At 36.0% G+C, this 108,443-nt stretch overlaps 4 protein-coding genes and 2 long non-coding RNA genes across 9 annotated transcripts; 3 read left to right on the top strand and 3 right to left on the bottom strand.

The window, feature by feature from the left end:
* Positions 1-8,141: 8,141 nt before the first annotated feature.
* LOC106066745 (glutamate dehydrogenase, mitochondrial-like) lies at positions 8,142-33,436 on the top strand. Its single transcript, XM_013225855.2, has 12 exons — positions 8,142-8,653; positions 10,878-11,078; positions 26,987-27,073; positions 28,179-28,267; positions 28,724-28,822; positions 29,320-29,457; positions 29,773-29,910; positions 30,363-30,443; positions 30,599-30,722; positions 31,516-31,607; positions 31,737-31,799; positions 32,665-33,436. The coding sequence occupies exons 1-12, from the start codon at positions 8,293-8,295 to the stop codon at positions 32,782-32,784; spliced, it is 1,593 nt and encodes a 530-aa protein (XP_013081309.2). The 5' UTR covers positions 8,142-8,292; the 3' UTR covers positions 32,785-33,436.
* LOC129924590 (uncharacterized) lies at positions 13,051-22,792 on the bottom strand. The gene is made up of 2 exons (XR_008776574.1): positions 22,344-22,792; positions 13,051-13,443 (listed from the first exon to the last, which is right to left on the bottom strand). It is a non-coding gene; the product is annotated as an uncharacterized LOC129924590 (long non-coding RNA).
* Positions 25,470-25,928, bottom strand: LOC129924588 (uncharacterized). Its single transcript, XR_008776572.1, has 2 exons — positions 25,788-25,928; positions 25,470-25,690 (listed from the first exon to the last, which is right to left on the bottom strand). It is a non-coding gene; the product is annotated as an uncharacterized LOC129924588 (long non-coding RNA).
* Positions 33,437-35,417: 1,981 nt separating the features above from the next.
* On the bottom strand, positions 35,418-49,791 carry LOC106066840 (39S ribosomal protein L1, mitochondrial-like). The gene is made up of 9 exons (XM_013225964.2): positions 49,638-49,791; positions 42,867-43,053; positions 39,775-39,985; positions 39,558-39,647; positions 38,448-38,522; positions 37,899-38,019; positions 37,474-37,586; positions 37,061-37,142; positions 35,418-35,623 (listed from the first exon to the last, which is right to left on the bottom strand). The coding sequence occupies exons 1-9, from the start codon at positions 49,675-49,677 to the stop codon at positions 35,478-35,480; spliced, it is 1,065 nt and encodes a 354-aa protein (XP_013081418.2). The 5' UTR covers positions 49,678-49,791; the 3' UTR covers positions 35,418-35,477.
* Positions 49,792-53,283: 3,492 nt separating this feature from the next.
* On the top strand, positions 53,284-55,365 carry LOC129924693 (CCR4-NOT transcription complex subunit 6-like). The gene is made up of 2 exons (XM_056021182.1): positions 53,284-53,395; positions 55,079-55,365. The coding sequence occupies exons 1-2, from the start codon at positions 53,284-53,286 to the stop codon at positions 55,363-55,365; spliced, it is 399 nt and encodes a 132-aa protein (XP_055877157.1).
* Positions 55,366-60,165: 4,800 nt separating this feature from the next.
* Positions 60,166-106,887, top strand: LOC106066934 (uncharacterized). Of its 4 annotated transcripts, none has more exons than XM_013226286.2 (9): positions 60,166-60,526; positions 94,184-95,974; positions 96,630-96,698; positions 101,054-101,211; positions 101,473-101,630; positions 101,745-101,902; positions 102,688-102,936; positions 103,238-103,403; positions 103,932-106,887. In XM_013226286.2, exons 2-9 carry the CDS (start codon positions 94,255-94,257, stop codon positions 104,128-104,130), a joined length of 2,877 nt encoding a protein of 958 aa, XP_013081740.2. In that variant the 5' UTR covers positions 60,166-60,526; positions 94,184-94,254; the 3' UTR covers positions 104,131-106,887. The 4 variants fall into 4 exon arrangements, with proteins under 4 accessions (XP_013081740.2, XP_013081523.2, XP_013081660.2 ...); XM_013226069.2 differs by lacking the exon at positions 60,166-60,526 and adding an exon at positions 88,953-89,099; XM_013226206.2 differs by lacking the exon at positions 60,166-60,526 and adding an exon at positions 92,068-92,436.
* Positions 106,888-108,443: the final 1,556 nt, after the last annotated feature.

Here is a 108,443-nt window from a genome sequence, read left to right as displayed (position 1 = left end):
CTCTTTAAACTGTGGGATGCATAACAGCTTCTTAAACTGTAGGATGCATAACAGCTTCTTTAACTGTTGAATGCATAACAGCCTCTTAAACTGTGGGATGCATAGCCTCTTAAACTATTGGGTAGACCAATAGATAAAATAGCTTTAATTCATGAATAGATTAACATTGCTTCTCTGTGTCAGACACAAACTACATTCATGTTTTAAGCATATTTTATTTTCAAATAATTTCTCATTAAAAATAGATTGAACAAAAAAAAAAAGACCTCTATAATATTCTGTCCAGTAATTCCAGTTCCTATCTGTTTGTAAATGTGCATATTGCGTGCCATATGCTGTGCATTCATTCGTACCTGTCTTCATAAAGCAGCAGTTCTCAAAATGTGGGGTGTGACGTCCTTACAAGGGGAGTGAAGCCGCTCAATTTATCGTTCAATTGACAAAACAAAGTACATTTTTATTGCAGCTCTAAATCCTAGTTTGTATATTGACCAAATAAAATGAAATATTACCAATGTTTAAAATAATATTTTAAGTAAAAGACATCGTTTCATCTTTCAAGTAAAAAAAAAAAAAGCAAAGTTCCTCTTTCAGACTATGCGGTCTATATGGCAGGTGATGTAAATCTGTTTCTGTGGCCCACGGTTAACGAGGGTTTCATGTAGCCAGCACAACGACCAACCGCCTTTACTTTTCCCCAAATAATGTCATGTACCCATTAGAGCTGGGAAGACTCGGGGGCGCCATAAAGATCCGGAAGTTAAAAATCACAGTCTTCAACAGGATTCGAACCCGCACCTCCCATCTTTAAAAATGTATACTATTTTCGTGAGAGGGGCCTGCAACAATCTTGACTCAAAACTTTAAGAAGACATCCTAAAATTTCTCTCATATGTTCATTCTTAATTTTGATTTACAAGTCGTAACTGAATTAACTCCCGTACATTGTTCCGTTTTATCTGACACAAAGATGATGTTACTGTGATCACGCCCATTACAGACTTACATGCGCTAAATGTACCTCGAATCTTTTTTTTTTTACATGCGCTAAATGTACCTCGAATCTCCCTTCCATAGTCGTAGGCCTATCGGTAAATGCTGCCTCTTATTGTACTTTATTAGGCTAATTTTGAGGGGCGTATTTTATTCTTTTACAAGGATGAATAGTGCCCCATAGACGCCAGACGAATGCATTTCTCAGCACTGTTTGTAAGAAAAAAAAATTAATATCGGCTCGTCTAATGACCCCTACTTTTACTAGGATGAATAGTGCACTCTAGATAACAGAAAATGCATTTCTCAGCACTGGTTACAAGAAACACTTCAATATCGGCTCTTCCAAAGACCCGTTTTAAACGTTTTAACTAGGATGAACGGTTTGCTCTAGACGCCGAGACTGGCCCAAAAGAATGCGTTTCTCACACTTGATTGCAAGAAAACACTGTAAGAAAAATTGCGTTGTAGGCGCAGGAGAATGAACTTCTGAACCTCAGATTTGGGCCCCGCAGAAGAAGCTTTCAGCTCTCCCCCTTGCTTGTAGGCCTATATGGGGATGGGGAATCTGCTGCCTTGACAATAGGTCTCCTAACTCCAGAAAGGACTTTTTCTAGAAAACAAAACACATAAACATCTATGAAACACTAATTCCGTAAAAAAAAAAATAGCTTAAATGATCCTTCATTGCGTAGACCTAAATTTTGAATTCCAAATATGTTGTAAACCTATTTGCAAAGAAATACCGGAAAGTCGGGTTACAGCCTAATAAGGCCTATAAGCCTTTAAGTTTCTTTTCTTTTTCAGTATATCTTGAAAAGTTGAAACCCTCCTTAAAACCGCTGTGGTATTTTCTTACCATGAAGGAGGCGGCACATTTTTTCGTCCACTTGGGAACGTTTGAGAGACACTGAAGTTTGATGACGCATCGAAAGCCTAACGCATATAGGCTATGCGTGGGATTTACGATGATTAGAATTATAGTTAGGCCTAACATCGTTCGAAAAGTATTAAGTCTTTTAGAAATCTTTAGAAAAGGAAAGTCGATCTCCAATCACGACTCACCGTAATCCCCTTTTATAAATAAGAGTACAACATTATACATCTTGAACAGAGTAAAATGGGTTTTAATGCCATTCCAAGTGGCCCGTTCAATTGCTGCCCCATCGGGTAGGCCTATTTGTCCGAATGCCCACGTGGCCAGTCCGCACCTGATAGGTCTATCCTTTCAAATGGAAATCCGGGACACGGTGTCATGATGACAAAATGTATGTAGCTCACCCACTTGAATTAAACACACAGCAGTGGCTTAATAAAAAAAAAGCAATTTCGTTAATAATAGTAGGCCTAATAGTAATTCTAATAATTATTACTTAATTCTTGTGTATGTTAAAATAAAAGAAGCCAGGTAAAGATGTACATTTAAACCACCTTAACCATCAGCCTATTTGTTTCACGTCTGAAGGCTACGACTAAAAGTAACAAAAGGGGTAGGCTTACGCTGGTGGTGGCGAAGGGTTCAAATTTAAACGACACTTTGCCGCATGTGTCAAGCTAGAAAGAGATCAAACGATCTATTTGTTGTTGTGCCCCACCTCTTTGTTATATATTTCCAACCCAAACTTATAAGTGTCATCCATGGGCGGACTGGCTATATGGGCGTTCGGGCAAATGCCCGGTGGGCCGGTCCCCAAATGGGCCGGTATTACCACAACAATAATCTTTTTGTTTTAAATTACGTCTGTATTTTATAAGACAGGGGCCTCGTTGATGTCTCTAAGGCACGTATTAAATAACTGTATGCATGCAACTGTATCGATACATTTTCTAAATAAATAGAATCATTTTGAGGACAGGTAGACTTAGAATTGTGTGCCCATCGTATAATATTCAATTTATGGGCTGGATGGTATAGAAATGCCTGGGCCGATCTTGACACCCAGTCCGCCCCTGGTGTCATCTTTCTTAGCATTAACATCCACCCATCTTATGTTGGTATATGCCTACACGGATTCACTTGACACAGCGCGTCTATATTATAGTCTCAAAGAGAAGAAAACAAAATCCTCGCGCCTCCAAAAATAACCTCTAAACTGAAAAGGATTTAGATTCACGTCTGCCTATCAAAAACAAATAACCGCGAGCTACTTGAAAAGCTGTGCGTAGAATAAGCTTAAGCAGATAATAAAGGGAGCTCTGCGTGCTTTAAATGGATTGTTAAATAAACAGTACATAGTTACACTGTAGGCAGTGGCGTCGATAGGGTTGGTGTCACACGGCGCGGTAAGCCGTAATGGTGACATTTCTTATTATCTTAAGGCATCCCCTCTATCTCTATTTTAGACTCATTAAATTATGTTGGTCTACTTAAAAACTAATTAAAACAACACCAGTAAAAGTAGACCCTAATTAATATAAATTATATATTTTTTAAAATTCTTCAAGATTTTCTTTTTCATTTCCCTTTCCAACATTTTAAAGTTATTAGCCTAACTTTTGTTGTCTACATTTATCCAGTAAAATATAAATATTAGGGGGGAGGGGCAAATTCACTGGCGGATCCAGGGGGGGGGGGCGGTAGGGGCGATCGCACCCCCCCCCGAAAGGGGGGCGGACGAATTATAGTATAGAATTCACACAATTTGTATGCGAATTTATTACTTATGTTAATAATATATACTAATTATTTATATTTCAATATATTTTTAGATTATTTCGCCCCCCCCTTCTAGTATTTTGGCCGATTTGGTAGGGTCGGGAGGGGGCGATGGCATCAATCCGCCCCCCTACCATAAACTTTCGAGTGGGGGGGCGGTCCTATTTATTTGTAGAAATCACAGCTTGCTAACAGAATCAATTATTATTATTATTATCTATATGATTAAAACTTGTTATTGGTATTTTAACCGGTCTTTATATAATTTCGTTCACCTGTTGGCCGATTGGAAGTGGAAGAGCGAATACCTCCACCGCCCTTCCCTATCTAAACCCTTTGAGTGGGGGGGGGGGCGGTCCCACTTTCATGGAGAAATCATAGTATGTGAACAAAATTAGTCGAATATCTATATAATATAAACAGGTGGAAGTGCGATACATGCAATCCACTTCCCCCCATCGGACAAATCAATACTTTTTCTTTTTGTATTATAGTAAGAAATTACAAAATTTAAAAAATCTGTCACTAATATAATTTATATATGCTATAAAGTAAATTCTTATATCGAGTCGCCCAACCCCTATTCTTTAATGCAAAATGGAATCAATAGCAGAAATTATAAAAAGAGCGAGAATTAATAGTTTTCATTTTATCGCCCTTGCCCTTTCCAGACAGAGTTTGTGTAATTTGACATGAATTTATCATAACTATTTTAAGAAAGACTTTGCTTTGGCAAAGTTATAATTCAAACGAAATTTTTCAATATAGCAGTCACGGTTGAGATGAGTTCCAAAGCCAGATAATCTTTTCCTAGTCGACTTTTTCCAACCTTTACTCTATCTCATATTTTTCTAGTTAAATAAATTTAAGACTATAACTCACAATGTATGCTAGAATTTTATTGAATATTATTAATCGAATACTTTTTTTTCGGCGGCGATCCTCAAAACCTTAATCTAAATATGTGGGGTATCTAATCTTTTCAAAGAACAAATCGGTTTTATTTGCAATGTATTAAGGGATTATAAATTCATATTAGAATATTTTTCTCATTATTCAAAAGGCACTTTATAATAGAATGAATAATGAGCTGTAGGGCACGAGAATGCGTTACTGCAGTGAAGAATGCCAGAAAACGCTTTTAGCGTCAAGGCTTCGCCCCGAACCACACTGATGAATAATAAGCTGTAGATGTCAGGAGAATGCGTTTCTACAGTGAGAAATGCAAGAAAACGCTTTTGGCGTCGGGGCTTCGCCCCGAACCCCACTGATAAATGATGAGCTCTAGATGTCAGAAGAATGCGTTTCTGCAGTGAAAAATGCAAGAAAACGCTTTTGGGCGTCGGGGCTTCGCCCAGAACCCCACTGATGAAGCTTACAGCGCTCTCCCAGACCCCCAAGCTTGCAAGAGAAAGACTGTTTTTTTTTTCAGTTTTTTTAGCCGAAGATTGAGAAACAGTCTTATTTTATTCTCATATAGCCTATCGAATATATATATATATATATATATATATATATATATATATATATATATATATATATATATATATATATATATATATATATATGTGGTGGGTTTGGCACAGAAGAAAATTACTAAATGATGAAAGGAACTCGTAGGACGATTCCAACTGTTTATTATGCATTAAAGACCTGCAGCCATACATAAACACATGGTGTAGAACCAGGCACAAAAGGGAGTGGAGACGACGTAGGTCCAGTAACATACGGACACTACAGCGACAAGAGATGCCGGTCGAATGGACAGTGCCCAGGTTGGTCTGCCTTGTCATGCGCGGACACAAGGTGCCATCTAGGGTGAAGGGTCACGTGGATATCGGGGGGGCCGGTGTTTTCTGAAAAGATATCCACTCCACTACATATATATATATATGTATATATATGTGTGTATATATATATATATATATATATATATATATATATATATATATATATATATATATATATATGTATATATATATATATATATATGTATATGCTGTACGCACGTTTATGCATAGGGTTAGGGTTTACTGGGCGTTAGGGTTAGGGTTTGGAAAAAAATCGCCCCCCCCCCCTTCCAAAGTTCTGGATCCGCCAGTGGGGCAAATGAGTGTCCGAAATTTATTTTCAAATAAATTAAATATTACGTCACTGTCATGTAATCTTGCTTTTCACGTTGTTATATAAGTTTGGGACCCTGTTGTATGTCTTCCACACAGAGTATTAACTCTTTCCATGCGGGATTACTCTCAATCTCAAGGAGTAGCGCTATCTAGTGCCGTGTTACTCTCAGGAAGTAACTTGGTATATAGGGTAGTTTATTTCATCATCCTTATCATTTAAGAAGAAACCTGATAAGAGCACTGAAAACAAAGAAGACCATGAACGTGTCGAAGAAAAGTATCACTTTTCAGATGATTCATACAAAGATACAGCAGTTGAAGAAGTAAAAATGTCTCTTAATGAGAGAAATAGTGCTGAAGAAACTACAGGGGAATACCCTTTTACCACAGTCAGAGAAAACATCTGAAGTAAGTGATGGTAAATTAAGCGATTATCTTCCAAAATCCCTTTCTCCAGAAGTGGAAGAAGATGTAATTAAGTACAAAGACTTCGGATAGACCCAGCCTGGAATTATATCCGAGGAACTGCGAGCAAAGATTGTGTTAAAGGGTAGCTTATTAGTCCAAAACAGTATGTCTGGCCAGCGGATCATTAAGATCTTCCTCAGGCAGGTATTGATGATTACTTGGATTTTTTCATGGTGGTGATGATGCAAGTCTTTTCTCCATATAGTAGTACTGGTTTCACAAAGAGCCTGATCTTGGTGGTGGTGCTTATTTCTTTGGATCCCAAGGTGTTCTTCAGCTGATGGAAGGCTGCTCGAGCTTTATCAATGCAGTTTCTGACATCTGCTCCTCCATGGTTGTCAAGGATACTGCCGAGATAGGTGAAGCTTTCCACCTCTTCCAGCGCCTCGCCTTGGACTGTAATGGGTGTGTTGCTGAATGCCTTAATCTTGAACATATTGCACATGCTCTTCCCTCTGTTAATGGTAAGACCCATTCTAGCTGAATTGTCAGCAACGACGCTTATCTTTTCCTGCATCTTCTGTTGTGTGGGAGAAAGAAGATCCAAGTCATCTGCAAAGTCAAGGTCGTCTAGATGTTTCCTCAGTGTCCACTCAACCACTGTATATCGTTCTGCTTCTGGGCTGTTGCTGTCTTCATAACCCAATCTATGGCTAGTACAAACAAGAAGGGAGAGAGTAAACAGCCTAGACTTACTCCTGTCTGGACTTCAAATGCGTCTGTCAGTTGTCATCCGCCCCTTATATGACTTCCTGATGATTTCAATATATATTTTCATGTGAAAATGCCTGAAGACTTACGTCCGTTCAAGATAAGTATTTTCTAGTTCTCAAGAAATTCTTTTTTCTTTTTATATTTTCAAAAATTACAACGGTCATACTAGAGTTTTGCGAGTGTTCGAGACGAGCTACTAATCTTTTCCTAACGATATACACCAACTGTCAAATTTCTAGGAAACTCGTTAGAGACGTTTTCGAGATCAGCGTCCACCCAGGTTTTTGAATTTTGAGCCTATATTATATGGTTTAGGTTTTAGTTTCCACGGAGGTACGAGTTATGTAGAGGTATTGTACAAAAAAAAGTTTTGACCTATTCAGCTCAATATCTCTAGATTCAGAATGTTCAATACATTAAACATTTCTTTCTCAATGCTTTTTTTTTCTCACTCTACTGCTATTTAACAAGAACCTATATCGTTTAAATTAAGGCCTACTCAAACGCACGTCATCATTCAGTATGACCTTGTTTGGTGTCTCAATATATGTGTAAGCCTTCTACTATGGTTTGTTTATTAAGCGTACTAATACTAACCTAAATGATAGGCTACTCGAGCCAATATATATATTTTCATTAATAAGTGAATCAACATTTAATCTACATTATACATTAATTAGTTTTGTATTTTAAGAAAGCTATTTCTTATGAAGATAATATGACTTCGGCCTAAATTTCATAAATATAAACTTTAAATTTAGATGTAACCTACATCTAGATTCTATATTCTTTATATTTTGCTAAGTATTGCAGTTTTGTTCTCGTTGATACCAGCTTGGGTAATTAGGCAAGATCTAGATCTAGGATATCTTCAAAGGGGTAAACATAAAATCCGATTCCATATAAACAAATAATCACAAAAGTAGCGATTCTGTGCAAGGACCGCTAAGAAGAGTCAGCAGTGTAGATCTAAAATACATCAGATGTTATCATTTTCATCATAATTAGATCATTTTAAATAGAGCACTAATAGCACTTTAAAAAGAAAAAAAAATAGGCCTACGCAAATTGCGATACTGTGCAAGGAACGCTAAGTTGCCAACAATATCCTATACAACTGCATTTCCATTGGTTGGAAGCTGCCACACCTCCTCTATTAAATGGGTCAGGTCAAGGTCACTTAGGCCAATCGCCAAACCACCTCAGGACTGGGAAATGCGGTAACTGTCTTTTCTAAACATCGCTTATTTCAGTAAACCCAAGAGGATATATAAAGCGTGGGTACCTTGTGACGGTCCGTTCTTTTTGTTTTTTTGGAAGTAAAGGAAAGCAACCATGTTGCGAGCTGTGACGATTTCAAAAAGCTCTGCTTTGGCACATTCTAGACCAGGTGTTTTAGGATGTATTCGATCTTACAGCAGTGCTAGTGATGAGGAGCCTAGCTTTTTTGAGCAAGTTGAATTGTTTTTCGACAAATCATCTCATTTACTTAAAGAACGTTTACTTAAAAAAGTGCGTGGCAAAAACCTGACTTTGGAAGAGAAAAATAAAGTAGTCAATGGTTTATTAAGTGTTATTAAGCCGTGCAATCATGTGTTGGCAGTAAATTTCCCGATCAAAAGAGATAATGGGACATACGAGATGATTGAAGCTTACAGAGCTCAGCACAGCCAACACAGAACACCGTGTAAAGGAGGTGAGTTACAAAGCAAAGATAGACCGTCTAGGTCTAGAGCTGTAGACTGTAGTCAGTGTAGTGTATAAACTTTATTTATTAATGTTCAGATCATCATATTCATGGTCATACTATACTAGATCTGCATTACAGTAGTAGTAGCATAGAATGTTGTAATCCTGTCTAGATCTATATATATAATGTAATTATTATATTATAAATATATATAGTTACAGTTTGTTACATAATGATCATAATCATAACAGTATTAACAAACAGTGAGTAACTAGTGTTTACAACTAGTCTATTTATGCATGAAAATTGACATAATGTATAAATGTACTCAAATAATACTGTTACTGGATAGAAAATCTAGACTATCTAGAATCTAAATCTAGATCTAGAACCTATGAGTATGTAAAAGAAAGTATTATTTTAGAAATTATTAATATTATTAATTATGAACTGACATCTAAGACTATGTATGTTCTAAAATATAAACAATCAGCCATATGATAAGTACAAGATATCTAAATCTTGATTCAAAACTAGTAATGTTAAATGCTGTAGTTTATTAAATAGTTAAAATAGTTAGTTTAGTTAGAGTTTAGGATCTATATAATCATGAAAACATAGTTATAAATGTACTAAACACTGCAGGCATGGTACAGGTTTCTATCCCTGTAATATAAAATATATATAAATGATTCGATACAATCGTGGCATTCATGGGCAAATTAAAAAAAAAATGACAGAAAAAAAAAAAAAGCATAAAATGGAGATGTTCAATTATGGTAGATCTATAGCCTATAATACTTATACATGTAATGACATCTATTATAATAATATAAATAGTATATATATATATATATATATATATATATATATATATATTTTTTTTTTTTTTTTTTTTTTTTTTTGAACAGATTATTGTGACTTTTAATAGTTTAAAGTTTGCTTTTATAACTTGTATCCCAATACAGTCAAGAAGGAATATAAAATGTTTATATATTTGTTATAACTTTCTTAGAGTAATTTTCAATAGTAATGCATTATTGTTTTAAGTAGGCCAAGGATCATCACATATCACACATCTATAGAGAATACAAAACAGTTGTACATTTTTAAAATTTTTTAAACATGATCATCAGGTATTTCAAAACTTATCTTAAGTTAACACAGATAATATTTAATGACACTTTAAGTGCATGACACTTGTCCTGATTACATACATATACTGAATTGTAAACATTTAACTAGATTGTCATATGTTTAATTAGATTATTCAGTAGACATTTAATTTTAAACAAATATTAAAAATATGAATATTTAGTAACAAATCAGTAATGAAGTTTATTCTTATTTACACCAATTTAATAATTTTTTAAATATTTGCCAATTAAATGTGGGTCATGTGGCTGAAGGGGATATGAACCAATTCACACTGATTGAGAGGATGGCTTAAGTTTGAATCCCTGTGCTGCCATGGAGACTTTTAAAAAGATTTCACTGTTGACTGAGTACTTTGAAACAGCATGGAAATCTTTTCTCACTTAGTCCCTTCTCCTACATGTTCACAAATGAAATAGACCAGTGCACTCTGAGTATACTAAAGTAGCATGAAAAAGTGCAATACAAAAATAATAACTACAAATGTGTACATAGTATGTTATATAGTTTTTCCTCACAACTTTAATTACTTTCAATGAATTCAAAAGTATATATGTTTTGTTATTATAAATGTGTGTGTGTGTGTGAAAAAAAAAGTAAACAATCTATTTCAGACCTTGCAATCTATAGGGTGGATGATGTAAAGGTCATGATCATCTGTTTCTATGGCCTACAGTTAGTGAGGGTGTTATGTGGCCAGCAAAACAACTAACTGCTTTTTTTGTTCCCAACTAATGTCAAGTACCCATTAGATTTCGGTGGACTCAGGGGTGCCCTAAAATCCAGAAATTCAAAATCTGTCTTCACTGAGATTTAAACTTGAGACTCCTGGGTTATGAAACCATATTATACATCTGTAAATATGTATACTAAACCTTTTGTTAAAAGTATTGTAGATTATAGTGTTTTGTTAAATACTTTAAAAAATCTAAAATATTGACAAATAGTAAGTCCATTCTTGTAGATGAAAAAAATTAAAGAAAGCAAATTATATATATTATATATATAATGAAAACATCAATTGCAAACATTGTTATAACTCTTGCTTCAACACATTTAATTTACACTACTACAGGTATTCGTTACAGCTTGGATGTCAATCTGGACGAAGTAAAGGCTCTTGCTGCTCTTATGACCTACAAGTGTGCCGTAGTAGACGTCCCATTCGGTGGAGCCAAGGCTGGTGTTAAAATCAATCCAGCAGATTACTCTGTGAATGAGCTTGAGAAAATTACAAGACGTTTCACAGTTGAACTAGCCAAGAAAGGCTTTATAGGTGAGTTAGAAACAACTAGACATTGATCAGGGAAAACTAATTTTGGAGTTCTTTTCTAGTCATGTGCTGCCAACTTTCAAAATGCTGCATTAAAACATTGTAAAGTGCTTTGAGCTTATCAGACTTATCTACCAGGAATTTTTGTGGGCAATCTATATTTAATGTTGACAGAAGTGTTAAATTTAAAATCTATAAATATCTTTCAGTAAACACTTCCATATGCTTACTTTGTATGAATCATTTAAATTTGATTAAAATATATACATTTATAAATTATACCAAAAAAATCTTTTTTTTTCATCACAACTATCAAGCTATATTATTAAATTAATTAAGAAAAATACTTGATTAAACTTAACTGATTAAACTTAAGCTTGTTAAACTTTCCCATGTACCTTACCCTGGGTTTCTTAAAAGAAACACAGTATTATCCCACTGAAACCTAGCAGTCTTTGAGGCAGATAGAATTTAAACTTTCACCCATTAGTCTTTTCAACACAATGCATGCTTACTCTTTAGAGCTTGACAGACACCCTGACAATAATGTTACAAATCCTGGTGTTTGTTTCAATTTAGCTTTAGACACTTCCCTCACCACACACACCCCCTCTCCAATTTTTAGCTTGAAAGTCAATTTCTGAAAATGAGTTTGTGTATCAATAAGCAATGTCTTCATGTAGCTCAGCATGCACAATACAATAGCATCATTATACAATTCTTTCTTTTAGTAGATTTCAATAGCAAATTATTGTTTTAGATCTGCTAGTTTTTCTTTTGTGTTGGACTCCATATTTTATTGGCAAAATTTTTTTTTTTTTTTCAATTTGACATAAAATAAATTATTAACATGGAAAATGGCTAGAGTGCAATAGCATCTGTCTGTTTTTACCGAGTTTGAGGAAAGTTTAGATGGTTAGTTTGGTCAGAAATATAATCTATAAAACTGTTTGGTACGCAACTTGTCCCATTTTTGCTTCTGCTTACTTTCTGTCTTTGGAAATCAAGTAGATTTACCAAGAATAAATTCTCTTTAACAGCACTTATCTGTTATCCATAGTGTATTTCGATTGGGCCCACAGTGGAGTATAAACTAAGTTGTACATTATAAGCTACTTTCCAAGTAGATTACACAATTGCAACTAAGTACTTTGATTGTCCTTGACAGCATTAAAGGGCGTTGAATTAGTATTTAGCATGATGATGATGCACTTTGGCTGTGCCATTTCGCGTGTGTAGTAGGTGAAGGAATCTGAAACAATATTTGTTCAGTGCTGATAAAGTAGGTCATAGAACAAAGTACACGGACACCTTCCCTAGAGCCAGTCTCTTCAGTAGTGTACGTAGCACATCTGGAGGGCGCAACTGCTTATTGTTATGGGCCTTTTCAAGAAATATAGTTTTACACCATTCAGAATGATTCTCATATCAACACAGATGTCTGTGTTTATTATTGTAGTCTTCCTAAATCAGTGCACCACCTAATACAATAGTTGTAATTCGAACATAATTTGAGAATCAATGCCCTACATCGAAATCGGTGACCTCGTTTCACAGCCATGTAATGGTTCTTAAGCCGTCCATTTTGAGGTGCCGTGACAAAAGTGGTCATACACATGATATGCTGACCTGATTCTTTATGTATAACAATCTGTTGCCCCACCCCTCCCCAACCGGATATATCTGGTAATAAAAGCTGTTTTTTTTTTCTAGAGCAATTTTTTTTATAATGTGATCAAAATCAATGAACTATTTTATGACGTTTGGCATGTTCATGTCAAGAAGGCTTGTGCACCAGTCGACACTAACACGCTTGCTTGCTTGCTTTATAACTGTTATTTCATTGGAGTTGAAAGTAGATTGATTAGAATTAATTAAACCCGCTGAGATTTCTGTCGATCCATTATTAAACATTTTGAACTAGATAAATTAGACAAATGACTGTTCCAAATTTAGGCTACAACTTAAAGGTTTAGTCTGAATGGGATAAGGCCTGCCATCTAATACTGGTGGTGACGTATGATCAGCTGACATTGTCGGTGTAGGGAAAATCAAAACCTGTGCCACTTAGAAGCAACGGTTCCCACATTTTTGTATCTTATAATAGCACCGAGATACTCTTTGATTGTTTTCTTTCTGTGTTCTCAGTAGTGGTCACGTGTACTCTTGAGTGGCCGTGTTGTTTCTGGCTCTTGTATTTGAAATACTATTAATTAATGCCGATTAATCAATGTTGTTCATTCAGTGTTCAACGAAAACACGCCATGGCTGTCATCACTGTTCTTAATTAGACTAATTGATACGACAAATGTCCCGGGTCATTCTCTTTACCACAACAAGGTTGGTCATGTAGAACATCTTTTGAAGTCTATTAAAAAAAAATGTATATATAAACAAACAGTTTGTTAATAAACAGTGAATTTTTTCATACAGTCCCCCCCCTCCCCACATAGCCAAAATGTTACTTGTAGATGTACACGTGTGTCTACTGTTCGTATCGATACATTCAACATATTGATATCTACGTCAAACAAACCTGGTCCACTAGAGGTGTCGTTTATCCAGTGGTTTCGTGGGTGTCCATCATTGGTTACATTTTGATTTAGCACTCAACTGTCTTCTTAATATCTTAGCACCTGGTAGCTTAGTATGTACTCGTATTAGTACAAAAAAAAACCCCAACAACAAACAAGTTTATATTCCTTTGCTCACTTAAATATTTGGCTGAGCGCCATGTTCGTAAGTGTGATGTAATCATTTTTAGCGGCCCCCGAAAGGGGAAAAGACGCTATTAGTTTTGTGCGAAATGTCTGTCCGTCCGTCCCGTTTAGATCTCGTAAACTAGAAAAGATATTGAAAATCCGACATCACAATATTTTAGACCATTCAAAGTTCTGATGCGACGGCTACTTTTTTTTTCTGAAAGCGAAAAATCTAATTTTTAAAATCAGTTATGCAAACAGTTTTTTAAAGAGAAAAAGCTAATTAGTATGCATTATAAGTTAGACCTAATTTAAAACGAATAGTAATCTTATGAACTTCATTTTCTTGAACATTTTTTTTGTAATGCGTTTTAAAGTTCAAATTAATTAAAAATTAAGCCTGTTCAAAACAATTATATTGTGTAAAGACCAGGAGAGGCTCGGTAAAGCGCTTAGCTTCCGAACCGAGGGTCCCGGGTTCGAATCCTGGTGAAGACTGGGATTTTCAACTTCGGAATCCTTGGGCGCCTCTGAGTCTACCCAACTGTAATGGGTACCTGACATTAGTTGGGGAAAAGTAAAGGCGGTTGGTCGTTGTGCTGGCTACATGACACCCTCGTTAACCGTAGGCCACAAAAACAAATGAACTTTACATCATCTGCCCTATAGACCACAAGGTCTGAAAGGGGAACTAATTAGGCCAGGTTCACATCTAACTTTGCATTCACTTGCACCTATCCTTTGATCTGCAGCACCATTGGGGCACTACACAAGATCTGTCAACCTTCTTTCTCCATTCTTATCTCTCATTTGTTATTGATATAATTTCATTTGGATGTTCTTTCTGAAAATATTGAAGCCTGCCTGGGTGGACCACTTCGGGGCCGATTTTAAGTTTGTTTTTCCACACAAACTGTCTTTGTAACCTTGTTTATCCTTTTTTTTTTTTCATTTTTACTGTGAATTTTAGAACAGCGGAGAAGCTGTTAGACTTATTCAAGTGTTTTATCTAGCACCATCTAGCATTTTCTTAGTAGATTATGTTACCTTATTTGAACAACTATTGTGGAGATTGTGAAGATTACACTATAGGCAAGTGAAGATTACACTAAGGAAAAGTGAAGATTACACTATGGGCGAATGTATTAAATAATCTCTTGGGCAAGGGGTGAGCAACCTTTTGTTCCTATGCGCCATTTTATTTTTTACTTATTAAATACGTCACAAAAACTTGAAAGGCTTTTCAGTCCTTTGAAATATTGTTATTTGGACATGCCCTGTATAATCCAGAAAATCAAGTAAGTTTTAGTTTTCACAATCTTCCGAGAACTTGTCCTCTACAAAGCCAGCACACCTCTCAATGGAGTATGAGATTATCATATTTATTATCTAACAATTCATAATATTCTCTGAATTCTCTTCTGTTTAACTTTTTTTTCTAAGTAGAGCCTCTTTTAATGTTTAATGCGATGAGGATGATCTAAAAACCTCGAACAAGGTTACATTCCCAACGCTACTCGTTGACTAGGGAACATTGGAAAAGATCAAGACGTCTGTGTGTAGTCACTCAATGGACTGTGCTACATTTGTTCCATTTTATGGAATGTTGTTGTTTTTAATTGAAAAAAAAAGGTCCTTGTCATCACAACAAATTTTCAATAAGGATTAATCAAGCAGTCTAGGAAGGGCCTTGGGCTCTTGAAAACCAATGTTCACTTTATTCTGTTTAAAACTTGCTTTGAAACTATCCCTTAGTAGTAGACATATTTGTTGGAGATTGAAAAGGCATTTTTTCTCATCACTCATGACTTTTTCTTCTACGGCCCTATATCACTCGAACAAAGCTACCATCCCTTGACAAAAGATGCCTTTCCAAAATACACACGATCCTTAAAGACATACTGCACCCATTAAACCACAGCTACAACTGGATGGAAGCAGTCGCGGCTCCTCTCCATGAACGGCTAGAACGGAACGATGTAAAAACTCCCATGGGCGTAGCCAGGGGGGGGGGGGTACCCCGAAATGACCCCCCCCCCCACCTATCGGAATTTAGTGCCTGATTTTTTTGCTTTGATTGTGTCTATTTTATGTGAGATTTTAATACTAAACTATCACTAGCCCTAGCACAGCAAAGGAGGCTTTGAGTTTAAAACCCCCTACCAGGGGTTTTTGAGTTTAAAACCCCTACCAGGGTTTTTTTTTAGTTTAAAACCCCCTACAGGGGGGTTCGAGTTTACAACCCCCACACCAGGGGTTTTCGCAGTTAAATTCCCCTCTTCTATAACACAAAACAAAAAAAAAATGCAAACGACAATCCCCCAAATTTCACGAGCACAGGTAAGGAAGATTTTGATTTTTAACCCCCTCCAGAATTTACGATAACCCCCCTCTTCAATATAAAAAAAGAAAATTACACACTCAAAATTCTACGAGCGTAGCCAAAGGGGTTTTGAGTTAACCCCCGCCCCCTCTTCAGTATAATAAGGTTTGAAGCTAAAAAATAAACTCTTCTATACCCGGTATAAAAAAACGCAAATTACGCATTCAAAATTTTATGAGCGTAGCTAAGTGGGTTTTGACTCAGTTTTGAGTTTAAACCCCCCGTCAGCGGGGTTTGAAGGTAAAAATACCTCCTCAATATAAAAAAAAAGAAAATTACAAACTCAGAAATCTACGAGCTTAGCCAAAGGGGTTTTGGGTTTAAACTCCCCTCCAGTGGAGTTTGAAGCTAAAAAAATACCTTTTCAATATAAAAACAAAGAAAATTACAAACTCAGAAAGGGGTTTTGGGTTTAAACCCTCCGAAAGCAGGGTTTGAAGCTAAAAAATACATCTTCAGTGTAAGAAAAAAAGCAAATTACGCACTCAAAATGCTATGAGCGTTGCCAAAAGAAGTTTTGAGTTTAAACCCCCCTCAGAGTGGTTTGATGCTAAAAAATACTTCAATATAAAAAAAGCAAATTACACACTAAAATTATTTGAGCGTAGCCAAGACAATTGAGGGTTTTGAGTTTAAATCCCTCTCCTACAGATGGCTTTTTTTAAAGTTTAAAACCCCTCCAGATTGTTTTGAGTTTAAAATCCCCCTACAGAGCGTTTTGAGGTGGAAAACCTTTATCTTCAATATTATTCTAAAGCAAACTACAGTTACTAAATGCTATGACCGTTGCTAAATGGGGTTTTGAATTTAAAAAAAAAACATAGCTCAAGAGATTTTTTTACTATAAAATCCCAAACAGATGATTTTGACGATAAAACTTCACTTTTTTATATAACATCTAAAGCCAACTACAGTCACTTTATTTCAAGAGAGGTTACACATTTCTACCAGTGGTGAGGCTCATTTAAAAAAATGCAGTGAATAGTCATCTGCCAAAATTGAAAAAGACTAAATGAGGCTCAACAAAGATGGCTAAGACAGATTTTAGGAGTCAGTTATAGAGATCGGGTGTAAATCAAGGAAATTCTATGCCGAACTGGGAGTCGACCCTTTAATAAGATTGTGACAGAGCGTCGCATTAGGTTTGCGGGACATGTTCTCCGACAAAATGAATTAGGCATAAGAAGAGTTGCGATGACATCCTAGTACAAATAGGCGCCACACATTCATGGAGGTCCTCAGAGCAGGTGGGAAGAGGCCTTAGACATTACCAGTGACAGATTTTTGTGGAAACAGCTTGACGGCGAATGCGCCGAACGGGTGTTTCGAGGTCACTTGCCGTCTCCGAGAAGTAGGCCTACATGGAAGCCAAATTAATAAAGCTTGCATTTTTTTCGTGTTTGCGAATATATTGTTATAGTTGAAGAGTAATGCTGAGGTGAGCAGTTGTAGTCAAACGGAATTTCTATTTTTTTTGCACCAATAAAATGATCTTATGACTGTGAAAGTCACCTGGAACTGATCGCAAGTGGTTATACTTCTTTAGGAAAACTTACACCAGGCTTTTCTTTTCGGTGTATAGGATTCCAGTCTCATAAACCTGTCGTGGCTTCACTAAAACCAGCCTATTCCAGGTATCTTTGCATGGAGTGTTTTATTAGTAACTAGCCTGGCATTACCCGCGGCCTGCGGGTCTAAGTTTGTGTTTACTAATGTAGTGGATTGGATTTAGATGTATGTTAAACTTTCACGTTATTTCTCTTTCGCTACGAAAATAAAATTAGTTTTGCGAAAAAGGGTTTACCCGAAGCCGATACATTCATATCTATTAAAAACGAAAAGAGCGATAGCTTTGTTAAATGAATGGGATTATAAAGTGAACAATTAAACGAAATAATTTTTAGTACGCGATTCATGAATGAATATAGATCTAGGCATAGACATATATAGGAAAGGCCCATCAGCGAAATGGCATATAAAGCGAACACCTCCCCGTAATTTTTATCCATTCATATTTATTTCAAAAGTAACTGCAGAACTAATAAAATGGTATTACAAAGACTCCATTTTTCTACATTTCCCACATATTCACTTTCGTTTTCCCTCATACAATAAAGCATAGCTGAAGGTCAAAGTTGACATGTATGGAAATTTCATTCTCAAAACGTTTCCGGATAAACGAGAATAGGTCCGAACTTAAGGCGATTTTAAAGCACCAATGGACATTGGCCGAAAAAAAATTGCATATTGTACTTCTAAATAGGTGAGGAAATAGTTAGCTATAATAGCTAAGGCTATTTATTCTGTTGAAAAAAATATATTATGGGGTGTTCGCTCAAAATGACCCTTTTAACTGAAAACCTATTCAGTGAAAGCCCCTATAATAAGCTTAAAAAGCCATTTAATTATAATTTTATGACTGATTTAATCTGTTTTTCTTTTTGTCTTATCTATTGTTATTGTTTGTAAACTGAAATATTAAAATAATAGGCCTATTTTTAACCTTAACCCAATGTCTTGGATTTCGAAGATTAAGGATGAGTGCATCACTACGTGTTTCACATGACTACGCCCAGTTACGACCAGCACATTTTCACGCATTTTCTTTCCGTCTAAAATGTTTGACTCGCAGCTCTCCAACAGTCTCTCAGAGGTCATATGCTGGCAGTTACTTTCCTCTGTGCCAGTGAGGGTGAAATGACGCTTCAGTTAATCTTAACAGCGCTGTAACAACATTTAGATGGTACGATGTGTTGTTATGCCGGGGATTTTACTTGAATTCAATAGTTAACAAAAATGACGATCTAGAACCACAATTGACGATTCTTTGATAAAACAAAACTCTGGAACTTTATTCAAATACAACGTAAGTACAGTTTATGTACAAATTACAAATCAATGAGCATGAAACATATTACAAAGGCTTTTCAAACAGAGCTCTTAGAAACGTGACTGTCTACAAGGACATTATTTTATCGACTGGCGTTACTCTCTTACTCCCCGCCAATTCTCTGGCGCTAACTCTTTTCAAAAAATGTCTTTGTTTAATTTCAAATCAACCAATAGATTTCAAACATACTAATCACGTCCCTTGGGTAAATCCTGACGTGCTGTTAAGTGTCTAAATTTGAGGGGTAAATCCCGAGGCTCATGTCGAGGGCTTATATTTTCTTTTAAAAGTGAAATGTACAAACAATTCTATAATGTAATCTGTGACAAGCGCTTAGGCCTATACGGCTTATACGGGGTGGGGGGTGGATGAGGGTGACCTCTGTTTTGCCGTCCTCCTTTCTTTAACTGGCTGGTTAACTTCTTGTTACTAATTAATGATATTAATATGAGTATAAATGTTTAAAAGACCAGAATTCATTTTCACAGGGTTCCCCCACCATTCTGAGATTAGGATTTCAGGAGATTTCCAAGAGTTTTCCAGGAGAAAATATTCGATCTCAGGAGCGGAAAAAATGCGAACTATATATTTATTAATAAATATAAGAATTATCATATAATATACATGTACAAAATTACAAGATCTCTCCTGAGCCTTTCGTCTCCATGCCCGAAACCCAAGCTATTGTAGATTTGCCTCACATACATCATCAATCCATCGCATTCGGGATCTGCCTTTGGGTCAATCAGCGCGCGTGTGTGTATGTGTGTGTGTGTGGGGGGGAGGTCGAGTTGATGGTGATTAAGTGCACTGAACATGTGTTCCTAAAAAAAAAATTGGCGCAGTAACGAGAGTTTATGAAATGGAGAGTAAAACGACGTGGACTAGCCTATAGGGAGGAGGCGAGATCGAATTTTGTAGTTTCTTTCTTTAAAAAAATATTTGATCGCAAGTTTCGTAGGCTATATAGACATCAGTTCCAAGCAGAGAAAGGAGATGTGGAGCACAAGAAAAGTGAAAAATTTTTTAGGCCTAATGCCACAAGGAGGACAATAGTTATAATGCTTCATGAAGAAGTTAAATGATAGAACTAATTAAAGCATAATTTTCTATATTTTAACATGCTATTTCGCTATTTTTTACGGCCTTTCGCTCATTATGACTCCCGCGAAAATTGCGTTCGCTGATTAGGTCCGACCCCTACCGTAAGTTGACTTGAATTATAAATTTAATAGCTGATTTGGAAAAAAGAGTCAAATTTAGTTTTATCGCCCAATAGCTGAGGAGTCCGCAGATATTTTCATTTTTTTAATAAGTTTAACCATTGCGGAGTTATAAATTCTAAACTAAAAACTGGCACAAAAGCGTTCGCCATTGGTCCTTGGGATTCCCATAGATCTATATATAGACTGGACGATAAAGTAAAAATTATTATGGGAAACATTTGGGAAAAGATAAGTTGTATGAGTTATACAGCAGTTATGAGCAGTGTAAAATTAAAAGTATTTATAGTTTGTTTTTTTTCAGCCATAACCTATATAATTGATAGAACCCCTTCTGTATTATTATATCTCTAATCGTGCCTACCAAATTTATTAAATTTACATAATTAAAATAATTATAAATAGTTTTAAATACTAGATTTAGATCTAGTCTATATAAATACTATAGTAAAAAAAATACTACTTACTACTAGTACTATACTACTATACTATAAACTATAATTGTAATCTGTATAGTCTAGTCTATAGTTGGTATATAAATAGTCTAGGACTAGATTGTCACTAGATCTATAATCTATACTTATACTAGATCTAGTCTATAGTCTGCATGCATATATGATAGACTGACTAGTTTAAAGGGAAACTCCGATAGTTTTTCAAATTTTAGTTATTGACATATTTAAATTCTGCGTAAAAAGTTGTAATAGTAAACATTATATCATTTTTTATTTAAATGCTCGGAAAATTTTATATTTAATAAATTAGACAGAAAATTCTCCACGCCCCCCAAAAAACGGGATTCTGCGAGATGTTTTTAGTTTTTAAAAACGTGACGTCACGAAGGTGCTGGCTAAATATAGATCTAGACCTATATAACAGATAAACTCTCTAGTCTAGATCTAGACCTATCGGATCGCATTTATTGTTACGCTTCACAGCTAGATCTAGTCTCCACGTTGATTTATAATCGGTCATTGTTTATAAACCTCTATTTCTACTTGAAGAAAATTAAATATTGTTCTTCAGCTTGTTGCAGTAGTTCCAATCACAAAGATAAAATCAGCAAGTATGCTGATACAGAAATTAGTGTCTCTTTTCATTTGTTTCCAAGAGATGAAGTTTTAAAGGGAAAATGGGGAAAATTTATTCGCCTGAAGAGCAAATATTTTACAAAGGCATTAGCTAATTCCTGTTTATGCTCAAACCATTTTGAGAGAAGCTGTTTCAGCAACTTCACTGCTGTGGAAATGGGATTTAAAAAAAAATTGAAGTTAATACCAGGTCACAGTGCAGTACCAACAATACATTGGATTTCCAGGCCAAAGAATTCAATTAATGATACTACTGAGACATTTTAAACAACTGAAGTTCATAAATATAAATGAAATCAGATTTGTGAGCTAGAAATTTACTACGAATACTAGATCTACTATTAAATTTCTTATTTAATAAGTAGATCTATCGTCTACGAAACTCAATTCCAACTTTTTAACTTTTGACCTTGGGGGTGTGTCTCGCCGGCTGAGCCAGCGTCAAGCTCTCTCATCACTTTTTCCATGTCAACCAATGTTAGGTCGAAACAGCACAAAAAAATCATAATTTTCTTACGGTCAAACATACAGTCATAATTAATACACCATTAGAAATTTCTTTTAAAGTATTTTAATGATGTAATAACGAAAATTTTTTTTTATCAAAGATAATTTCTTTTTCGCCTCCCTATCAATGAGTATCAATAGGATTTGAGTGCACCGTCGTGACGTCACACAGAAATTCAGTGAAAATCTGACTGTTTTGGATGCGCAGAAAAATTATGTCACAAAAACATCAATTACTAAGTTATTCTTGCAAATAAAAAAAAAAGAATAATATATTCATTATCTATAAATCAAAACACATATTATATCAAAAATTGTCAAAACCATCGGAGTTACCCTTTAATAGTTAGTAGTAAAAAGTATGAAACTTATTAGACCTAGTTATTACAAATATTAGTCTAATTTATTAGATTTAGATCTATCAATATTAAATTAGTCACAGTCACAGTGATACTGAATTATTCTGACTTACCGAAACTGAAAGTTAATGTGTATAATATTCAATTTTTTTTAACCTTTAGAATTTATCCTTGGCCTATCGTACTACGAACATTAGAGCACGATCTGCTCATTTTCTTTGACTTTTTTTTAACTAAAAACTAATTCTAACAATTTGAATCGATAAGACGACCGCCATACATAAATAAAGAAGCCATGTCAACAAACATAGATCCACATCACAAACCTATATATATTTGCTTATGTCTATGATTATGAAACAAAGGCAAAATATTGGGAATATGGCAGTTTTGTACTTTTCAAAACTAAAGATCATAATTATATATTGGCTGAAATGTTAGTCCTAGAATTTATAGCTCAATTGCCGCCATTTTTTTTCACATAGATATAGTACATAAAACATATTTGACTTCCCCCAAATAAAAATAACTTCCTACTTCCAGTCTATATTTATTTATGTCTATGGATCTAGGCCTATCTCAACCCGGCTTCGCAGCTTTCGTAAACGAATGTAGTCTCTTAAAAATGCTTTAGAAAACCAAATTTGAATGTTTATTTGATCAAAATATGAAATCAATGGACTATAATTAGTATGTTCATGTGTTAAAGTATAAAACTATCTGTGCGAAGAGAAGTTTTATCATCTTAGTGTTGAATTAGAGTTTTAGATCTATGGATGGGATTATAACGTAAACAATTAAACGAATTAATTTTTAGTACGCGATTCATTACGGTATTGTCTAATGAAAGAATGTTCGCCAGGAAATCTGTCACAGATATAACGAACTAATTAATGCAAAAAATGCTTTTGAAACACAAAATTGAAGGTTAATTTTATTATATAATGAAATCAATGGATCTTCTTTTGTATTTTCATGTGTCAAAGTAAAAAACTATCTGCGCAAATTGTATTTCTTAAAATTAGATCTAGGTCTAAATCCTTTCGATCTTTTCTCATGTCAACATTGTAGACATGGCCTAGATCCATAAAATACTATAGCTGTAATAGAGTCGGACAACTTTATTTTTTTTAGGGTCTTAAGTTTGTTTTAGGGCTACGATACATACACTAAGGTCTAAGTTGGTACCCAAGAAACATTCCTGCCTAGTTTTATCAAGATTGGTCAAGCGGTTTTGATGTCTATAAGTAACATACATACACCTCACATTCTACTTTATAGTATAGAAGATTATTCATAACGATGAATGCTCCAGTAATACTAGTAGGCCTACAAACACCGCCCTCCCATGAGCGAGATGTGAACACTCCACTATTTAGGTTAGAGCATGAGAACAGGGCCATGTTTCATGACCAAATAGTCTTGGTGCAACTCGACTACGGAATAATAAGCACTTTCTACTCAAGTGTCAGTTTAATATATTCATCCTTTAGAGATGCGACTGGGAGAATGTTATGCAAATTGGATTAGAATAATGGACTGAGGAACAAAAATATCGGAACAAACTCAGAAAATAATGTTCAAGTGGAAGATGATCTTTCAAATGATAGGATGAGACACGGGAAAAAGTTGTGTGTGTGTGTGACGTTGTATGATTTGCCAGCTACTAGCAGTTGCGTGTGTGCAGGGCCGGTCTTAGATAATTGGAGGCCCTAGGCGAAGTGAATTAGATGGCCCCAAATGCAATAGATTATATAAAAATAAAAAATAACAGCGAAAAAAATAAAATACGCCATATTGTACTCCCAACAAAATCATTTGGTACAAGTTTCCATATTTCTTCTCTAAAACATTTTGGATTCCTGTGCCATCAATCGGAGGCCCTATGCCTAAAGTCGGGCCTGGTGTGTGTGTGTGCATGTCTGCAGTATCCTGCACGTGTTCATTTTGGAGGGATATGGGGGAAGGGGGCGGGTGTTCAAGGACTTCAACAGTGAAGATATCTTTCAAAGGTTATATCTCTCCCCCCCCCCCTCACATTTTTTCCCCGTATAGATCTAGGTCTGCTGTACTTCGCAGTTTGCCTTGCGGTCCTGTATGCGTTTCCAAATTCAGTTGTCTTGATACGCCTCGCTAAATATTCGTTTGCTTTCTATGTCATGCTATATAGCGAGTAGAGACCTAGAACTAGGTCAAACACCACGTTGTTATAGATTAAAAAACCAACCTGTATTGGCCTTCAAGTTTTTTGTCTACCCTTTTGAAAAGGTCCATGCATAGACCAGCTGATTCTTCTATTTTTGTCACTATATAAAAGACTGTACGAGAAGGAAAAGGGGAAGACAATCTGTTTCTGCCAGTCACCCAACCTTGAAGGCCATTTGATTTTTAACGCTGGCCATTAAAATATATCACATGCATCAGCTGACGCAGCTCGGAATAGAAAGGTGACCGATTTATAATAGCCACGGTCGCCTGGCCTAGATCTTTAGGGAATGGGGCTACCTCTCCAAACGATTTGTTCTTTGAAAGAAACACGACCTTGGCACGTAACTGTCTCTACGTAATGAGATCTTGTTACGCTGAGAAGCCTTTTATAAAGACAGAACAGTCGGAACTCGGAAGAACAATATATTTAACGCCTAGATTTGATCTATCCAACATGAAACAACGATTTTAAGGAGTATTATTGTATCAACGCTGGGCTTTATGGTCTTTTGTAACCAGTTAAAGTAGTAAAGTTCTCCTTTCAGACCTTGTGGCCTTGTAACCACTTGCCTTGTGTAATTTGGAGATCGTTTTCGGGGAAGGGGTGCGTCTGGGAACGGACGCACCATGCTTAGGTATGAACAAGATAATAGTAGGGCTATCTACTTTCTACACACCATGCTTTGGTTTTTAGCCAGATAATAGTAGGGCTATCTACTTTGTACACACCATGCTTTGGTTTTTAACCAGATAATAGTAGGGCTATCTACTTTCTACACACCATGCTTTGGTTTTTAACCAGATAATAGTATGGCTTATCTACTTTCTACACATCATGCTTTAGTATGAACAAGATAATAGTAGGCTTATCAACATTGTACACACCATGCTTTGGTTTTTAACCAGATAATAGTAGGGCTATCTACTTCGTAGGCACTGTCAGGGTTATGTTAAGGCCTTAGCTCGTTTGCCCGGGCCCCTGACATTTAACCAGGCACCTTCGTGCTTACAATAAATAAATGACTCACTGGTAACAATGTAAATATTTAATGATATAAATATAAGTATGATGACAAACTAATGGAGTAATGACATTGAATTTGGAACATTTTAATACTGTGAATTTACTAATTAAATAATAATTCTATCCCTTGCTGTCCCACAACGTACACATTAATGTTCGAAAACACAACACACTCTGACACTGCTGTCTTTAGTCACCAGCGTAGACTTCCAATCCCAAGCTAACTCCCTGTAAAGACAAAGTAAAGACAAACTAGAAAGGTCTAGTAGACTATCACTATGGCATCGAAACAACTGCGAAACGCAGTTATGCCTTAGATACTCACCCTAAACAGGGGAACACAGAAGAATCTCAACAAACGTTACACCAGCAGAACAAAAACACTCCATTAACTTACAAGCAAGGCAACAAAAAGAAAGTGCGTTCAAAAATAGTGCACTTAATACACATTGGTGCTAGAATGCCATAATCTACGCACCAACAGGCACCATGCTTTGTCATGTCTAATCTTATATATTACAGACGTTACTTCAAAAAAGAAGACGATCACGTCCTAGGCATTTAATGTGTCAATCTATTCACTTAAACTCCTAAGTCGTTGGTTTTCCTGGCTGATTCAGGCAACCCATTCCATTCTCTAATAGCACTAGGGAAGAAGGAGCACTTGTAGGAATTTGTTCTAGTGTATGTAATAAGAAATGTGCCTCTGTCTTTGTGTCTTTCTGAGTATTTCATTAGGTTAAGTTTTTCTATTTGTAAATTATGGTTCAATGTTTTATGTATTATAGCTACTTTACTTTTTATTCTTCTGTCCTGAAGTGTCTCTAAGTTAAGTGATTTTACTCATGCTGTTACTCTAATCAAATAATCAAATTTGAATATTCATTTGTTATGAATCTCACTGATCTATTTTGTATTTGTTCTACATAAATTTTGAATCAGGTAATAGTAGGCCTATCAACTATGTACACACCATGCTTTGTTATAAACCAGATAATAGTTCGTATATCAGGTTTTTATATACCATGCTTTGGTATGCCATTACTTTGGAAATGTAAAATAAAGGAACATTTAGAGTTTAGAGTAATGTCCCAGTCCAGAGTATCAATTTTAAACCTAGTACCAGTATATTAAGTAGTAAAGTACCTCTTTTAGATGTTGCAATTTATGGGGCAGATGATATAAAGGTCATCTATTTCTAGGGCCCACAGTTAACGAGTGTGTCATGTGGCCAGCACAATGATTTGGGTAGACTCAGGGGTGCCTTAAAAATCCAGAAATTCAAAATCCCAGTCTTCACCTGGATTTGAAATTGAGACCTTTTCTGTTTGGATGTCAAGCACTTTACCACATGGCCACCATCCCCCCTGGTATATAATGTTACACCACTATGTCAGTAAATCTCGATTTTTTGTTAGTATTTGATGTGACAGCATTTTTTAAAATGTCAGCATAGGATCTGAGACCATATATTGTATCATTATATGATATTAACACAAGAGTGTGTTCATGTATTATGAACAGGTCCAGGTATTGATGTCCCAGCACCTGACATGGGCACAGGTGAGAGAGAGATGAGCTGGATATCTGATACTTACTCCAACTCATTAGGTAAGTATTCACTAATACCTCACTAAATAGCTTAAAAAAAAACTTTAAAGCTGATACCAGAATCCTTAAAAGTAATATAAATTTAATTAGTTATGGATAAAAAAAAAAAACCTCTTTTATAAATAACCATATCAGACATATTGATAGGAATCTGGTCTTGCTTTTTTTGTTTTAGATTATTAAACATATTCTTTAATCAATAATTGATCAGGAAATACAGTTGTTAAAAATAACTAACAAAATCAAAAGTGATTGCACAAAATTGAGTTCAATGGACTGCTTTGGTTATGAAGATTAAGTTTATGATGAGTCTCTGTGTTTTTTGTTTTTTTTAAAGAACATTCTATTTTTCACATAGCTATCTCAAAGTAGTAAAGTAGCTAATGAATGCAAATGTAATCATGGTTTATCTTCTTTTAGTGAAAATAGGTCAAACTTAATATAGATTTGACAGGATGTTGACCTATCAGCTGAGCCTGACTAGGCATATTTCATTTTAACCAAAAGTTAAGAAAGACAATAACACTAAACACCCAGACAATCTAGGTTTATTTAATGGAGAGACAATAACACTAAACACCCAGACAATCTAGGTTTTTTTACTGGAGACTGTTAAGAATGTATCTATATAAATAACTCTGTATCAAAAGAAACCCAAGTTCAGTTGGCTTTGTCCACTTGTTGACTTCTTGTCCTTTCCCAGTGATATATGATTCATATATCACTTGACTTTAGAGAGCTCTTCTATCTTTAAGATTATATATTGAGTTCTTTTTCTAAAGTTAACAATCTATCTGATACCACAGCAATGTTTTAGAAAATGTCTCTTAAAATATAAAAAATTAAGAGTGGACTTTACCCTCCATATACTCAGGCTTGTAAAACTTTCTGTGGACTTTCCTTAGTTGGTTGGTTACAACAGAATTACTTAATAATAGCACAGCTTTGTCTTCACATCTAATACATTCCATAAAACATTTTTCAATCATCTTTATTCATTTTTCTTAACTCCAAGTTGATTTTTGTAAAATCTAGTCTAATTTGTGTTTAAAATCAATAACAACAGTATTGTAGTCATAATAATTTCAGTAACTTTTTTATGTAGGTCATGGTGACATCAATGCTAGAGCTTGTGTAACAGGAAAACCTATCCCTCAAGGTGGTATTCATGGCAGAATTTCAGCTACTGGCAGGGTGAGTTTAACATTGTTCACAGAAAAAATGTACAAACCATACTGTAACCTTCACCTTCTCTTATCCTTTAGTCTGTTGACACATGATCTGTTGACTGTCTTTCTTTATTTCTCTGTCTTTGCCTTGGATAGAATCTCTTTCAATGACATTCTTCTAATTTGTCATCCCATCGCTTTTTCTGTCTGCCTTTTCTTCCTTTTCCTGGTATTGTTCTCTGAAGGAAGGTCTTTGTGAGCCCCTACGACCTTGTGATATTAAAAAAAAAACAACAACAACTAAATACTGTAACACATGATTACAAATGTAAACATAAGGTACCTTTTGAGACTTGCAGCCCTTGAGACAAGTGATTCACCTGTTGTATCCATCAATTAATGAGGATGGTCTTCAAAAGAATCTTTTGCATGCAAAACATTTTGAAATTCCCTTGTATCCTTGATTGATTTTATGTTTCAGGGTTTATATCATGGCCTATACAACTTCATAATGGATGCTAGCTACATGAGCATGGTTGGACTTACACCTGGCTTTGGTGATAAGACATTCATTCTTCAGGTAGACCCTACATATTGTTAATTTGTGTTATATTTGGAATTGAATAAGTGGGATTCCTAAAATTAACTAAGTGTCTGTTCAACGAATGTTGGCTTTAGTGGAGATATTGAATTTTCTAGATTAAATTCTATTTTATTCCTTAAATATCTTGTACCATATAAGAAAAAATTAATACCCTTTCTGCTTTTAAAATTATGGTATCAAAAGAAGCTTTTTTTTTTAAAGCTACTACAAAAAGAATTAAATACTTTTAATTTGTAAAGACTAGCTCACCAATAGAGGAAACATCTATTAAAAAGTGTATTTTCTAGACAGCTATTACCAACACTAGCACATTTGAAAATGAAATGCAATAAAAGTTCATTCTTTTTTTTTTAAGTCATTTTGGACGGAAACAATTTGTTTAGGAAACCATTGAATTGTAATAAATATAAATAATTCACAAAGTGGTACCACCTTTTTTTTCTTATAAACGATTCTTGATGTTTCCATGCCAGGGCTTTGGTAATGTAGGTCTTCATTCAATGAGATACCTGACCAGAGCAGGTGCCAAGTGTATAGGTGTGAAAGAGATTAATGGAAGTATATACAACCCTGATGGCATCAGTGCCAGGGAACTGGAAGATTACAAAATAGTAAGAATTAATTATTAATTTATGTACCTTATATCACATTAAACAAGTTAGACTAAACCTTAGAAAACAACTTTGATATGTTTCCAACTGATAATAACTACATCTAGTAGAACCAAAACTGGTTTAAAGTCAAAGCTCTATTAATTATTAAAAAAATATATTGTTTAGTTCAGATTAATTGTTTCATTGTCTTTGAAAAAATAGAAATATTTGAGTTAGTCATGATTTTAACTAGCATTTCAATAGATTATTATACTGAATTATACTATACTATTATACCAGTATTGTAAAAATAGCCTATACATTGTATATTAGGAACATGGCACAATTGTTGGTTTCCCCAATGCCCAGCCTTATGAAGGAAACCTTCTGTTTGAAAAATGTGATATCTTGGTGCCTGCAGCCAGTGAAAAACAAATCACTAAAGATAATGCTGACAAAATTCAAGCTAAGGTAACTATGTGCTTTAAATAAAGAAAAAATAAATGTAAATATAAATTACATGGTGACAGATTCTATGTCTGGGTGATGAGCATTAGATAAAAAAGATCCATCATTGTCCAACTCCATGACAGGGATCTCCTTTTCTCTCACCCCCCCCCCCCACCTCTCTTTCCCAAATTAAAAAAAAAACAAAACAGCTATGATATCTCTGTTCTGTGTTCATATTTGCTATAATAATGAAGATGTAGATATCTGCCTGGCTTACACCATAGACCATTTCATCTTACTAATAATGGTGATGTAGATCTGGAGCATAGCACAATCGTTGGGTTTCCCCAATGCCCAGCCTTATGAAGGAAACCTTGTGTTTGAAAAATTGATTTTGTGTGTGAATGATCTTATTAATGACAGTGTGATGCAATACTTTCAATTGATAAGAATTAAATTGTCAACTTTTTTAGATTATTGCTGAAGGTGCCAATGGACCCACCACAATGGCAGCAGACAACATATTATTAAAGAAGAATGTTCTTGTTATTCCAGTGAGTTTCATTTTTTTATATATTTACATTTGTGTATGTAACATTGATTCATTAAGAAATCTTGAGATTGTGTACAAATTATGAGATGTTAGTAACAAGTGTAATCTTATTTAGAGATCTATCTTAACTTAAAATATTTTCTTTCTCTCCTGAAGGATCTGTACATCAATGCTGGTGGTGTGACTGTCTCTTACTTTGAATGGCTAAAGAATCTCAACCATGTCAGCTATGGTCGACTCACCTTTAAATATGAGAGGGATTCTAATTATCACCTGCTTGGTAAGCCATTGAGCATTTCTTGTCCTTGAAATGTTTTTCAAGAGAGGTTATTTTGTCAGATATTAACTTAAATTACTGATTGAGTATTTTAGGGATATTTGAAGACTATATATTTTTTTCTCATTTTTAGTTAATACTTTACAATATTTCATGTCATACATCAATCTAACATCAATACAAAAAATAATTTAAAAAGCAACTCATTTATTCCTTTGTCTGTTGTTTTTTTCTGACAACACGCTCTTTCCATTCCTGTTTTTTAGCCAGGGCTAGAGTCTCTTCCAGCCAAGCCCATTCCTCTGGTTTTTTTTTTGCTAGGGCTAGAGTCTCTTCCAGACAAGCCCATTCCTCTGTTTTTTATCCTCCTCTCCTTCACTGTTCATTGCAGAAAAGTCTTTGCAGGCCCTGATGATCTTGTACAGTCTTATAATCACCATTCTCATGCAGTTTCAGATTTCCAAGTTTGTAATGTGTTTTTTGTATGTGATAACTAGAAACAATCTGTAACATATCAGTTCCATGGGTAGGATGTTCCTCTCTTATTCTGCATTTAGATTCTTAGATTTGCACACATACAGGAATGTTGAATCAAGGATTGCATCAATCTGATGTTTGTGTTAAGGGCTCTGCCTTTGTCTTTTCAAATTGTGTTGAGCTTGGCTGCTGTAGAACTGTACAATTCTGCCCAGTAACAGAAAGTAACATGTGCATCAATTTTAAAATTTGAGTACAGCTTAAAAAGTGTGTTCAAAAGCGACGTTAAACATTTTAACCAAATATTGTACTTCAACAGAGAGCGTACAAAAATCTCTTGAGCGGAAATTTGGCAAAAATGGTGGAAAGATCCCAGTAGTCCCAAGTGAGGAGTTTGAAAAGAGAATCGCTGTAAGTAGACAGTTTCTTTTAATACGACTTTAATTTTTAATGGAGTCATACAAATAAAATACAGGAATCTTTTCAAATAATTGTCTTTATCCATAAAAAGTTGTTTCACTATTATAATGAAAATTTCAGGGAGCTTCAGAAAAAGATATTGTACACTCAGGTTTAGAACAAACCATGGAGAAGTCAGGGAGGGTAAGTACACTTTACTTGGAAGAAAATAGTTGCCTGATTTGGTGGTGGTTGGTTGGGGGGTACTATGGTGGTTTTACAAGGGTCTATGTAACCTTAACCATGTATTTGTCTTCTCCCCAATATATATTGGGTATCCAAAACACAGGATTGCAGCAGGAACCTTGGGTTCACAAGCTAAACCCTTGTGTCCTACAAAATGTGAAGTTATTTATTTTCTTGGTTTAAAAGCTTATACTGGTAAATTTATCTTAGTGAAATGGATCAATAAATACACAGGAACTCACACAATAAGGCAAAGAGAGGCAAGCATGAAATAATAATAGTTCAATCTTATCTACCAGTTCCTTGATTAACATCCTCGCTATATGGCACAAACAAGTTCCCAGGCATAGAAGCTTCTTCCTTCTCACTGAACCTCTTTGTTTTCCTTCTTGTCACCTGGGCAAAAAGAAGTTTTCCTCTTTTCAAATTATTTCTGTCTAGGCCCACTTCTAATTGTGTGCTGGTGCACAGAACCAGATTGACAACTATATAGCTTTTTCTGTCTTGGCCCTCTTCTAATTGTGTGCTGGTGCACAGAACCAGATTGACAACTATATAGCTGGACATTGATGTTACATTATCCTACTCACTGGCAAGTGGAGAAAGTGTCACTCCTCTAATATTTTGAAGGTTTTTAAGTAATGGTTGCTAATTTGTTCTTCTCTTGTTTAATTTAAAAATGAAATAAAAAAATTTTCAGAATGTCTAATTAATTAGTTTTAAAATTATAATTATTTTTTGTTTTAAATTTATGAGTGTTATAATATGTCTACAAAATTCTGTTGTCTCCTAATTAATCCATCATTTTTTTTTATGTCCTCAGCAAATCATGAAGACTGCAATGGAGTACAACTTGGGATTGGACATCCGTACAGCCGCCTACATGTGCAGCATTGAGAAAATATTTGATGTTTACCAAGAAGCTGGATTGACATTTACATAAATTCTGCTGTTTTTTTTTCTTCCCTCGTGTTTGTCTATATAGCGGGTTATTAGCTTCAAAAGGTCCATCATTATTGCCTCCACAATTGTTTTAGTTTACAGATTGAATATGTTTTTTTTTTTTGTAATTTAATGTTACCAAATGCAAACATTTTCTATGATTGTACTCACATTTATTGCTATAATCAACTTACATGCACTTTTATGACTATTCTCTTGTGATGTCTTACAATGTTGCTAAGATAAAACTTGGTTACTTCTGCTGAATCACAGTTTTGAATGCAGATTTTTTTTTTATTAATACACAAGTATTACCATGCATTTTTTTAAAACTTGAAAATGGGATTTCCAATGAAATGAACATGTTGACCACACTTAACCAAAGAATCTCATGGTTGGTAGATCTAAATAGAGAATTAATAGTAAAGCCAGTTTTATCATGGATGAATGATGTAAAAGACTTTCACTATGGTTAGGTGAAGGGTTCTATTGTGTGTGTAATTGTTTTGATTGTCCAATAGCAATAGTATTATGCAACGATGTGGACATTTTTTTTTTAAAAACTATTTAAAAGTGATGCAAGTTGAAAGTATGTTTTTAAGCTTTTGATTTATTACAAACACTGAAATAAATACAAATATTTAATCCATAAACATTTTGTTATTGTTGAATGAAAGTATAGTTGTGTACTGTTGATAGATATTAATAATTAAATCATTTGATTAATACTCATCTATAAAAATCATTTTTTTTATTTGATAAAAAGTGTAAGCTATATAGCTTCAATTTTTCCATTGGTCTTGCTTAAGTTTTATGGGTAAAGTGTTTTCTTTTAATAGTATATTCAAATAAATGTTTTACATTTATGTTATACATAAAGGCAATTCAAACTTCCAACAATTTGATTTAACATTTAGGTATTTAGCATCATGACAAGATTACATGATGCCTGCTAATTTCTCAAGAAATTAATATTGCAGCAATATGCATTAGCACTCAACAAATAGCATACCACAGTCATTCTCAGCGTTTTGTGTCATGTGACCTCCTAATACAATTCCCCAATAGGGGGTGACCCCCAACTTGAAACTATATTATTTATCTAGCTATTCTATATATATATATATATATATATAATTCACTTCATGGCTCAACAGTTTGGACAAGAAGTAAAGAAAAGATCACTCTTTTATTTCTGCAAGTCGGACAGACTAGAGTTACCCCAAGGAAAATAAAGAGGGGGGGAAGAAAAAAGTAGTATTCACCCGTCACTAAATGGCAGGGCCGGACTTAACCATTGTGACCAAGACTTCATGGAAAGATCACTCTTTATTTATTTCTACCCCACGTAACTTAAGGGGTAAAAAAAAAAGAAGGGGGGGGGGGAGAACAAGTAATCTACTCTGTATTCACCCGTCACTAAATAGTAGGGCGGGACTTAACCACTGCCATATGCGAAACGGATTTCGTGGGGCCATGTTGGGGGAGGGATACGGATAGTACGTGAAAATTAAGAGTTTGTATTAGAAAATAAATTTGTCTTTGCATTTTATTCATTCTTTACTATGTACAGAATTACTTTACAAGCCTTGCATGTAGCGAAGTCATACAGTATATCATAAGAATTCTGTTTCCAATATAGATCACGGGTATTGCATAATGCATTTTTTTTTTAGCGAGCGTTTAATTGGAGTTTTCCATATTAAATGACACCCCACAATGACAATTTTTTGTCGATATATTTCAAGAGATTTGTATGAGATTTCAAAAGATTTTAATAATTTCCGGAGAGTTCCAGGAATTTTTGGTATATATTTTGCAATTTCAAGAGATTTCCAAAAGATCCTGGTAAATCAGGAGGCCGCAGGAAATCTGTACTAAGTTATAAAATGGTATAATGCATAGGTTGCATTGGCCTAAGGCTGGCCCGGCAAAATAGAGGCGCATGATATGCCGCCGGTCAACTAGTATAATATAAAATAGTAAATCAAAATGTACATGTCTGAAATACCTGATGTATTTTCATTGTTAGAAACTGAACAAGCTAAAGTTTTGTATTGTATTAGGCCTAAAATAAGACCCCCCTAGCTGGGTGGAGGGGGAATCTCCAAATTTCCAGTATATAAAACACTTCACAATTATCTAAGGGGGTCTACAGAGCTTTCTCAGCTGGATTAAGGGGGATGGGGGTGGTGAATTTCACTAGTAAAAGTTCTAGAAACAGTAGCTAAACTACATTGCTATATGTTGCTCAATGTCTCATAATTCATTTGATAATAGTTTAAGTAATGTCCCTTACCTACATAAATTGCTAATACCAATTAAGTTAAAAATATACTTGTTACAAAAAGCTAGAAACAACCCCCCCCTACACAAAAAATAAATATGAAAAACCCAAATTTCCAATGGTATTAATTATGCTACCATCTGCAAATGGTGATTCCCCCACAGGTTTGGAACCCCTAGCATACCAGATAGTTTAAAAAAGAATTGTATGATAAGCTCTTAAAAATTATTTTCAATGACTCACATTGTGAAAGATAACCACAAAGTTAATTAATTGTCAGAAAATTAAGAATCATATTGCAAATTGAAGCAAGAAAATTACTGTATTAAAAAAAAATTAACTTTGGAAAACAAAAAAAAAAACAAGTTTATTTTTATTATATCAAAATCAAAGTGTATACAAGTCAATTAAGTCTGGACTGCCTCCACTTCATCTTCTTCTTCATCAGAATCCACTTGTTCATTTTTATAACCTGGCACATAGTCTTCAACTTTCACTAGAAATTGTTCCAAAGATGGTGGAGCCACAACAGTAATGGAGGAAATAAATGGACCTATTGACAAATTGTGTAAAGATAAATTAAAGTTATCTGAAAATGCAAAATGCGGTGGCTGAATGATTAAGCACTTGGCTTCCTAGTCAGGGATCCTGGGTTCAGATGAAGACTGGGATTTTTAGGGCGCCCTTGAGTCCACCCAACTCTAATGGGTGCCCTGACTTTAGTTAGGGAAAGTAAATGCAGTTGGTCACTGTACTGACCACATGACACCCTGCTTGTTAACCATTGGTCAAGAATCATAGAGATGGCAAGGTCTTTTAAGGGAACTTTACTTTACTAAACAACACCACTAAAGTGTTTTAGAAGCCTACGATGTACATCTTCAGAGTAATACAGGTTCCCCAGGTTATTCTCAGATTATGGTATAAAAGGTTTAGTATCCAAAGTAAATAATATTTTTTGAAATGCCATAGGCAGACTTTGATTTTTCAAAATGGCTTTCAAAATGTATATACCGGTACTCAAAATAGTAGACAGTAAATTTCGGTATGATTTTGACCTAATATTGTGTATGTATGTGTTTTGTCAAAAAAAGTAAACTTTATGGCCACATCACAAGGTCTGCAGGGGTTGCAAAGACCTTCCTTCAGAGAACAGTACCAAGAAGAAAATTATTTGTACTCGAGTAAACATTTTTTTACAGAACATATGGCTGAAGGGTAGAGAACACTTCTTATCAATCTTAAAGTGTTAACAGGATTTCACTCATAAAGTGAGAACACCCCAGAACTCAATGAGATACTCAATGCTGGAAACTTTGTGAACCTCACCAATGTTATTGTTTTTCTCTCATGCTATGTTTCTCTCTCGATAGGGAAATACTTTTTAGTTCATCATTGCTACAAAAGTTTAGACGGCATCTCATTCTGTTAAATTTCTTTCAATGCTAATAAAATCTGGAAGTTAAAATTCTGTTAAAGGTACATAAACTTTAAGCTCACCAAAATGAGGGTTACAAGGTCAAATCTAGGCATATAACTCAAGCTTTATGTTTGTCATGCCCTAAAGTCGAAAATTCTCCCCCATGTTAGGGGATTGTATCAAAGCCAAGTGTGCATGCTATAGTAGCATGAAGATGAACAATTAAAAAAAAAAAAGGATAAGATAAATATGTGAACGATTGAACACATTACAATCTTATCCTTCACTGCCATACCACATGGTCAGAAAGACTCAACTTTGAAAAATAAAAAACATTAACTCCAGAGCTCATAATAATGGTAAAAAAAAAAAAGGAAAGGTGGGTTTAAATCTAATAAGAGTTGCAAGGTCTTCAAATTTCTTACAATAATTATAACTAAAACAACTCAATTGAGATTAACATTTGGAATGTGGCTGGGAAGACAAATTATTATTTCATTAATCAAACAACTTAATGAATGACATACAAACTATACATTTAAACAGATGGAAAAATTGTCTGATATTTACCCAGAGCAACACTTTTATGTTTACATATATGGTCAATGTAAGCTTTAAAATTGGCTGCTAATTCTTCTGTGGGCTGTTCCAGCTGTTGATCAGACATTATATTTCATTAGACATCATGGTCATATAGAGTCTATCAGAGTATAAACCTGTTCCATTAACATATAAAATGCTTGAACAAATATACTTAATGCAACATTTAGTGATGACATTTCTGTTTGATTTAAGACATACTTTTATTGAGCCAGAAGGAAAAGAGAATATTTTAAGTTAACCTGGTGCAAAAACATCTTTAAAATATTATGCTGACTACCAGTGTGATTAGTTTCAGACTTAAGCATTTACAAAAGAGTGTAGGCTATTGAAATGCTTTAACTAATGCTATAATAATAATTTTAAAAAATGTCCCTATTTACCATTCCAAGTGGAACTTGCAAGCGTCCTAAAGCATCAGTAATTTTTTGTGATTCATAAGTGTAGCCATAATAATACAAATCCCACATAGCTTGCAAGTCACTACTTAGAGTACCTAGTGGAATACAAAAACATTGATCATTACATATATATTATATACACATAGTATACACGATTGAGTTCTGTCCACATGTAATATAATAGAACAATAGTTTTATTAATAAGATGAAACTGAGAAAAAGTTTTAAAATTGGCAGATACAAATAGTATAACTGTCATAAAAAAAAAATGAAATTTGAATCTAACAATTTTTTTAAAGAATGTTTAGGCTTCACTGCACAATAGACTTTCAATTATTTGTGATTATTTTAAAATACTAAAGCATGTATTAAGTTTTAATAACTACAACTGAAACATGTAGGCCTACCTTTAGCTCTCTGTGGAAAACGTTCTCTGAAGTAAGAACGAATAGGTAACAACTCTGTTGCACAATCAGGTGTAGCCAACACATGTTCAAAATCTGAAGGATTGATCACCCCATTGTTGATCTATAGGTGAACAAAAAAAAAGTTTAAATATATGGGCTAAAACATACAGAACACTTTGTTGAAAGAAAAAAAGGGGGAACAATTCAGTTTTGCCTTCAAACTCAAGCTTGAAAATGCTTTAATGAGCTCTTATGTGTTTTAAAGGCATTTAAAGAAATGACCGTGAACATAAAGATTTACTTTTCTTTCTTTATGTTGGAAACCAATCTCTGTTAGTATTGGCATTCGAAAACTACATCTCATCAGTTTAGTCACCCTATCCTCAGTTTGCAGCTTTTAATACAGTTTGTAATGATTTAAATTTTTTTTTTAAATACGGGGTAAGACATTGAAATACAATGAAAATAAAAAGCAAATGTGTAACTGCTGTTTAGAAACCATATAAGTCATTGAATGCAACATGCTATGGAAGTTAAAAAATATTTTACCATTTTAATAATATCTGCTGGAGTTCCAAAGTGCTTTGGTCCTAATGATTCTGCCAAGTTTAAGTTTTCCTCTGTCTAGAAAAAAGACCACACTTAGCTAATCTAAAAACAAATACACATTAATAGGACTTAACATGGAACATATAATAGCAACTCTAATTTACCAAGGTTTAATTATCTTACATGCCATGTTTATTCATAATTTGTTTCAACAAACTCCATTTATGTTTCATCAGTTTTATTACTACCACTGCTACATTTAATGCATTAATGTTGTGCTAGAGAGAGATAGATGCTTTTTTTTTTTTTTTTAGAGACGGAGGTAGATGCTACACTGCTACCTGGTTGTTGCCAGGCGATGATGCCCAGTAGGTGTCTATGGTTTGAATTCTCCTTGGGGCTTACCTTTGTTTCCCCATATTTTCTTCACCTTCTTCTCTCAATAACCTTGACATCTTAGTGCTGCTATTAGATGTTACATGTCATGGTTATTCATAATATCTTTCAGCACTAAAAGCTTCGAACTTCATTTATGTTTCATTAATAGGACAACTCATGCCATAATAAACTACATAATCATGTGTAACAAAATGAATGAAAAATAAGCAAGAAACAGATATATTTACATCATCAATAGCAAGATGTAATAATAGCCTATTGGTTGTGTGATGTATATAAGAGCTACAGAAGCTGTAGATTTAGTAAGTCTGAAACTAGTATCAATTGTTGTTTGACATACTAGTACAAAAGAATGAATGGCTGCCTGGTCATATTGCTATGCCCTTTAGACTATCATCACAATGACCCTGAGTTCAAACCTTGCCCACTTCCATCCCTGCTGCCTTGCATAAGGTTAGGGATCAAATGCAATAATCTTCATTTCTGAAGAAATGTCTAAAACTTACTAAGAATGCACAGTAAGTTAATTTAATTTCTACTTTCAATTTTGATATTAAAATTCAATTGGGCCATTTGACTAGATGTTTGGAGATAAATTGTCTTTTTTTCACTATTCATGGATATACTGAAGAGAGTTTTTTTTAAACTGACTTCTGTGACATTCAACTTCACAGCATATGAAATATAAAAAAAAATGAATGAAAAAATTACCTTGCAAAAAATTAAAATATCAGGTGGAGATCCAAATGGAAATTCATATGGTAATCTTACTGTTGAACGAATAGGGCTAATGAATTTTGTCTGCAGAGAAAAAAATAACAATATATAACCCTATTTATTTATCAATCATTCATATTTTTAAACCTATAAGTTTTCTGTAACAATTGTAATTATGAAATATTTCAGAATTCAAAGTCTAAAGTCATACCGATTTTTTTGTGGTACAATTTAATTTCATGTCAAGATATACAATTCCTTTTAAGTTGTTTAACATTGATGGCTGTGCAAAGGCTTTGTGTCTTTTGATTGTTTCTTCAATAGAAAAATGTTGCTTTGGAAACAATTTTGTGATCCATACATTATCAATGGGCTTTTCTGCAATGATTGAACTAGTTTCTTCAACCCCTTCACTCAACACTCTGTATCAAATAACATTTCAAAATAAAATATAAAATCAAATAGTTCAATCAACAAACAAACAAACAGTATAAAATCAAATAGCCCAATCAACAAACAAACAAACAATATAAAATCAAATAGCCCAATCAACAAACAAACAGATCCAATGTTTACGAGCATCATTTATTTAATAACATCTGCCATGATTAACATTCAATTAGAATAGCTTCTGTTTTTACGAAAGACATATAACATGTGCATGTTAATTAGAGACTAACTCTGCAAAATTATTGTTTTTCTTGATTCAGTATTCCATTTTTGTTCTAATGGCGAATTTGTATGAATTTGACCTAGCTTAAGTAATACAAAAATGTGCCTTAATGTTTGTATCTTTCTGAGTATTTTATTATGCTGTTTTTATACTTGTAAGTTATGGTTTAGCATTTTATGTGTATTGCTTTTTAATTTTTAATATTTGCTCTGGATCATCTCTAATTTGAGTGATTTTACTAACCAAATATGAATATTAAATTCCTATAAATGAATAAAGTAACTCCTTACTAAAAGACTGATAACATGCATGAATAAAGTAAATCCTTACTAAAAGACTGATAACATGCATGAATAAAGTAACTCCTTACTAAAAGACTGATAACACGTATGAATAAAGTAACTCCTTACTAAAAGACTGATAACATGCATGAATAAAGTAAATCCTTACTAAAAGACTGATAACATGCATGAATAAAGTAACTCCTTACTAAAAGACTGATAACATGTATGAATAAAGTAAATCCTTACTAAAAGACTGATAACATGCATGAATAAAGTAACTCCTTACTAAAAGACTGATAACATGTATGAATAAAGTAACTCCTTACTAAAAGACTGATAACATGCATGAATAAAGTAAATCCTTACTAAAAGACTGATAACATGTATGAATAAAGTAACTCCTTACTAAAAGACTGATAACATGCATGAATAAAGTAAATCCTTACTAAAAGACTGATAACATGCATGAATAAAGTAACTCCTTACTAAAAGACTGATAACATGTATGAATAAAGTAAATCCTTACTAAAAGACTGATAACATGTATGAATAAAGTAACTCCTTACTAAAAGACTGATAACATGTATGAATAAAGTAAATCCTTACTAAAAGACTGATAACATGCATGAATAAAGTAACTCCTTACTAAAAGACTGATAACATGCATGAATAAAGTAATTCCTTACTAAAAGACTGATAACATGTATGAATAAAGTAACTCCTTACTAAAAGACTGATAACATGCATGAATAAAGTAACTCCTTACTAAAAGACTGATAACATGCATGAATAAAGTAAATCCTTACTAAAAGACTGATAACATGCATGAATAAAATAACTCCTTACTAAAAGACTGATAACATGCATGAATAAAGTAAATCCTTACTAAAAGACTGATAACATGTATGAATAAAGTAAATCCTTACTAAAAGACTGATAACATGTATGAATAAAGTAAATCCTTACTAAAAGACTGATAACATGTATGAATAAAGTAAATCCTTACTAAAAGACTGATAACATGTATGAATAAAGTAACTCCTTACTAAAAGACTGATAACATGTATGAATAAAGTAACTCCTTACTAAAAGACTGATAACATGTATGAATAAAGTAAATCCTTACTAAAAGACTGATAACATGTATGAATAAAGTAAATCCTTACTAAAAGACTGATAACATGTATGAATAAAGTAACTCCTTACTAAAAGACTGATAACATGTATGAATAAAGTAACTCCTTACTAAAAGACTGATAACATGTATGAATAAAGTAACTCCTTACTAAAAGACTGATAACATGTATGAATAAAGTAAATCCTTACTAAAAGACTGATAACATGTATGAATAAAGTAAATCCTTACTAAAAGACTGATAACATGTATGAATAAAGTAACTCCTTACTAAAAGACTGATAACATGTATGAATAAAGTAAATCCTTACTAAAAGACTGATAACATGTATGAATAAAGTAACTCCTTACTAAAAGACTGATAACATGTATGAATAAAGTAAATCCTTACTAAAAGACTGATAACATGTATGAATAAAGTAAATCCTTACTAAAAGACTGATAACATGTATGAATAAAGTAACTCCTTACTAAAAGACTGATAACATGTATGAATAAAGTAAATCCTTACTAAAAGACTGATAACATGTATGAATAAAGTAACTCCTTACTAAAAGACTGATAACATGTATGAATAAAGTAAATCCTTACTAAAAGACTGATAACATGTATGAATAAAGTAAATCCTTACTAAAAGACTGATAACATGTATGAATAAAGTAACTCCTTACTAAAAGACTGATAACATGTATGAATAAAGTAAATCCTTACTAAAAGACTGATAACATGTATGAATAAAGTAACTCCTTACTAAAAGACTGATAACATGTATGAATAAAGTAAATCCTTACTAAAAGACTGATAACATGTATGAATAAAGTAAATCCTTACTAAAAGACTGATAACATGTATGAATAAAGTAACTCCTTACTAAAAGACTGATAACATGTATGAATAAAGTAAATCCTTACTAAAAGACTGATAACATGTATGAATAAAGTAACTCCTTACTAAAAGACTGATAACATGTATGAATAAAGTAAATCCTTACTAAAAGACTGATAACAAATAAAAAAAAAAAAAAAGAAAGAATCAAGCAAAAAAATTATTTGAAAAATGGGAAAATAATAAATAAAAAAAATGGATAGATCTCATGAAGAACAATAATGAGGAGTACTGACCATCAGTTAATTCGACAGTAATATAGTAGATACATAACTGAATTTTTCTTTCTTAAATAAACTAATAGATATGACATCTGAAATTGTTACTTTTTTTTGGTATTTTTTGGAGTAAATTTTTCCTCTTTCTTGACATCTACATTTGGGGCTTTAACTCGTTGTTTATTATTTTTGTGTCTCACTTGGGTAACAGCTGGGTAGAGGGCTGTTAAAAATTTGGTTGAACCATCATTTGAATAGTTGGCTGGTAACAGCTTTGACAGAGTTGATTTCAAACCTAAAATAAAAATTTAATTCTGAGCAATAAGACAAATTTTTAAAAATTAAACTGTCTTGAATAGTTAGGACAATATAGAATTTAAAATACACAAAAACAAATGAATAAAATTATGAACAGGCAACATCATAAACATGTTGTTTGAGTTTCGTTTTCAGAACATTTCAGATACATTTAAGAACATCGGAGTGCAGCAGTATATAAAATTTTATAAAAATAAATAAATAAAAATTTATAAAATGTCAAAACTAGATTTAAGACTTGTTAACCTGATCTGTTTAATGTGTGTGTCCGTGGCGTCACCAGGGTCGGTGGGGTTAGCTCAGAGTGTCACCCCCCCCCACCCCCCCGAGCCATCAACTTTATCTAAACTTTTCCCAGTAGAAACTATCGTTAATCCTTTTTGTTGAACCATACATTTAATTTATTATTTACTTTTTTGCACAAATGTAAAATGAGTGGCAATTCTTTTTTAAAATCCCATTGTTTAAGACATTTAAAAATAGTTTTGCATATTTTACAATGTATATTTATTAACATTACCTAAATATGTTTCCTTTGTAAGACTTATAGACAGAAAAAAGTATAACATTATGCTGTGTTATTCAAACTTTGACTACCACCTAAAGGAGAAAATGTACTTTGCCCCTCCCTTAGTCATCTATTTGTCTTGGGGAATACTTAAAGATCCTGCAGCGATGTCCGGGCGCCAAGCATGTTTCAGCATTTCTGAGCTTCATAAACTCATTCTCATTAACTCAATGAGTGCGGAGCGTCTATCCCATAGACGTTCATACGCTACCTTTGTTTCGTTGCATTTTTAAATTAAACTTTTTAACTAACAACAGTGGAACTATTTTTACTTCATCCTTTGTTTACATAGAAATTAGAAGCTTTTGGCTTTATTTAGACATTTATTTTTACTTTTTTTATGATGTAAAAAAAAACGTCGCCATGACTTCACTAGTCCAAGACACACCCACAATGTTTACTACTGAAGAAACTTTATAATTATTCTAAAATTTATCACAAATAAATAGTAATAATGAAGAATTTGATCTAGATATAGAGATTAGATCCAGGTAAGTCTAAATTTAGCTTATTTATATCTATATTATTAGTATTTAGATCTAAATCTATTATTGTCCGTGGGCTAGGTGTAGAGTGTAGATCGAAATTGACTAGATCTAAGCTTTTATCTCTAGATTTAGACTCTAGATCTAGATATATCTCTAGATCTAAGCTTATGATAAATAAAAAGAGAGGAAATGGTAGATTTACATCAAATAATCATCCACTGTGGGCATTTTTTTGCCCATTTTCTTTTTTTTTTTAGTATTGTTTATCTGTAAAAATCTACAACATCATGGTTATGCTTGTCCAAGACACACCCACAATGTTTACTACTGAAGAAGCTTCATTATTGTTTTATTTATACTTCTATGACATCACATTTCTTTTTGAAAAAGATGTCAATAGTCTAATTTGATGTTTCAACAGTAATGCAAAGATCAAAATCTATATTTAGGTCTCAGAAGTTCTAAAGCTGGCATCCATTTTTTTTTTTGAGGGTCATATTATTTAGATTATAATTTGTATCTTATATTTAAATAGATAGATGTTTACATTTTCACATTCTCCATTCATTTACCTTTACTTTGATACCAAATATGTTACTATAGCTTCATTGGTACTTGAATAATAAATTTTTGTTTTAGGAATGTTTGGAACATTTTCTTTTTTTTCCAAAAAAGTAGCATTTTTTAAAAAAACAAAACACTGCACTCAATGAGTTAAGTCTAGCTTGTACAAGTACAATTTCTAGTAGTACCTAGCTAGGCAGTTTGAGATTGGTTAGTGGAATAGATGGAAAAGTCAGAAAGGGTATCTATTTTTTCACAAGTTTTTTCACATACAACATGTGTTGGAAGTGAAACAAAAAAGTGCATACATAGTAGCAATATTTGAATATAGCAGTCCTATTGCAAACTTTAAAATAAAAAAGTTTAAGTAATAATAAGGAAAGCTGATCAAACCTCTATACAAATCATTACTGCTCAAACTTTGTGCATTAATTATAAAAATTAAAGCATAAAAAAAGATGGCGAATAGATAACTGATAAGGCATCATATGATAAAGCTTAACTTGATCATACAAAGTATAAAATATAAGATTCTAGAATACAATAATGATAGATCTAGACCTAGACTGTCACACTCTAGTCTCTACACTGACTAGATCTACACAGTCACTCATATTTAATAAAGTTGAATGAACTGAAACTATGATAGTATAGTACTACTAGATTTAGATCTAGGTCTAGTGAAAGTGTGAAAGCCAGACATTTTCACACTATACAAGTATACAATACTAGATCTAGTAACTAGACTTTACTAGAACAACTAGACTATTATTAAGTACTAGTCAACCGGCGGCGTAGCATACGCCTCTGTTTTGCAGGGCCATCATAGGGCACCACAACCTATGCAACTGCAGTGGGCTCTGCACTGTCATTCTAGGTGAAATTAAACCATTTTATAACTTATAACAGATTTTTTATATATTTTTTAAAAAGTCTTGGAAATCTCTGGAAATTATTAAAATCTTTTGAAAACTCATACAAATGTCATGAAATATATATAGAAGACAAAAATTGTAATTTTGGGGTGTCATTCAACATGGACAACGCCAATCCTACATGGGATAAAAAAAAAACGACATTATCACATATATGTAGAATCTCATGAAAGAAGCTTCTTGCGCCTCAAACTAATGAATTATTACTTGAGGTCAACAATTCTTAAAGATTGATTGAAACATTTGGTAATTCTTGCTATTGAGCATGATCTATGTAGAAAACAGAATTTTTAGGATATATAATGTATGACTTAGCTACACGCAAGGCTCTTGTAGTAATTCTTTGCGTATTAAAATACTAGATCTACAATTAAATATCTTATTTAATAAGTAGATCTATCGTCTACGAAACTCAATTCCAACTTTTTAACTTTTTGAGCGGGGGTGTGTCTCGCCGGCTTACTGAGCGAGACGCTCTCATCTTACTTGTTCCATGTCAACCAATGTTAAGCCAAAGACACAAAAAAAATTCATAACTTTCTAACTATTAAACATAAAGTCATTTATATAATTTAAACACCATTGGCGTCATTGGAAAGTTCTTTCAAAGTATTTTAATGATGTACTAACGAAAAATTGTTTTTTCAAAGATAATTTTTTTTTTCGCCTCCCTAGCCACAGGAATTTCACCTCCCTAAACTCTAAACTGACTGTCACTATGTGACTGGAGTGTAGTGTAGCCGAATAGACTGAATAGTATTTAATAAATGTTTTTTTAAAAGTATAAATTATAATTATATTATTTTTTTATTATAACTTAAAAAAAAAGTTTATTTTAAGTAATATATAATAATAATATATTATTATAATATAATAATTAGGTTTGCCGACCACCATGTTGTTTGTTAAGCATATTTATCTCCCTTACCTATATTGAACTTTCTATAACTTTTTTTAAAGAGAGTTTTTGTTCTTATGCTGTCAACTTATGATTTTTTAAGTGTATTTACTGAAATGAAGGTCTAAATAAAATGTTATTAATAAATTGATGAACTTGTTGTTTCTTCTTTTTTTCTACTTATGAAATTATTAATTAAAAAATATATGTTAACAATTAGATCTATAATTAATATAAAACAAATATGCATGAATTAAATGAAATGAAACACGCATCTAGATATACATGTTATGTTTAATTATTATTATTTTTTGAACAAAATTATGCATTATGACTTAGTGATCTTTTGAGAGCAATGACAATAAATGATATAGATCTAGTACGGGAAACTTATTACTATAAGAAATAATACTTTTATGTTTATCTGTTGATGATTAAGACTACAGTTAGATCTATACATTTCTAACGAATTTTAAGCGCTCTCTATTTTCGTAAAATCACACCACGAAGAGAAAGAATTTTATGAAGCTGACACATATCAGTGTCCCTTTCTCTTTCGCCGTGAGGTCTTCTGAGTGGAGTCTACTGTCTACCAGAGATTGTTTGGCGTGTGTTTTATGATCAGATAGGACTAATGTCTGTGTTTATAACTCTTACCACTACCTCTGGCTCCACATCTCTTGGAGGGAGGATAGGTCGAGTGTAACTAGATCACGAACGTCTTTGTTAAACGTTACGTAGCACCTGTTAAACTATCATGTTTCACAATCTGAAATTTACTTTGCGTAGAGTGGGGAACAAAAGCCAATGTATAAAGAAACAGATAAGAAGCATATACACTACTATTTAGATAATTTATGCATCTTTACTTTCGGAGTTCATTAAAAAAAAACCTCCTCACCTATTACACTAAATTTGTTTAAGATGTGTAGTTGGGGGGGGGGGGTTTAGCGACTCCACCTACCAACCCTTCTCTTCACATGGATCCACTAGCGCCCATGTATTACATTCCGTTACGGAGTCCAAAGCAAGTTTTCTCTCCCGCCGTACCATACAGGTGGCGATTTTCTCCGTTTATTCTTACGTACCTTTAAACCCTCGCTGCGCCGGCCGTCACACGCGATCTTTGTCTTTACGGCAGAACTAGGTGTGATGTAACATCACCTTCCCCTGCTCAGAGCTTCGCCGGCGCCGTGGTCATATTAGGTCATCTACTGCTAGGATCGCTGGTATGCTCATAAAGGGAGAAGGGCAAGGTACGGTGTTTTACTTGGTCAAAATTTATCCTTCTTCGCTTTCTTTGCCGGTTCGTTTCACCGACATGCAGTTCAACTGAGGTCTAGTCGGATGAGACTAAGACTGAAACGTGACGCAACATAACGATGTCACGATCAAAACTCTCTTGGTTGTATCCTATAATTTCGGCCAGCTTCTACAGATAGTTATGTACGACAAAAACTCCCGTGGTTGGATCATATCGTGTTGGCCGACAGTCTATAAGTAGTTACATCAAGAAGTAGTTACGTATGACAAATACACTCTGATTGTCATATAGTCTAGTCCCCCTCCCCTATTTGGTCCACAGAAGTAGTGGCATAGTATTTTATCTTGAAGCTCTTTCATCTCATTAAAGAGATTTGATAAAGCCTTTGATTTTCATCGCCCCATCCCTATTTGGAGCCATCACAAGGTTACTAACTGTGATGCCATTGTAACATTTCCCGAATCTGTTATAAAAGGAGTTCCCTTCCACTCTTCAGTCCTATCATTACTTTCTCTACCTTGTTGTAGATATTGCTTGTTCTTATATTGTGCATTGTTTTTCATTCAATATGATTATAAGTTACCGTACATAATAAGAGAAGGATAAAGAACTTGTACTTATAGCTACCATATTTTTTTTTTTAACTGCAGCATATGGAGCTGATGAAAAAAGATACAACATGGGCCACAACTGCAGAAATGCTTGCAGCTGCTACACTACTGCAAAGAGACATCTATACATTCTCACCAAACCACAACAAAACAAAATACTCATGGCTATTATTAAAACCTTTATTTCATGATGCAAACACATACATACTATCTCACACAGACAACCATATATGCTGCAACATAACACTATTGCATACAAATGGTAATCACTTTGATGTGGTTGTACCACAAGAGGCCACATGTAACTGTTTTTTGCCAAATCCACTGCTTGGAGTATGATGCTTTAGCCTAAATTTTTAAGTGTTGATTATTATTTCATCTTACAATCTATTCAGATTAGATCTATTTGGCTATTTGATTTTTTTTCTTGCATGCTTTTAATATCATAAATAACATTTAATGTCTATTATTTTCATGTATTTAAAGTCAGGGTACCGGTATCTATTTATTTAATTACTTTTATTTTGCCAATAAAAGATATTTTGTTAGGCTTAGAGTTATTTTTTTATTTTTCTATTAATTTTTTTGTCTGTTGTTATTACTTTAACTACATGATTTTAATTTCGATTTTTAGTTATTTTTCAAAGTACAAAAGATTGTTTGCAGTTTAAATGAATTTTAATATTAGATCTAATAGCTGCTAGAAAGAAAGACAAAGCAGCAACAGAAAAAAGTTGGCAAGTAATTCAAGGGAGATAGTCTAGTACTAAGCCTTAAAACCAAAATGGCGTATTTCCAATGACAATATATGGTAATAAGAAATAAAACTTAAAAATATATATTTTAAAAACTATTTATCTCAGAGGAAATCAAATTACATATTTGTAATCTGCATTTTTTTCTGCATATTCTGAAAATATAACAGAAACCTGATTTAGCGTTTCTAGTGTCGTATACTAATACCCTAGATAGATTAACAGATAGAATTTTATATTATATATTAAATATAATAATAATAGATTCTAATTAATTCTAGATAGATTAACAGAGATAGAATTTATAGATTAAATAGATACTAGAATAATGTAAAAATAAAAGATAAGAGATGAAGGAAAAACCACAAAAGAGAGGACATGTCTTTCTTTTGCAGGACTTCTGGTAAGCATACTAAATCAAGAATAAGTTGTCTAGATTATCTATAGTTAGATCTAGATCTAATCTAGATCTACATACCAGGATTTGTTATGATAGACTTAGTGAAGGACGCTGCCATTTTGACTATGGACTAGTACTGCATAAACAGTAAATAAACTATTTTAGAATTAACATTTTCGCCATATTTTAAACAAATTTAAATATTTATATCGTTTTATTGTTATTGAAGACAAAGAATATATTTTAATTAATTGAATAAAAAAAAATGTATCGAGAAAAATAATCTTTTTAACCAATAGAAATATATCAGCCATATTTTTTTTTTGATGTAAAAAATGAAGAGCTGACAGCTGACCGGTGACATTAGTAACCATTGCTAACATACGATCATTTTTTGGTGTCTACAATTTATAAATGAAGGTAGAGATACTAGATCTCATTGGCATGCTGTTTAAAAAATTGTCTACTTAAGCATCTTATTAAAAAATTGAAACCCAAGATTTAGATCTATCAGGTCTAGATTACCCTATTTCAATTTGTAAAACATTACTTCCCCTTGATTTAGAAATTTAGATTTTAGATCTAGATCTAGATCTAGATTTTGTAACTCACTTTCAGTATCAATATTTTATATTCTAGATCTATATCTAGTCTAATTCTCGATAGATCTAGTCTAGATAAATTGTAACCTTACGTTTATGTTTTTATAAATAAAATTTAATAATTGTAAGAAAGATTGAATCTCTTTTTATATTTAGATCTAAGAATTAAATTTAAAAAAATATGTTTTAACCACATAAATCTATATAATATTTATTTCTAATCTATAAGTTAAGTATAACTTAGTATATTCCCTATATTTGATTATAATTAAAATCAACTATAATTTAGTATAATAATAATGGCTATAATGCTATATAGTATATAGAAATATAAATGTATTAATTTATATAGAGTCTTAGAGTTCTGTTACAAATAAAATTATTTTAATTAATATTTATTAATAACATTCGACATTTGGCTGATTTGGCATGATTTGCTTGCTTGTGAAGGCTTGATTTACAATTTAATACAATTTGAATTGATCTGCATAGAGATAGATTAGGCCTACATTTGTGATTGTTACCACAGGCACAGATCACCATAAAAACTCATTTGACACATTGTAACATTTTAATGATTGTTAGACTTTAGAATCTAGAATCACAAGAAATCTAGATTTCTAGATAGGATGACTTCCTTTTCGTGAGGAAGATCTATGATCTATGTGCTTTGGACTATCGTTCAGTGGCATTGAAGGTCTCGGGTTTGACCCTGCTCACTGTCATCCTGCAGAAGGTGTTATTAAATGCATGCCTAAACTCAATTTTTGTTCTTCAGTTATTTGCTGCTCTATGGTTGAAATAGTTGGTATATAAAATGTTTATTTTGCCTAGAAGACTTTTTCATCCATCAATAACATTACAACGCTTTCCCACCCCCACAACAAACTTTATTTGTCCTAAAATTTTATAAGACCCCTTTTTCTCTTTCATCCTTCAATCGTAAGGCGACAACCCCCCCCCCCCCCCCCCAATATGTATGCACAAACACTTCTTAGGCCCATCAGTTGTAGCTGTCTTGTCTGCTTGCAATATTACACCCCCACGTACACAGATTACACACAATATTTTTTAATGAAATGCCCCTCGCCCAAAAATACATGTTTTTGGCCCTTCTTGTATCTTCTAATGGAGCAGCTGCCCCTATACAGACACAAACAAACCACACACTTCTTAGGACTTAAAATTCCAAAAGCGCTCATGACTTCTTGTTAATTTGACCTCTTTCTTTTTTTTTATTGTTAATTATTCAGTGGAACAGCCAGCATTACAATGACATTGCATAATTTTTATGTTTAATTTCAAATATTTTTAATAACCAAAACTTGGATTGAGAGAAAGTAAAGAAAAATCAGTATCCAATTTAAAAATGTGCGCAGTTATTCTAAGTTTTGGGTGAAATTTCACATTTTTGACAGCCTCTAAGTAGGAGAATTAGTCAGTCATCAGGGTTTTAAAATTTATTTATTAGATACTTTAAATTAATTACAATATCTGAAATATAATTGTAATTATCCTATTAATACAGTTCAAATTCTAGCTGCTTTTTATATATGCCAATAATGGTTTATTTCTCCTCACAAAAGACTCTATTTAGTTCAAAGCGTCCCAAGATCATTTTGTCAATAAATTAAGCTTAAATACAGAGCCAGCTTTAAATACTTAATCATACTTTTTTTAAGTATAAAAACCTTATAATTTAATCTGACATTTTTTAAAAAAAAAAAAGAAAAAAAAGGGGGGGGGGGCAAAACCGGCGAATTTCTTTTTTTAAGATCATTTAAGTTATGAATCTTTTTTTTACCAAGTAAAATGACATTATTAACAAAGTTTTAAAATGTTGATATTTTTTTTTTAATTTTAGACGTTTAGTTTTCTAATAAGGCCCTTGTAAAATGTTTCTGTTCTCGCTAGAGGCTCACAAAATTTGATAAAGAAATTTCAAAACCTCTTTTTAACTTTTGTGCTATGGAAGGGTCAAAACTTTCCTGACTACTGTACATCATTATGTTTTGGATTTGAGTGAAAAAAATAAAAAAGGTCTGCAGCAAGACGACTTGTTTTACACAAAGATGATCTTAGGACACTCTAAATTAGGCTTAATTCGACCAGAGACTTTTTGTTTTTTTTAGTAGGATATATAGTGCACTCTGATTGCCAGAAACACTTTAATAGCGACTCGCCCTACCCTTTTTACTTTTATTGAAAGGTTTTTTTCTTACTACTAGAAAAAAATGTTAAGGACTCCAAGAGAACAAATTTCTGAAGTTCAGAACTAAAAACAAAACCTGTTAGTGCTCCCCCAGACCCCACTTGCTGGATGAGGAGCTGACCTGCTGGATCCTAAACAGATTGTAAATTTTAGTTTTATATAAGAAAATTAAAAGTGGCAAATACACAATATAATTATATTTTTTAAGGTTCTTTACTTTTTCATTGCATTCTTAAAACCCTCCTAGACCAGACCAGGGCTAGGTGGTCACAGTTAATTGCAAGGCAATTGATTATTCTTCCTTGCTTGGTAAATTTGTCCAAGTTTGCAGACCTTGTACTCTCGTATATGATATGTCAGAAATCACTCTTTGTTAGCTATTTCTTTTTGTATTCCACCAATGGAGATCATGAAGCAATATCAGAAACTAATGCTAATCTTATCAACTTGTTTTTTCTTGAAATCTGTGAATAATTATAGAGTAAAGTCTAATTGGATATTCTTTGTTTTTTGGCAACAATTCCTTTGCCCAGCAGGTCTAAGCCCTTGTTTTGGGGTGATGTAAGTAGTTTGTTATTGTTTAAGAAGTTTTTAAATTTCAACATACGCCAAAATAAAATATCTCACTGCTACAAAATTAGAAATTCTCTTAATTACTTGTTTCATACTAATAGCATACTAATAACATTTACATTCATTAGTTATTTGTATTTATTTTTAAATTTTCAAATATTATATAAAGTCGCTGCATGGAGGCTATGTTACTGTCCTCCGTGTGCCCAGCTGTTTGGGGGGGGGGGGGGGGGAGCAAAAAAAAATTTCTACAAAATAAAATATGAATTCTATTATATTTCTTTTTTATATAAATAACTTAATTCAAAAATTCTTGCATTCAGATCTGTGATACACAATGCCTAAGGACAAATATGAGCCACCCAATGAAAGAAGGCAGCACAGGATTATGCAGAGAAATGAGGTAGCAGAAGGCAAGCCTTCGAAATGGTCAGAGCTTGAAATTTTTGGTAAGATTTTTTTTATTTTATGTTTTTTACTTTGTCTTCTGAATTATTTTCCACTTTCTGGAATACAAATTTAAAAAGAAAAATTGTCCCCAAAATTGAAATCATCTTTGTATCATCATAAATATTTTCTTTCATGTTTTGGTAAATTTAAATCAGTTAAAAGTATTTGTATAGTTTATATTATTTACTTAATCCTGTGAACTTCTAGGGCTGCAACCACTCTCTCCATTGAACTCGGTTCTAACTAAGCAGCTTTCTTCATCTGCTCCCATGTCATTCCAGTATCCTCAGCTTCACTGCTGAATGACCTCTTCCAGGTTTTCTTGGGCCTGCCCTCTTTCCGTTTTCCTTGCAGGTTCCCATCAGTGCCAGCCTTGCATCATTGGTAGCGGGTGTTTGCAGGATGTGTCCTATCCAGCTCCAGTTTTGCTTTTTGATGTCATGGGCTATGGGTTTTAGCCTAGTTCTCTTCCACAAGTTGACAGTAGTTTTCTGGCCACCTAACTCCCAATATCTGGCATAGGCATCTGTTAACAAAGGGCTGGAATTTTTCTATATTTGTTTTAGTAACTCTGCATGTCTCTGAACCATACAGAAGGACCCACTTGATGTGTGTGTTATAGTTATCTTGTTTTGAAGAGACAGTACCTTAGAGCGCCGGATTGCTTGAATGGTAGAAAAGGCAAAGCTTTATTAATCTGATTTTGTATATTGTCATCAGTTCCACCATCTTTACTATCTCTACTTCCCAGATAAGTGAAGTGGTCCATATCAAGGATGGTTTTCCCCCCAGTAGCATGATTGGGTTCTCTTGTATGTTATTGATCCTCATAAATTATGTTCTCTTTTTTTTTTCTGAGATTCTTTTTAGTTGGTCTGAGCATTTTGTATATGGGAGAGGAGGCAGATGTCCTCCAGAGGTTGCATACATCCAATTCTTACTCATAGATTAAATACATAAGCCATTTTCTACAATATAAAATTCTTGGCCCAGATCGCTGACTCACTGACTAATAATCACTAATTCTTCTATTTGCATGGATAAAATAAGAAAATGATTACTTTTTCAATACAAGAACAACTAAGCCATTTCCTTGATAGAAACCACAGAGGTTAAATTTACCAAAAACAATTCAACCTAATATGTATTAAAGCCAATATTAAAATGTTCAAAGTAAAAGAAATAAATTATTTCCTTCCACTTTAAGTACTTATTGGTGCATAACTTTCTTTCTTTCTTTCCATTTTTTTTTATATAGATTTATTTCTACACTGATCTAATTCTTATTTAGATCTACACAATTGGCAAATTGAATGCGAGTGATTAACCTTAGATCAGTGCGATTATTAAATGTATTTTTACAAAGAACATGAAATGTAGAATTTGTATGAAAGCTTGTGTTTGTTTGGAGAAAATTAGGTGTTCTACAGTTTGAAATGTAAAGAATGTTGTTAGTGATAATGTGTATAACAATTTAAAATGACTAGATCTAGATCTACAAATAGGCCCCTAGATAAACATATACATTTGAGTAAATTGAATTTTCTGTTTACCATCTTTGCTATTTTTTATTAACAGAATATTATACAATTTTCTCTTTGCAATGTCATTCACCCTAATGTTATTATTAGTTCACTGCTTGTATTTCAAGCATTGTCACTTTTGCATTCTTGTATTCACAGGGTGTGTTCAAAATTTGAGTAGAAATTTATGGAAGGTGGAATGGTTAACAGTTTTATACTTGAACAACAATCATTTATCTCATCTACCATCACAGATTGGAAACCTGGTTAACCTGGAGCATTTAGATGCCTCGCACAATTTCATTAATGTTATACCTCCAGAGATTGGTGACCTTGTCAATCTAAGGGAGTTGAAATTAGCCTCCAACAGAATTAGGGAGCTACCATGTGAACTTGGGAAGTGTTTCCAGTTACAGACTCTAGGTAATATAGCTTACACTCTTTAGAGCAGTTTAGATTTGAGTGAACCTTTGACAACTATTTTTTGTGAAAATTTGTCTTTTAAAATTAAAGTAGCATTTTTTAGAAAATAACTGTAAAATGACAAAAGGCATTTTTTTTCTAACTTTACAATTAACTTATTATTCACTTTACCATCTATAGCAGAGGTTTTGGGAAATTTGGTCAGTTCTCTAAAATGAATGTCATATACAAACTAGATATTGGTGGGTCACCATGGCACCGTTCAATTGTTTTGAAAACATTATGATCTTATTATTGATTGTTGCTTTGAAAATATTTCTGGAAAAATTATAAATAGACAAAAGGCTGCATTCATAGTTTCAGTCAATCAGGTTTCTTATAATTGGTAATATTAGAAAGCATATATTCTTAATATTTTAAAAATTTCTGATACTGAAAATCCTTTTAAGGCTGAAGGATTGCTCTAATTTCAATAGAAGCCAACAGGTTGTTTTTTGTGTGTGTTCTTTTTTCATTTTCTTTTATTTATTTATATATATATATTGTTACGAATCTCACTATCCAGGCTCTCTGCAAACTGCACCTTACACCACCAACTTAAAGAAGTTGACAACTCAGGGCTCCAAAGTAACGTAACACTTTAATAGTGGAATAAATAACAGCCAATACTGTACAATTGGCAACACGTACACTGTACAAATATCTCTCCGATAACACTGTTCCGCCGTATCAACTCTTGCACTGGCCTCTCCGTCTCGTTCCGGGCTTGCACTGGGTTCAACAGTTCGGGACTGACTTCACACACTTGGGCTCGTTGTGTCGGACTCGATCACAGACCAAGATCAAGACGCCGTTCATCTCAACTGTACTTGACAGTATTCCGCACTGAACCGTCGTAATGCTCCGTACAGAACCACACCGTTGAACTGTGCTGTAGTTGACCGTGTTCTGAACTCCTGTCGTGAACCCGCTTTCTGAACCGTCTTGACTGCGACACCTCAGCTCTTTATATAGGGTCCCTACTGGCCTTCTAGAACCGGACAGAACGCCGCTCGACGTTTCTAGATGATCAGATGACTACAACTCTCGTGACGCTACTGAGCTCTGTTCACGACAGCGATTCTTCCCGAACCCTCTTGTTGACACTCGTCTCGGCCGATCGTTGTAACTCGTCACGGTTGACCGCTCGTCTAGCGCTGGCCTGGGGGCGATTTGCGTCGGCTGACTACACTCACACCACTACCCCCATCTGTGCCACCACCAGGTTTATAACACAATATATATATATATATACTATAAAGTAGAATGTGAGGTGTATGTATGTTACTTATAGACATCAAAACCGCTTGACCAATCTTGATAAAACTTGGGTACCAACTTAGACCTTAGTGTATGTATTGTAGCCCTAAAACAAACGTAAGACCCTAAAAAAAAAATAAAGTTGTCCGACTCTATTACAGCTATAGCATTTTATGGATCTAGGCCATGTCTACAATGTTGACATGAGAAAAGATCGAAAGGATTTAGACCTAGATCTAATTTCAAGAAATACACTTTGCGCAGATAGTTTTTTACTTTGACACATGAAAATACAAAAGAAGATCCATTGATTTCATTATATAATAAAATTAACCTTCAATTTTGTGTTTCAAAGGCATTTTTTTACATAAATTAGTTCCTTATATCTGTGACTACAGATTTCCTGATGAACATTCTTTCATTAGACAATACCGTAATGAATCGCATACTAAAAATTAATTCGTTTAATTGTTTACTTTATAATCCCATCCCTAGATCTAAAACTCTAATTCAACTCTTAAGATGATAAAACTGCTCTTCGCACAGATAGTTTTATACTTTAACACATAAACATACTAATTAAAGTCCATTGATTTCATATTTTGATCAAATAAACATTCAAATTTGGTTTTCTAAAGCATTTTTAAGAGACTACATTTGTTTACGAAAGCTGCGAAGTCGAGTTGAGATAGGCCTAGATCTATATTCATTCATGAATCGCGTACTAAAAATTATTTCGTTTAATTGTTCACTTTATAATCCCATTTATTTAACAAAGCTATCGCTCTTTTCGTTTTTAATAGATAAGAATGTATCGACTTCAGGTAGACCCATTTTCGTAAAACTAATTTTATTTTCGTAGTGAAAGAGAAATAACGTGAAAGGATCATTAGCTAAGTTTAACATACATCTAAATCCAATCCACTACATTAGTAAACACAAACTTAGACCCGCAGGCCACGGGTAATGCCAGGCTAGTATATATATAATATATATATATATAAAAACTAAGATTTCTTTTTTTGATTTGAAAAATGATGAAGTAGTATGTTAGGTCATTGTCTAATGAAAATGATATGAAAATGGAATGGTACATTTTTGAAATATGCTGTAATGAACAAGATAGAAAATTATCAGTGATCAAAAGCATTAAGTGAAAAGTTAATGTTCTCTTTGGAATGTATTTTATAAGATGTATTAAATATATACTATAAAGTAATTTTTATTTGTGTGAGTCGCACTTTTGTTAATGACTTATTGTTAATTAATCCTATAAAAAAAATCTGCAGGATTTATTTGTTTTGCTTTTCTTTGCTCTTGACAGATTTATCCAACAATCCCTTAAGCTTTGATGTCAATAAATATTATTCTGAAAGTTCTTCTAAATTGTTATCGGCACTGATGGATTCACTGCGTTGTAAGTACAAGCTGTAGGCTATAAAACCTAGACACAAACCTCATTATAGCAAAGCTGCTTTGAATAGAATTTTAATCTTAACTGTGTTTGTAGTTCAATGCCCAGAACTTGGCATAGACTGAAAATGCCCTTTTTAAAACTTCTTCAATCGAGCATGTTATGATATAACGAGGTTTGATTGTTATATAATTTATTTTTTTTGTGGTTGAGGTAGACACATCCTTAGAAAGAAATTTAGAAAACAAAGCCAACAGAAATAAGAAGCCAAACTTTTAAGTCTACAGCTTGTCCATGTTCGCCACTCTGATATCTTCCATAGTGTGAAAATGAATGTCTTTAGTACAATCGAAACATTTTTCATGATTATTGACTTACTAACTACCAATACAAAAATCACTTAAAAACAATTTTAAAATATCATCATCTTATGATTTCTTAGTACAATGGTGTATTTATATATTTACTACAAACAGAAATAATTTAGTTCTTTTTTTTTATTTTAACTTCTTTAAAATTCTGTATTTATTTAATGTAATGGAGTTCCTATAAAAGGTATTATTGTATGTAAATGCCCATTTCTTTTTGGCATACTCTAGTAATCCTTTTTAGATGTGTTTTAATAAAAACAATTATGAACACACTAGATGTTGTAATATTGATTTTCTATTCTAAAAGAGAAGAAATAGAGATTAAAGATTTTTATTCTACATCTAATAAAGTTTTTTGTAAGTTAGTACAAGTTTTGGGGATATTTTAAAGTTTAGAAATTTTACAGGAAAAAAATCAGAAGGTAGACACAACTAAGATATTTGATTTGCTAATTGGTTTATAAATAATTATCTCCCTTGTACCTAGCTAAATCTAAAGCCTTTCATTATAAAGTATGTTTGTAAATTCTACCTTTTAAGGACAAACACAGTGTCTACACATGATCTTTACACTTGACCCATTCATAACACTTAGCAGTATGCAAAACCCACTTTTAATTAGATCCAAGTGCTAGCAACAGTCAAACAATAAGAAAATCTTGCTTTAAAGTGAGAAAATATAAATCTTGTTGAAATAAGTTAGAAATGATTTGCATCAGAACTATATGCATACAATGTTATTGTAGATATAAGTTTCACAGAAGGCTAATGATTTATGGTTTGATTGGTAAAACAGATGGAAAGTTGTTCCTTAGTGGCACCTAATGCCCTAGAAATCATTCCTATATTCTTTACTAAATGTAATTGTGACATAAATACGATTTTTTTTTGTCCATTGCAAAAAGACATCAGAAATTTCATGACACATTTTAGTTACCTTGCTCTATTTTAAATAAATGCAGACGAGGCCATACAGGCCATAAACATTGAGATTATGCAAGAGCTTGAGTCTACATTAAAGTTTGAAGGTTGTACAAATATTTCAAATAAGTGACTGTTTACTATTGATACAACCAAATGAAAAGAGATCTGTTTGGTAAAAAAAAAATAATTTGAACAAACTGAAAATTTCAATGTAGCAATTCACTGCAAAGAGGTATGACTGTATTTTAAGTCATTTCACCAGAACACAGCAACCCCCCCTTTTTTTTGTCCTAAAATTAATATACTGATAATTATTCATAAAAATAGTTGGAATTCGTCCCCACTTTCAGTTCTGCTCTTTGAAATGTATGATGAGAAATGATATTTTTAATTCTGATAACTTATAACCTAAAATAGTGGGGAAAAAAAAATTCAATGTTGGTAATATGTTTACATGAGTAGTAAAGCTTGAATCAATGCAACAATGGATGCTACAGAGTGCACTAAATATGTATAAAGCAAAGACGTGCAAGATTTTGTTTGATTCTTAAGTGTTCCTGACTTTCCAATGACCTCTTGATGACATTTGCAATGTTCAAATTATTTCAACACAAGCATGTCAAGGTTGAAGATTGTTTTGCCATCCTGAGACTATGGTACTGCTTTACATTTCTTTAGATCTACATCAAGTCATTTACCTCTGCTACAGACATCTCCAAACTATGTGACATATGTCACCAGGTGTGTTGCACCAGATTAAGACAACATTAGCCAGATATGGTCTCTTTCCTGCACAAAATAAAATGTGTTGAAGCAGTGGGTTAACATTTTAGAAAGCACTGCTCTTGGGGAGAAAAAGTGTTTTAATAACTTCTGTGCTTTTTCTCTTGTCTCTCACTCTTGTTTAATTCAGAACAAAAAAAAAATTCATGTGAAATGGTGTAGATCTCTGATACAAAAACATTCATGTGAAATGGTGTAGATCTCTGATACAAAAACATTCATGTGAAATGGTGTAGATCTCTGATACAAACAAATTGTCTAAGATAACGTGGATCTAGTTAAAACACTAAAATTGTGTGAGATGATATAGATCTAGTTAAAACATTTTTTTTCTTTTTGTTGCTGTCAACATTCATTCTCATTGGATCAGATTTTTGGCTGTCATGAATTAAGGTAAGTTCTCTTTTTGGAAACTTTAAGTTAATCCTTAGTTTAGATTTAGTTTTGTTTAGAGTTGTATTTTTTTCTTAAGTGTTATTGGATGTTTTTACTTGAAAGAGAGCTCTAGTATAGGAAAGATAATGTTTTCAGAAATATTTTTGATTCTTAACATTGTGCAATTAGAAATATGGATCTGTGTTCATTTTTATTTATTTTTAGGAAATATATTTTTTAAAAGAGAACTTTCAAATGGAAAACAGAACATATGTATTCAAGAAACAATGTTTTTTCTTTAGTTGATTTGTTCGCTATTACTTATGTAGTAGGATGATGCCATTTGCATAAAGACCTGATGCTTCGTTGCTAGTTGAGAGGCATCATGAAACTATATTGAGGTTTGGTTGTAATCACTTGTTTGATCCAGTTTTATCTAGGGTTCCTTTATCTTATTTTCAAAATACCCAATAGTTAAATATACATTCAATACTCTGAATTACTTTTGAACTAAAACAAATACTACATTGAGCTGATGTATGTTACTAAGTCTGGGAAACATTTCTTCACTTTTATAATCCACTTGTTTCTCTGTGAAAGTAGTTCAATTTTTTTTATATTTTACTTAGTTGTTTCTGCAATGTGCTCAGCCTTTCTTCTATCCCATTGTCAGCTTTGGTACAAGGAAGGAAGTTTTTTCTCCCTCCAACACTATTTGTGTTGGGAGTTGTGGTTTTATTTGTGGTAATTCCAGGTTGCAAAGATCTGTGTGTGTAGAACAGAAAACAATGTGCAGAAGATTTAGGTTTGAATCGAATGTATGGGTTTAAGGAATCCAAATGCTTGGGTTTTGAATCGAATGAAATAGTTGTTATTGTTATGTGCAGGGGAGGTATGGGAGGTTGTAGGGAAGACAAGTGGTAGAGTAATGGTGTGCAGCATGGGGAGAAAGTGTCTGCTTTGTTTTGTGCAGGGGAGGTATGGGAGATTGTAGGGAAGACAAGTGGTAGAGTAATGGTGTGCAGCATGGGGAGAAAGTGTCTGCTTTGTTTTGTGCAGGGGAGGTATGGGAGGTTGTAGGGAAGACAAGTGGTAGAGTAATGGTGTGCAGCATGGGGAGAAAGTGTTTGTTTTTTTTTCTATTTCAACAATCCTGTAGAGGAGCCATAAGACATTTTTCTCTCAAAGATATAATACGTGTTGAGTTGTTTTTTTAAGTATTGTCATGGTAGATCATTTAAATTTAAAACAAACTTGAATTGCCGTCTCACCCCTGAAAAAAAAGTTGAGGTGTGTTCTTCAATGGCGATGCTATATTTGTATTTCCATCCACCAGCTTTCAAATTCCTTTCATTGTTCAACATTTCTATTCTTAAATCAATCCAATTATAGCATATCTGGTTCTGGTGCATTCTCAGTAGTTTTTAAAATTAAGCAAGCTAAACTGTAACAAGAAGAGAAAAAAAACAAGACTATTGTAGATGAGCGGGTGGCCTGAATAATGTGAATAGCTTCTTCCTATTGTGTGCACGATTTTGTTGTATTTCTCATCCTCACTCTCCAGCTCAAAATGTGGCAGAACTGCATTGGAAACTCTTTGTGTGTTTTTCTCCATTACACTCTTAGTTAATAACACAAACGTAATTGATGAGCACTCTTGCTGCCTTACAACGGGGACGTAGACACCAGTACTACATAGAGAGGCTCCTGGGTAAAGTACATCCTAGTCTGTAGACCTAACAGTGTCACACTCTCACCATCGCATCTATAATATGTAGAGTGTCAGATACTAATCTTTGCTGTAACACAGCCACAGAGACCAAAGTGTCACGTGTTTCATTAGTTAGATCTCCCGCCAGTTTTTTTGTTTTTTTTTGTTTCTTTGGATTTACATTTGAACTGCGTTTGGTTAGAACCGAATGCCATAAATACTACTTAAAGTGCAGAGTTCTCTTTTCCAAACAACGTTTACATAGTCCTGTCTTATTTATAGCCTCTTTAGTTTCAGGGGTTGAGCATTTTAGGAGGCCCGTACTTTTAACAAAGTTTCTCATAGGTGTGACCTTGAAATTCTAAAGTAGATCTATTGATAATCTTTTTTTGTTCAAGGTGAATCCGACCCAAATGTAAAAGTGATTTAAATGTGTGCACAGTTAAATAACGCCATAGTGTAGGTAACATTGTTGGGCGGTAGGTTGATGTTTGTCTAAATCTAACATAATAGTGTAGGTAACATTGTTGGGCGGTAGGTTGATGTTTGTCTAAATCTAACATAATAGTGTAGGTAACATTGTTGGGCGGTAGGTTGATGTTTGTCGAAATCTAACATAATACTGTAGGTAACATTGTTGGGCGGTAGGTTGATGTTTGTCTAAATCTAACACAATACTGTAGGTAACATTGTTGGGCGGTAGGTTGATGTTTGTCTAAATCTAACACAATACTGTAGGTAACATTGTTGGGCGGTAGGTTGATGTTTGTCTAAATCTAACACAATACTGTAGGTAACATTGTTGGTTGATGTTTGTCTAAATCTAACACAATACTGTAGGTAACATTGTTGGTTGATGTTTGTCGAAATCTAACATAATAGTGTAGGTAACATTGTTGGGCGGTAGGTTGATGTTTGTCTAAATCTAACACAATACTGTAGGTAACATTGTTGGGCGGTAGGTTGATGTTTGTCTAAATCTAACACAATACTGTAGGTAACATTGTTGGTTGATGTTTGTTGAAATCTAACATAATAGTGTAGGTAACATTGTTGGGCATAAGGTTGATGTTTGTCTAAATCTAACACAATACTGTAGGTAACATTGTTGGGCGGTAGGTTGATGTTTGTCTAAATCTAACACAATACTGTAGGTAACATTGTTGGGCGGTAGGTTGATGTTTGTCTAAATCCCTTCCTATCTTCCTAGTTCCAGTCTCTTAGGTTTTTGTCCCATTAGATGCCCCCCCCCCCCCGATCCCAGTTTTTCATCGCTTTCTCACCCTGTCAACTGGATCTTACAAATCAAAATGTAAACAAATATCTCCTGTATATGGCAACCTACACGTTTTTCCCCATCCATGTAAAAATGTTCTCTCCTATGTACTCTACTCTTTATGGCTTGCAGAGGGTTGGGGCAGTAAATAGACGCCTGAAAACAGCTTTCAAAACACATTGAACTGTAGCGTGTGTTGGTGTAAGAAAACGCGTGTTCCTTGGAGGATACCTGTCCACGTGTGAAAACAAAGATGTTTCTTGGAGGATACCTGCCTATGAAAACAAAGGCGTTCTTTTTTCATTCTACCCGTCTACCTGTGAAAACAAAGATATTCTTTGTATGATACCCGAAAACAAAGATGTTCTTTGTATGATACCTGCCTATGAAAACCAATATTTCCCTTGTATGCTACTTGTCTACATGTGAAAACAAATATGTCCATGGTGAGTTCGAAGATGCATCTATCCATGTTTGGGTAGCCTCTTATCATTTTTTTGTTTTCTTGCATCTCTCTTGACTACTCTAAAGGAAAACGAGTTACTCTCGGCAAATGTCAATGTGGGCACGGTATAGTTCATGGTCATATATTTGGGGCAATGTCGCATTAGTGTAGGTTGCCCATTTAATCCAAACTTTGTGTGTATGTTGGGTAAACATGGTCGCATCGATATAAGGTGAAATGTTGCTAAGGTTATTTGTGGCTCGACTAAAACACGCTGTTCATTGGGAGCTCTTGTACATACACATTGAGCATGATATTTCTTCTATAAAGTAATGTTAGATCTACAGAAATAAGAATTTCAAAGAAATTGTCAGTGTTAAATTGTCTGATGCTGAGTCCCCCCCCCTCCTTTTTTTTCCGATGTAGGCTCTAGTTATTTAGTTAATTTTAACAATTTTGTTTGATTATTTCAAATATCTTGATTTCTAAAGTGGTTAGTTAAAAAAAAAACAACTGGGGTGGGTAGAACGCCTAAATTTAGAAGTACGTTTCGTTTATTAATGCACTGCCTCTCAAAGTAGTGAATAGTATTCTTCTGTTTGTGTGTGTGTGTGTGTGTAAAAAAAAAAAGGGGGGGGGGTGCATTTACTCTGGAAATTGGTCATCCAGACATCCGGCATTCTTCTCTAGTCTCTTTGTCAGCGTCACTACTTTTTCCAGTACGGAACTATCTAGGTCTATGAAGTGCTTCAGTGGGCCGCAAAGTTAGCCTAGATTTTCTTTGTTTTCTAGTCAGTGGTATGTGTTCTAAGTACCTGCCAGGTGGTATACGTGCTATGACATCTACGGGTGCAGTGCACAGGTGTGTGTGGGCAGGATGATTTCATTAGACCCGGCTTCACAGCACAGTGGCTTGGCTGGCCAAGGGATACATTTTGAACACAATGACCGCCTGTGGTTCACGTTGATGTATGTGTTGACAAGTGTTTGGATATAATCTACAAATGTGTTGCCCCTTACTAAGAGAAGTTTGAGATGCAGGCCTGTGTGTCGTTACAATGTTCCCAGGTCCCAGAGGTAGCGCCCCCCCCCCGTCTTTCACTCTGGAAATGTAGGTCAATTGAATGTCGCCAAGAAAGAGAGGGAAAAAAGCAACGCTTGTGCCGAAGCTGTGTTGTGATCACGTGACTATTGATTGAGTCCCCCCCCCCCCCTCACACACACATACACAAAGATGATGTCATCCCAGGTTGTCTGGAACTGCTCGGTAGTATGTGTAGACATGTGGACATTCAAATGGTGAGCTCTGGAGAGCGAAAGGGGGGGGGGGGAGTAGGAAAGTCGGTGACACAGTTAGGAATTACGTGACAGACTTTTTTTTTTCTGCAGAAGGAGAGAGTATGCGTCATTGACCTGGTCAAGCTGGGGAATTTGGAGCGAAGGTGGTGGCTACTGAACTAAATCATAGTATTCAATTACTCACATGAAGCTTATGGTATTGCAAGAAATTCGCAATGACTGGACTATTTGTATTGCCTCTATTTCTCTTACATCCTAACGAGAGTTCAGGGAGGACCCACCTTGCATTGTATATAGAAGAAAAGATGGGGACTCGTGGATTGCGCCATACCATTGGACAATAGTTCACTTTTCTTTTAGTTGAGTTTTCTTTTCATGACGGAATGTATTCATTACAATTATTTACAATGTATCAGATACACGAAAACTACGGCCAGTGGGTCCATTGAAACTCCTGCCCACTCTAAATTAAACCGCAGTGGTTCGTTTCCATTGAACTCAATGTTGTTGTTTTTTTGTTTGTTTGTTTGTTGTGGTTGCGGTTAATCGTCCCAGACGCGTGTCAGAAATTGATAAAGCTCCCGTGACACCACTGTCTCATAGTATGTCCACAACTTTGGCTACATTGTCCGTGTGACCGCGCCGTCAGCTATTTAAATATTTATAGCATATTTTTCTCAACGGCTTCTCTAGGATAGTCCAATCAAAGTATCGGTATGGGGACATACGAAAGATATTGCTTCTCTATTTCATTCTTATACCGGAAGAGAAGACAATTAGGAGACCTCCCCGTTGGATTGATGTTGTCATCCCTGATAGATAAGTCAGCCTAGCCAACTGTTTGTTAACATGTGTCAAACAAAAATATAAACATATATATATTTTTAACCCCTTCCCAAATTCACCTTTTGTGAAAGCCTCAGGCTAGTGCTGGGAAATTATTCACATTTCCGTTGTTTTGTTTTTCTGTTTTACCTTGGCGCATTGTTGACAAATTGTATCCAAAGTGCATGACAACCTCTTCATCCCCTTTGTTTTGTTTCCAACTAAAATGTTGACCTCGTTCTTCGTTATTATTGCGTCCAGTAGGGTCTCTCCTTTGTTAATGCGTTGTATTAAGTAGTATTGATTTTTTGTAACTAAGTGACGTAATCAATAGCCTATCTTTGTAATGTCTCTACACACGTATGGATATTTACTACTAAGTCTTTATTATTTCCCTTGATTGAGAGCTAATGTCAAGGTGACGTGACTCATACAATTATGACTATGATTCTAGGCTGGCTAGAAATGATGTACTTTAAAGACATTCTCCACAAAAGCTGGTGGCAGTATCGTTCTAGAAATTCTCCTTTTTCTATAGCACTTCTGTCTCCAGCTGTGTGTGTATAGAACACTGAGTGGTATAGCACTTCTGTCTCAGCTCTGTGTGTATAGAACACTGAGTGGTATAACACTTCTGTCTCAGCTCTGTGTGTATATAGAACACTGAGTGGTATAGCACTTCTGTCTCAGCTCTGTGTGTATAGAACACTGAGTGGTATAACACTTCTGTCTCAGCTCTGTGTGTATATAGAACACTGAGTGGTATAGCACTTCTGTCTCCAGCTGTGTGTGTATAGAACACTGAGTGGTATAGCACTTCTGTCTCCAGCTCTGTGTGTATAGAACACTGAGTGGTATAGCACTTCTGTCTCCAGCTGTGTGTGTATAGAACACTGAGTGGTATAGCACTTCTGTCTCCAGCTCTGTGTGTATAGAACACTGAGTGGTATAGCACTTCTGTCTCCAGCTCTGTGTGTATAGAACACTGAGTGGTATAGCACTTCTGTCTCCAGCTCTGTGTGTATAGAAGACTGAGTGGTATAGCACTTCTGTCTCCAGCTCTGTGTGTATAGAAGACTGAGTGGTATAGCACTTCTGTCTCCAGCTCTGTGTGTATAGAAGACTGAGTGGTATAGCACTTCTGTCTCCAGCTCTGTGTGTATAGAACACTGAGTGGTATAGCACTTCTGTCTCCAGCTCTGTGTGTATAGAACACTGAGTGGTATAGCACTTCTGTCTCCAGCTCTGTGTGTATAGAAAACTGAGTGGTATAACACATCTGTCTCCAGCTCTGTGTGTATAGAAAACTGAGTGGTATAACACTTCTGTCTCCAGCTCTGTGCGTATATAATACTGAGTGGTATAGCACTTCTGTCTCCAGCTGTGTGCATATAGAACACTGAGTGGTATAACACTTCTGTCTCCAGCTCTGTGTGTATAGAACACTGAGTGGTATAGCACTTCTGTCTCCAGCTCTGTGTGTATAGAACACTGAGTGGTATAGCAATTCTGTCTCCAGCTCTGTGTGTATAGAACACTGAGTGGTATAGCACTTCTGTCTCCAGCTCTGTGTGTATAGAACACTGAGTGGTATAGCAATTCTGTCTCCAGCTGTGTGGGTATAGAACACTGAGTGGTATAGCACTTCTGTCTCCAGCTCTGTGTGTATAGAACACTGAGTGGTATAGCACTTCTGTCTCAAGCTCTGTGTGTATAGAACACTGAGTGGTATAGCAATTCTGTCTCCAGCTGTGTGGGTATAGAACACTGAGTGGTATAGCAATTCTGTCTCCAGCTGTGTGGGTATAGAACACTGAGTGGTATAGCACTTCTGTCTCCAGCTCTGTGTGTATAGAACACTGAGTGGTATAGCACTTCTGTCTCCAGCTCTGTGTGTATAGAACACTGAGTGGTATAGCACTTCTGTCTCCAGCTCTGTGTGTATAGAACACTGAGTGGTATAGCAATTCTGTCTCCAGCTCTGTGTGTATAGAAGACTGAGTGGTATAGCACTTCTGTCTCCAGCTCTGTGTGTATAGAACACTGAGTGGTATAGCACTTCTGTCTCCAGCTCTGTGTGTATAGAACACTGAGTGGTATAGCACTTCTGTCTCCAGCTCTGTGTGTATAGAACACTGAGTGGTATAGCACTTCTGTCTCCAGCTGTGTGTGTATAGAACACTGAGTGGTATAGCACTTCTGTCTCCAGCTCTGTGTGTATAGAACACTGAGTGGTATAGCACTTCTGTCTCCAGCTCTGTGTGTATAGAAGACTGAGTGGTATAGCACTTCTGTCTCCAGCTCTGTGTGTATAGAAGACTGAGTGGTATAGCACTTCTGTCTCCAGCTCTGTGTGTATAGAAGATTGAGTGGTATAGCACTTCTGTCTCCAGCTCTGTGTGTATAGAAGACTGAGTGGTATAGCACTTCTGTCTCCAGCTCTGTGTGTATAGAAAACTGAGTGGTATAGCACTTCTGTCTCCAGCTCTGTGTGTATAGAACACTGAGTGGTATAGCACTTCTGTCTCCAGCTCTGTGTGTATAGAAAACTGAGTGGTATAACACATCTGTCTCCAGCTCTGTGTGTATAGAAAACTGAGTGGTATAACACTTCTGTCTCCAGCTCTGTGCGTATATAATACTGAGTGGTATAGCACTTCTGTCTCCAGCTGTGTGCATATAGAACACTGAGTGGTATAACACTTCTGTCTCCAGCTCTGTGTGTATAGAACACTGAGTGGTATAGCACTTCTGTCTCCAGCTCTGTGTGTATAGAACACTGAGTGGTATAGCAATTCTGTCTCCAGCTCTGTGTGTATAGAACACTGAGTGGTATAGCACTTCTGTCTCCAGCTCTGTGTGTATAGAACACTGAGTGGTATAGCAATTCTGTCTCCAGCTGTGTGGGTATAGAACACTGAGTGGTATAGCACTTCTGTCTCCAGCTCTGTGTGTATAGAACACTGAGTGGTATAGCACTTCTGTCTCAAGCTCTGTGTGTATAGAACACTGAGTGGTATAGCAATTCTGTCTCCAGCTCTGTGTGTATAGAACACTGAGTGGTATAGCACTTCTGTCTCCAGCTCTGTGTATAGAACACTGAGTGGTATAGCACTTCTGTCTCCAGCTCTGTGTATAGAACACTGAGTGGTATAGCACTTCTGTCTCCAGCTCTGTGTGTATAGAACACTGAGTGGTATAGCACTTCTGTCTCCAGCTCTGTGTATAGAACACTGAGTGGTATAGCACTTCTGTCTCCAGCTCTGTGTGTATAGAACACTGAGTGGTTGGTCGTTGTGCCGGCCACGTTACCCTTGGCTCTAGAAAAAGATTACCTTTACATCATCTGCCCCCCTAAGTGGCAAGGTCAGACTACTTTACGTAGTGTTTCTCTTACTCTACAATCTGGACATTTGTTTTGTTAATAGTATTGCAGTAAATAAAAAACAAATGACACAAAAAAAACAACACACCTTTACTTCAAAATATCGATGAAACCAGTCGGTTATTTGTTTACAGAGACCATAGATCTATGTCTAGACTGAACACACAATGCGCGAATGAGATTCCAGAAAATTGTGTAATTGTTTTCATTTTATTTACTTGGAATCCTGATTTAAAACAAATCAAGCATTACTTAAAACCCTGGTTTAAAGCAAATGGAACATTACTTAAAACCCTGGTTTAAAACTTATGTTCAAAGTACTTTTGTATAATAGCTTCAAATGAAATGTTACTTTAATAGTTCCAAAGTACTGTTACATAATAACTTACTTAGAAGACCAAGGTTTTCTATAAAGCAAACTCATTTCATCTTCACGTGTTGAATGTTTTCCTAAGTTTTCATTTCATTGAAACGGAAGTCGATTGACCTCCAGGTGCCCAACATCTGGCAGCACTCAAAGCCACATTTCGACGTCTTGCGAACGTGCTAATCCGGAAGAAGTTTTTCCTCCACCAAACTGAAATCCAAATGTCTAAATATTCATTTATTCTTTTGACATCAGGTTTACTGATGGAGCTGGCCATCAAAACACAATGTGCCACATGGCAAGTGTATTGAGAACTCTCTTGGCAATGTTGGTTTAGACTAGAACAAAAAAAAAAATAGACTGTAAATGACAATGAAGAATAAAGAGAGAGAAAAGGCTCCAAATAGAAAACTTCCCAAAAGAGCAGCTTTCCCCACCCTCTCCTTATCAGCGAGCCACGGATGTAGAAAACATTGCGTACCAACGGAACATAGCGTACCAACGGAACAGCAGCCAATTTATTGATAGATAATACTCGACGTGAAAGTCTACGAGGGACTAGTAAGTTTATAGAGACATTAATGACACAAGTCCATAAGTTGGCAAGCTTCATTTGATTTCAACTACACATCTGTATCTATGTGTGTGTTGTAAGTAGAACAGAGGGCGTGTTTAATCTAACACATACACACTGTCATTCCTCTGTTCTGCCCACGCAATTTGTTGGCATGTCTTCATTATGATCACGTCTGATGACAAGCAACTTGAGCTAATGATAACAAAGGTTTTAATCTTGTCTACTTACTGTTTAAAACAAGTTCTAGGGCGGAGAAAATAGGATTACATGTATTACCACATCATACCATAATTACCATATCAAATTCGCAGTTCTCTGTCTTGTACAGTCTTAGGAGACAGTATATAAAGAGCGCAGATAAATTAAATGTTTGGTAAGAGTAGAGACGACTATAATAAAATGTATTGATTCTATTTGTAGGCTTATATTGAACAGAAATATATATATATAGTATCGGTATCTTTCCTATGACTAGTCCAACATTACTATCGGGCTACTGCCAATTTGGATGCTAGTTATGGATATTAGCGGCTGCCAAATTCTTCTTAATTAAACTACATCACAACTTAGGACTAGCAATCGCATTTAACTACGACTTGAACCGAGACCAATCGTCATAGTAGTCATGAACACTGAACGTCGCAATTAGTGGGCAGTTTAGACCAATAGCTATCCACTGCCCACAGGTTGCGACGTCGCCTGTGGTGAGGCCTTCTCTAACGATTGGTCTCGCTTGAACTGCCAAGGACAATAATATAGACTCTACCTGCCATTCAGTGTCCATGTTTCTAGCAATGTCAATGCTAGCACTCCAACAATTAGCACAATAAGCGTTTATTGAACCTAGTGTTAGTATACTTGTATAGTCAACACGCTACAGTGTTCATTTCACTTGTGATACAGCCTCGTCACGTATCGATGATCATACCGGCAGAACATTTCTACAAGTTGGGACTCGTCTGTTTGTATTTCGATTAGCTGCCTACCTTGGAAGATCTAATTGATTCATCGCAATAGAAATGTTACATTGATTCCGCTTTTTAAAAAAAATTGTTACGCATAACTTAACCTATAAATCTAGGTCAGCATTATAATTTTGTTGTCAGTTAATCTCTTCACAATGTGTGTGTGTGTGTGTTTATGGATGCTTTCAGAGCAGATAGGCTTGCTTGATGTGTTGGAGGAACATCACATGATTCTAGCAGCGTGCCATTGAAAGCATGCTGAAAGAAATTGGTAGAGTTAATGTGTTCATCTTCCTTATTACACCAGCCACCCCGCCCCTCTCTTCAAATGTAACTGAATCTAAGTAAGTGAAGAAATTGGTCCAGCAGGACGCGGTGTTTCCTCCACTCAAGGACTAAAGATTGAATGTGCCAACTTGTTTCTCACTCTAGATCAGCGATTCTCAACCTTTTAAGCTAGGCGACCCCATTTTAGAATCCCTTACTCTGCCGCGACACCCCCCCCCCCACACACACACATACAGCAATAGAAGGATAGACAAAAACAATCCATAGTTTCGATGGTCTTAAACGACCCCTGGCAACTCGTCAATCGACCCCCAAGGGGGTCGCGAACCACAGGTTGAGAACCCCTGCTCTAGATCAAACTCCTGCTCTCCAGGTAGAAGTCCACTAACCATTGAGTGTATCTCTCAAGGACTAATGATTGAATGTGCCAACTTGTTTCTCACCCTAGAACAAACTCCTGCTCTCCAGGTAGAAGTCCACTAACCATTGATTGTATCTCTGTGGACCTGTGTTGGTTATTGAACAGGTCCAAGCCTACGACTTCCAACATTTTTGTGTTTGACTAAATCGATCTCCAGGACGTAGACATTTATTCTTTCTATCCATTTTGTTTGTCTGCCAACCTGACAGTGACACTGACAAAGAGACATACATGGCATGTTGAGACAGTGTTGTGCAGTATATCTTTGGTGTAAAAAAAAAAGTAGGTATAAGGACTTAGTTGCCTTGTGTGTGTCAGAGGCCTCGAAATTTCTTCACATTCTGCTTGCAGTTTCTTTGTCTACATTTTATATATGTATATTTTCGTACATTTAAATGCAAGAAAGTTAATAACAGTTAATAGATGTTCTTTTTTGTAGACAATTTATGGTTGTTGGGTCGTACTCAGTGATTGTACATATTATTTCTCTCAGATCCCGTTCTCTGATCAATGATCAATTTAAAAAACTTTGCATAATTATGTATTGTCGCAGACAGCACAGGAATCAATTTAAAAAAATATAAACCAAATAGTTAATTAAATAGTGGTTATTAACTAATTTTATTTGATATCGAAATTGGAAATAATTCTTACTGTATTGAGCTATATCGTTGTAAATGTGTAGCTTTTTTAAAGTAATATTTTTCCTTGTTTAATACACTTCTTTAAAAACAACGAATACATGTGAGATATTAAGAAAGAAAGAATATTAATATTTGTGTATCTTTTGTTGGCATGTATATATTCAATTTTGTTGATATATATATTTTTTTAATTTTGTGTTTTCTGGTATATGGTAAAACCCACACTAACAGTTAACAGAAAACTTTTTTTTTTAAAATAATTTTGTTTGCCTCTGACCAATATCTATGATGTGTCTACTTTGTCTAGGTTGTGTGTTTAGAGATGTACACATTCCGGTTATCTTATCTCTGAGTCTTCACTTGTTTGTTTGCTGTACGTACGTCTCGTTCATGTACTATCTGCTGTTAACATGTTTATCTAGTGACAAACATCTGGGACACGATGTCATATTAGGTCAAAATCTCATCTCAGGTTCCCACGTCATGAGCAACACATACAGAGCCTGGAATGTCTTACAGTAGCGACCTTGGGGGATTTCTCTTGATCTAGTTTGTTGATGGCTGGTGGGTAGACTCGAGTACTTGAAACTTATTGGGCGCTACGGTGGCTTAGGAGAAGGGATAGAGCTGCTCACCCGTGTTCAAGAACTGAACAATAGAACGTTTGAAGCCTACACTTAGCGTCTAAATAAATCCTAGATACATACACACACCCTAAAAGCCACACCATTCCTTCTGTCCTTTTTGTCTGTCTTGTGTCTGTCTGTGTGTGTTGGGGAGGGTGGAAGCATTGATCTGGTTACTGTCCCGTCATTTCACGTTATCTGTTTCGGTCCTCAGTTGTAATCCTTAATGGTGTTTATCTGGGAATGATAAGCCGATCTAATACTTAATGATGTCTATTGGATCTGGGAATGATAAGCCGATCTAATACTTAATGATGTCTATTGGATCTGGGAATGATAAGCCGATCTAATACTTAATGATGTCTATTGGATCTGGGAATGATAAGCCGATCTAATACTTAATGATGTCTATTGGATCTGGGAATGATAAGCCGATCTAATACTTAATGATGTCTATTGGATCTGGGAATGATAAGCCGATCTAATACTTAATGATGTCTATTGGATCTGGGAATGATAAGCCGATCTAATACTTAATGATGTCTATTGGATCTGGGAATGATAAGCCGATCTAATACTTAAGATTGTCTATTGGATCTGGGAATGATAAGCCGATCTAATACTTAATGATGTCTATTGGATCTGGGAATGATAAGCCGATCTAATACTTAATGATGTCTATTGGATCTGAGAATGATAAGCCGATCTAATACTTAATGATGTCTATTGGATCTGGGAATGATAAGCCGATCTAATACTTAAGATTGTCTATTGGATCTGGGAATGATAAGCCGATCTAATACTTAAGATTGTCTATTGGATCTGGGAATGATAAGCCCATCTAATACTTAATGATGTCTATTGGATCTGGGAATGATAAGCCGATCTAATAATTAATGATGTCTATTGAATATGGGAATGATAAGCCGATCTAATACTTAAGATTGTGTATTGGATCTGGGAATGATAAGCCGATCTAATACTTAATGATGTCTATTGGATCTGGGAATGATAAGCCGATCTAATACTTAATGATGTCTATTGGATCTGAGAATGATAAGCCGATCTAATACTTAATGATGTCTATTGGATCTGAGAATGATAAGCCGATCTAATACTTAATGATGTCTATTGGATCTGAGAATGATAAGCCGATCTAATACTTAAGATTGTCTATTGGATCTGGGAATGATATGCCGCTCTAATCCTGAATATTGTTCTGATATTAAATATTATCAAGTGTATTAGCAAATGATAAGCCGACCTTATACTTAATATTGTCCACTTTATCTGCGATTGATAAGCAGGTCTAATACTGAATATTGTCCCCTTTATTAACAAATGATAAGCCGGTGTTATACTTAATGTTTTCCAGTTCATCTGCGATAGATATGCCTTTCTGGTACGGATTATTTAATGGAACTCGTATCTATCATATTTGTATTGGAGTATTTCACGGTCCCATTGACATTCGATGTCTGCTCCCTGTATGTACTGTTTAGGAGAAATCAAAGATCATTTCCAAGCGCACACTTAGTGTCCCGACTTCACCTTCATGAACTAATAAAACTACATACGTCTGTATTGATAGAAGCTTGTTTGTTAGCTAGGTGTCATTCTAGTCTGACATGTTTTGTTTTTTTTTAATTTACATCTGTATGTTATTTCTTTAAATAAAAAAAAATATATTATATCCATTCGCCATTGTTTTTCTAACGATGCTAAACTATATGCTTAACATTCATTCAGTGTCACATTAAATACTTCTTTTTCTATTGCGGGTGGATTGGTTCATTCTTATTTCATTTCAAGAAATGTCAGATACACGAGAGTAATTGTCATTAAAAGCAATGACACGCCCTACCAAACAGTTACGATTTACTTGATCTATTGTGTCCGTGTCAACATTTGGCGCCCGAGGCTGTGTATATCTGAGGACTTAGATATTGCAATTAACACACGGATCATTCGGATGTTATCTTTCCCATAATTTATTCAGAGTCACTTTGAGCTCTTTGATGTAGTGTTCTCTATCGAATTGTAGGAACAAAATAAATGTATAGGTCAGGGTTAGTACGATTAGTAAATAAAATATGTCCGAAGAAAACAGCATCCAGAATAATGTGAAGGTTTAGACTTAGCAAGTGGTCTCGTCCATCTTTGTCTTTGTCTGTTTCTTATTCTACAAGATCTCTTTGAGTCGTGTTCTAGCAAGCTCGTAATAAATAGCTTTCATTGGGGCGGCAAAGGAACCATTTACATTTCCGACACCCCGTGCCCCCATCACCGCCAAACAAACGTTGACTCCAGTGGAACCGAGTCTCTGCGGTAGGCAGACATATCTAGGGGCCGGATAGCAGCACGTCACCGACTGTAGCTTGGGCATCAGTACAAGCTCTTGATCTCTGACAACATTCAACAGAGAAAAAGATGCAGTGTTAAGGCATTAGGATTGAGTCAGTCAGAAAATACTTGCTGGGGTAGGTTAGAGGTTCTCGAACTTTTTTTGACCCTGAGACCCCTTTATAAAATCAAAATTTGCCACGTAACCGTAAGTGAAAAAGCTACGTAAATGCATATAATATATGTAACGAATGTAAAAAAAAACAAACAAACAAACAAAAAACATCTTATTGATGAGAGTGTTTATATTGAGATTATAACTTTTTGTTTAAAATAAAATTTAAACAATTCATGAATTGGATGAGGTTGATTTGATTTGATGAGCTCAACGAGCGGACATTTCGAGTCGGCTTTCAAATCATGAGTTCAACAGTAGTGAGGGCCGAGCTGATTATTATTCCAATGATCCGATTGGAGAATCTGGCTTTTAGCGAAACAGTTATTTCAGTTGTATACAATTTTCGGTATGAGTTTACGAGACTAGAAACGCTAAATCAGGTTTCTCTTATATTTTAAGAATATGCAGAAAGAAAATGCAGATTACAAATATGTAATTTGATTTCCTCGGAGATAAACAGTTTTTAAAATATAAATTTTTAACTTTTATTTCTTATTACCATATATTGTCATTGGAAATACGCCATTTTGGTTTTAAGGCTTAATACTAGACTATCTCCCTTGAATTACTTGCCAACATTTTTCTGTTGCTGTTTTGTCTTTCTTTCTAGCAGCTATTAGATCTAATATTAAAATTCATTTAAAATGATAGCATAAGAACAAAAAACTCTCTTAAAAAAAGTTATTGAAAAAATGAAGAAACAACTTCATCAATTTATTATTAACATTTTTTTAGACCTTCATTTCAGTAAATACACTTAATGCATAAGTTGACAGCATAAGAACAGAAATCTCTTTAAAAAAAAGTCTAATATAGATAAGTTAGATAAATATGCTTAAAAACAACATGGTGGTCAGTAAATGTCTCTGGGCATCTAAACTATTACCTAATTTTCATCTTTCTATGTACCCCTTCGGTCGTCTCTCGGACCCCGGTTTAAGAACCACTGGGGTAGATGATGACACTGACCGGCGCCCACTAAATGGAGTAGTTTTTTTTTGTTTGGAAAATGGTGAGCTAACTGTGAGAAAAGGAAACACACAAAAAAAAGATGTTATAAATACTAGACAAGTCTCAGTCTTGCATGTCCATGACAGTTTCGGTAGTCATCCCCAGTGCCCATTGAATACCAACTATTTCTTAGCATCACCACAGTGCCGTATCGTTTGCCTTTAAATAATGACAATATTGGCTGCCCATGTCCCATGGATTGCGTATCAGGACACTAAGGATCGAATCGAGAGTCAGTAGCTTTCAGAACATCACTTCTTTCAGAACATCACTGCTTTCAGAACATCACTGCTCCACTTGGCCTCTGCATCTAATCTCTTGATGTTACTTCATGAATCCTAACGCTTTAGGTCACAACTGGGGAACTCGATGTAGATATTCTTCCGGATTCTACAAACGTGGACCCGTCAGTTTCTTTTGTAATTAGATTTTTAAAAAAAATGCGATGTGAATAAAAACAATTATGTGATGTGAATGTGAAATATGTAAAGACGTTATGCCTAGCACATTCGCACACTAGTCTTTTTTTTTTATCTTAGACTTTGTGCGAGAGCCATTTTGTTAGGAACGTTTAGTTGCGATCTGATTTCGTGTTTTGCCTCGGTGCTCTTTGTTATTCTTGTTTCGAAATTCAGTTCCTGGATGCGCTCGTTAGAATTCAGGAACTTCAAATCGGCTTCAGTTCTTGTGACAACTGTAAAAAGTCGTTCAACCAGAAACAAAACTGTTTCGTTCGGCCTGTAACTGTACAGCTGTGTGTATAATGATATGTTTTTAAAGTCTTCCTCGACGTAACGATATGTAACGCTTCGACGCCCACTAATCCAACCAGCTCTCAAGTTAAAGTAGTTGTATGCAAAAAAGAAAAACCAATCCTATAAGACTATCTTTGTGTAACAACCCAAGTATGTCTGATAGTGATTAGTAGGATATCTTAGTAGGCCTCATTGCTGGAAGGTTTTCAGAGACATGTATGTATGCTACGTGTAAGACAGTCGATCAGTTACATTTACAACCTAAGAAATGTGTATGTGAAAGTACTTTGGAGGTTCCATCTAGAGCAGAGCCTTTCTTGTCTCTCTCTGGCATGTTGGTATCTTCAAAACGAACAAAAGATGCAATGACACATTGACCCAACGGCTATTTTGGTTCACTCTCGAAAACGCACTTTTTTCAACAACTATTCCTAGTGTATGCACTTAGGTCTAAACCACTTAAAAAGGACGTGAAAAGGTGTACACACACGATCTGATCTTAAAATACAGTCGATGTCCATCAAGTCCGATTTCACTTCATCGTGCTCAGCAATCATCATCATCATCATCATCAAACTCCATTGGAGTGAGTGCTTGAGAGGCTCAAATCCTCTTGCAGAAGCCCTGGACAGAAACCCTGCTGTTCTGCGCAGCGCATACATGTCACCATACAGGTGGAGAATATTTGGTTTCCCAGACCTGTTGAGACGGAGATCAGCAAGTCTGGGGCAGTCAAACAGAATATGAGACACTGTTTCTTCTTCTTCCCCGCAGCGGGGGCACCGTGAATCAAAATTTGGCCATAGCCTTGAGAAATATGAGCCAACAGGACAGTGGCCTGTCCTGCACTGTTCTATAATAGCTTGCTCAGGCCTGGGCAGCCCCCACCACGGGAAAGTGCGGTCAGGACGCCTCATACGCTCCCAGGCTCCACGGGCTTTTTGGGACTTGTCTCAGCACTCAAACCACTTTTCCATTTCTGTTTTTTTTTTAACTATAGCATGAGCATGATGAAGACTCACAGCCTGTTCGGTGGGTGGTGTTTGCTCTCCCTGGTGGGCCAAGGAGTCTGCAATAGTGTTGCCAGTCACACCTATGTGACTCGGTACCCACTGCATTATCTCAACAATAAAAGTTATATCTTGAGTTTCATCATCGACTGTGTTAGTTATCTTGCTGTTTTTTGTTTGTTTTTTTAACAGATAAAACCGAAAAGACGATCTCTGTGCTCTGAGTCAAACGGTCAGATACAAAATAGAATCAGTTTCTACTCACAGAACCCTCTCCAGCCCTCACTCGTAAAAAAAAAGTGTAGAGAATGGGGACCAAGACTAAATATACTCTTTACTACAACTAGATCTAAACTTAACTATTTTTGTCTAGATATAGATTTGGGTCTCCTCTGACTTTCTCAAATCGATTCACCTGAGTACTTTCTGGCTAGGAATACTCCCGCCTAAAACAGCCTTGAATAAATTAAGAATTGCATTTTTTTAAACCTCAATACCTCCAGCTATGTTAAACTTCAATGTAAAAATAATTCTATTCAAAGATTGAAAAAAGATCAAAATGTAGATCTACGTGTTCAACCCGACGCGAGAGCGTGTTGTACTAGTAGTACTTATAAAAGTCTTTCCGTTTGCTAGTGCAGTGATGTCGCTTGTTTCTGGCTGTTAACAGTCCTTTATAACGATCGTCTGTAGAAAAGAAGTAACACATTGATAAGCTCCATTGTTACTGAGACATATTACCTACAGAGTATTATTAGATTCTCATGTATATTTTCTGTTTAACCTGAGCATTGGCCACCGAAATTGGATGTAATTAATTGAGGAGCTCTTAAAGTAGCATTTAGGAGGCTGGTCCTTGATACATCCTATTGCTGTGTGACGTAGGTCTTCTCCTTCTAGATCTAGCATTCTTATAATAAAAAATTAATTTAAAAAATCATCTGAGCTGTGCCCATTCTCTGTCATGTATTCTATATCTCAGTGATGCCCAACCTAATTCAATCTGCGGGTCATTTTAATTTCCAACACTAGTGTCGCGGGCCACATGATGGAAAAGATACAAAATCGTAATGAAATTGATCTGAAACTATTTTATTTTAAGCCCAATGATCTAGTCCTTACTTTGGGATGTTTCAATTTTCTCTTTACACTTCAAAACGTGGCGTAAAATCAATTTATATTTGTTGTTCTTGTTTTTTTTTTAAACCGCCTCAGACTTTCTTTATAAAAACAAACATGTTGGCTAGCAATGGTATCATGTTCTACAACAAAATAAAGATTCGTTCACTTTTCCTAGTAGACTTTCCTATTAGATTCTATAGTCCTATTTCATGAACACACAAATGTTAAATGCCATGGTAGTAATCCATTACAAAAGAGAGAGAGAGAGCCCTAACGTAGGTAAAGATACATTTTGAACTTTTTTTTTGGGGGGGGGGGGATTTTCTGTAATTTATGCCGACGTTTCGGTGGGCCGGATGGAAGCACGTCGGCCCGCGGGCCGTATTTTGGGCATCACTGCTATATCTGATTAACTTAGTGGACTGGTTGAGAGTGTATACCAAATGTTCTTGGACTCAAAAATTATTGGCTCTGATTGTTGGGAAAAGATAAAGGAAACAGTGCAAAATAATTTTAATAACTTTAAAAAAAAAATAGTACTTCTGAATCCATTTGCTAAGACAAAGTCGTATAAGAACTTTTTTTTTTAAATAGCATTTCTGAATCCATTTGTACAAGGAGGAACTTTTTTTTTCATTTACCATTCGACCAAGATGAGACGAAATGAAAATTAAGCATACTAGATTTAGTGACTTAGCAAAGTTTCATCGCTAATTAACGTAAATGAACACCTGGATATGCATAGGACGTAACACTTTCATTATGTAAAGAAGTTCTATGAGTGATACGTCTACTTTTAGTCTATGATTTCGTAGGGCACTATAAGGGAAGCTTGCCGCTCTTCGGGAACCGCTTGTCTAGTGTAGACTTGACGTTAGGGGGAATTAAAACAAGATCCATTTATTACCTCCCCTTCCTGGTCACTGCAGAGTTCATGGGTTCTGAATACATTACCGCACAATTAGTGTTAACTCATTGTATTATGTAAGAGTAATTACAGGGCTGCCGGCAGGGTGTCACTGGGCATGGAGTGCTGATGTATGCCATGCAGCCCACTAAGAACTGAACACATGTTGTTGTTTGTTACTGACGATCCAGAGCGGGTTTTAGTTGTGTGTCTTCTCCTCCAAACAAAGGCATGGGGGGGTTGTATTGATCTACAAGCTTTGAAGGCCACAAAGTGCATGTGAGTAGGTTAGATGTTCAAGGTCACGTAGTGAGCAAGTTTAATCTCATTCTGGCGTCCCGAGACATGACGTTAAACTGCGCTCCTCTTTCCTTAGCACTTTTGGAGCTCAAAAGTGCCCTACTTCTTTTCTATCATTGTGTCTGCCTCCTCTTTTCCTAAGTCTGCCTTCATTGATCATCACACTGTCTCCTTAACTTTAAATTCTCACTACGTCCTAGACCAGTCCGTTTGCCGTGGACTGCGACGGGTAAGGGGGGATAAAGAGATCCTGGTGTTTGAGTGGTGGCTATCTGAGGATAAACCACAACAACACAATACTTTGGCTCCAAGTTCCCCTAGACCTGAGACCCAGATGGCCCGCTTTGGGTCAACCGGCTGGTCATGCCGAGCTACCAGCATAGGTCGTCGACCTATGCTGGAGGGCGGTGGCTGGAGGGTCAATCAGGGAGCTGCTGTATCGGACACATGTCCGATGTAGCAGCTGACTGAGTATAGCACCTGTGTAGCCCTGACGGGCTCATTCTGGACATCCGAATGGCCCGTCCCCTTGTTGGACTCGATGGCGGGTGGGGAGCACAGGTGCCGAATTAACCAAAATATATATGGACAAAAAAACACACACAAAACTACTTGCCCCAGACCTATGTCTGGGCAAGAAACGCCGAATCGACGATAAAAAAGAGGAGGTCCCAAAAAGCTGTGCCACCTGGCCATCATTTCTGGTGGTTAGATGCACAGAGGAGGGAAAAAGCCTGACCAAGTTGAGCCCTTTTATTATCTATAAGGGACTCAAGTCAGTAGTGGGAGAGCCCAAGAGTGTGTCTAAGCTACACAAAACAATGGAACTACTTGTAGAAGTAGACAGCAAGACACACTCTGATGGGCTTTTAAGATGCAGAAGACTCTGTGATCTCCAAGTGGAAGTCATGCCACACAAGAGTCTGAACACCAGCAGAGGTGTAATCAGCTCTAGGGACCTACTGGAATGTTCCGAGAAGGAAATAGTGGAGGGCATTGAAGGAGTCACCCATGCCCGGCGCATTACCAGGCGCAGGGAGGGTGAGGAGGTCAAAACCGCCACTATTATCCTCACATTCGGAACTAGGACACCGCCAGAGTATGTGAAGGCAGGATACCTACGAGTTCCAGTGAGGCCCTACATACCTAACCCCATGAGGTGCTTCAAGTGCCAGGGTTATGGACACGGCGCGGCAGTCTGCAAGAGGAACACTGTGTGTGCCAGATGTGCTGGAGAGGGTCATGAGGACAAGGGCTGCACAGCCCAGTTCAAATGCCCAAACTGTCAAGCTGGCCACTCAGCCTACTCCAAGGACTGCCCTGTGTGGAAACAGGAGGTTGCCGTGCAGGAGTACAAGGCAAGAAACGGATGTACCTTTAGCCAGGCGAAATCGGCTGTACTGGCCCTACCCAAGGGCCAATTCGGCTTGACAAAGACCTACGCCCAGGCTGTTGCTAAGAAAGGAAGATCCATAGCCACACAGACGGACACATTGACCCCACCACCCCTCCTCCTCCCCCAACTCAGAAGAAAACACCGCCAAAGAACACACCTCTGAAGAAACAAGAAAGCCCTGTTGTCATGCTAAAGAACAGGTTCTCTGTGCTCGCTGATGAGAGCATGGAGACTGAGCAGCATGTCAAAACCAATACTCCGGGAGAACCCGGAGACATCATGTCTGACACAGGTTCTCCTCAGAGAACCCAGCCAGACACCCCAACCTCTACCGAGTTAGAGGTTGACCAACTCCCTAAGGGGAGAAATCAAAGCGGAGAGGATGCCCGAGGTGAGAGAGGAGGAAATAACTTCCGCTCTAACCAGAGGGATCTCCCCTCTCCAGAGAGAAAGACTTCCCCCAAAAGGGGGTTGTCCTCCTCTCCATCCAAACCCAAGAATAAAAATACCAAGGTCACTGGAATAAAGGGAAACCCCTCCGGGGGCCTCCCAAGGCCAAATAGCTCCAAGTAGGTCATCTAGAATAAGCCATGGATTCCAGAATTGTACAGTGGAATTGTAGAGGCCTCAAGGCCAATTACGAGGAAATGCAGCTACTGATGGACTCTGAGACTCCTGTAGCTGTCTGCTTACAGGAAACATTTCTGAAAGATTGCATCAGCTTCCGAAGCTACCGTGCTTACACCAAGAATGTTGAGGATGCAGAGAGAGCATCAGGTGGAGTCTGTATCCTTGTGAAGGATAGCATCCCCCATGAGAGGGTAGAACTACAGACCACACTACAGGCCGTAGCATCTAGGATAACCCTTCACAAGGTTATCACTTGCTGCAGCCTGTATCTACCACCAGGCGCTCCATTAAACCGAACAGACATGGAGGACCTATTGAAACAACTCCCCCGGCCTTATTTAATCCTTGGGGATTTCAATGCCCATAACACCATGTGGGGATCCAACAATACCGACACAAGAGGTCGTATGCTGGAGGATATCTTCCTCCAACATGATTTATGCATACTTAATGATGCATCACCGACCTACTTGCACCCAGGAACTGGATCATTCACATGCATTGACCTCACCGTATGCGTCCCCGGACTTCTGGACGATTTTAAATGGTCAGTTAGCAATGATCTACGGGGAAGTGATCACTTCCCAATCATCATTACTAACAATCTCCCTTCATTGGGACGACCTCAGCGGTGGAAACTGAATAAGGCAGATTGGGAACAATTCCAAAAAAGATGCTCTGAGGATATCACAGAAAATATCCTCCATGAACAGAACCCAGCTGATACCTTTGCTAGCAAGCTACTAAGTATAGCCAGGAAAGTTGTACCCCTAACCTCTGCAAATCCAAAACGGCCTAGCAAACCATGGTTTGATACAGCTTGCAAAAGTGCTATTGGTGATAGGAAAAAACGACTGGCTGCATTTATAAAGAATCCTTCCCAGGAAAACCTAAAGCTATTCAGGATAGCTAGAGCAAAGGCTAGACAAACCATACGGTCAGCCAAAAGGAATTCCTGGAGAAGTTTTGTCGGCAGTCTGGATGCCAAAACTTCTGCTAGAGCGGTTTGGAAGGCAGTAAGGCGAATCAAAGGGAAAGAATCAAATGCAATAGGGCATTTGAAAAACCAAGGACGAACTGTCACGTCCCCCAGAGAAATAGCTGACTGCCTTGCATCCTCAATAGCAGAAAAATCATCCACTGCACACTACACGCCAGAGTTCCAAAAAGTCAAAACCAGGGAGGAAAGACACCCCATTGATTTCAGGTCAGAGAACAATGAAGACTACAACAAACCGTTCTCGCTTGAGGAACTGAGGGAATCGCTGGACAAGTCACATGACACAGCGCCTGGAGAAGACGAAATCCATTACCAGTTCCTCAAGCACCTTCCCGAACCCTCATTGGCAGTCCTGCTAGGGGTCTATAACTGTGTGTGGCAAACAGGCGCTTTCCCAAACAGCTGGAGGAAAGCCACAGTTATACCGATACCTAAACCGGGAAGAGACGGCTCTGACCCAGCTAACTATCGACCAATAGCACTAACAAGCTGCATCTGCAAAACCATGGAAAGAATGATTAACAGTAGGCTGGTCTGGTACCTGGAAAGGAATAAAGTGATCTCAAACTACCAGTGCGGATTCCGGCAGGGGCGGACAACAACTGACCACCTGGTAAGGCTGGAAGCTTATATTAGAAATGCATTACTCAGAAGAGAACATCTAGTAGCTGTATTCTTCGATATAGAAAAGGCCTATGACACAACCTGGAAACATGGCATTCTACGTGACCTGGCGCTTATGGGGCTTAAGGGACACCTCCCCCGTTTTGTGGAGGAATTCCTGAAAGATCGAAAATTTCAGGTTCGAGTGGGCAACTCTGCTTCTGACACTCATGACCAGGAAATGGGTGTACCCCAGGGCAGCATTCTGTCAGTCACCCTGTTCAACATTAAAATAAATAGCATCATAAATGCGCTGTCCCCTGGCATAGAGTGCTCTTTGTATGTTGATGACTTTGTCATTCTTACTTATGGGAAAAACATGAACACCTTAGAAAGGAAATTACAGTTATGTTTAAACAAAATTCAGGGTTGGGCAAACTATAATGGTTTCAAATTCTCAGACTCCAAAACAGTTAGTATGCATTTTTGTAATCTAAGGGGACTCCACCCAGACCCTGAACTATTTATACACAAAAAGAAGATCCCTGTCGTGAAAACTACAAAATTTTTAGGCCTCACCTTAGATTCCAAATTTAATTTTCTCCCCCACATTAAGGAACTTAAGAAGAAATGCCAAAAGTCATTAAACATACTAAGAGTACTCAGCCATACGGACTGGGGAGCTGACAGAGATACCTTGCTGCTGCTCTATCGGAGTCTAATTCGATCCAAGCTAGACTACGGATCCATAATATATGGAGCAGCAAGGAAGTCGTACCTAAAAATACTGGAACCAATACAAAATGCTGCCCTGCGTCTCTGTCTCGGCGCGTTTCGTACATCACCTATCCCAAGTCTTCATGTGGAGGCTGGAGAACTCCCCATGGATATAAGAATGAAAAAGCTTGCAATGCAGTATATAGTCAAGCTAAAATCCAACCCCACGAACCCTGCTTTTGACTCCATATTTAACCCCACAGAGGTAGAATTATACAATCGAAGGCCTAACGTCATACAGCCGTTGGGCCTTCGAATGAGAGAACCCATCCAAAATTTAACCCCACCCATTGACCAAATCTCTAAAATAGAAACCCCTCAGAATCCTCCTTGGCTAATGAATAAACCCAAATTAAATTTATCCCTCCTTAATTTCAAAAAAGAAAATACAGACCCAAGCATACTACAAGTCCACTTTAGGGAACTGCAGGAGAGCTACGGAGATTGTGGCACCATCTACACAGACGGATCCAAAATGGAGGGAAAGGTCGCGTGTGCCTGCTCCTTTCGGAACAAAACAATCTCCCGTAGACTCCCCGATGGCTGCTCCATCTTTACGGCCGAATTGCACGCAATATTGCTTGCACTTATGGCCGTAAAAGCATCAGAAAGGAGTAAATTTATAATCTGCTCCGACTCCAAATCTGCATTGCAAGCTTTGGGGCGGATGAAGACTGACATCCCATTGGTACATAAGAGCCTGAAGCTGTTGGACCTAATAACAGCCGACCGTAGGGATGTCACCTTCATCTGGGTCCCCTCCCATGTTGGCATTGAGGGAAACGAAGCCGCAGACAGAGAAGCAAAGAGAGCCCTAAATCATGCGGTGTCAGGAACCCAAATTCCCTACTCGGACCTGAGACAAAGTATTGCCTCTGCCACCTATCGAGAGTGGCAGAACCGATGGGAGGCTGAGACTCACAGTAAACTCAGGCAGATTGTGGCGGATGTCAGGTGGCGGCCCACATCTAAGGGTCTGACAAGGCGTGGTAGCACAACCATGTCCAGACTTAGGATTGGCCACACCTACATCACGCACTCTTTTGTACTGAAGAGAGAGGAGCCCCCACTTTGCGAGTACTGTGACTCTCGCCTCACCGTGGAACATATCCTCGTTGATTGCCCCAGATACCAGGATGTCAGGGCGAAATATTTTAGAGCCACTAATCTAAAAACACTATTTAATAATGTCGACCCTGGGAAGGTACTGGGCTTTATTCGGGAAGTGGGGCTATCTACGAAGATCTGATTTCTGAATTTGTGAACATGCACTATTTACATTAGATTTTTACCAAATATTTAAATTTTTACTACCTTTACTATTTTAACTGTGAATAGACCTTGATTTTAATTATATGACTGTATAGAATCTGGCCCTTGTTGTTTAGAGAGAGAGTGGTCCTTGAGGGACTGCAGGCACGACATGGCCTAAATTGTGCCGATGTGCCTCAAATCAACAAATCAAATCAAATCAATTAATCTCATTCTGATCTCTCGAGATGTGACCAATCAATTCATTTGATTCTAGGCATTTCGTTTGAAGGGAGCCTAACGAACAAACTGGGCCAAGAGACCAGTTACAACTACATCTAGTCTTGTCTTAACCAACAGGATCTTTAGCTGCACTGAGGGGTTGTATTTCTAGAACATCTTGAAAGGCTGAGACACATGACGTGAAAGTCCACCCCACTTCAGCCGCTACATTGGTTGGATTATCACTATATTTTGTTTATTGGCAGAGTTGAGATTGATACTTAATGTGTCATCTTGCCCCGACTACTTGCCAAACAAGGTCGACTTTGTAGTGTCGCCGAGTCAGAATAGACAGAGTAGCAGAAGAACGAACCTACCATGTCTTGAAACGTATTTGTATTTGACCATTGTCTTACACGTGCTAGAGACTGTCATCAAATAGTGGAGTTGGGATTGTCTACCGACGTGTTTGTTTTCATTGATTGTGTTGTATCAACTCTTTAGTGGAACATGATCATTGATGGTGTTGTATCAACTCTTTAGTGGAACATGATCATTGATAGTGTTGTATCAACTCTTTAGTGGAACATGATCATTGATAGTGTTGTATGAACTCTTTAGTGGAACATGATCATTCATTCTGTTGTATCAACTCTTTAGTTGTCATTGATAGTGTTGTATCAACTCTTTAGTTGTCATTGATAGTGTTGTATCAACTCTTTAGTTGTCATTGATAGTGTTGTATCAACTCTTTAGTTGTCATTAATAGTGTTGTATCAACTCTTTAGTTGTCATTGATAGTGTTGTATCAACTCTTTAGTTGTCATTGATAGTGTTGTATCAACTCTTTAGGTGTCATTGATAGTGTTGTATCAACTCTTTAGTTGTCATTGATAGTGTTGTATCAACTCTTTAGTTGTCATTGATAGTGTTGTATCAACTCTTTAGTTGTCATTGATAGTGTTGTATCAACTTTTTAGTTGTCATTGATAGAGTTGTATCAACTCTTTAGGTGTCATTGATAGTGTTGTATCAACTCTTTAGTTGTCATTGATAGTGTTGTATCAACTTTTTAGTTGTCATTGATAGTGTTGTATCAACTCTTTAGGTGTCATTGATAGTGTTGTATCAACTCTTTAGTTGTCATTGATAGTGTTGTATCAACTCTTTAGTTGTCATTGATAGTGTTGTATCAACTCTTTAGTTGTCATTGATAGTGTTGTATCAACTCTTTAGTTGTCATTGATAGTGTTGTATCAACTCTTTAGTTGTCATTGATAGTGTTGTATCAACTCTTTAGTTGTCATTGATAGTGTTGTATCAACTCTTTAGTTGTCATTGATAGTGTTGTATCAACTCTACTTGGTTTCAGTTGTCTACATAGTTGTCTGATAAGTCGCGAGCTACTCCCGCCGTCTGTGTCGAGGAGTGGTCACGGGAAACAATGGAACCCACCAATAAATTCCTAGCTTCCTACACATTGGGCAAAGAATGCACCTTCCAATTGACGTAGTTACCCCACTTGCAAGTCCTCCGACATTGTCTATGTTTCTCAAACGTCCTTGATCTTTGTTTTGTTGAAAAGCTCGTTAAACCAGGAGTAATATCTAGTCTTGACATCTAATCCTGTTGATTCAGATTGTATTAGTGTGATAGTTAAACGTTTTTTGTCGGGCGAACTATTCCAAGAGACTTAAGAATCTAGAACTATTTCCACCATTCAAGTTGGAGGCAAGGTGGTACACCAGTCATAAAACTTGAGGCCGGACTTTATTCGGTCACGGCTGAATGGTGATGGTTTCGTTGTCCGGGTGTGTTGTGCATTAATGACCCTTGTTTTTTCTTCTTTGTCCGCTTTTATTGAAAGCGTGTTACGCCACGTGTGAATTAGTTGGCATTTACTTTATCTAGGTCATGGCCTACTTTCTCCCGGGCAAATTGGTGTTACGTCGATGTAGTACAACCTTTTGTTATTTTCAATGAACGCATCCCCGACATACCCCCCCCTCTCTCCTCTCCCTTGTTACGTCTGCCCCCTTCACAGACCTGCTTGCCACAAATCCTTCCTCAACAGCCAATCGCTTGAGACCTAAAGGTTAAAGGTAACGCGATTAAGCTATTTTGTGAAGGTAATTCTGGCTAAGGCAGACAGACGTGGTTATAGGGGTGTCTAGTCAATTTTTGGTAAAGGTTTTACTACGAAGACTTGTTGGAAGTGGAGTATAGACCCAGGTGGGAGTGTTTTCACTAAGTACCGGTATGTGCTCTTATTACAGCGGTCATCTCATGATGTGCTTGGACTTAATATAATGTTTTTTTCTTTCTTCAGCTGTGATCTAGATCTATATAGTGTACTAAAGGAAATTAGACTTGTTTATTATGCCTTTGTTTCAGAGACTAGACTAGTTGTAGATCTATATAGACAATATAGTGTACTGAAGGAAATTAGACTTGTTTATTCTGCCTTTGTTTCAGAGACTAGACTAGTTGTAGATCTATATAGTGTACTGAAGGAAATTAAACTTGTTTATTCTGCCTTTGTTTCAGAGACTAGACTAGTTGTAGATCTATATAGTGTACTGAAGGAAATTAAACTTGTTTATTCTGCCTTTGTTTCAGAGACTAGACTAGTTGTAGATCTATTAGCTTCTCATTGCGAGAACAAATATACATTCTTAGTTTTATCCTAGAACTAGAAGTTCTTGGTTGCTTTTAATTATAAAAAAATATCCATGTATTTGAATGATGTCTACAAGTTTGGCATGCTAACAGTGAAATAGATCTATTTAAAAGACTTGTACTACTTGTAGGAAGGAACTTTGAAACACTTATTAACTATTACTATTTTTAATCACTGACAATGTCTAAGACTCACCGGTAGATATTTATGATAGTTACATTAATTGAACACACTTATTATTATGCTAGTATAGGCACTATAGTCACTATACTGACTTTAGCTATAGTGCCTATAGCCGTTAGAGCTAGGCACACCTTGTCTTATTGACTCTTAGACTCTAGTCGTAGTATTCATTTGCCATTTGAGTATTACGACTTGTCTATTGCCTAGTATACTAAACTATGAACACTTTTTTTTTAGATTCATAGATACGCTTCTAGATTCTATATGGTCATTATTCCTGTCTAAACTCTAGGCCTGTAACTCACAGCCTCTGTGAACAAATCCAGTTGAGAATGTAGGATGTAGGCCAGTCCAAGTAAAATGTTTTGAAAATGCCTTGGTCTTGGTCACTTCGTTCTGTGAAAGTATTTTGTTTCCCTCCTCGATTGTAAAGCTCGTACCTTAGATTTGTAGCTAGTACACTGCAGTTTGGTACCTTAGATTTGTAGCTATCACACTGCAGTTTGGTACCTTAGATTTGTAGCTATCACACTGCAGTTTGGTACCTTAGATTTGTAGCTATCACACTGCAGTTTGGTACCTTAGATTTGTAGCTATCACACTGCAGTTTGGTACCTTAGATTTGTAGCTATCACACTGCAGTTTGGTACCTTAGATTTGTAGCTATCACACTGCAGTTTGGTACCTTAGATTTGTAGCTATCACACTGCAGTTTGGTACCTTAGATTTGTAGCTAGTACACTGCAGTTTGGTACCTTAGATTTGTAGCTATCACACTGCAGTTTGGTACCTTAGATTTGTAGCTATCACACTGCAGTTTGGTACCTTAGATTTGTAGCTAGTACACTGCAGTTTGGTACCTTAGATTTGTAGCTATTACACTGCAGTTTGGTACCTTAGATTTGTAGCTAGTACACTGCAGTTTGGTACCCTAGATTTGTAGCTAGTACACTGCAGTTTGGTACCTTAGATTTGTAGCTATCACACTGCAGTTTGGTACCTTAGATTTGTAGCTAGTACACTGCAGTTTGGTACCTTAGATTTGTAGCTAGTACACTGCAGTTTGGTACCTTAGATTTGTAGCTATTACACTGCAGTTTGGTACCTTAGATTTGTAGCTAGTACACTGCAGTTTGGTACCTTAGATTTGTAGCTATCACACTGCAGTTTGGTACCTTAGATTTGTAGCTAGTACACTGCAGTTTGGTACCTTAGATTTGTAGCTAGTACACTGCAGTTTGGTACCTTAGATTTGTAGCTATTACACTGCAGTTTGGTACCTTAGATTTGTAGCTATTACACTGCAGTTTGGTACCTTAGATTTGTAGCTATTACACTCCATTTTAGTACCTTAGATTTGTAGCTAGTACACTGCAGTTTGGTACCTTAGATTTGTAGCTAGTACACTGCAGTTTGGTACCTTAGATTTGTAGCTAGTACACTGCAGTTTGGTACCTTAGATTTGTAGCTAGTACACTGCAGTTTGGTACCTTAGATTTGTAGCTAGTACACTGCAGTTTGGTACCTTAGATTTGTAGCTAGTACACTGCAGTTTGGTACCTTAGATTTGTAGCTAGTACACTGCAGTTTGGTACCTTAGATTTGTAGCTAGTACACTGCAGTTTGGTACCTTAGATTTGTAGCTAGTACACTGCAGTTTGGTACCTTAGATTTGTAGCTAGTACACTGCAGTTTGGTACCTTAGATTTGTAGCTATTACACTGCAGTTTGGTACCTTAGATTTGTAGCTAGTACACTGCAGTTTGGTACCTTAGATTTGTAGCTATTACACTGCAGTTTGGTACCTTAGATTTGTAGCTAGTACACTGCAGTTTGGTACCTTAGATTTGTAGCTAGTACACTGCAGTTTGGTACCTTAGATTTGTAGCTAGTACACTGCAGTTTGGTACCTTAGATTTGTAGCTAGTACACTGCAGTTTGAGATCTTTCTTATTAAGTGAAAGTCAAAGAACAAGTCAGAAAACTAAGGACTCGGACAACCTGGCCGTGACTTGTGATTGAGGGGTTTTGACTTAGCCCTAGCTAGATCACCGGGACATGAGAACGTTCTCTCTCATTGAGTGGTCCCATCTCCAGCGTGGGGCTGTCTAACCCATAACATTGCAATGGGCACAATGGAGTAGACGTCGAGCTGCATATTGTGTTGTAGGGAGACCTTTTTTTTTTGTGTTAAATCTTGGTATTCCGTGAACAAATATCTTCCTTGTTGTAGTCCCACTAGCACGTAGCGAAGCATAAGTAATAGGAGGATGACGTAGACTTTATCTGTTCCTGGTAATAGTCAGTTCCGTCTTGTTTTTTTTTTATGTTTTTTTTTTAACCGCTATTTTTAGTATTTGTCTTAACAAGCAAGCGGGTGGGGCTGAGAAGTAAGCACGCGCGTAGTGTTTCATCATCATCATCTCCAAAGTGTATCATGTTTGTTTCTTTTCGACACGTGTCCCAGACACGTTCGTTTCTCATTGGCTAATTGGTTTGATCCTAGTTCTGGCTTAAGCAATCATCGCTGGACACTAAGAACAGGATTGGTGTGTGTTTGAGTGGTTGGAAACCTAAATCTATTGCCACAATAAAGCAGTCAAAAGGACTTGAGTAATGAATTAAGACAGAAATCCGTTCCTGTCATGCTTTGTTACTGTTTTCTGTGTATTGGGTTGTACTCTAGCGAGCGTAATTACTAAGTCACCAGCATTAATTAATTCATTTCCACGTACGTATATGTTTGAAGTTGTCCTAGATCTGGTAGGCTTATCATTGTGGTACCTATTTATTAGTGCTTCTACACGATGTATTGTGTAGCTTATAGTTACCTCTGGTTAATAACGAAGAGATTTCTCTAGACAAATTGTTTCTGTGCAGCGGTAGTTAGAAATTAATCGCATGTTATGTCAGCCGAAAAGTCTAGTGTCAACCAGGTTGGTAGCTTTGTTTCTGCCTTACCTTGTGGCCTAGACGGTAAATGACAGCAGAACCTGTCAGTTAGGCTCGTGTTGGTTACAGAGCTGTGCCAGAACATGTTCTGTGACCTACATTACGTTCCCTGGCTTGGTTTTTTTGTTTTTCAACTACAGCGGGTAGCCACCACCGTCAGTGGTCATTGCGGTTGGTATATAGTCCAGTGAGTCATGTCCCACCTGTAAGACTGCCACATGTTGATCGAAACATCGTTTCTAGCAGTAGACACTGTTGTTTATCTCAGCACTTCTCTCTCCAGCTGTAGAGACTTGTTTATCTCTGCACTTCTCTCTCCAGCCGTAGAGACTTGTTTATCTCTGCACTTCTCTCCAGCTGTAGACACTGTTGTTTATCTCTGCACTTCTCTCTCCAGCTGTAGAGACTTGTTTATCTCTGCACTTCTCTCTCCAGCTGTAGAGACTGTTGTTTATCTCTGCACTTCTCTCTCCAGCTGTAGAGACCTGTTTATCTCTGCACTTCTCTCTCCAGCTGTAGAGACTTGTTTATCTCTGCACTTCTCTCCAGCTGTAGAGACTTGTTTATCTCTGCACTTATCTCTCCATCTGTAGAGACTGTTGTTTATCTCTGCACTTCTCTCTCCAGCTGTAGAGACCTGTTTATCTCTGCACTTCTCTCTCCAGCTGTAGAGACTGTTGTTTATCTCTGCTTTTCTCTCTCCAGCTGTAGAGACCTGTTTATCTCTGCACTTCTCTCTCCAGCTGTAGAGACTTGTTTATCTCTGCACTTCTCTCTCCAGCTGTAGACACAGTTGTTTATCTCCGCACTTCTCTCTCCAGCTCTAGAGACGGTTGCTATTTGTTTTCTTCTCAGACGGTTCTCGCGTTGTTGTTGTTTGTAGCTAACTCCACCTCACATTTTATGTCATACAACGAAACCACTGTTGATGGGATTCGCCTCAAAGCCGGAGACACCGGCTGCTTGTACTGTGTTCATGGAGGTTGATATCGATCCGGCCGCAGCTCTCTGCGCGTGCTGTATCGATCTCTTAAGTACTCACCCAGTTTTTCTACTTCTTTGTTCCGATGCCTTCTAGTTTATTTACAACTAGGCCAGTGGCTGCTGCCGCCTTATGCTGGACGGCGAGGATGTCACACGTTTATTGTGACACATTTGTCAGTCCTTCAAGTGGTAGAGTGCAAACTGCCATCTTTGAGTGAATTGTTTATTTCGTTATGTGATTGGGTCATATGGTGCAGTCGTACCCCGTGTTTTGGCCTCGGTCTTTCTGTAGTATTTGATAACAACCACGGAATGATTCAGTTCAAGTTGAAGCCTACGTTATAAGTGACAGCATTAGTTCTAAATACCTTTTGGTAGTGAGTGAGGCTAGGTTTTTTTTTTTAGATTGCCTTTAGTGAATTTAGATTCAGTGCTAATTTGGACTTATTAAATACCTTTTCTGCAAATATGTATTAGGATTGAATGTATTGAACACATTTATATGGACATTTAAAAAAAAAAACAACACTTTTCTTTTCCAGATGATTAGGCGCCTAGATGCCATTAAACAGAGATATGACCCAAACTAATTGACATCTATTTCGAGAGAAGCATGGGTAAATTACTGGATGTTGATAGGACTGAGGTGAAGAGAGAAGTCGTTAGTGCCTCTGCCAACCTTGAGGTGATCAGCCATGAACATTTCGTCAAGCGACTGGAAGGCATGAGCTCAGCGTGTGCCAACTGTCACCGTGAACGTTCTCACCACAAACAAGGTGGACGTACAAATAAAACGGCTCGAAGGAAGCAACAATCAAAATCGAACACGCCTTTGGTTATACACCTCAAGGACACTCTTTCCAAAGGAAGAAAGCATAGAGCACTACACATGGATGCTGATTCCGATGTGTCTGCACGATCTACAGACGAAGAACAGTTTTATAGCAGCAGGTGCAATTTTTATCACCACCCTTCAGAGCCTTACCGTGGGAAAGTTGCTGGCGAGTATCAGTTGTCAGCAATGTACAGTGATGTTGCCTCAATCCCAGAATTTGTGCCTCAGTATAGCTCACACCTTTTTCACCAAGCTTGGCCACAGACTGTCCACACGGCAGTAGCACAGCCAGCAGGCAGCGCCCTGCATACAAAATCCCCGTACCACAGCTTTCACACCACTACACAGAAGGCCAAAGAGAAGTCAAGAAAGAACTTCACTGCCCTTATATCAGTAATTGAGAAAGCTCACAAAAAGGATGTTCTCGATATTGAACAGAACCTGAGCAAGAACTCTGTGGATGCCAAGTTGTGCCACGTCTTGAATAATGTCACCACACTGTCATCACAAAATGATGCCGAGCTGAAGCGAAAGAACATGGCCGAGTGTGAAAATGTTGACCTCATCTGCAATGACCTGTCTACTAATGCTGACAAGTTGCAGGACAGTACAGACGAATCTGATACCAGTGACAAAGCATCTGTGGTGTCCAGCACTGACACTTTATCTGATGACGTGGCAGAAAACTTGTTATTAGAACACGAATTCACCCCCAGTGAGCTCGAACAATTAGCGGAGTACACTACAGGTGCCCCACTTGTTCGCTACGGCTGCCCTGTGTCTCAGTGTCCAGACTGCATTAGTAATTCTTGGTACAACTACCAGTATTTGCAGTATGAAAGCAGCTCTCCTTCCTATGTGCCAAGAAACAATCATTACAATCCCTTTCAGTATTCTAGTTATCAGCAACAGCAGAGGGGCGGTCACAAGCTGCATCCTAAGGTAGCAGCTCATCCCAGGATTTCATCTTCAGATTCTGATGTGTCTTCTGACGTAGATGATGGGTCTACGACCAGCAGCAGATCCTCAGTAAGCTCATCATCCTCTTCTGGGGTAAAAGCCACTGCCTCTGCCAAAACACGCGTGGTCCCCAGCTCTTCTCACCAATCTGGGCAGCAAACCAAAAGAGCTCGAAATCCAAAAATGAACACTTTCAACCCGAAAACTCGGCCAAAGAAAGAAATCCATCAGCCAGTGAAGAGAGCCACGGCCAGTTGGAAAGGTGCTCGGCAGCTGTGGGACATTGATGTGTCCCAAGGGGCTCGGCGTTCTCAAGGTGTGAGTGACAGTGTGTACATGGATCTAACTGGTCTGGATGTCACCTATACTGTCATCTACCACGCAGATGTGACTCCCTTGTGGCCCTACCCTGTGCATTCTTTGTATCAAGCCATGTACACACCTAGTATCCCTGTTTCCCTACATCCAAAGTACAACCACTTGCCAGCCTTTTCACCTCACAAAGTGGAGATGATCCCTTCTTTCGAGTTGAAAAAATGTGAGATTGTAGAACTTTCAAAAAATTGTATACTGCTCAGTAGGAAATAAATTAGTCAGACTAATCTAGCATTTAAGTTAGTTATAGTTAATGTATCAGTAAAAAGAAAAAACAAAAAACAACTAAGCTCAAATTATTGTAGCTCTAGTAATTACTCAATTTTCCTTCATAGTGCTAAATATTAACCAAGTGTGAGATTTAACTATTAGCCAGATGCTGTTACATTGTTTCAAAAAAACGAATACCAAACACAATGACTCATTATACACTGTAACAAATGTGTACACTTGTACTGTGTAGCTATTGGTTTACATAAATACATAAAATATATACAGAAGAGACGAAAAGTTTCTATGAAATGATTGTACCCATTTTGAAATCTCTTGGCTATTTTTAATACTATTACAATGTATTCTTGTCTCTTGCAACCAATGTGTAATTAAACACATCTCTTGAGGCTCCTACCGTTACATAACCTTACATAACCGCACACAGCCTATCTGTTTATACTAGATCTAATTAGGGATGCTAAATGCACAAATGATATTATATTGGAACCAAAATACTAGGCATATTATGTGAGAACAATACAATTTCATATTTAATAAATGTTGACATCATCTGTATGCCTTACTTTTCTATTTGTGTCGTTTAGATGAGATGTCAATGCCACCCAACAGACCCTGGATACCAACTGGATCTCCTGACAAAGATGTGCCTGCTGGTAAACATTTTATTTCATATAGAATGCATAAAATGACTGGTTTGAATGAAGACATACATAGTTGTAAGACATCCGGTTGTCTCTGTTCGCTGGTCTTGAATGAAGACACAAGCTTTATGTACATTCACACTGTACTATTCTACATTTCATCATACTATTAGTCTTGCACCCATCAAGTCAACTATTTATACTGTAAAGTAGCTGAGCACTGTTGTGTCCCCCAGGTCCATATCTCTATTGTTTAAGTACTAACTGAAGTTAGATCTGAAGAGATCTTTGTTCTTACAGAAATCCTTGCAGGGCTAGATCAAAGTAGAAATGTGTATTTTGTAACATTCTCCATCTTTAACCTAGCAAGGCAATGGTTTGGGCTTCTAGTTGTCTTGTCTTTAGCATCATTATTTGAAACAAAATTATGAGTCTAGTCTCTCTATGATCCAACAATATGTCCATTTAACATTGATCTAGTCTTTTTAAGACCCAACTATGAGTCTATTTAACATTGATCTATAAGACTATTTCAATTGGGCTGGGTAATTGTAAAAAGATTGTCCATGTTGAGCAGCCTCTGTATATTGTATACTTTCCTTTATTAGGCTTGTTATCTGCAAGTGAAAATGACATGAAACTCCATGCTTGCTGTCAAATCTTACTAGCCATCAGGTCCTATCATAAGGTGGACTTTGACTCACTTCTAAATCAAGCTTGAAAGTTGACTTGAATAGTGAATGCAAGAAATTTCAGGCTACTGTACACTAGCGAGCATTTGTTGCTCTCACCATGAGTTCAAGATGAAGGGGCCATTTAGCCATTATCTTGGTGTCCTTACCAATTGAAAGAGGAAAATAACTTTAAAAAAAAAATCACATTTGAATAAGCTTTCAAAAAACAACAACAACAACACATAACGACAATATGTAGAAACATTGACTCCAGCACTAGAACTGACATTATAGCACTACATTATTTCTATGATTAATTTATGTCTAATATAACTGCCCAAGTTAAGATTACTATTGTAGATTAATCTGAGAATTCTGCTCATGTTTGTGAAACGTAAATTCCCCTTACAGATCTTGTGATCTATGGGACATATAATTTAAAGGTCATCTGTTTCTGTGGCCCACGGTTAAGAGGGTGTCATGTGGTCAGCACAACGACCAACCGCCTGTGCTTTTCTCCAAGCAATGTCAGGTACCCATTAGAGCTGGGTGGACTAAGATGTACCTTAAAGATCCCAAAAGTAAAAATCTTAGTCCTCAGGATTCAAACCTGGGACCCTCCGGTTCAGAAGCCAACCGCTTTACCACTCAGCCACTGCGCCTCCTTGTGAAACGTGGTCAAACGTATAGTTTGAAGGGACTAATTCAAACGGATACTTAGACTACTGGTCCCAATATATGACTTCATTGTATAGGTTGTGTGTTGTTTGTCTGGTCTCGTGCACAATACATTATCAGTCCACACCAGAATGTCGCAGCTGTAATTCAGGCGGCTGAAGCCTACAAGTGATGCTTTGACTCAAGTACAAGTCAATATAAAACTTGATTTCTTGACATGATTCATTCAAACAAGCTACTCATTTGATGTCTGTCTAGTAGGTGTTCGAGAGGTCCAGTGTACAATAGAAATAAATAGTTTTAGTCATTCTTTTAAAAAACAATTCTTAAACAAATTCGGACCGATAGACTAACTAATTTCAATTCAACTCATTATTAGAAAAGATATACCAGTTTGACCGCGCGCAGCTTGTCAGTTCTTCGCTGTTAGCTATTAAGCTGTTTACTTATGGTACCTGTTCAGTCAAGTTGTTTCTTTATGCAATTAATTTTCTGTGTAATGTTTGCGCTAGTCCGTCAAGTGTTTCGCTGGCAATGCGTGCAGTTTGTAGCGCAAAGAAATCCGCGTATTGACACCTCTCCGAGATGGTGGCAGTGTTCCGCTTTCCTTGTGAAAACACTGAGAAAGAGGCGGGGTGTTAAGTAAAGTCCAGGTAATCACTGTGTCAACATGCTAGAAACACTTTTGTTCTACTTTATATAGATAGATCGCCTTTTTTTGTGTGGTCGTGACCCAAGTGTAAGGAAATAGGTTTTCTTCTATTTTGGATCAGCTTCTTGTTAAATAAATACACAAGTCGTTTCATTTTGAGGCGCTAAATCTTGTCAAGGACAGGGCGCAACAGGTTTTGGTCCAAAGTAACTGCCTCCCTTGACGTGCTCACCCCTTTGACATTTGCTCCACACACTTGTGTGTTGAACTAGATGCCCGGTCGATTAATCCTTTGAAGAAAGACAATGAAGTCAGACATCATGTGACCTTGTGGGAAGGTTAACAGTCTCGTGTGTAGATAGTGTGGTGTGTCAGGAAGAGATGTGCCATTATACTACAGACCCTGTGCAGCATCAGGGTCACCCGGCAGGTCTTCGAGCTTGGGTGAAGCCCATTTTGAGGAAAACAAAATTTGTATTCGACCTTTCATCTCCTTCCTACTTCAACACCACCCACCCACCCCCCTTCTCTTCTTGTTCGTGAACGGCAATAAAACAGCCTTTAAAAATGCCATAAAATAGGCAGACAAAACTGTTAGCTAAACCCGTCTCCCCGCTTTTCTGGTACCAAGTCCTCACAGCGAGAAGAACAGGCCGTCCTAGCCCTGTTCAGAGTCTGTCTTTGCTCGATTGGCGTGCACTTCAGGCAATTCTGGGAGCACTATGGCATACGACATTGCTGAGAGGACGAAGAAACACTACACAAGGATACGGAGCAGAGTTGGTAGAACTGGTCCATGTTCAGCTACGGGTTATTCCTTGTACAGGGCTAAGGAAACCCACTGCCCGACTTTCTTTCACGTGCTCAACACGATACTTGTCACAAAGGAATTTTAGAATCTGTACCAAGTCCAATCGTTCAATACTCGTCAGTGACGATGCATCGATATTGTGGAAACAGAAGAGAGATAAAAAAAAAAAGAAGTGGGGAGGGGGGTATAAGGTGACTGGAATATTTGTATGGATTAGCTTTAGGGTTGATACGGTCCAGTGAGTCTCCTTTGAATAGGTCACTGCAAAGCATCGCTCCACACATATCACTAGCCACGTGACTGTGAAGCTGTAACAGATATCTAATAATAAAGCTTGTCTCGAGACGATTTAGGAGTGCAGTATTTCACGTGGCTAAACAGTCCTAGCTGTGATCTAAATATTTCGCCAGATCCATCGCAGACATAACCTTTGTCTGCATGTGGTCACTTTAGTTTCTCTTTCGGCCATCTACGTCTGTCCTCGGCAATAGGTTTCCTTTTGGTTTCTATGTAGTCCGCGGCCTTTGTAAGAAATCTCCTGCTCGCTCGTTCGCAAGCGCCTGCTGCCAGCTTCTTTCTTCCATGTCAGCTAGCTAGTCCCTAAGCTGGTCTTCAAGGCGTTTTCGGTGGAGGGGGGTGGGGCACCCCAGTTATGCCAACCTGCTTTCAGCTCAGCAAAAAAAAAAGATTGCTCTTGCATAAGGTCGTCCTCCACACGGGATATGTGCCCTGCCCAAAGTAGCTATGGAACAATAAGCAGTCCCTCTAGTCTTCACTGTCTAGAACATCTTTATTTGTAGTGTAGCAGATCTCTAGACATTTGTAATCTACACCCTCTCCAGTTTACCCTCCTTCAAGTTGGGTTGATATATATATTTATTTTTTTTACATTGTCTTCATCTTTTTTTTTTTAATATATTTTTTGTAGCATTATTTTTTTTAATTCAAAATTTTGGACCTCAAATTCTAACTAAATTATAAAATATATTTTTTTAAATAAGCTAATACAAAAAAAATAAAAAAAGAATCATCATTTAGAGAAACGTGTATCTCTAAGTCACCAAGTAATCTCTGCTCTGTCTCCTTATTCTTCTTTGATCTGCAGACTTAATTAAACAATGGGAAGTCTTACTTCAGACATCATTTGGTAGAGGTGAGGTCATGGTCCATGGGGCAGATAATCCATCAGCCTCTTCTAATCTGTTCTACTTTCTTCCCCTAAGGCTGCTGTCTTAAGAGAAAAAAACATTTCAATATCCTATGATTAGCAGTACTGTTGTTAAACAAAGGCAATCCTTGTCTAGTGGTTAGAAGATGTCTGTATGCACGAAGTGGGTGCTGTTTTTTTTTTTGTTTTGTTTTTTTTTATATAATTATTGATTCATAAATTGTCCATGCCAAAGAATAACTGTGCAAAGTTTCCACTTGATCCAAGAATGGGTGTGGGAGAAATAGGGTATTGAAACTTTTTACCAGACAGACAGAGTGAGTTGATATAAGCTTTGTAAAAAAAAAAAATAATGATCTATGTTGTTGTTTGCTCTCATCTCAGCTGTCTTCTCTGTGATGTGTTACAATGTACTTTGTGATAAGCTTTGCACTAAAGCCATGTATGCCTACTGCCCTACTTGGGCTCTCAGCTGGGACTACAGGAAGAAAGGCATCATGAATGACATTATCAGAGGAAATGCTGATATTCTAACATTACAGGTGAGTTTTACCTGACTGAATGCTAACATGCTGAAATTACAGATGCAAATTAGTTTGTTTAGTTTTCTTAAGTTAAATGCATTGTATATACTTACTTTTCATCAATCTTGTCTCTAAAATAAAAATTTTAATTACAGCATTAGTTTTAAATCATTTTATCACCAATTAATTATATAATTGTCAACTTATCGTCCATATTTATATTTAGAATATTTAGGCAGCCTTTAACCTATTCAATGCCTCCATATCTTTGAATTTTAGGAAGTGGAAACAGAACAGTATCACAACATGTTCTTCCCAGAGTTGGCTGATCATGGATACGATGGTATATTTCTGCCTAAATCTCGTGTGAAGACCATGAATTCAGATAAAGAGAAGAAATCTGTTGATGGCTGTGCCATTTTCTACAAGAAAAATAAGTAAGAAAAGAATCTACTTTAGAAAGCACTTTTGCTGTTGAAAACAAAATGTACAGGTAGCTTGATCGACTTTTCATTCTTATGCTGAAAGTTTTACTTTGTCTTTTTGTCAAGGTTTGAGAAAGTGAATGAGTACCAAATAGAATTTAGCCAATTGGCCACCAAAGAAGGAGCATCTAATACAGATACAGACATGATCAACAGAGTCAGCACCAAGGACAATATAGCCATTGTTGCTGTTCTTAGAACTAAACCAGATGTTTATCAAAATAGTAAGTGTTGACTATTTGAAAATAGACCAGTTCCTATTTGACACGTCATGGTCCATGGGGCAGATAATAAACTTTTCTATTTCTGTGACCAACAGTTAATGAGGGTGTTGTGTGACAGTCATAATGACTGACTGCATTTACTTCTCATTATGTTAGGGACTCATAAGTTAGATCTTTAGTTAGAATTTTGTGAACTCAAGAGACATCATAAGGATCCTGAAGCTCAAAATCCCAGTCTTTACTGTATTTGAACTTGTAACTTCATCAGCTCTGAAGCCTAGCACTTTACCACTGGACTTCCACATGATATTAAGGCATGTTCCCTTTCCCCTCAGATAACAGCTTTGTCTATAATATATAACAAAATATGAATGGCATAGCTGCGTCTGCATGCTGCACTTTGTGTGTTTGCCTTGAATATAATGCTTAATAATAGTAAGGGCAATCTTGATTTTTTTATGTGTATAATGATAATTTTAGACACAATTATGCAATAAATGTTGACTTAACTAAAAGTATTAGAAATCTTGAATATAATGTAATAAGTTGTTGTTTTTTTTTAGCTACTTTCAAATTCACAATGTTAAATGTGTGCGCAGTTTTTTATTTCCTATATTAAATCCACCCAAGAGCACTACAAGCTCTAGTGAAACCTCTAAAAAAAGATACATCAGAGTGCACTGAGTGGCCTAAAAATATGGAGCGACACACATTTGTCTTATTTATTTCTACTGTAGAAGAAAATTGTGTTCTGATCAACTCACCCAGCTTTTCTATCTGTCTAGGTCCAGTGCCAGCACCTAAAGGTTTGACTCAGATGTTGATGGTGTCCACTGCCCACATTCACTGGGATCCTCAGTCCCCCGATGTCAAGTTGGTCCAAACCATGATGTTGGTGGAAGAGCTCCAGAAGTTTGTCAAGGAAGCCTCCATGCAGTTCCGACCCAATGCCCCACCTCCATCCCTGGATGTAGATCTGTGTAACAGCATGCCCCTTATACTTTGTGGAGATTTTAATTCTTTACCTGACTCAGGTTAGTGCTTCATTGAAATAGGTTGGCATTCTTTAGGCAAGATCATGGGAGTGGGAAGTGTATTCTGGGTAGTTGGATAGGAGGACGAAGCATTCTCTGGGCAGGTTATGTCTGTGCAAATATTCTCTGGGGAGTTTGATCGGTGCAGAACTAAATTCTGGGCAAGTTATTGTTACTAATAACACTTTTTGTTTACTGTCAATATTCTAAGAAACTTTTTTTGTAATATACATGCTTCCTTTTTTAGTTTGTTTTTTTTAATTCTTTTTTTATGGTAATTTTGTTTTGGTTGCTATTCCAGGTGTCTATGAGTTTTTATCTAAAGGTCGTCTTGACATCAGTCATAAAGATTTTGAAGGCCAGAACTATCAAGTTTTTATGAAAGACAGATGTGCCAATGGCATCATTAACCATAACTTTAATTTGACCAGTGCATACAAGGATGTTATCCCATTTACAAACTACACGTAAGATTATTCATGGCATTGATCACATAACAAATCTTATACGTAATAATTAGCATTATTCCTTGAATCCTAATGAATGGTCTTTAATCTGCTTGATTATTGAAGCACTGCTATTGTTTCACTACAGGCCTGCAGTGTTGCTGTGAAAGCAGGGGAACTATATTTGACAGGTCATTGTGGGGGGATGCATATTGCTCTGATTCACTATTGGACCTTTTCCAATATTTTTATATGACCAGGACAATGACCACTTTCCACCAAGTAGATATGGTTGTAGTCAGGAATGTCTCTGAAATACAAATTCTCAATAGGTTAAACTAAGTGCTCTAGACTCAACAGCCAAGTACTCTTAAACTCTCCGCCTCTTCTAGACACTTTAGTTAACATTTAAAAAAATAAACTGGAGCTCTTCAGAATATTACTTTAGAAGTGAGATAGGTCTCTTTTGTTTTCAGTTTGATATATCTTGTAGCTTGCTCATGATTTGCTCTATTGGTTTGTTCAAGAGAATACATTCTTTATTTTCAGGTTTGACTTCAAAGGAGTTATAGATTACATTTTCTACTCTGACCAGCACCTGCGACTGCATGGAGTTATGGGATTGCAAGATGAAGAATGGTTCAGAGCAAATAAGATCATAGGCTGTCCCCATCCCTTTGTTCCCTCAGACCACTTCCCACTGTTTGCAGAGTTCTCTCTTCCAGTCCACCCCCAGCGCCCTAGATAATAGCAGGCTTTGATCTGATCATTGTCTCTCCTCATCTCTCACCACAAAGAACTAAGTCAGGAGGAATTGACATTTGGAATAGAAGTCTTCTTGCAATGGCCTCAAGTACATCACTTCAAAACATTAGGACAGTTTTTTGTTGGCAGCTGAAATAAAAATACAGAATTATTTCCTTTTTATGATACAATGAAAAATGAATCAATTTAACAAAAAAAATATTTGTGTACATAAGAAAATCTCATGATCTGCTTTCTTTCAACCATTTCCACATTAAAAAAATCCCAGCAATCAAGTCTGTTCACTTTGTTATTATGTTATGGAAAGTTAAGGGAAACAAAACTGTGTTGCTGCAGCGCCACCTGATTGTTGAAGCGGATGTGCAATATTTGAATCATTTCATATCATTGGACGGATAGATGTCATAGAATTAATTTCATGTCAAACGATTGAAATCTCTTTGTTTTTTGACACTTTTGATGATGTACTTGTGGGAATGTTGTAAAGCATTTGAATACTTTGTATAGCTCATTGATGGAGTTGATGCTATGTCCAATGTAGACTGAGTTATGTCTTAATGAAACTTTTGTAGAAATTGATTAGATTTTGTGCTTTTTATTTTCTCAGTGTGTTTCTGATTTGTCATTAATGGATTAGACTGTACATTATGAAATTAGTTTGATCAATACTTTAGCACTAGGTCTATCTTAAGAATCAAAATGATATATTTTTTTTTAATTTTTGAAGACTAGTCTTTAAGTTGGCAAGTCCAGCAAGCTACTTATTGAACTGTGATGGCTATCTGTACTGTACCTGTAAACCAGCTCTTAAGTTTTCTGTGTACTTCACATGTTTGTTTCATAGCTCAAAACAAGAAATAATAGCACATACATTTTAGTTTCATAGAGTTAGTGTATAAGTCCCATGCTGTTGTTCAACCATTTTCATTGCAATTCATGTCAACACACTATCAGTTATTATAACAGCAAAAAAAACAACTGGACTGTCATTTTGTTAGTTTGCATTTATTTTGTAGGGTATAATTATAACTGCATATTAAGAGTTGACAAGATCATTAATGCATAACCTTAATTAGTATATTTTTTCAGTATATTTTTAATTTGTTTCAAATTGTATTGTAAAAGTCAGTTACTTTAGTTTGACCTAGAAATGAATCAGTGCCTGACCTGTTTGTTGTTTCTCTAAATAAGTGTTAAACTCAACTATGTTGTCACAATGAACTATGGAGCAAAATGGCTGTACAGTTTGACCAATGTACATACTGTCACATAGCATGCTTGATAGGTGGCTGTAAGACTGAGCTTCTTTTTTAATTGGTCTGGCTTGCTAACAGAGGTATATAGACATTTTTTAACAGGGTCGTTTTAGAAACTCTTGGAATATTTTAACATTTTCTAATCTTTAAATGTACTGTATCATTGTTGTTTTTTAAAAAATAATATAATATGATAATATTACTATTTTAACACCGTTTTTTTAAATTCTTTTAAATAAAAATTGTCATTGTATTGAAATACTATATTTTTGTACTGCTATGTTTTGTAATTTTCATGACTAGAAAGCATTCTGATCTAATCCTGTGGCACCATATCTTGAACACATCATCTTTTGGAATTACAAAAACAGATTGGGCTTACATCGTAATTCTAAGAAGTAGAGATTTTTAAAAATAATAAAATACCGGTATCATGGGTTCTATTCATTTTTGAAGTTGTTTCTAAGAAATTTGTAGTTTCACAGAGTAAGTTTTGTAACTAAGCCATGTTATCTATCAATAATTCATTCCAATACTTGTTATGGTAGTGGTTATCTTTTTTGGATTGCTTCCCTGAACAGTTTAGCATTTAATTTTTTAAGTCTCAACATGGCGCTAATAGTTTCACTTCAATTGAAAACAAATCAGTTTGATAATTAATTATATTGAACATTCCATAGGAGTTTACATCATCTGCATATTTTAGTTTTATAATACACTTACAAAAATTCTTGTTTACAAGGTAAAGCTGTTAACAACCTTCCAAGAAAGCACACTTAGAAGTAAATTTAATTTTGAGCACTAAGATATTAGTAACAAATGGTTCACCTTGCCTCTAACATAACTATCAAGCAAATACTTTTTTCTTTAGCTCTGCCTAGACCTTGAGTTTATGTTTTCTATTGTTGACATTTTTTACCAACTAATGAACTTCAAGCTAAGGCTTTGCTCATTTGTCATGCTGAAAACAAACATGCTTTATGGACATTGTGTAAAGATACATTTGTTCATAAAACTGTGTAAAGATACATTTGTTCATAAAACTTTATATGGTTCGACTTTCAGATAATAAATCGGGCACAAAAAAAAAGAAAAGAAATTAAAATACCTGAACATTTTGTTTTCTGCACTCTTGTTTTAAATATCAAATATTTCACTTGTATTCAATTTTGTAATCCAGCAATTAAAGGGGAAAACTAATCCACCATTCAGCAGTATGGAGAACTGTTGGCAGTTCACTTCCAGGGCTTCTAATCCAATATGGTGTATAAGTGTAGGGTCAACTGGCAGCTTTCAATCAAATATGACTTGTGTCATGCAGGCTCATTCCAAAATAATTTTGTTTTTGATTTCATGAAATGCATGCTTGTCTTAGTTTTGTCATGTTTTTAGGCACTTGAGTTGTACTTATATGTTGTAGTCTCCCTTTGTGTAGTGTCTTGACATAATTTTTTATCTCATAAAAATATGGTGACACTATTAAATTGATTTGCTTTAGTCATTTCTAGGATTTATGCTACTTTTATGCATAGAGTTCATTTTTTATTTTGTGAAGTCAAGTTCAAATTCTATTTCTTAATTACAATGTGCCAACAACTTGGTTAATTTTAGTCCATTTAAATGAGGAGCTGGCTGATATTGAATTAAAAGGTAGGAGAGAATGGAAGCTGATGTTTTGGACTCCACCCAGCAAGCTTTAAGTACTGGTACAACAAAGTATTTCTTCCAACACCACCAAAGTCTCTATTGGTACGAGAATACTTTGTTGAACATGGAGCAGCAGTTAGCATTGATCAATGAAGCAGGAAAATATTAAAAATCCTTTTTTCTTTGTTATTAAAGCTTTGAAGAAAAAAAAGTGAACTTTTAATAGTTTAACGGGAAACTCTGACAATTTTTTTATATGACATGTTTTTATTTACAGAAAATGAATATATTATTATTTTATTTTCAATAACAGTAATTGATGTTTTTCTGTGCATCCAAAATAGTCACATTTTCACCAGGTTTCAGTGATGTCACACAAACCTATTCATTTAACAGTGATGGGAATTTTCCGACAATTGTCGGAATTCCGATAATTTCGTCCGATCCCGTTTGTCCGAAAAAAGATCCGACGAATTTTTCCCGCCGACATTTCTGAAAAAAAAAAAAAATCCGATTTTTTTTTTTATTTTTTTTTTTTTTTTTTTTTTTTTTTTTTTTTTTTTTTTACGATTTTATTATATTCCCTTTAATGACAAAATGCGAAATAAGACTGTAATATCGTCCGATCCATTATGTCCGACAATAAATCCGATTTTTTCCCCAATATTTTATTTAAAAAAAAATCTGATTTTTTTTAAAACAAAAAAATCGATTTTATTATATTCCCATTAATGAAGAATGCGAAATGAAATACTGTAATATCTTTTGCACACGCGCACATCCGATATTAGTCTATTTAAATCTACAAGGTTGAAAAAATCGCACGCAAAACTTTTAAAATCTCGATCTTGTTTTCACTAGAGAGAACTAGTCGGGTTTCTAGATCTATAGTGAATGATTGCGCATCAATTTCGTTTTGAAGATCTAGATTTAGATCTAGATCTATTTTTGTTCTTTTATTTTTTTCATGGATTATTTCTTTGCGTGCAGTTCGCGCATTAAATCTTTTCTAGATTAGATCTACTAGATCTAGTTTAGTTTCGTTTTCTTATGCTGACATTGTGAGATCTTGTTCAAAGTTGTTTTTAAAATCTCAGGCAGTGACGGTAGTGTTAAAATTAAAATAGTAAACAGAGAAAGCGCTTGTATAAAACAAATTGACAAAAATGTCAAGAATAAATTTAAATGGGTATGGATGGAGGAGAAAGATTGTATGGGCGACTTTCTTTCCAGCTATATTAGGAAATTAGAAGATCCTGGGGTCGCCTGGTGCATCATTTGTAAAGAAAAAATAAAGTATGGTTCTGCTGGGAAAAAAGTTATTAAAGTTCACGCAACTTCTAAAAAGCATCAAAGTACAAGGTCAACTCTTAAATCTTCAAGTAGCCTCCCA

Source organism: Biomphalaria glabrata, chromosome 2 (genome assembly GCF_947242115.1).
Source record: "Biomphalaria glabrata chromosome 2, xgBioGlab47.1, whole genome shotgun sequence".
In the NCBI taxonomy this organism is placed as follows: domain Eukaryota; kingdom Metazoa; phylum Mollusca; class Gastropoda; family Planorbidae; genus Biomphalaria; species Biomphalaria glabrata.
Note: the sequence above shows the minus strand (reverse complement) of the source record. Positions and strands in the feature narration are given on the sequence as shown.

Coding starts and splice junctions, on each gene's coding strand:
- LOC129924693 (XM_056021182.1), top strand. CDS start 53,284: ATGCCTAAGGACAAATATGAGCCACCCAATGAAAGAAGGCAGCACAGG. Junction 53,396..55,078: donor GTCAGAGCTTGAAATTTTTG/GTAAGATTTTTT, acceptor TTGTATTCACAG/GGTGTGTTCAAAATTTGAGT.
- LOC106066745 (XM_013225855.2), top strand. CDS start 8,293: ATGTTGCGAGCTGTGACGATTTCAAAAAGCTCTGCTTTGGCACATTCT. Junction 30,444..30,598: donor AGAATGTTCTTGTTATTCCA/GTGAGTTTCATT, acceptor TCTCTCCTGAAG/GATCTGTACATCAATGCTGG. Junction 30,723..31,515: donor TTCTAATTATCACCTGCTTG/GTAAGCCATTGA, acceptor GTACTTCAACAG/AGAGCGTACAAAAATCTCTT.
- LOC106066840 (XM_013225964.2), bottom strand. CDS start 49,677: ATGGCAGCGTCCTTCACTAAGTCTATCATAACAAATCCTG. Junction 43,054..49,637: donor GTCTATCATAACAAATCCTG/GTATGTAGATCT, acceptor TTTTTATTTTAG/GTTTGAAATCAACTCTGTCA. Junction 39,648..39,774: donor ATTGTACCACAAAAAAATCG/GTATGACTTTAG, acceptor TTTTCTCTGCAG/ACAAAATTCATTAGCCCTAT.
- LOC106066934 (XM_013226286.2), top strand. CDS start 94,255: ATGGGTAAATTACTGGATGTTGATAGGACTGAGGTGAAGAGAGAAGTC. Junction 96,699..101,053: donor TGACAAAGATGTGCCTGCTG/GTAAACATTTTA, acceptor CTCTCATCTCAG/CTGTCTTCTCTGTGATGTGT. Junction 101,903..102,687: donor ACCAGATGTTTATCAAAATA/GTAAGTGTTGAC, acceptor CTATCTGTCTAG/GTCCAGTGCCAGCACCTAAA.